Below are 105000 nucleotides of genomic sequence, written 5' to 3' on the forward strand. Positions count from 1 at the left end.
GCTGTTCGTTTCTCCTCTTTCGGTCGATACGGAGCGTCGGTGACGCTTTCATTGGTCAGGATTAATACCACGCGTGCTCTTCTGTTCGACACCCGAGTGAAGTTACGAGTGCGCCGTGAACCTCTGTAATACACGGCGCCAGAGTCGACCCGTACGCATAAAAGCGGTTAACGTCCGTTTCCTCACCGCGCCCTGCACGAGAAACCCGACAAAGCTGCTGCCGATTCATAAAAAAATCCCACACGGTTTGCATGAGGTTGTGTTAGTGAGTGGAGGGAAAACACCAGGGTGTGTGTGTGTGTGTGTGTGTGGGTGGGTGTGAGATCTAAATGTTTCTCTTTTTCTCCCACACGGTGTCTCGGGTTATTACTACGCCGCACGTGACCGTGTGCGAGTGTGCGAGACGTAGCACTGAACAGACTAGATCTAGAAGGAGCAGACGGACGAGTACCACGTGCTGCGTTCGAGTAGGGAACTTCCTCCTGATTCATTCGGATGCCCTTCTCGGTAAATTATCAGACGGAATGTTCCGGTAAACGTCTCAATTCGTCAGTAAAGGTTAGTGAGAATGTTCCAGAAGCAGCCATGCGAGCCCGGGCCATGACGCCACCTCCACCATGTTTCACAGATGGGCGCGTGCGTTTCGGACCGTGAGCGGACCCTTTCTTTCTCCGCGCTCCGGGAGACGTTCATCTTGGGTTCCAGAAAGAACGGTTCTGTATCGCGCCGTCTGTTCCAGTCTTTACGGTTCGAACGCGGGTCTCTCTCGAGTCCTCGTCGCCACGCGGTCAGTGCCGGGTCCGGCCGGTTCGATCCCGTGTTTGTTTTTTTGTTTCGTTGTTGTTTTTCCAACCCAAAAAAGGAAACGGGAAGTGGGAGTTACTGGAATACGGCGAGATAAACGTAACCAGGAAGCTGCACCTGAGACACCTGTAGTGAACGCTGTAAAATGTGGATGTGGTTAAATGAACCTTTAACTGACAGCATTTTCATAACTGCAGCACCCTGACGTGTCAATCATCCACGCCAGTGCTGCTAATACACACACACACACACACACACACACACACACACACACACACACCTGAACAGAATCCCAGCTAGACAGTTTGAAGGCTTAACCCTTTCATTCAGGAATGTTTTCTGTAGGTGGCGCAACGCAGTGTTGAAACAGAGCGATACTTCCTGCTCCCAACCCCCAGTGAATTTTACGTACACACACACACACACACACACCACACACACACACACACACAAACCTATCTCTGTCTCGCTCTCCCCCTCCCCCGACACCACCGACCTCCTACATTCAATACCTCTATTTCTGGCCTTTAGGAATCTTCAAGGCCTCGATGATAGCACTGCTTGTACAGTCCTGCCCTGTCTCCACACACACACACACACACACACACACACACACACACACACACACACACCACCCACTCGCTCCGTCTCTCACTTCTGCACACACATACACACCAAGACTTTGTACGGGTGTTTGATCGTCAGCACAGATGGCTTCACTCGGACATCGTCACTCTGCTTCCTGACGCAGAACGTTATTTACAAGCGTGACGTGGATGGAAATATTTCCAGTGGAGGGGAAAAACGGCCAAACGACAGAACCTCGCTATCGCTCTCTCTCCGTCTCCCCGTGTCTCTGTCTCTCCCCGTCTCTCTCTGTCTCTCTCTGCGTCTCTCTCCATCTCTCCCTCCCTCCCTCTCAGTCTCTCCCTCCCTCTCAGTCTCTCCGTCCCTCTCCGTCTCTCCGTCTCTCCCTCCGTCTCTCCCCCTCCCTCTCCGTCTCTCCCCGTCTCTCCCTGTCTCTCTCCCTGTCTCCCTCCCTCTCAGTCTCTCCGTCCCTCTCCGTCTCTCCTCCCGTCTCTCCCTCTCTCCGTCTCTCCCCCTCCCTCTCCGTCTCTCCCCCTCCCTCTCCGTCTCTCCCCGTCTCTCCCCGTCTCTCCCGGTCTCTCTCCATCTCTCCCTCCCTCTCAGTCTCTCCGTCCCTCTCCGTCTCTCCTCCCGTCTCTCCCTCTCTCCGTCTCTCCCTCCGTCTCTCCCCCTCCCTCCCCGTCTCTCGCCGTCTCTCCCTCCCTCCGTCTCTCCCCCTCTCTCTCCCCATCTGTCTCTCCCTCTCTCTCCCGATCTGTCTCTCCCTCTCTCTCTCCATCTGTCTCTCCATCTGTCTCTCCCTCTCTCTCTATCTCTCCGTCTCTCCATCGGTCTCTCCCTCTCTCTCCATCTCTCCCTCTCTCTCCCTCTCTCCGTCTCTCCTTCCGTCTCTCCCTCTGTCTCTCTCCGTCTCTCCCTCTGTCTCTCTCTGTCTCTCCCTCTGTCTCTCTCCGTCTCTCCCTCTGTCTCTCTCTGTCTCTCCCTCTGTCTCTCTCCGTCTCTCCCTCTGTCTCTCTCCGTCTCTCCCTCTGTCTCTCCCGCTGTCTCTCTCAGTATCTCCCGCTTTATTATTTTTGTTTAAAACCAGCACCGGAGCTCTGACACAGTTCAGTTGGGTAGCTTGTCCTTTCACACACCAGTCACACACACCAGTCACACACACCAGTCACACACACCAGTCACACACACCAGTCACACACACCCGTTCAGGTACCGTCCCTGTGCACTCTACATTGGGGGTAGATCGCAAGATGGAACCCCGGCCATGCCACAGCTAGCCGTAGCGGGGAGTCCAGGAGATCAAAATGGTCCATGCTCTCTGGGTGGGAGGGGCTTACTCTTTCTCCCCTGTCACTCACAGTGCACACACACTAGCCAATCACAGACATCTGTGACATCAAATATGCGGAAGAGAGCGGATAGAGCTTTCCTCATAGAGTGTCACGCTGCCTTGTGATGCAGCACGAGCAGCAGTTTCAAAAGTTCGTAGCTTCCATACGTCAGCAGAGAGCCGGCTGGTGGGTGAGAATGTCTGTCTCCGTCTCTCTCTCTCTCTCACCCTGTCTGTCTCTGTCTCTCTCTCTCTCTCACCCTGTCTGTCTCTCTCTCTCTCTCTCTCTCACCCTGTCTGTCTGTCTGTCTGTCTGTCTCTCTCTCTCTCTCTCTCTCTCACCCTGTCTGTCTGTCTCTGTCTCTCTCTCTCTCACTCTCTCTCTCTCTCTCACCCTGTCTGTCTCTCTCTCTCTCTCTCTCACCCTGTCTGTCTCTCTCTCTCTCTCTCTCTCTCTCACCCTGTCTGTCTGTCTGTCTGTCTCTCTTTCTCTCTCTCTCTCTCACCCTGTCTGTCTCTGTCTCTCTCTCTCTCTCTCACCCTGTCTGTCTGTCTCTCTCTCCCTCTCTCTCTCTCTCTCTCTCTCACCCTGTCTGTCTGTCTCTGTCTCTCTCTCTCTCACTCTCTCTCTCTCTCTCACCCTGTCTGTCTCTCTCTCTCTCTCTCTCACCCTGTCTGTCTCTCTCTCTCTCTCTCTCTCTCTCACCCTGTCTGTCTGTCTGTCTGTCTCTCTTTCTCTCTCTCTCTCTCACCCTGTCTGTCTCTGTCTCTCTCTCTCTCTCTCACCCTGTCTGTCTCTGTCTCTCTCTCCCTCTCTCTCTCTCTCTCTCTCTCACCCTGTCTGTCTCTGTCTCTCTCTCTCCCTCTCTCTCACCCTGTCTGTCTCTGTCTCTCTCTCTCTCTCTCTCTCACCCTGTCTGTCTCTCTCTCTCTCTCTCACCCTGTCTGTCTCTCTCTCTCTCTCTCACCCTGTCTGTCTCTCTCTCTCTCTCACCCTGTCTGTCTCTGTCTCTCTCTCTCTCTCACCCTGTCTGTCTCTGTCTCTCTCTCTCTCTCTCTCTCTCTCTCTCTCTCACCCTGTCTGTCTGTCTGTCTCTCTCTCTCTCTCTCTCACCCTGTCTGTCTGTCTGTCTCTCTCTGTCTCTCTGTGTGTGTCTCTCTCTCTCTCTCTCTCTCTCTCTCTCTCACCCTGTCTGTCTCTGTCTGTCTCTCTCTCTCTCTCTCTCACCCTGTCTGTCTCTCTCTCTCTCTCTCTCACCCTGTCTGTCTGTCTGTCTCTCTCTGTCTCTCTCTGTGTGTGTGTGTGTGTGTGTGTGTGTGTGTGTGTGTGTCTGTCTGTCTGTCTGTCTGTCTGTCTGTCTCTCTCTCTCTCTCACCCCCTGTCTGTCTCTGTCTGAAATGAAACGATATGATATCAGCTGTCTGAATACGTAGCTTCAAAAACTGGACTTGGTTACATTTTCATAAAAATCGGTCGTACCCTGATATGAAAAAAGAAACGAAACCCTGATTGTAATCAGCAGAATACATGTTTTTCAAATCATCATCATCTCTACGGAAACAGGAGAGCTCGTAGAGAACGTCTGAACAAACCCGGGCTTCTTCAGAAGTGTCCGAGACTCGTGCAGAAACTGGAAAACCGCCACGTCTTCACACAAAGACACTGATCAGAGTCGTGCACGTGCTGTGTGTGTGTGTGTGTGTGTGTGTGTGTGTGTGTGTGTGTGTGTGTGTGTGTGTGTCGCTTAAACAGGAAAACCACAGCCTCATTCACAGCACCTTAACCATTTCCTGCGTTTTTAAAATGTGTATCGTTTTATTCGCTGCCGTGTCCGTCATGAGGGATAAACGAGGCCATTCCATCCTCTCTCTGTCTCTGTCTCGCTCTCTCTGTGTGCGTGTCTCGCTCTCACCCTGTCTCGCTCTCACCCTGTCTCTCTCTCACCCTGTCTCTCTCTCACCCTGTCTCTCTCTCTCTTTCTCTCACCCTGTCTCTGTCTCTAACCCTGTCTCTCTCTCTCTGTGTCTCTAACCCTGTCTCTCTCTCTCTCTCTGTGTCTCTAACCCTGTCTCTCTCTCTCTCTCTGTGTCTCTAACCCTGTCTCTCTCTCTCTGTGTCTCTAACCCTGTCTCTTTCTCTCGGTCTCTAACCCTGTCTCTCTCTCTCTCTGTGTCTCTAACCCTGTCTCTCTCTCTCTGTGTCTCTAACCCCGTCTCTTTCTCTCTGTCTCCAACCCTGTCTCTCTCTCTCTGTGTGTCTCTAACCCTGTCTCTCTCTCTCTCTGTGTCTCTAACCCTGTCTCTCTCTCTCTCTCTGTGTCTCTAACCCTGTCTCTCTCTCTCTCTCTGTGTCTCTAACCCTGTCTCTTTCTCTCGGTCTCTAACCCTGTCTCTCTCTCTCTCTGTGTCTCTAACCCTGTCTCTTTCTCTCGGTCTCTAACCCTGTCTCTCTCTCTCTGTGTCTCTAACCCTGTCTCTCTCTCTCTCTCTGTGTCTCTAACCCTGTCTCTCTCTCTCTCTCTGTGTCTCTAACCCTGTCTCTTTCTCTCGGTCTCTAACCCTGTCTCTCTCTCTCTCTGTGTCTCTAACCCCGTCTCTCTCTCTGTCTCTAACCCCGTCTCTCTCTCTGTCTCTAACCCTGTCTCTCTCTCTCTGTGTCTCTAACCCTGTCTCTCTCTCTCTGTGTCTCTAACCCTGTCTCTCTCTCTGTCTCTAACCCTGTCTCTCTCTCTCTGTGTCTCTAACCCTGTCTCTCTCTCTGTCTCTAACCCTGTCTCTTTCTCTCTGTCTCTAACCCTGTCTCTTTCTCTGTCTCTAACCCTGTCTCTCTCTCTCTCTGTGCCTCTAACCCTGTCTCTCTCTCTCTGTGTCTCTAACCCTGTCTCTCTCTCTCTGTCTCTAACCCTGTCTCTTTCTCTGTCTCTAACCCTGTCTCTCTCTCTCTCTGTGCCTCTAACCCTGTCTCTCTCTCTCTGTGTCTCTAACCCTGTCTCTTTCTCTCTGTCTCTAACCCTGTCTCTCTTTCTGTGTGTCTCTAACCCTGTCTCTCTCTCTCTGTCTCTAACCCTGTCTCTTTCTCTCTGTCTCTAACCCTGTCTCTCTTTCTGTGTGTCTCTAACCCTGTCTCTCTCTCTCTGTGTCTCTAACCCTGTCTCTTTCTCTCTGTCTCTAACCCTGTCTCTTTCTCTCTGTCTCTAACCCTGTCTCTCTCTCTCTGTGTGTCTCTAACCCTGTCTCTCACTCTGTGTCTCTAACCCTGTCTCTCTCTCTCTCTCTGTGTCTCTAACCCTGTCTCTCTCTCTGTGTCTCTAACCCTGTCTCTCACTCTGTGTCTCTAACCCTGTCTCTCTCTCTCTCTTTGCCTCTAACCCTGTCTCTCTCTCTCTCTGTGCCTCTAACCCTGTCTCTCTCTCTCTGTGCCTCTAACCCTGTCTCTCTCTCTCTGTGCCTCTAACCCTGTCTCTCTCTCTGTCTCTAACCCTGGCTCTCTCTCTCTGTGTCTCTAACCCTGTCTCTCTCTCTCTGTGTCTCTAACCCTGTCTCTTTCTCTCTGTCTCTAACCCTCTCTCTCTCTCTCTCTCTCTCTCTCTCTCTCTCTCTCTCTCTCTCTCTCTGTGTGTCTCTAACCCTGTCTCTTTCTCTCTGTCTCTAACCCTGTCTCTTTCTCTGTCTCTAACCCTGTCTCTCTCTCTCTCTGTGCCTCTAACCCTGTCTCTCTCTCTCTGTGTCTCTAACCCTGTCTCTTTCTCTCTGTCTCTAACCCTGTCTCTCTTTCTGTGTGTCTCTAACCCTGTCTCTCTCTCTCTGTGTCTCTAACCCTGTCTCTTTCTCTCTGTCTCTAACCCTGTCTCTCTTTCTGTGTGTCTCTAACCCTGTCTCTCTCTCTCTGTGTCTCTAACCCTGTCTCTTTCTCTCTGTCTCTAACCCTGTCTCTTTCTCTCTGTCTCTAACCCTGTCTCTCTCTCTCTGTGTGTCTCTAACCCTGTCTCTCACTCTGTGTCTCTAACCCTGTCTCTCTCTCTCTCTCTGTGTCTCTAACCCTGTCTCTCTCTCTCTGTGTCTCTAACCCTGTCTCTCACTCTGTGTCTCTAACCCTGTCTCTCTCTCTCTCTTTGCCTCTAACCCTGTCTCTCTCTCTCTCTGTGCCTCTAACCCTGTCTCTCTCTCTCTCTCTGTGCCTCTAACCCTGTCTCTCTCTCTCTGTGCCTCTAACCCTGTCTCTCTCTCTGTCTCTAACCCTGGCTCTCTCTCTCTCTGTGTCTCTAACCCTGTCTCTTTCTCTCTGTCTCTAACCCTGTCTCTCTCTCTGTGTGTCTCTAACCCTGTCTCTCTCTCTCTGTGTCTCTAACCCTGTCTCTTTCTCTCTGTCTCTAACCCTGTCTCTCTCACTCTGTCTCTAACCCTGTCTCTCTCTCTCTGTGTCTCTAACCCTGTCTCTTTCTCTCTGTCTCTAACCCTGTCTCTCTCACTCTGTGTCTCTCACTCTGTGTCTCTAACCCTGTCTCTCTCTCTCTCTGTGCCTCTAACCCTGTCTCTCTCTCTCTGTGTCTCTAACCCTGTCTCTTTCTCTCTGTCTCTAACCCTGTCTCTCTCTCTGTGTGTCTCTAACCCTGTCTCTCTGTCTCTGTGTCTCTAACCCTGTCTCTCTCACTCTGTGTCTCTAACCCTGTCTCTCTCTCTCTCTGTGCCTCTAACCCTGTCTCTCTCTCTCTGTGTCTCTAACCCTGTCTCTCTCTCTCTGTGTCTCTAACCCTGTCTCTTTCTCTCTGTCTCTAACCCTGTCTCTCTCTCTGTGTGTCTCTAACCCTGTCTCTCTCTCTCTGTGTCTCTAACCCTGTCTCTTTCTCTCTGTCTCTAACCCTGTCTCTCTCTCTCTGTGTCTCTAACCCTGTCTCTCTCTCTCTGTGTCTCTAACCCTGTCTCTCTCTCTCTGTGTCTCTAACCCTGTCTCTCTCACTCTGTGTCTCTAACCCTGTCTCTCTCTCACTCTGTGTCTCTATCCCTGTCTCTCTCTCTCTGTGTCTCTAACCCTGTCTCTCTCTCTCTGTGTCTCTAACCCTGTCTCTTTCTCTCTGTCTCTAACCCTGTCTCTCTCTCTCTCTGTGTCTCTAACCCTGTCTCTTTCTCTGTCTCTAACCCTCTCTCTCTCTCTCTCTGTGCCTCTAACCCTGTCTCTCTCTCTCTCTGTGCCTCTAACCCTGTCTCTCTCTCTCTCTGTGTCTCTAACCCTGTCTCTTTCTCTCTGTCTCGAACCCTGTCTCTCTCTCTCTCTGTGTCTCTAACCCTGTCTCTTTCTCTCTGTCTCTAACCCTGTCTCTCTCTCTCTCTGCGTCTCTAACCCTGTCTCTCTCTCTCTCTCTCTGTGTGTCTCTAACCCTGTCTCTCTCTCTCTCTCTGTGTCTCTAACCCTGTCTCTCACTCTCTCTGTGTCTCTAACCCTGTCTCTTTCTCTCTCTGTGTCTCTAACCCTGTCTCTTTCTCTCTGTCTCTAACCCTGTCTCTCTCTCTCTCTGCGTCTCTAACCCTGTCTCTTTCTCTCTGTCTCCAACCCTGTCTCTCTCTCTCTGTGTCTCTAACCCTGTCTCTCTCTCTGTGTCTCTAACCCTGTCTCTCTCTCTCTCTGTGTCTCTAACCCTGTCTCTCTCTCTCTCTGTGTCTCTAACCCTGTCTCTCTCTCTAACCCTGTCTCTCTCTCTCTCTGTGTCTCTAACCCTGTCTCTCTCTCTCTCTGTGTCTCTAACCCTGTCTCTCTCTCTGTGTCTCTAACCCTGTCTCTCTCTCTCTGTGTCTCTAAACCTGTCTCTCTCTCCCTGTCTCTTTCTCTCCGTCTCTTTCTCTCTCTGTCTGTCTCTCTCTCTGTCTCTAACCCTGTCTCTTTCTCTCTCTCTCTCTCTCTCTCTCTCTCTCTCTCTCTCTCTCTCTCTGTCTCTTTCTCTCTCTGGCTGTCTGTCTGTCTCTCTCTCTGTCTCTAACCCTGTCTCTAAACTTGTCTCTCTCTCTCTGTCTCTTTCTCTCCGTCTCTAACCCTGTCTCTCTCTCTGTGTCTCTAACCCTGTCTCTCTCTCTCTCTGTGTCTCTAACCCTGTCTCTCTCTCTCTCTGTGTCTCTAACCCTGTCTCTCTCTCTGTGTCTCTAACCCTGTCTCTCTCTCTGTGTCTCTAACCCTGTCTCTCTCTCTCTGTGTCTCTAAACCTGTCTCTCTCTCCCTGTCTCTTTCTCTCCGTCTCTTTCTCTCTCTGTCTGTCTCTCTCTCTGTCTCTAACCCTGTCTCTTTCTCTCTCTCTCTCTCTCTCTCTCTGTCTCTCTCTCTCTCTGTCTCTTTCTCTCTCTGGCTGTCTGTCTGTCTCTCTCTCTGTCTCTAACCCTGTCTCTAAACCTGTCTCTCTCTCTCCCTGTCTCTCTATCTCTCGGCCTCTCTTTCTCTCACCCTGTCTTTCTCTCTGTCTCTCTCTAAACCTGTCTCTCTCTCCCTGTCTCTTTCTCTCTCTCTCTCTCCCTGTCTCTCTCTCTCCCTGTCTCTCTTTCTCTCACCCTGTCTTTCTCTCTGTCTCTCTCTAAACCTGTCTCTCTCTCCCTGTCTTTCTCTCTCTGTCTGTCTGTCTCTCTCTCTGTCTGTAACCCTGTCTCTTTCTCTCTCTCTCTCACTCCCTGTCTCTCTCTCTCTCTCTGTCTCTTTCTTTCTCTCTCTGGCTGTCTGTCTGTCTCTCTCTCTGTCTCTAACCCTGTCTCTAAACCTGTCTCTCTCTCTCCCTGTCTCTCTATCTCTCGGTCTCTCTTTCTCTCACCCTGTCTTTCTCTCTGTCTCTAACCCTGTCTCTTTCTCTCTGTCTCTCTATCTCTCTCTAACCCCGTCTGTCTGGCTCTCTGTCTGTCTGTCTCTCCTATCGATAAATAAGCCTTATCGATCCTCCCCGCTGAGTCAGCTCGCTGTGTTACTACGGAAACGCTTACATTATGCAACATCCATTCGCTCCTTCTAGAAACAAACAGGAGTTGGAGGAGGAGCCGACGATGATGAGGACGATGATGCAATGTAACCTGGTTTCTATAGTAACGACTGTTTTACTTCGAATTTACCGAAGGACTCGACAGGAACCGACTTGTTTCGCAGACGTCCCGCAGCATTAGAGAGTAGCCGTAAATGGAAAAGAAAAGAAAAAAAAGCACGACGTGACGCTGTTTAATAAACAGCTGTGGTGCAAGAGGAATAAAACACTCCAGCATCACAGAAATGGTGCATTACACACCATATCCAGGGGAAATAATAATAATAATAAAAACACTTCAGCAATCACATTCCATCACGTTAATCATAGGAGGAACCCGGGAATGACAGGAATTATTCAAATATTAGATAGTTCGACATTATTATTATTATTATTATTATTATTATTATTATTACTATTCTAGATATTAGATAGTAATTGCAGAAAGGGAGTTTGGGATCGCAGAACTTCACATCCTGTGAAACAGTCATAGCTCAGCCTGGGAAAAAATAAAGTCATGCGCATTATTAAAAGCAGAATAAAAGAAAATCTGTTTCTCAAAACTCACACACACACACACACACACACACACACACACACACACACACACACACACACGGTGTTGAGTAAACACTGCACTCGTTCTCCAATTAAAACCCTATTAATCACTCCAGTGGTTTTTTTTTTTTTTTTTTTTTTGGGGGGGGGGGGGGGGGGGGTAGCTAGCACTGTTACTAACACCACAGGGAGCGCCTCAGGACCCCGGTGACACACAGGAGATTATAGAGGTCAGGTGAATGTCCCACACACACACACACACACACACACACACACACACACACACACCTATTATATTTTTAGAAATACTTTTAAATGTTTTTTAAATTAATAATTTTTTTTATTTTTCCATTTATACTCCATTATGTAATTAATTAATGAATATATTATTATTAGATTCCATTTGTTTGCTTGTAGTTTAGTTGTCATGCTCTTGTTGAAAACTGCATTAAAAAATATTTAAGAAACAATTTGACATTTTCAAACAACAAAAAAAGCGTGTAACCGCTGTGTGTAACGTTGTGTGTAACCGCTGTGTGTAACGTTGTGTGTAACCGCTGTGCGTAAACGTTGTGTGTAACCGCTGTGTGTAACGTTGTGTGTAACCGCTGTGCGTAAACGTTGTGTGTAACCGCTGTGTGTAACGTTGTGTGTAACCGCTGTGCGTAAACGTTGTGTGTAACCGCTGTGTGTAACGTTGTGTGTAACCGCTGTGTGTAACCGCTGTGTGTAACCGCTGTGTGTAACCGCTGTGTGTAACGTTGTGTGTAAATGTGTGTAACCGCTGTGTGTAAACGTTGTGTGTAACCGCTGTGTGTAAATGCTGTGTGTAACCGCTGTGTGTAACGTTGTGTGTAAACGTTGTGTGTAACGTTGTGTGTAACGCTGTGTGTACATGCTGTGTGTAACCGCTGTGTGTAAACGTTGTGTGTAACCGCTGTGTGTAACGCTGTGTGTAAACGTTGTGTGTAACGTTGTGTGTAACGCTGTGTGTAAACGTTGTGTGTAACCGCTGTGTGTAAATGCTGTGTGTAACCGCTGTGTGTAAACGTTGTGTGTAACCGCTGTGTGTAACGTTGTGTGTAACCGCTGTGTGTAACGTTGTGTGTAAATGTGTGTAACCGCTGTGTGTAACGTTGTGTGTAACCGCTGTGTGTAACGTTGTGTGTAACCGCTGTGTGTAACCGCTGTGTGTAAATGTTGTGTGTAAATGTGTGTAACCGCTGTGTGTAAACGTTGTGTGTAACTGCTGTGTGTAAATGTTGTGTGTAACCGCTGTGTGTAACGTTGTGTGTAAACGTTGTGTGTAACCGCTGTGTGTAAACGTTGTGTGTAACTGCTGTGTGTAAATGTTGTGTGTAACCGATGTGTGTAAACGTTGTGTGTAACCGCTGTGTGTAACCGCTGTGTGTAACCGCTGTGTGTAAACGTTGTGTGTAACGCTGTGTGTAAATGTTGTGTGTAACCGATGTGTGTAAACGTTGTGTGTAACCGCTGTGTGTAACCGCTGTGTGTAACCGATGTGTGTAAACGTTGTGTGTAAATGTTGTGTGTAACCGCTGTGTGTAACCGCTGTGTGTAACCGCTGTGTGTAACGTTTCCTGTAAGCAGATGTTTAGGAAGGAGTCTCCAGTGTCAGAGCTTTGTAAGGCTGGAGAGGGGACGTTTAGAGCCACTATGACGCGAGAGACTTGTTTTGTGGACGTTCTGTAACCATCAGTGGATAAAAAGTACAGCGTGTTCTTCACAGGGCTGTGGTGTAACAGGAAGAGGAATAAAAGACTCCAGGACGTGCTGTTATTTGAAAATAAGGAACATAAACAACACCGATGTGAACGTTGTGGATTATTTTCCCGGACCCGCACGGGCGGTGTTTTATTCCTCACTTAATGCCGCTTAATTAAACGGCCTCGGAGCCAGACGAGCCATCTGTTTGTCCCGGACGTCCTCGTAATCGCATTTATCCAGCAGCGTGCGCAGATCTCCTGCGTGACCGTCTCTATAGCGACAGCTAGCCCACAAGGACTTGTACACGACGGCACGGCGACTGAAATGAACGCGTGGAACCGTTCACGTGGTGTAAATCCGTTTATCGCACGTCGACCAGCTGCACGCTCTCACGCGTGCCGGAGTTCACAGCGACGCCTTCGTGACGTTTTTAACCGCGCGGCGCTGTCTCGGTTTCACTTCCTCGGCTGGCGGCGCGACGATGATGGCGCGCTCGGAGGAGACGAGGCTTCGGCGGGAGTGTGTGCTGGCACACATCCAGAACAGGAGTCATGTTCGGCCAGCGATCTCCCCGAACACACACACACACACACACACGTTTACTTACGGTTTGAAAATGAGTGTTACGCTCGTTGCCAGGGAATTCCTGCGGAGGTCTACACTGTGTTTTAACACCACTCCAACACACACACACGCCTCCTGGGAACTGTCAAAACTGGTCTCTACACACCCTGGGGTCTGGCCAGGCGCTGCTGAGATTCAGCCAGGAGCATGGGAAAAAACACACACACACACACACACACTCAGAGCGCGAGTGCAAAGTGAAAGCGTGACGTACGAGCTCTGGCTTGATGCCAGCGCACACTTCCAGGGTTTTTCTTTCTCCCCACAGCTGACAGTGGGAGTGACTCAGCCGTGACTCAGACCTCCGCAGGCTCTGTGGGATTAGTGCGCACGCCGCTTGGCCCGACTCCAGCTCTCGAACAGCCGACCGAACAGCGTTCGAGCTGTCAGCAGCGGGCACTCGCATTACTCCGTGTACAATGCTTTCTAGAGAGAAACGTGCGTTTCAGAAAGAGACAGAGAGAGGAAGAGAGAGAGAGAGAGAGAGAGAGAAACAGACAGAGAGAGAAAAATAGAGAGAGCGCGAGAGAGAGACAGACAGAGAGAGAAAAATAGAGAGAGCGCGAGAGAGAGAGACAGACAGAGAGAGAAAAATAGAGAGAGCGCGAGAGAGAGAGACAGACAGAGAGAGAAAAATAGAGAGCAAGATAGAGACAGAGAGAGAGAGCGAGAGAAAAATAGAGAGAACAAGAGAGAGACAGGCAGAGAGAGACAGAGAGAGAGAGAAAGAGAGACAGACAGAGAGAGAAAGAGAGACAGAGAGAGAGAAAGAGAGTGTGTGTGTGTGTGTGTGTGAGAAGAGAGAGAGAGTATTCTGTGTCGAGCTGTGCTGCTGATTTTCATAAATCAGAGCTTTATGACTGGAAACTGAGCAGAAGGAAACGTACAGAGCAGACAGCACGAGCGCATTCCGTCACGTGAAAAAGGTGAAGAAAAAAAACACCACCACAAACAGAAGTGTCGCACATCATGAAGCGAACGGACGCCGCCGAGTTCGGTCCATATTTCAAATCTAAAAAAAAAATAAAAAAAAAAGTTCATATCGACAGACTTCTGGATAACCCAGCGTTACCGCTAACGCGAGGAGGAGTCGGTTCAGGCTGCAGTGTTCAGACAGTTTGACTCGAACCCTGGCGCGTTCTCCGCCTCGTTACGCAGGTGAGAAAAAAAATCCCCGTCAGGCGTTGACCGAAACGCCAAACGACCCGAGAGCGTGAGAGAGAAGAGGCCTCGATTCACTTCCGAGTGAAACTCGATTACAACCGGAAAGGTGTTCGATTCCGAATCGACTCGCCCGCAGGAAGTGAATCAAACACGCCGAAAGGGTTTTTTTTTGTAGATGAGATGCGTTAAACTGAACCGAAGGACAGCACTAGAGAAACTGGAGATTCTGATCAGCGAACAATTCGAGAAAATTAACTCTAGATGCGATTCACAAAAGCTTTGAAACGAGTTGATTCAGGGTTCTCCGGCCATATCTCTGACCGACGAATCAGCAAGTTCTACACGTATCTTTACACGCTTCCTCAAACGACGTTTTTTTTGTGTTTGGTTCACTTCTTAAATCACATACGATGTGAAACCGAACAGCAACGAAACGAAAGAATCAACTTCAATCTGATTCGGACTCGAAATAAACAGGCGTGTAAGCACCGTTAGTTTATATCGTGCCCTTCCTCAAGGACGCTCCACACTTTGGCAGTTTAGGACACACCATATTTGCCTTCAGTTTTGGAATTCTTTTATGATTCTTTACACAAAAGATGGGAAAAGGGCTTTCGTGGAAAGTCGTTCCTACCTGTTTGAAGTGTTCGTCGTAGCCCCAGTCGGCCTGTCCGTTTGGAGATGTGGCGGTTTGCGGACCAGCAGGTGAAAGGTCGTCCTCCGGCTCCTCTTTGACCCTGACGGGAGATGAGTCGTCTCTCGCTACTGCAGTGCCAGAAGCGTAGCCGGTAAACTGCCTAGCCATGGTGCTCTGCTGCAGCGCCAGCGTCTGCTTGCGCAAAAACTCCAGCCCGCTCACTGGGCCGTCCTCCTCGTCTTCGTCGCTGCCGTCATCGGCCACCGGTTCCTCTTCGTCATCGTTTTCGGCATCGACATCGTCGTCGTCGTCGCCCGAGTCCCTGCCCCGAGCGACTTCGTCCAGGGCAACCCCGTGCACCTGGGCTTTACCGCTGTTTCCCAGTGCCGAGACTCGAGCCGCCGCCAGGATGGCATGCTGAGCAGCCACTTGCTGAGCGTACATCAGATGAGCGTCGCGCAAGCGCCGTTCCTTACGCTCCATCTCCAAACGCGCCTGCTGCTGCCGCTGCAAATGCTCCATCACGGCTTCGAGCTTCACCCCCGCTGCACCTCCCTGAGGGTAAACGCTGCCTCCTAAACTGCTCTCCTGAGACAGAGAAAGAAAGAGAGACAGGAGGAGGAGGGGGGGAGGAAGTAACAAAGTCGTCAATGACCTGCCATAAACATGCAACTCTAATTACATCTCAGAAGCGCTGAAGCTTCCCGTGAAACTAAATCCCTTTTAAAACCCAATCGTCAGAACGACACGACATCTCTCGCTTCTCAGCACGGTCGCTCGTAGCATTATCCCTCGCTTCCCAAACAATCAAAGCGGCTGGATATTTCTCCGTCTTCCATCTATAATGCATTGCTGAGTGCACGGAATCGATATCTCAGCCCGGAGCTATTCTCTCTGAAATAATGCATGAGCCAGCACAAGGCCTTTTCTAGGTGTAATTGTGCGTCAGGGCTTCGACAGACCGGGGGCCAATAAATTATACGGCCGCCTTTGATCTCCAATTAACAATCGGTCTGTGAAGATTAGGGTTACGCTACAAGCAACAGGAAGTGCGAAAACATTTGAACTAAAACATTTCCAGGTTTAAAAATAATAGCAATAATAATAATAATAATAATAATAATAATAATAATAATAATAAAAAGGCCTGAGTCAATTGTAGTGATTCGAGTGCACTGTAGGGGACGTGATGTGTTCATCATCACACTTACAGAGGACTAGGGTGAGGTTTGGGTTAAAGGGAGGTCTCAAAATATGAAGACAAGCCAGCGCTCAATAAAGACTGAAAACAAAATGAGCTGATGATTTTGAAATAAACAAATCCATAAACCTTATAACCATTAACTGCAATGATCATAATTATCATAGGCAGTCTGGTCCATCCTGTGGAGAAGAAATATGCAAAATATACACCTTCATGTGCTTCTTTTTGAAAATATATACACATTTATAAATAGGTCTATGAAATGATGTGATTATACATATATACACACACACACACACACACACACACACACACACACACACACATCATTTCTGGTTGAATAATTCAAATGAAAACTTTCAGAAACCTCCAAAACCGCGCGCATACTAAAGCACCATAGACATACACAGAGCGCTCGCGCACTGTTTTGTCACATTCTTTAGTAGGCTAGTATGCAACGTAGTCATGGCGACGCGCGAGAACGCGACTGTTGGTCACGTAGCCTACTATGTTTACATCGATACTATTTAGTACGCTTATACACGGTTACAGCAAGAGATATAGAGGCTGTACTTAAATGGGAAATAATTAGATATTTTTTATTTTTACTTTTTAAAAAAAATAATAACCGTTTAACTTGATAATTTACACTAATGTGTTGATTAGAAGTATAATAATAATAATAATAATAATAATAATAATCATCTACACAGTATATGAGAAGTGCAGGCTCACGAGACCTCCAGAGCTGGCCCCGAGACGACGCTGTAGATCATTCAGGAGCACACAGGGAGGTGTCAGACCCTCTTGGAGAGGGTTTAGTAATGTTCAAGTCACTCACCATTTGAGTCTTGTCGCTGCTGGAGTTGTCCACCATCCCTTCGGCTCTTCGCCCTGTTCCTCGCGCGCTTCACTTTCTCAAGCGCTCTCGCCGCACGCGCATGCAACTTATCCACTGACCTGGATCAAGAATTATTTACAAACAACAACAAAAACCCTGACTACCTATGGTAAACAGCTAACGAACTCCACTGGGACGCCAGAAAACCAAGTTTAACGTGACGCAAGAGGACGGAAACGTGAAAACCTCAACCACATAATCTCCTAACGCCTGTAGCGCTCAGGCTGTGACTCGCGCTTGCATTAACACACGGCTCCTCCTTCTCTACACAAACCACGCCCCTTCACCAAAGCACCGCCTGTATACTACATAACCACGCCCATTGCACTGCCCTGATAAGCGCACACTCACGAGTTCAGCAGTTCATTTTGTTTTACAGCAATTTTTGATAGGAACTATTAACAGCTAACGTGTCTAAATAATCAGTGAATGATTTTATTGTGTGCTGTACTCTAATCTGAGATATTAAACAAAGAAGGTCTTCTTTTTTTTTTTTTAATCATAAGGCTGTAATATTATCGCATGATTTAAGACCATAGCTCTCACACTGGGAAGAAAAAAAAAAAAAGAGAATGAGAATATATTGAGGTAAGGGATACTCAGGGGATTATCGATTTTATAACAAATTAAATAATAATAATAATAATAATAATAATAAAGAGAATATACTGGGGTTCAGGGATACCCATACTCAGGGGGATCAGTGATTTATTATAATTTTTTAATTCAAGAAATTCAGGATTTTTCAACAAGTTTCACTGGCTTCATAATAAAGAGGGGGGAAAAAAACAACAAAACATTTTGGGGTCTTGGGATGCCCAGGGGCTCAGTGATATTTTTTACATTCAGAAAGAAAAAAAAAAAAAATAAATAATAATAATAATAATAATAATAATAATAATAATAATAATAATAAATAGTTAAATGCAAGCTTACTGGTTTCATAATAAAAGGAAAACACTACTACTACTACTACTACTACTAATAATAATAATAACAATAATAATAATAATAGTAAGGTTAGCATTTTTTCCACTCAGGAAAAGTTAAACCAAGCATGCTGATTTTACAGTAAGATATACAATTTAAAAATTACAAATATATATTATATTGTATTATTAAGGGACACCCATGTGGTCTAAGATTGTTTTGTTCTTTTAGTTCAACATGTTTAATTTAGGACTGGCACCCTGTCCAGGGTGTACCCCGCGGGCCTTGTGCCCGATGCTCCCTGGGATAGGCTCCAGATTCCCCGTGACCCTGAAAAGGATAAGCGGTAGAAGATGGATGGATGGATGGATGGATGGATGTTTAATTTAGTTAACTAATTTAAAATGTTTAATTTAGTTCAATCAAATATTTAAATAATAAATTGGGACCTGAGGAAATCTAGAGTCAGTAATGTTTTTTTTTGTTTGTTTTTTTAAAGTGACATTACAGTAACACAAACTACAAGCTCCATCAAAGCTGGCAGAGTAATTAAATCATTCTCTTTCTAAAATGACGTGACTCGTTACTTTAACTTAAGTGCTTTAATCGAAATCTAATTAAAATGAACAAAAATCAAGTGTAAAGAATGTAAACATTATTAATATATATATATATATATATATATATATATATATATATATATATATATATATATATATATTTAAAGTAAAGTAGTGTACGAGGTTGGGGATTTAAAAAAAATAAAATAAATAAACATAAGGGATGACAAGCATTAATGGCTTCAAGAAATAAATTTGATGGTACTTAGTTATGTAATGTATACAGTATTAAAAGAAATAATAAAAAAGATAAGCTCCAAATAAACACCCTTTAGAAAGTGAGTACCCTTCCTTGAGAATCCATTTTTATAAGGAGGTGGAAACAGTGATGAGACCACACACAGCACATACAAAGAAATTAATAAACAAATTAATTGAGTTATTTAAAATAAATAAATAAATAATTATGTATATTTTATATATATCAATCACCAAGAACATTTAATCTCAGTGTTGCATTTTGTCCGTCTTGGGCTCCAGCAGACGCGAATGGTATCCATCTCCAGTTTGCTATTAATCCCAGATTATAATCTCGGGTAATAAGCACCGTGACAGTATAATTAGATCTAAAAATGAACGGCGTTGCTAATTGGAAACAGACAGAGCACAGTTTCATAGTTCATGAAACAGGCACAGCACACACAGAACTTCAGGATAATAATAATAATAATAATAATGGAAAAATAATAATGATAATAATCATCATCGTCATCACCGTGTTTATTTATATAGCACCTTTCATACAACGAGCAGTTCAAAGTGACAATTATACAAAACAGCTAAAGGATAAATGGCAATCGATATACCATTTAATACAAGAAAAGATTTAATATAACATTATATGATGAATAAATATCCAATTAAAAACTAAAATAAAACTAAAAAGATTAAAATAGGGAAGGGGGAGAGAGAAGGCTGGAAAGATTAAAAAAAACAAACAAAAAAAACAATGAGACTAGACTTAAAACTGAAGATTAAGCCTAAAAAAGTGATCATACTTTGAATACCTGGAACCATTTCTAACTCACTTCCGCCACCTAGTGGTGCAATGTAATAACACAGCGATAGAGGTAATGGATCCAAGCGACTGGACTGGTCTTGTGATGATGAATACATGTTGCTGATCATCTGAGGGCCTTTACTGGATCTTCTAGACTAAGTGTGTCCAAAGAAAGCAGTATAAAGTCATCGGCAAGACGATATCTGTAGCAATTATAAAGAAATAAACCATATGATTGATGCCTGCGTTTCTAACTGAACCATCTATACCAGGGCTGTCCAAACCCGGTCCGGAAGTTGAAGTCTTCAACTTGTCTCCACACCTGCCTGGAAGTTTCTGGTATGCTTAGCAAGACCCTGACTAGCCGTTTCAGATTTAATTGTGGTTAGGAGTTAAACTGTGCAGGACATATATAATAAATACATATCTGTAATCATGGACGTATTCCGGTTGTATAAGAGGAATCAAGCGCTTCCGTGTGTGCCGTCGGTTGAAAACGATCGGCTTCGGGGTGGTACGAGTCACCGGGCTTCATCGCAACACACGGGTGTCGATTATTTTCCTACAACAGCGGCCCCCAAAGTTTTTTATTCTTTAAGGACATGTTTATTCCAGAACACAGAACTTGAAAGTGGTTGCACAATGAAAAGTACTCTCTCACTCATAACCTCAAAACATATTTTAATCTCAAATACTGATTACCGATTTAGTTACAATAAAAAGCCAGATGTTATACAGGTGCGCTCTACTATCGTTGCAAAAGTCTTTATATAGTTGTGTTTTTTTTACGTGTAGATCAAAATTTAAAAAATGAGTGTTTTTCCACAATGACATCAAAAACAAAGCGAAGTTATTGCGTGTGAGACTGAGTAACGATGAATAATTGCTACTCCGAGGGTGAAGAATAAAAGATTGTCCGATTAGTTGCATAGTGAAGGAGAGGAAAAGTGCACCCGGTGCTCCGACTGCAACGGTTATATCCACACACACACACACACACACACGGTAAATAACATCATAGCTAGCTACTCAAGCACGTGCCTTTCTTATTTTCCTCACACAAACATTTATTTAATACATTTCCTTTATTAAACATAAAACACTACACAACACAAATCCCTTATATCCTCTCAGGGGACGTTAGGAAATCTTCCTTTTACTTTTATTTTCCAGTATAAAGTGAAAGGAAAACAAAAACGAGTGTCACTTACAGGTCAATTAAGAGACAAGCCTGCTCCTTGTCCTGGTTTATTTTCCTATAGTCTGAAATACTTTCTGAAACGTGCAGCTCACTGAAGCTGGATTTTTATCGGAGGGAAAATCTGACGCGACGCAGGGGGTCCAAGCACCTGAAGTGGCATGAAACATGGTGGCGTTAGCATGTGATGAGTGATATCCCGACGTCCCCCAGCCCGTCCCTCCGATTCAGGTTGGTCCACCCGTGAGTGCAAGCAGATTGTGCGTCCTGGCTATTATTTACTTACTTATTTGTTTATTTATTTTCATTCGTGAGCCGGCTGACGGAAAAACGCCTTTCTTTTTTTTGTTGTTAAACCATTTGCACGTGCAGATGACAGACAGACTGTGGCGTTTAATTACTGTGCGCTTCACAAACCTCCCAAACATGAGCCTGACGCGACACACGGGTCCAAGCATCTGAAGTGGAGTGAAACACGGTGGCGTTAGTACGTGACGTTAGTGGGATCGATATCACAGGCTTCTGCCTCCTGTTCAGAATCATCTACTTTACAACACTCGGGGACGGACAAGCACCGGTCATCGTCAATCTGTTTCAGAAAACATTACTCACACTCACACTCACACACACACACACACAGACTCCAGATCAGCTGTGTGAAACTCAGGCTAGAAATAAATTCTGTAGATTGAAGTCCAAGAACAGGTCTGATTCAACAGATCACTGGTTCAAACGGATTTAAAGGAGCTGTTTGCAATTTGTAGTGCCCTCTGCTGCCTGTGAGGTGAATCTCAGAATCTTGTCCTCTCTTTAACAAAGACCAACCCTTGTTTATTTAAAAAAATAATAAAATAATAATAATAAAAATTCCACGTATTCCTCGTGACTTGTCTCATGAACTGGGGGCGGAGCTAATTTCTGGGTCTGAAAAATGTAAACAAAATCCCAAAAGCACAAACCTCACCTTTAAATTCCATGATGAGCGGTGAAACAAACCTCTCCACTATTAAAACACAATGAATAAAACAGAGTTAAAAAACAAAACAAAACAAAAAAAACAACAAAACAAACGGAATACAATACTAATGGTTTAAATATATAATATATATATATATATATATATATATATATATATATATATATATATATATATATAAAGATAGCTGGTTTATGTTTTTTTCCCCCTCACATATCAGTAACATGTAATGCAATTAAAACCTAAAGAGAAAACAAACAGGTAAACACTGCCCTCTCCAGGCGGCTCTCTGGTTAGTCAGAGCGGTGCAGCACTTTAAAGCGTCGGTCAAGTTGTCGCTATACTAATGTAAAGCTTCAAGTGTGTGATGAACATGCTGGAAGTGGGAAAGTTGTTCCCCAGCTTCACACGAGACAAAACAACCATCAGTAATCGCAACAAACGTAAGATACCTCCGGGCGGGTACGTTAGGGATTACTGGGTCGGCCTGTTTTTTAGCGCTACGTCCTCCAGGACGAAGCTCGTGTTATGTTTTTGTGCCGAAATGTTTGGTGACATTCTGGATCTCCATCCTGGGCTTCTGTTCCCAAACCGAACTAATTAGGGGCTTGTTTAGATTAAGGACGTCAAGTAATTATTAGTCCAGGGCGTGGAGATAAGTCAGTGTTTTCAGGCTGGATAATGTGTTAAATGTGCTGTTTTGAGTTGAACAGCATTGTCTGGGTCAGGGATTAGAGATAGGATTATAGGAGGAGGAGGGGGAGGAGGAGGATCGGACCCGGATCCACCAGCTGGTTCTCCTTTTTTGACTATTTTTGGCTGAAAATTTCAGTGCATCCCTAATAAACATCCTCAACTATTCTTTCATTATAGTTAATAATGTTAGCTGGGTCAAAGCCTTAGATTATATTTCACACGAAAATGAAAATCGAGTCGAGGCAAGAGCGCTGACGGGTTTAAGGACCGAACTAGACGGGAATTAAACCGGAATGAAATTAACCACAGTTGAAGTTTGGCATGAGGACGGTTTGGACTTCAGGTGGATAGGTTAGTCTAATAGGTTAGTTTTGTTTTTTGTTTTTTTTACCTTAACTCTGTAACATCTGGATATTTCCTGGTGCTGAAAAGCATATCACAGGAATCTAAAAAGGGAGTTGTTGGATTTATAAACAAATCAAAACCCAGGCACTTCTGTGTTTACTTTGGGCTACGTTCGTTTTCGGCAGTTCTGAAACGCCAGTCCCGTCTCAGAAACGATCAATTACACAGATTTGGAGTTTTTCGACATTTATAAATAAATTTTTTTTTTTAAAAAGTGTTCTAGGAAAGTGCACGTATCGTGTAAAATGTTGTCTTGGTTGTCTTGTCTCTGTACGGTAACACGGACAAGGACTGAAATTTGGTTACGCTAGAGATGCGGTACACAGAGATCATGGAGAGACGGACATGCGCTTCGATACTATTCCTACGCTCGCACGCTGTGACCTTTCTGTAAAACTGCATTACAACAACAATTAAAAAAAAAAAAAGCAGCAAAGTTAAGGACGTCTCTGGGCGTCTGTCGAGAAAACAGGATGCGGATGAGATTAGTGACATCGCCGCAGGAACACGGTGCGGGAGAACGTCGGGTGGCGCCGCGACACGGACGTGCGCTTGCCTCGCCGACGGTTTCCTTTTCAAAGGCGGGGGTTTCGCTTCCTGCGGCGCGGGTGCTGTCGAGAGGAAAAGCGCTGCGGTAGAGTTCACTGCAGGCAGCAGGACGGGCCATCAGAGGAGCAGCAGCAGATGGAGGAACCCATGGCTTTGGGAGGAATGAGGTCCAGGTCCTCGTCGTCTGGGATCTCGTCCAGTCGGTATCCGTCTTTCAGCAACTGTCGGCTCAGATCTGGATGGATCTGGAGAGAAAAAAATTTTAAAAAAAGAGAGACATAGAGACATGATACAATGAGCATTAAGCCTGTAGCAACAGAAAATCCAATCTGTATCTCATTACTGGATTAACACCAGATACTCCTACTATTAAAATCTACTAACATCAATTTCCCTTGCTGCATCTAAAGTTCATAACTGTTTGGCATTAGTTTTGTAGCTCCAGTGCAAAGCTAAAGTAGTTAATGTTGTTAACAAGTAATGGAAGTCTATCTCAGTCCAAAACATGTCTTCCACACCACACCGCCTAAAGATTCAAACTGGAACTGTAGTGAAAACCTGCAGGTTAATGTCAACGATAAAGTAGTTCCACTAATGCCTCTCCCGCTCAGGCAGAAAAATGCACAGGTACATTTCTGTCACACCTATTTAAACAATAAACAACGCAAAAAAAACCCTCACCCTCGTGTTTTTGCTGTTCCTAATATCCATTTGGGTACGACATGCCGATTAACGCATGTTTTTTTTTTTATTATTATCATCATTGCGCTTACATTTTGTTCTCGTCCTCCTAAACAATCTGATGGATGATAAACTGGGTTCAGGGAGCTGCTGCACGTGTGAACGTAGGAATCTCATTTCCTTTAATAACAGTTCAACTGGCAGTTACTTTCCCATGAACACGATATAGTGATAGGAGAAATTTTAGCAAACTAAACAGTCGCAGAGGTGTTCGGTCTACGCGATTTAATCCCGAGAGAAAATAATGATAAATTGAGCGCGCTTTAAAAAAAAAATCGGAAGCCGCCATGTTCTCAAAAATCGGCAGGGTGAGGGAGCCCCCTGCTGGGCAAACAATTCACACCTCTACACAATAACACTGGTACAGAGATAAAACCGACAGCACAATTAAAGCTTTTTTGATAGTAAAACACCGTATACAACTGCCACAATAAAATCATAACATTTAAACCAAGTAGGCTAGGTAAAAAAAAATAAAAAATTAAAAACAACTGCAAATTCCTAAGACCCTAAGAGTCTACTTTCATATGAGCCATTAACCACGACTGTGGAGTGTGACGTCACTAATAAATTCACTGCTGAACACAGGCACGTCTAAAACAGACCGCTGGTAAAAAGAGTTAAAGCCGATGTAAGATGATCTGGGTACGCACTCTACCGGTTAAAAGTTTGTGGACACTCGACTGAAATGTTTCTCATGATGTTAAAATCCTTTTGATCTGAAGGTGTGTGATTAAATGTGTTGTAGATAAAAAAAATATAATCGTGCCGACGTGTTTATTTCTTTCATTATTATTATTATTATTATTCTAAAATGTGGAAACACATCATAAAAATAAAGAACGAGTGTGTCTAAACTTTTGACCGGTAGTGTATATTTATGGATTTGGGAGTAAGACAGATTTCCGTTACTTGTCAGTTAAGTTCACTTTATAGCTCCAATATAAGACTATGGGAAAAAAATGTATAAAAAAAAAAAAAGAAGAAATATTCTGTAGGAAAAACGTCAAATCTTTAGTTCTTCTGCTTTAATCTAGGTTAAAGAGTGTCACGTGATTTGAATCCTCACTAACTTCCTATCTACAGGTACTACTGGTAAAGGACAAAGCGGTTAATCATTTGAGTTAGTGATCATCATCGTCGTCGTCATGGTCGTGGTCGTGTCTTACCTCTGCCGAGGAATATCCGGATGAATACTCCAGCTCTACGTCACTGAAGGAGAAACAGTTGGGAAACGAATCAGAAACACTTTGCACGAATTACACACTTTAATTCTTAGACACTTCAGCTGATTCAGGTCCATGATGCACAGGAAGATGAAGCAGATGAAGGTTTACTGCTGTCATGTGGAAATAAACCCCTAAAAATGACGAAGGTGAAACGGCGTGCTCGGTTACCTGTCCGAATCCAGAGACACTAGTGGATCTTCTGCGTTCTGACTGAGTGCTGCGTATCCTTTATTGAACTTCACACTAAAAAAACCCACACAAATCCCAGTTTAAACGCATTACTGAAAACAAACAAACAAACAATACAACATACAGTATTATTATGAAAGAACATTTAAAACCAGTTCAGCATGGATGGATTCGGGGTTTCACAAAGATTTAGTTATGAAACAAACACACAAACCTCCGTCCTCACAAATATCTTCCTATGAACACAGATATAGATTTTTTTTTTTTTTGTGCTACTATTTTGAGATGTTCCTGGGAGTGTTTCCTTAAACAAAAAGGTGAAAATGTTCACCGATGCTCAACAAGGCAACAAGATACATTAAGAGCCAGGGGGGTGTAAACTTTTGAACAGTGCAAATTATTATCTTGTTTAAAGTTCTTATTTGTTTTTCCGTTTGGTACCGGCGTTTAGAAGCTCCATAAGATACGTACATGTATCCCAGAAGACAAAATAATAACGATTTACACCAGTCATCCTGCTCAAAAGTTTACCCCCCCGGCTCTTAATCCGCATTTACACTACATGGTTACAGCGACATAATTCTGATTTTTCCCTTCCCACATGGCACAGATCCGATATGACCCGTGAACGTGTAAGCAGGGGAAAAACACATGGATTACGATATTTTCTGATCCATTTCAGGCCTCGTTCATACGTGTAAATAAATCTGATACGTGCGTCTGCCGTGTAAGCGGACAGATCAGATAGTCCCCTGACAGAATATTTTCCGTCACTAAACCATGTTCAGTAAAACTCAGATTTGTTCCCAAACAGCTTCGTCGCAACGTATAACCGCAGTGACGTTCTCGATTCCGATTGGCCCGAAGGTTGTCGATTAACGCTGCGTTCGACCTCTGACCAGAAACAAACGCGGGAACTCGGCGCGGTCTTCTCGACCCAGAGTTCAGCGACGTGAAACGCAGTAGAGAAACTCTTACCTTTAAACGAGCTCTACTGTACAGCTCGATCAACACACAGACACGCTCGCGTGAGGAAAATATACATCACTCATCACGGTTATTAGTCTAAAGGAGTCGCTGAACATCGTATCGCTCACTTCTTCGCTGCATGCCTGGGCTGCTGCATGACCGCTCCGCCAGAGGAAAAGCCTTTCTTCTTAAACACTCTCCTGGCCATCTCTCTGGGTCTCTCTGAGGAAATATCCACAACGGAGTAACGTCGTCAGGTTCAACTAACCTAGACTATAGAAAAGCAGGTCCTTCGGGATAACCAGGAATGTCTTAAGAGCTTCTACTCACGCAGTTTCATGTTTATCGATTTGGCCATTATATAAGGTCCTCTCTTCTCAACCGCTCGGTTTCCTCCATCCAAAGCCGGCTTCGTTCGGACGCTCCTGCTACTGCCTGCCTTTGAGGGATAAAAATAAATAAACAAATAAATAAATAAATAAACAATCTGCACAGCAAATATCTTTAATACAGTGAAGCGCAGCAGCCCGTTTCACCCCGTTCTTTAATTGTCGCTCCATAATGTTTTGGAAAAACTAGCGATTCAGTTTCCTTAGTAGAAATGGGATTGGAAAATCTCTACCGATTGCCCCCCCCCCCCCAATCCTCATTAATGCTGGTAATTTATTAAAAATTGTTATACAGTACGTCATATGGAAAGAGTGAGGAACATTCCAGATGTTCTTGCTTTGCACAGCTGGTCGTCATGTTCTCCTCGGGTCTGCCTGGGTTCTCCGGTTTTCCTCCTACCTCCCGAAAAAAAACATGTCTGAAGGTGAACCGGTAATCGTGTGTGCGCGAAGGTGTGAAACCGACTGATGTCCGATCTAGCGTTTATTCCTGCGTCACGCTCGGTATTCCTCCAAATCCACCGCGACCCTGACCAGGATACAATCGCCATTTTATTACGTTTTGTAACGATGTTTTTTTTTGTTTTTATATATGTATGTATGTAGTACATCAATACACAAAAAAGCTCCATAGGAATATCCCTCTATAAATATTGGCACCCTTAGTAATCATCAAAAATGAGCCATGGAAAAATGCATTTTCTGTTGATTATCAGTTTAATTACCCCAAAATGTTTTTATCCTAATGAATTGAACCTACTGCAATCTTAAAAGGGAGACCTTTATTACGTAGATCATGTTCTCGTTTCAGTCTTAAAACGAAATATCGCGATATTACATGAAATCTCGGAACAAAACTTTCAGATTATTTATTATTACTTTCCGGTGGGGTTTTTTTTCCACATATAAATATTAAAAGGTTAATATAAAGGTTAATATAAAGGTTAATAATAAAAGCATCGCTAGTCGTTTGCTAACACGAGCCTTTATTTATTTATTTATTTATTTGCTTGCTTGCTTGTTTTAGTTTTTTCACAAACGACTTGTTTTATGATTTGATGTTATTTACTACACCAATTCTGGGAAAGACAAATAATAATAATAATAATAATAATAATAATAATGATGATGATTTAAAAAATGATTACAGCTAATGTTATTTCTTAAAGGTAACGGTCGGTGCGCTAGCTAGCTAGTCGCTTCACTTCTGCCAAAGCACTTAGCATAACTAGCTAGCTTCTGCAGAAAGAAATAAAATACAATAATAAAAACTTACCCTCATTGACGGAGACCCGGCTACCAGACTATCCTGCTCCTTCTCCTGTTCCTCCATGATGTCGTTCATGTTGGAACCGAAAGCAGAAACCCAACAGTCACGTCATGGTTCATGTCCCAGTCACGAAATTCATGTTTACAACCACAGGACGCTGAGTTTACAAACGAGTCAAATCTTTGAATCGGCTCTTTTAGGTGAATCATGAGAGCCGATTCGTACCTACGAGCTTTTTGAGGGTTTTTTTCTTTCTTTCTTTCTTTCTTTCTTTCTGGTAAGCAGTGCAGAATATGCATTATCTACAAAAGGACATAATGGATTATTATGGATTATAATGGACATAATGGATTATATTATCTTCTAAATGAATCACACACAGCAAGAACAATAACATTATTTTATGCCAATACAGGTTTACAGAGTACAGGACGGTAAGATTTAATTAAGCAGTTTCAGCCATGTTTAGACAAAGACGTACAAACAGTGAGCATAGTATTGCAGACTTTGTCCGGTTTAGGAAAACAGACGCGCAATTAGTTAATTGGGAAGCAAAAGAGTCGACTCTTATTACTGAGCTGCGCCAAGTGATCTGACTAACTGAACGGATCCGGAATTCCCAATTATTGTGGAAAAAAAAGACTCTTTCACAATAAAAGTCTCTAAGCATGACCGAATATGTGCTCTTAATAATGGGAACTGTCATCAGAGACAGATAGACAGACAGACAGACAGATCGATAGATAGATAGATAGATAGATAGATAGATAGATAGATAGATAGATAGATAGATAGAAAATGGAAATAACAAACAAACACAATAAAAAGAATGATCACTGTCTTTGAAATAAAGTGAAATGAAGGATAAAATGGTGAAGATCACTCGTAAAGCCACCATGTATTTCTGTTTGATTTTTTTTTTTTTTTTTAGATTTTTTAGTAAAAACATGAAGTAGGTCTAACTACATAAAATGCAGATAAGTAGTGGATCATTATTACATCATTGAACACCAGTCTGTGAACTAGAGTCGTTACTCTATGTATAGTTTAATAGTAATGCATAATAATCGAAGTGAGATTGTAAAAGATTATAGTTTGCTTTAATAAAAGTCCTGGGAAAAGGTCTTGAAACCCTGTGAGGTAGTCGTTTATTTTATAGCAGTGTTATTAGCGTGTGTGACCACCAGGGGGAACTAGAGTCAACTAAATCTCGTTCACTTCATCCTGTCCATCAGGGTTTCTGGGGACACCAAACACATTCATCACAACAGACCTGTTGTGAATATTGGTCTAGCATAAAATGAAAGGACACGCCACTCATAGCCTTTCATATCTAGCCAACTAACAATCAGCTTCCATCAAGGCCTTCATAATTATTGGCACCCTTGGTCAATCTTTAAATATATCCAAAAAGGCAGATGACAGATATTTTTAGTTAATATTACACTAGAAATGAGAGAAAATTAATGAAAAATCTATTCAGCAAAAAAAAAAAAAAAAAGATGGGCAGAGACAATATTTGACAATATACGACAATATCTATGAATGTTAGATTGCGTGTGTGTGTGTGTGTGTGTGTGTGTGTGTGTGTGTGTGTGTGTAGCTGTGTCTGTATGAGGTGCAGTTTTATCTTGTTTTTCATCTCCTGTCACATACGAAAAAACAAATATGTGCAAATAGAAAATCTCTCTCTCTTTCTCTCTCCTTCTCTGATTCATCTGTCTTCTGTGTCTGTCTGTCTGTGCCTGTTTGTCTGTGTGTCTGTCTCTCTGTCTGTTGCTGTGTGTCTCTCTGTCTGTCTGTTGCTGTCTGTCTGTTGCCATCTGTCTGTCTCGTCTGTCTGTCACTGTCTCTGTCTGTCTACCTGTCTGTCTGTTGCCATCTGTTTCTGTCTGTCTTCCTTGTCTGTCTGTCTCTGTCTGTCTGCCTGTCTGTTGCTGTCTGTCTCTGTCTGTCTTGTCTGTGCATCTATCTGTCTCATCTGTCTGTCTCTCTGTCTAGAAAATCTCTCTCTCTTTCTTGCTCTCTCTCTCTCTCTCTCTCACTGATTTATTCTCATCATCTACAATCTGTCTGTCTCTGTCTGTCTGACTGTCTCTGTCTGTCTGTCTGTCTGGTCTGTCTCTGTCTGTTAGTCCCTCTGTCTGCCTGTCTATCTGTTGCTGTCTGTCTTTGTCTGTCTGTCTGGTTTGTCTCTCTGTCTGTTGCTGTTGGTCTCTGACTGTCTGTCTCTGGCTATCTGTCTGTCTGCCTCTGTCTGTCACTATCTGTCGCTGTATGTCTGTCTCTTCCTCAGTAAGGACAGTGATACATCTCTCACCTGCAGCTCTTAAACTGCTTCGTGTTCACACAGAGACACGGCGCCCCTCACTGCCCCGTCCTTCTGTCCGTTTCTGTTATTAGTGTTTAAGAGACGACTTTCATTACACACGGCACTCGCGTTCATCCTCGCTTTAATGACTTGGCGTGCAGACGAGGACGAGAGTGGAAGAGCCTGTCTCAGTCAGAGGCCTCTCCTGACCTCGGCACTCTAGCTGAATTTTCATCACAGAATTAAGATCAGTGGGGAGTGAGACAGAAAAGCAAAGACGTCTTTGTAAGCACATGAGCGTGATGCGTGCAGGTTTTCGATGATATAACGATACGTACTGTACGCACTCTCACGTTCACGTTCACGAACGCAGCTACGTTCAGTTTATTAGCAGCCAGTTTCTCATGTTCAATCGAGAAAAAGAGAAAGAAAAGACATTTGGCATGAAAGGGAAAGAAATGACTGTACAATGCACTGTATAGTAGAGCTGCTAGGACTATACGACAAAACAGAACCCGGTTAAAACGCCACAAAAAATACTGAGTCAGCAGTAAAAGTCCCACTCTCAGAGTTTAAATCATGAAAGTGCATTAGGTGGATTTTTCATTTAAGGCAGCCTGACAAATAGATTTTTTTCCCTCTCATTTCATTCAGACGGATTAAATATATTGCCTCTAGACCCAAACTACATGTTATATTTTACTCTATCGGAATGTTTTCCAAACGAAAAAAAAAAAAGTAAAAAAAAAGAACTTTTAAAGAAAATCTGTTTTATCCATCTTCTATACCGCTTACTCTTTTTCAGGGTCACGGGGAACCTGGAGCCTATCCCAGGGAGCATCGGGGACGAGGCGGGGTACACCCTGGACAGGGTGCCAGTCCATCGCAGGGCACAATCACATACACACTCATTCATACACGCCAATCAGCCTACCATGCGTGTCTTTGGACTGGGGGAGGAAACCGGAGTACCCAGAGGAAACCCCCACAGCACAGGGAGAACATCCAAGCTCCACACACACAGCGCAGCGACGGGATTCGAACCCCCAACCCTGGAGGCGTGAGGCGAACGTGCTGATCACTAAGCTACCGTGCGAAATCTGTTTGATATTTATTACCAAATCGAATGTGTTTAAACTCGCAATATCATTCTGCTCATGAAGCTTCACCACAGCGTCTAGTGTAGCGACTCTGTTCATCCGTATCTGTTTGTAATATGCGATAGGCTCTGGATCCACTGCGAGCCTGACAAGGATAAGAGTTTACTGATAGTGAGTGAGAATAAAGTTCAGCGGTTTAAGGGTTAACACTGGCTCTCTGACAGTCCGTGGATGGGACCACTCCACTTACTGGTCACTTATTTAAGGAAAAAACAAACAAAAAAACACTAATCCCACCCGCTAAGAGATTAGGGGTGGGGTTGAGACTCATCCCGTGCGACTCTCAGTTAGAAACCAATGACTTTCAGTCTGTCATTTATTCAAAGCAGTGAACGCGCATCATCTGCCAGTACCAAGGGGAACTCTGGATTCTCCAGAAGCATTAAAAGAGCTGAGGATGGAGGATCAACAGGACTCGATTCTCACCATTGGAACAACTCAGCACTATCAGCAAGTTCAAAGTGCTACACTGAACTCTTTAAAAGCTCTTTTAAGTGCACAGACATATTCATATTCTTTTGTGAACGTACAGGATTGGCCAGCGCAAAGCCCTGACGTGAATCTCATAGATCTGTCAGGAGGAACGGGCAACAATTCCGGCAAAGTATCCTGAGAATCTTGTAGACCCCAAGAGTTTGATTCAAGCAATTAAAAAAGCAAAAATGGAAGTAAAGTAAACACCACAGGAACCCAGGAACTGTAAGCTAGCATGGACATGGCTTAGTGGTTAGCATGTTTGCCTCGTACTTACAGGGTCAGGGGTTCGATTCCCGTCTACGCCCTGCCCTGTGTGCATGGAGCCTGCATGTTCTCCCTGTGCTTCGGGGGTTTCCTTCAGGTACTCTAGTTTCCTCCCCTCGTCCAAAGACATGTGTTGTAGGCATTTCGAAATCATCTGCAGTGTGTGTGAGATGGGCTGGCTCTGTGAGATCTTGTGCTCTGAGTTGCCTGATATAGGCTCCAGGTTCCCCGCAACCCTGTGTAGGATAAGCGGTGCAGAGGATGGGTGTCTTCAATCTAGGTCTATGTAAGCTTTTGGCCTCAAGTGAAAGTTAGTCTTCTGAGGTTTTGCTATCAGCCGTGACCGATAGCAATCTCAGCTTGGCACACACACATCACCAGATTTGCACTTCACACTTCCTACTCTACATCCCAAATCCTCTGTTCCGGCACGAATCCATTACTTGAGTCGAATCCCCATGTGTGCTTGGCTTCGGGGTGGAGAGCCTCCTCCGAGCTCTAAATCACAAACTGTATAAAGTGTGCGGTTTGACCCTGGCCGCTGTAAACATCCGAGCGGACGATGTCGGTAGATAATGAAAAGCCGCAGTTAGATTTAGGGATGAGGGAGAGCAGCTGCTGAGCTCTCAATCCGCTTGAAGAAACAAAACATCTCAGTCAATACCGGTATGTGCTAAACTCAGGGACTCACCGCTACATCGCTCTCTCTAGGTCAAGATGATGCGAAGGCTTCACCACTATCGATGGGTAGTCAAATGGCATTGTGGGTAATGTAGCAACCTGATAACGGAAGTGAAAATGTCGTCATGACTGACATGGCGATGACTAAACCCGTTTCATTGAAAACGAAATCTCGGATGTGAAATGATAGCAAGCTGTGTGTTAGGTACTCTATGTAGTCTTTATGTCAGTGTGTATTGCTACAACGATAGCGATTAGCATTCAGCTAGTTCGTACGTTCAGAGTTAGCTAACATCTGAGAGATTACGCTGTTGTTATTGAGCTTTAGCTCTCGGAAGATCTCGGGAAACTTTCTTCTACTTTTACTTCCAGACTTTGAGTAAATTTCAATGAAAGTGTTTATACTTTTCTTCTTTAACATCAATGAAATCAGCGTTTGTTTGTTTCGCCAGAGGACATGTTTACACGAGAAATCGCACTTTTACTCCTGTAAAGAATTTGTATACTTTTACTTCCTCTGGTTATCTCCATTATTATAAACCAGCTGAGAGTTAAACAAGACAGATCAACGCGCTCTCATATCATATAAGGAAGTAAAATATCTCTCTCTCTCTCTCTCTCTCTCTCTCTCTCTCTCTCTCTCTCTCTCTCTCTCTCTCTCTCTCTCTCTCTCTCTCTCTCTCTCTCTCTCTCATGTTTGGTTTGTGCTTGGATTGCACTCTCAGGCACGGACAATTTCACCGCTATTTCCTGTCACAAGCATTCACGTCCTCTAAACCATCTCTCATAGAGGCTTTTCGAAAACAATTCATTCCTTAATGCTACTTTTGGGAATCTATACTGTAATGAAAATCACAGGACAAGTAAGTGTGTGTGTGTGCATGCATGAGTCTGATATCTTGTCTTGGAAAATGGAGTGTTTATTAGACTACAGTTTTCAGTCAGGAGGAAATGAGCGAATGAAGATTCGAAAGCTTCCGTGAGTTCCAATCTCAGGAACGCTAACGGACATAATCCCTAAACCCGTTCAGCTCTGTGTTGGGACTGGATCCTGTCTCGGTTATAAATCACTGGATAAAAGCGTCTGCCAACGGACAAAGACTCGCACAGTTTACACAGCGATTATCCGCATAAACACGCACATGTTCACGCGTACCGCCAAAAAAAACCAAAAACGAATCTCAGAAAGTGAAAATATATTCAATATTGTGAAACGGATGTACTATTTTTCATTATGAGATTGTAATCAAACTGATTTTATTGACATTATTAAACCGAGTTCTAGATTTTTTTTTTCTTATTAAATTCAAGTTGGCTTATTTTATTAGGAGATTATTTGTTGAAAGAAGCAAACACGATCAGCCAGTAGAAGCTTGGAGTTAAAATTTGTGAAAACGATCCTTTATTTGCTCTATAATAATCTCATAAGGAAGGAATTAAACTTTATACTTACATTTAATCGTATGAAACATTATAAGACCTAGTGTTCTGGTGGATCGGTTCAACCAAACAGACTTCATATAAAAACCATAATGAACTTTCTTTTACTTTCACACTATCCGTCGTGACCCAGATGAGGACGGGTTCCCTTCCTCTCAAGGTTTCTTCCTCAGATCATCTGAGGGAGTTTTTCCTCGCCACCGTCGCCACCGGCTCGCTCGATAGGGATCAATTCACACGCTTAAAATCTGTACCCTATGTTTATATGTTTCTGTAAAGCTGCTTTGAGACGACGTCCATCATTAAAAGCGCCACACAAATAAGATTAAATTGAATTGAAGTGCTGTCCTCGCAACTAGACCAGCACTCTCTCTCTCTCTCTCTCTCTCTCTCCCTAAAGCCAATGTAACATTCCTTCCTGTCTCTTTCTTCCTTTTACGGCATGATTCATTTTACAAATTTGTTTATTCTGTGCTGTAAAATAATCTTGCGATCTTCTTCATGCTTCCCCTGAAAAACTGCAATTGGTCCCTTATGTAATTAAGCAGAACCTGATGCAGTTACGGGCTGCAGGCAAGACAAGAAAATTGATTTGAAAGATATCAGAGTTATGGGATAATAGTATTACGCAATAAAGATATTTTATAGATGAGAACTATTGCAGGTGAATATAGCAGTTGTACGATTGGCATTATTTGTCCTGAACAAGGTATGAAGTATCATTTAAAATGAGTATTTGGGGGATAAAAACCCCCCAAAAACAACAACAATAAGTTATTATACTAATCTGTTTGTTTTATCTACTGGGAAAAGTGGCATTAAATGGCATTAATTGTTCATTAACCCTTTACACTCCCAGAAGCCTCTCATTCCTCGTTCTAGTCACTATGTACCTTTCGCTAATAATTTCACAGTAGTTACGGAACCAAATATTTTAAAACAGATACCTAAATAATAAGTCGGACGTTTAAGATGTTTAGAGGCTCATCTCAGCATCTGGTAAACGTCTGGTATTAATGTGAGTCTCAATGTAAACAGGAAATTCGTATTTCTGTGACCTTTCGACTCCTCTGTGAAACTCTGAAAGTCTGACCTTTAGAAAATATTTGTGCATGTATTTTAGGAAATACCCCACATACAAGTACATCTACAAAGGTAAACGAACTCTTACACACACGCACACACACACGCACGCACACACACACGAGTAGCAAGTTTGGCAAGGCATAAGTGTGTAAACTGAGGGTCCTTACAAAGGCCAACACAACAGCTTAATAAATGACAATCCTTAAAAGAGGACTGAAGAACAGGAACTGGGTTCAAAACCAGGAAGTACAATGAAATACAGAACTCAGGAAACAAGTCTCAGACTGACGAGTTGAAGACAATCTAGCAACAAACTAAAGATAAGACATGAGTAGAGACAGGACTAGAACAAAAACCAAAAGCATGGTGTTTGTCAACATGAGAACTATGACACAAAGGGGGAAATTGAGTCTGAGGCCCAGATGCCACCAAAAATAGAACGTGTACTTGCCTCAGAACTGGGCACACGGAGCTCGCAGAGACATACGGTGGGCAAGATGTCTTCAGCGGCTACAGGAGGAAAACAGTGACACGCTAAATTTAGGCCTCGGGTAGCACAGGAGAGGCCTCAAGCAAGACAGCAGAGGCCTCGTGGAGGCTTCGTGCTGGACAGGGGAGACCTCATTGCAAGCTTCAAGCGGGACAGGAGAGGCCTTGAGCAATACAGAAGAGACCTCGGCACAAGCGGGAAGTGGGGTATCAGTGTCCTTGGCGCTAGTGTTGTCATCCTTGGCAAAGGAGATGTAGCTATGATGTCTTTTGGCAAAGGCCTCAGGTGGCGTGATGAAGACAGCAGGGTCTACTGAGTGGGCAGGTAGATCCACAGGGGGTCTCTGAGCTTACACTGCATTCAGTTTTGCTCAAGGATGGTGGACAAGATGTCTTCAGCGGCGAGAGGAGGTGGAGCAGCAGCATCCTCAATGCAGGCCTTGCACTGCACAGGAGAGGCCTTGGCACAGGCCTCAAGCAAGTCAGGGGAGGCTTCGGTGCAAGCCTCGAGCAAGACAGGGGAGGCCTTGGTGCAGGACAAGAGAGGCCTTGAGCAAGACAGGGGAGGCCTCGGGGCAGGACAGGAGAGGCCTTGAGCAAGATTAGGGGAGGCCTCGGTGCAGGACAGGAAAGGTCTTGGCATAGGTGGGAGGTGGGGTATCAAAGTCCGCAATGCCCAATGTCCAGTGGCGCAGATAGACAGTTGAACGTCAGCATCCTTGGCAAGGGAGGTTGAGCGAAGATGTCTTTTGCGAAGGTCTTGGATGAAGTAATGAAGTGAAGAGAGGCCACAGGGGTCTTTGAGCTCACACTCCATTCAATCATTGTCTTTTTGTGGAACTATGAGCCATCCTGACCGTCTGCAGGGGGCTTGAAATGTATGTCTTAATGCTAGTATTTTTGATGCTACTGTATAATTCAACCTATGTTTTTTTGTTTGGTTAGTTTGGGGATCTTAAATCCCAATTATGACATTGGGGAGCCAAAGTAAAATCTTACCCAGATCCACCTATAGCCTAAAGCCCGACCTTAACTCTCAGCAGTTTTAGCCTCAAACCGAAGTCTGTCTCACTTTGGACGAGTCACTTTGGTAGAAATGTGTCTGCCAAATATGTAAATGTAAACTTCAGTCTGAATTTTGTGTCATCTGTATTCAAGAACTGATGCCAGCAATCATTTTGTCAAGAAAAAGGGAAAATGGCCGACTTTTAAGAAAACAAAATCTCCCAAATGACTTTGCTGTAACATGAAGACAGGACAAAGACATAAAAAATGTAGAGTGAGTTCCAAGTCACCATAAGCCATATCTGATTAAATGAGAAGGTTATATAATATCCTGATAACTGCCATATCACATTGCATGTTGTAAAACGTCTATACGATTAAACGTATAGCCTTGAAGAAGATATCTGTTTTCTTTAATCTGCAGGATTGAAGCCGGTGGAGGTGGATGGCAGTGTATCATATTTCTCTCAGTAACAAGTTGCCCTTTTTGTCTTATTACACAGATGTGTTACCCAGAAAAATCCCTGAGAAAAAGCTCCCCATTTCCCTCACTCTGATATAATCCCTCTGGAGTAATATGCTGAGGTTATGAAAGACGACGAAGAGCTCCATATGATCAGCTGCATTCTCACAGAGTCAGAGATTTCACACTATAATGTTTTTACACACAGCTGCGTGAGCTGGGAGGAGAATCGATCACTGACGCCATGGGGGAATGCATTAGGGCACTTCCTGTCAGCATTTCTCCTCTGTAGAATTCTGGGTAGTGAGCCTTAATGCGCACAATTATTGTGAGTATCTTAATGTAGTCTTTTCCATTATCTCCTGGACGCGACTCATCTCCCCTTCACTTTCAGCGCTCGCATAATGGTCATCAGGTATGACTTTGTTGTGCAGGCACGTCTCATCCTCCGGATTCATAACTATAATGCAACAAAAAGGTTTGTCTTACTAACACGCTAACACGATATGAAGGTCCATCCCAGGATAAAGTGACTGATCAAATCAAATCGAATCAAATTAAAGGTTGACAGGGATCTGCTCCAATATGCCAAAAAATGTATTTTGGCACATAAAATGTATAAAAGTTACAGTATTTTGCTTTGGGAAAATACACAGAAATACACTTTGTAAGACAAACACGGGATCAGTAGTGTTGTTAGAGTTAATAAGGCTGATATCGGAGTTCTGGTGCATGATAGTTAATGCTAATGCTAGTTCCTCTTCAGATAATACCATGCCAGTCTTCATTAAATCAATTAATTAACTATAGCCTCTTTGTTACACCACCACAACTGTTGATCTGCTGGTATATATTTTTTCTCCTATGTTTGCTTAACATACAGTAGCTACATGATCGTAGCAAATTTTCCTTTCTAGCATTTAGCTTTGTGCTAGCATAAAATGAGACATTACTGATCATGTAAAACATTTTGCACACGTATTAAAACGTTTCTTGAAACCTGCCGGACAGAAAGGAGTCAACCGACGTGTTGTTACGTTTCCGTTTGCTCCCTGAAGAGTCAGTAATGTGCTGTGTTGCCAGATCCGCAATTTTACACCGCTCACTCAGGCTGATTTTTATCTCCACTTGTTAATGGTTGGGTGTTTTGCACATATTTAATTAATGATAGTGGTGCCACAGAGTACCTGAGTTTCACAGGTTTTCCCAGTGTCTCTATGGGTTTTCTCCAGGCTCTTTGGTTTCCTCCGACCTCCAGAAATATGCAAGTAGGTGGAATGCCTACAATAAAATTGCCCCTGGGGGTGAATGAGTGTGTGGTTGTCTGTGTGCATGGTGTCCTGAGATGGACTGGTGTCCCGTCCAGGGTGTATTCCGGCCTCAGAGCCAGTGTTCCAGGGATAGGCTCCGGATCCACCACGCCCCTGACCAGGATAAAGCACTTACTGAAGATGAAAGAATGAACCAAATACAACAATCATACTGTATCTATAATAAAACGTTGACATTCGAACAAAATAATATACTACGGACATGAAAGTGTTCCTAAACCCCCCTATTGAACACTGCTTCAGTCTATTTTATGATGTTATATTTATATAAAATACACTTGAACGTCAGAATGCTTGAGTGTCCACTTGATGAGATCACCATAAAAAGTATCTCCATGTTAACTATACTGGACAAAAACAACAACAGAAACAACAACGTAAACAACAAATGCACTCTGTGACCCGCAAAGAATGCGAAGCAGTATTTCGCAATATAAATATCAGAAATACTGTCCATCCCTGAATATACTGTACATGAGAACTCGGGGATGGATCTTCCATCTTCTATACCGCTTATCCTTCAAGGTCGCGAGGAACCTGGAGACTATCCCACAAGGCGGGGTACACCCTGGACGGGGTGCCAATCCATCGCATGGCACATTCACATACACACTCACACACCCATTCATACACTACGGACACTTTGGACACGCCAATCAGCCTACCGTGCATGTCTTCGGACTGGGGGAGGAAACCAGAGTACCCGGAGGAAACCCCCGCAGCACTTGGAGAACATCCAAACTCCACACACACACCACAGGGCAGCGACGCGAATGAATCCCCCAACACCTGCAGGTTGACAAGTCAACAGAACTGAAAGTCAGTAAATTCTACCAAATGTTCATGACCAGATGGTGGTGTTACACTGTGTACACTGTAGTGGTGCCAAATCCAGCTTGTTTTGCTTTACCACACCTGACTCCAGACGCTACACGAAGCTCTCTCTTGCTTATTCCGATCAGATGTATTAGATTAAGGAAATAAATTCGACAGAATGTGTGTAGCTTGAATAAGACTGGGCTAATGTGTTCTGACTTTCTTCTCCAGGAAAGATTATCAACTGAACTACCCCACAGGAAAAAATACTATAGTATTTTAGAGTGTAGTAAATACTATAATATACTACAGTATAACACAATTCACTCCAGTTTACTGTAATACATTCTAAAGTATACTACAGTATTTACTACAGTTTATCAAGTCACTATAGTCAATACTACAGTATGCTGTAGTATACATTAACAAAGTGTAGTAAATACTACAACATACTACATTACACTACAATTTACTATGGTTTACCCAAGTCAATGCTAACGTGTACTACCATATTTTGTTCACGTGGGACCAAATGTAGTTCAGCTTTTCGGAACACAAAGCCTCTTTGTCATCACAATCAAGCGAAATATTGAGAAATCTTCTTTTTTTGTGATAATAAAGCAAGGTAGAGTAGATAAGTTAGCTAATTTTCTGGTACAGTCAAAGGGTGGAAGCGGAAACAGCTTTTTTAATGGTTGTAGTGTGCATGTCAGTAGTTTCATATGAGCACAATACAGCAAGCAATCAAGCCAGCTCTTTTGTCTGTGGAAAGAACACCTAGTATATCAGATCTCGGAAACCACACCATATTCACTACATAGCAGGCCTCATTCTAGTCATGTCCGAAAGTCCGGTATAAAATTCCCAAAGCAGAAAAAGAATACCTCTGATGTTTTAATCGTTTAAACCCGATCCCTGGCCTACATTAAGTAGTGAATAGGGTGTGTCTCTAAACATTTGATGCTGAGAAACGTTTCTGATGGTGTCTGTGACCGATAGTGACTGAACTCGGAGCAAACCATGTCATCTGTTAAATCATTTGCTTGAATTTGCAAATCGTGGTCCTAATATTAAGGGGGAAAATATCATTGTATTTTGAGGTCCAAATAGCAAAGTGCTTCCAGAAGTTAAGGGCGATATAAGGAAAAACATCTTCCATTGGCTGAGGTGTGACTGATTGGCACTTGGGATGGGTTATCAGGAGATCAGCAAGATACACCAGAGCTTTAACTATTCAGAGATTTAAGCATCATAAGCAGGACATCGTAGTCAATGTGGAACTTAATTGGTAGCCATTGTAGCTTGAGTAAGACTGGGATAATGATCTCTGGCTCGTTATTTCTGGTCAGGCATTCGGCTGGTGCGGGGTGAACTAGCTGAAGCTTTTTTAAAGAGACAGCAGAGCAATATGTAACAACATCCCAATTGGAAAGTTATCAAAACATGCACTAGATTCCCAGTGTCAGGTAGGATGATTATATTTATTATTTTGGCTATGTATCGTAGATGATAATAAGCACGTCTTTAAGATGTTAGTTACATCCATCCATCCATCTATCTATTTTCTATACAGCGTATCCTACTGGGTCGTGGGGAACCTGGAGCCTATCCCAGGGAGCATCGGGGACAAGGCGGGGTACACCCTGGACGGGGTGCCAATCCATCGCAGAGATGTTTGATACATGGGAATCAAATGATAAACCAGCATCTAGATGCATCTACAAATGTTCTTATCTGTAGCTTTTGATTTTACAGAGGAGCTTTCAAGCTCAGAGGCAAAATCATCAAGCTTATTCAAATTCAATTTCAAGTCTGTATTTGTCACGTACAAAGAGCTATATGGTATATAATTCCTGCAGTGGAATTCTTCATTACAAATTCCCAAATTTTAACGTCCGCATTCTGCAGAAAGAGTAAATCACTTTTGTGCTTTCTTCACCGCCTTCTCAGTGTGTGCGCACCAGAAAAGTGTGGGACTCTCTCAAGAGATCAAGAGTGTGCACTTCTTCCCAAAGTCAGCCACCAGCTCGTCCATCTTGCGAATGTTCGAGGAAAGTTTGTTGACCACTATATGACGTAAAGTCTGTTCATCAATGTTGGAGAGCAGTCCTACCTATCGGAGTCTTGTGTGGCTCAATCTGGCTTGTAGAGGGAGTATAGAGTATAGGAGCGGGCAGAATTAATACCCAACATCAGTATTGTTGGGCTTAGAAGGAGGACATCCATCCATCTTCTATACCGCTTATCCTTTCTTCAGGGTCACGGGGAAACCTGGAGCCTATCCCAGGGAGCATCGGGCACAAGGCGGGGTACACCCTGGACAGGGTGCCAATCCATCGCAGGGCACACTCACATACACACTCATACACTACGGACACTTTGGACATGCCAATCAGCCTACCATGCATGTCTTTGGGGGAGGAAACCGGAGTACCCGGAGGAAACCGCAGCACGGGGAGAACCTGCAGTCTTCTAGTTTGCGTAAGATCTTAGCAATAACGTATCTATCTAAACTGTATCTCCAGGCCTAAGGTAAGCAGGAAGTCACTGAGGTCATTGAGAAGAAAAGGCTATACTGTTTCTTTCACATTCTTAAAGCATACCCGCTTTCTTAGTGCTTGATTTACTATCTTTGGTGTAAGGGGAAAATTGTTTCCATTAAATAAATTCTGAACTATATCCGGAACTAACTCACTATAAAGGTAAGACTAAAAAGATGAATGAGCTCCAGTTGGTGAATTATTAGAACCTTTTTTGAGAAAGGAAACAGGGGCACTATGTGTGTCACATTGTTTTGGCGTCATACCGTGCGCATCAAACATTCCTAGGCTTATTTATATGGATATTTCTACCCGTTATACCAATACAATAACGTCACACACTAATGATGGTAGAAAAGCTCTATCACGGGCTCAGCTCCATGTCCCTGCTTGTAATTGTATTGATCAGGACTTGACCTGATTCTAGATCAGCACTCGAGTTCTGAATGGCTCTGATCTGATTATCTGGGGATAAAGATGGAGGAAGCAGATGTGTTTCGATCAGGATGGAGGGTATCAGCTACTCTGCCCTGGTGGACACTGATATCTACACTTTAATGGCCATAACACTGGAAGAGGATAAGTGACAGCTTATCATTTCCAGTAGTAGTTTGGTAGAATAAAACATAGGAGTATATTAATTTTTGCAGTGTGTAGCGTTCCAACCTCACAGCTCCAGGGTCCCCAGTTCGATCCCGAGCTGTTGGTGTAGAGTTTAACATTTTCTCCCCGTGTCCATGCGGGTTTCCTCTGGGTTCTCTGGGTTTTCCTCCCACAAAAAAAAAAACATGGCATCATTGCTTGGTACTCTGAAGTAATACGCTAAATTGCCTACAGGTGTGAACGAGTGTGTGAATGGTGCTCTTCGATGGATTGGCTTCCCATCTAGTGTGTATTCCCACCTTGCTCCCAGTGTTCCCTTAGATAGGCTCCATCACAACCTTGTCCAGGATAAAATGATGAATGAATAAATGAATGAGCGAATGTACTTTTATCAGCACTTTTCGTGAAAATTAAGGTATATTAAGGTTCAAACGCTTGTTACACTTGAGTGTTGTCCTCAAGGGTACGTCTTTTGTATTGCCATTTAGAGGAACATAATTGTATTTCAAGGCAAATATCCATCCATCCATCTATTTTCTGTACACAGGGTCGCAGGAGTGCTATCCCAGGGAACTTGGGACACAAGGTACAGTAGGTGACACCCTAGACGGGGTGCCAACCCATCACAGGGCACAGTCGCAACACATTCACACGCTACGGACAATTTCGAAACGCCAATCAGCCTACAATGCATGTCTTTGGACTCGGGGAGGAAACCGGAGTACCCCCGAAGCACAGGGACAACATGCACACAAGGATGAGGTGGGATTTGAACCGCCAACCCCAGAGGTGTGAGGCAAACATGCCAACGTGCCCCTCACACACACACACACACACACACAGATGCAGAAAACATCTGGAAGTCTGAGCTGAGAACTGTTTCTCATCATCAGAGATGGATAAGATATTAGTTGAGCGAATGTAGCCATTGAAAGACGAAAGGCATGCCTCTGATTCTGTTGATAAACAGATCTGATTAATTTCAGCTTTGTTAGTGATTCTGAACGCGACCACATGGCTGCAGACCATAACGAGCATAACGACCGCAACGTTTGTTTACGGGCTTTCAGCCAGCTGTTTACTACTGCGAGGCTCTTGATCCCATGCATTAGTTTGTACTTTACGCTCACATCTCGTGTATTTATGTCTTGTAATGCCGTGTGGTTAGAGCGTATGTGCCTGCACTGTAGGGGGAAGATATTGCCACCATCTGCTTGATGGGCATTACAAGTGGCTTATAGTGTTTTTATTTCTCTCAAACATGCAAGCACACTCAGTACACACACACACACACACACACACACACACACACACACAAAATAATGTGAACTGGGAGTTGCCTTTGCCTGTTCAGAGGCAACAATAGCAACAAAAGGGAGGTGAAATAAAGCTGTAACTTTATTTACAGTGTAAGCACCAAGACGGTCTCAGTGGCGCCGTTAACACAACCCACCCCCCCCCACCCCACCCCCTTTTTGTGGATGTTTTTGCTAATTTTAATATTTTAAGTTGATATTTACTGCAGCTTTATTCTCATTCTTATCTGCTTTCATTTATAACACCAACATAAGTAACAAGTCTTAATTTAAGACTAATATGAGATCTGATTTAAGATTTAAAAAATTGTGTTTTGAAAAAAAAAAAAAAAAAAAAAAGACAGTAAAATCTGGAACCCTTAAAAGTTCTGTGTAGAACCAGAGGCTTTCCAATAAGAACCATTTTACAAAGAACCCAAAGAACCACTAAGGAACCGTTCTCTTTTTGTAGGAATCATCCGCTGCAAATAGCGATGACTAATTCACAAAACAGTTCATTCTATTTGATTCCCTCTTTTAAGTGAATCAACTGAATCAATTCACAAGCATTAATGAATCAAAAGTTGTATTTATTTATTTATTTATTTTTTAAAAAATCGAATCATTAAACGAAACAATAATGTGACCATAACGTTGTTAAGCTAAAATATTATCCGGCACTGTCTATGTTTTATTTAGACAACATCTATCCAAACACTTGACTCTTGGGTCCTAAAGTGCGATCTCCAGAGTTCTGCAATTGTGTAATAGATCAGATTTCTGAGATTTTATGACTTCTTATCACTGGGTACAGTTATAAAGGTTACAAAGTGATTACAGTTGTTCATTCCACTCCACGTCCATGCGTAAGTCTGTCCTGAAGACTTTCTCACTGTTTCAAAGCGCTGACACTGGCGACTCCTTCCCTAAATCTTCAATGAACAATAATCTCCTCACAGAAAAACTTCACGATCTCAACAACTGCACGAGGGTGTTTAAAATCTTTTAGAGACGGAATACGCAAGCCATATGAGTCCCTGTGTAAGCTGTTACTATAGAAACAATCACGTAGAATGAGTGCATTCATATAAACATGCAATTTGTATTACAGCTGGCTGTCACAGCTGCTGTTATAGAATATTAGTGAAGTTAGTGGCTCCTTTAAATGTATAAGATTCTGTTTTCTGATGAAGACAATGAATCAAATTCTGGATTTGTCAGCGAGCCTGTTCGGACCGTGAACCATAAAATAAATCGGTACTATAGCAGAATAAGAGTTCTGTTCATTTATATTTAGACCGGGACCGGCCCATGACTGGAAATCAAACTTTGTGATCCGCTGTGAAAGGTGAAAAGCATGACATTACTGTTTCTGATTAGTGAATGAAATGAAACGTAACCGAGTTTGAGGTGCAGCTGAGAGGAAGACTGGAAGGAGGAGGCTTAAGGAGAGAGAGAGAGAGTGAGAGAGAGAGAGAGAGAGAGGCAAGAGATAATCCTGGGGAAAGAAGTGTCTGAGGAAAGACATGAAGAATCAATACTGTCAGAGAGATAAATATCTAAGGATACTGTATAGAGAGAGAGCGGGAGGATAGGAAAGGAAAGTGTGATAGAAAATGAGGGAGAAAAATGCAAGTGTGCAGAATCCTGAAAGAGAAAAATGAAGGTAGAGAAAACAGGGCAGATTGACGGCCAGAAGCCTTTTTTTTTTTTTTTTCTTTTTTTTTTTCACTTTTAAAGAGACACGTTTGTTTTTCCAATATCCTGCCTGGTCCTCCCGGAGGAGAGAACTCTAACGCCAGTCGAACGGTGCTGCCAGCCAGGAAGAGTTGATCTGAGAGAATGGAAATCAAGGTTGTAGATGGTCGGACACACACCAGGCTGGAGTTTCCCAGCAGTCTGGTACTGCAAAGCTTTTGAATACGTTTGATAAGTCTCATCCGAGCATCACCAAGCAGAGACGCTTGCCAATGGGATGCCAGGGTGGTGTTTCTCTGTTGCATCAGTCTGTCAGTGCCAGTGATGGTAACACTGGAACAGAAATACCCCCCCCCCCCCCCCCCCCCAAAAGAAAAGCCTTTAAGAAGTCAACAAACATTGTTATTTTATATGTATATGTATATGTATATGTACAGTGGGATGAAATATCGGCGTCTCATACCGCAGTGCTGTTTAATTCTCCATTCTGATTGGTCCATTTTCTAAAACAGCAGCTCTGACAGTAGTTCCAGCTGCAAATCATGCTATAATTTCTATAGTAACAACTTTACACAGGGACTTGTATGGCAGATGTTACGATGAATTATAAAACGGATTCAAAATAAAACGTTAGAGATCGATTTTGATACGGCGACGTATTCTGTGTTGTTTTTCATTTTTGGAAGGAGTCTCCAGTGTCAGAGCTTTGTAGCACTCAAAGGTAAAGCTGTAAATTTCCAACATTGTAATGATCTTTTTTTTTCCCCGTTCTGATTTCTCAGTAACATGACACACGGTGGGGTTTATTTATTTATTTATTTATTTATTTTTTTGGGGGGGGGGGGGGGGGGGGGGGGGGAGGGTTCCGTCATATTAACCTGGAGAGGGAATGTTTATAACTGCGACTGTATAACATGAGCAGTGGAAGGAACTAACTTGTTTTCCACAGTATTAAACATAACTTTAAATGGATAAAAAGTCAAATACGTCATTCTTTAATAAATAAATGAATAAATAAAGCCATCCTGCTATTGATTCATTTCCTATAAAAGCACGCCCCCGAGTGTTTTATTAATGTTTTATTAATACTAATATGCCATTTGATTACTCATTGTTTATAACGAGAAATATGCTTTCATTTAACAGGTTTTTTTTTTGCTTTTTATTACTTAATACGAGGAAATCTGATGCGTTCGTGACTTACGTGCTATTATCAGTGTTGCCAGATCTGTGTGATTAAAGTGGCCCAATTAAAACGCATTAAAAGATGCCGTTTCCATAAATAGTTCTATCACTGCGCTGCTAGTCGCGCATCTTTTAACAGCTCTGTGCTTAGAGTAGGTTCTGACTCACTGCTAAGTCACTGGATAAAAGCATCTGTCGAACGAATAAGATGTAAATGTAACCATCCGTCCACTACGTATGCAGTAGGTACGTGCTTATTGCCTTCTATGACCTTTTTATAATATTATGTTAATATTTATAATAGATTAGGATCTTGTGATGTAACAGGTGCAGCTTGTTTCTTTTAATCAACTCACTTCCCATCGTCAGCGCTCGCAGATGTGAGCTTTAGACGTGTGTGTGTGTGTGTGTGTGTGTGTGTGAGCAGCACAAACATATGCACACACTCAATTTCTTCCACGTTCACTGTCTCTTTCGGTCTGACTCTGTCTCTCCTACATCTGATGCACACACACACGGCTGGATCATCACCTCAAGCTGTGCAGGACGGACATTCTCTTCTTCTCAACGTCTTAACCTTTGCCTCCATCTGTCTCTCGTTAGGGTGTCGTGGTTTATCAGCTCTTTCCTGTTGTTCACAGTTCGAGGACTACGTCATTTAATTCCAGTGAATATAAAGGAGTCTTATTTACCGTTCGTTCGGGGCCTTTTCACGACTGCTCAGATTGAAAGTTTCCGGCAAATGAATAAAGTCTAATCTATATGGGTGAATTCGTATATCACGCCAAGAGATTTAAACCTGCGACCATCTTTCCTCTAGTCAGTCAGTAAAGATGTGTACAAATCATTTAGACATCCATCCATCCATCCATCCATCCATCCATCCATCTTCTATACCGCTATACTGCTTATCCTACACAGGATTGCAGGGAGACTGGAGCCTATACCAGGGAACTTTGGGCACAAGACAGGAAACACGTTGGATAGCGTGCCAACCCGTCACAGGGCACAATCACACACTACGGACTTGGAATTAGAAATGCCAATCAGCCTACAACGCATGTCTTTGGACTAGGGGAGGAAACCAGAGTACCCAGAGGAAACCATTGTTTGGGAACACTGGGCGTGAGGCAGGAATACACCCTGAATGGGACGTTATCACGTGCTGCGCCGTCATATTAACCTCTCTACCAGCCTGCCTTATCTAAACTTTAAATCAGCATTAAAGCGGCAATCTGTCATTTTAGAGCCCTCTGCTGCCTGCAAAATGAATTGCACTTGCTGTGATGATTGCACTTGAGAATGAGAATTTACTGCTTTATTAAATCCGTGCTGAAAGCTTTCGCCTTCTCGCCATCCAGCACCACCCACTCGGAGTAAATCTATTTCCTCGACACCATTTAAGAAGGGTCCTATTACTGAAGTAGCTGAAGCGGAGGAACGAGCAAACAAATAAACATAAGCGGGCAGAAAGCGTTGCCGTTTGTCGCCGGGTTCATTTTTGGAAATACGCAACGGAGGACAAAAATGCTTCAAATACTTTTGAAATAATTCATTTGATCTTTCTATATTCGATTAGTGCGCAAAGGACATTCCTTAACGCATGTTTGCGCTTTACTATACAGGGCAAACGCGTTCCGGATCTAAAGCGCCTCGTTGTCTTCCTCTCGCCTGTCAAGAGTCGTGAGGCCAATCCGAGGGCGTATTTTTTAAAAAAAAGTATTAACATCCGGTGTTGGTATAGCTCGTGAAATCAGCAGATCTAAGCTCTCTTCCATATGGAGGCGGAGCTAATTTCAGGGCCTGAAATATTTCAACAGAAACTTGAAACCAAACCTGAATACTAGCCTGATCTGTCGCATTATAACACCAGGAAGTATAGTTCTAACAGTGTAGTCCTTGTACATTCACACACACTTTAGAATATTACAAACTGCACCTATTATGTCATTACATTTCTTATCTCATAATAAATGATTGTTTGCTTGACCTTTGAGTTAGTTTCCCTATGTAGCACTCCCTCTGTTATAAGGGTTATGTAGGGTTATCTGTCCCTGGTTCCCTCTCATAATCTATTTTTACCCCGAATGGAGCAGCTTAACACTTCAAAACAGGTGTCATGGTTCTGGTCACAAGATAAGATTAGTCCTAGAGCAAAAAAAAAGGATTTTAAATCTAGACAATATAGTCGCTTAGTCTGTTTGCTGAAAATCGCTTCGTCATTGTTCCTCGACTTGACTTTCGATTTCTGGACAATTAGGCCGAGATGTCAGGGTCTCAGATGAATGTTTACCCCCCGGTCTGTTTCCTGTTCCCTTGACTCTGAAAATAGACTAAACACATTCACAAGGAGAACAATTTGGTTTCCGGGAACGCCGAACTGGATAAAACTGGCTGCGTTGCGAGGAGAAAATAAATTAATGAAGTTAGAAGGCACCCAGGCTAAAGGAACCCATGTGGCTTTTTTTTGATCAGATGTAAAATGCTTTCTAGCGATAAGAAAGCAAGGTCACATCACAGAGAGAGAGCGAGAGAGAGAGAGCGAGAGAGAGAGAGAGAGAGAGAGAGAGAGATGAATCTGAAATGAAATGACACGTCCCAGTGATATATGGAGGAAAACATTGCAACCCCATTTGCTAAAATAAGCAGCACTGCATCATCCACACACAGGAATGATGAATGAGATCTCAATGTCAAGACGGCAACTCGACATTTTCTTCTGAAGGGAAAAGTTCACCTGAGGATGAGTCAAGCAGGGCAGGGCAGGTCTGTGTGTGTCAGAGGGAAAGAGACAGAAACAGAAAGAAAGAAAGAGACTATGACTAGCAGTAAGTCAGGGTTTAGCAACATGTATCTGTGCGATATATTCATTTTTATATTTGTGTTTACATTTACAACACCAGTTCAGATCTTATGATTTGCTCAACTTGCATATTATACTGTATTTAACGTCCAGGATGCCTGAAAAGTTAGGAACCAACGAGAGACGCACTACAGACACTTTGTATGTATTTTGTCATTATTATTTACGACATATATCCTACACGCTCTAAAGTCTTAAAGCGCACCTATTATGGATTTGTAACGTGCCTAATTTTGTTTTAAAGGTCTCGTACAATAGGTTTACGTGCATCCGAGGTCTAAAATCACTTTAACGTGCTCATAATTTAAACTGCAGCATCACCTTTTTCCCCCCAGTGTCACAAACGACTCGTTAAATGATTCGTTCTAAACTCCTCCTTTCAGAGGGCATACTCTGCTCTGATTGGTCAGACGTCCCGGAGTGTTGTGATCGGTCTACCGCTTTCAGCGAGCAGCCGATGAAGATCAGCGGCGGGGCTTTTTGTTACAAACCTACGTAGGTTAGTACAGGAAGTAAAGTCTGGAATCATTAACGACTCGATTCAGCTGTTCAGAATCGATTCCTTCTTTTAGGAGTCGATAACTCCGTTTGTCGTGCGCTTTGATTTTTGAAACTTTGCAGACTTTTTACATTCACAAACAGCGACATATATAACACACTACATGAACGGGAGTATTTGAAAATACACGATAGGTGCACTTTAAATGCTACACGTTTTCTCAGCCGTTGTATTGTGTGTTTTTTTTTGTTGTTGTTTTTTTTTTCTGCGGATTTTGCTCAACATATTCAGATCCACACATTTACTCAACATTCCCATTTGTTCCTGACTTTTTGGACACCCTGTAGAACCTGTATAGTTTTTCTCACAGACCTCCAGTGCGAATGAAAAAAACAAACAAACAAAACAAAACAAAACCAAACGTCGGCTTTTTAAATAACGCAAATATTCCGTGACCGTTACTGTTTGCCGCGAAAGAAAGCAATACGCATTACATGGAAATAAAACGTCATGCGTGTAATCAAATTTCCTTTCATTCCTCCCATTATGTGCATAAATTTGATCGGGAATGTTTATATATTTTTTTTCATTTGCTTTCCATGGTAACTTTAGCAATTATATTTATTGTATTGTATTAATTACCGGAGCATGTGCACATTAATTAACTGTAATTAATCCCTTTTTCTGTAGGTGGATTGAATTGCATTTTACAACACTGTAAAACATGAGGACTGATCACCCAGTTCAATTTACATTGATTAAGCTTTTGGGAACAGATCCTGTATCTTGTAAACTTTGATTATTAAAATATTTTGTAAGCGATTCCTGAGTGAGCTGCAACTTACAGTATAACGTGATTTACTCTGTAGCGCGTGTTTACATTTACAGCGTTTATCAGACGCGCTTATGCTGAACGACTTAAAAAAGTGTTTTTTCCTCATACTAGTATACTAGTCATGTGTTTAGGGGCTTGACGAATCAGGGAAGGATACGTCATGATCCAGAAGACCCAATCAGGGGGCGAATGTGGACGGAGCCACGCCTTCGTTTTCAAAAGTCTGCGTTTTGGTCTGTTTACACTGAAACGCAGGCCCGGAGTTTTCAAACTGAAACGGGGGTCTCCGTCCTGTCCGAAAGTGTCCGTTATCCGAGGGGGGGGGGAACGGCGGAGTAGTGTAGACGACGGACGTAACCGCAGCAACGGTTATGCGTTTTAAACCGAAAACGCACACTAGTGTAAACAGGGCCACAGACGCCATCGTTTTTGAAATACTCATTTATCTTAGATGTTTATTTTATGACTTCGGCATTACTCGATCAGCAAAAAAAAAAAAAAGAAAAAAAAAGAAAAGAATGCTAGCTGTCAGGGATTAGCGGCAAAATCAGAAGCGAATGTGACAGTCTCCAGTAGAACTGTGGCAGGTTCTCCAAGATGATTAGAAAAATGTCCTCCCCGATGTTCTTTATAAAACTGCACACCGTGTGCCTGGGACTGATACGTTTTGCTGCTCTTTATAGAAAACATTTTATCGCATGATTTGTGAAGGCACCTTACAGCAAAGTGCCTAGCAGTGCAATACGTACTATGAAGGTACAGGTCAATAGCTTGAGGTAATGTTCACAGCAAACATCAGAATGCAGAAAATAGTGTGACTCAATGACTTGGCATGAGTGCTGATGGTGCCGGATGAGCAAGTTGGACTACTTCTGATCTCCTGGGATATTGCCAGGCTGCTCCTGGTGGTGTAATGGTGTAGGGAACGATTTCTTGGACCCCTTAATACCAGTAGAGCATCATGTGAATTCCCTTTATCCCTCCAGTTTACAAAGAACAAATCTGCAGCGGTTATACGATGCAGCCATGTCAACACGTGCCGGGAATGTTTCCAGCAACTTGTGGAATCCATGCCGTTCATCGAGTGTGAATTGTGTAATATTTTCCAATATAGGCTTATCCCAGCCTGGAGGAACCTGGGGTACAAGGTGGGGGACACGCTGGTACAAGCAGGGTGCCAACCCACCGTAGCACACATTCACACAATTTAGAGATCCCAATCGAGCTACACCGTATGTCTTTGGACTGGGGGATGAAACCAGAGTACCAGGACGAGAACATGCAAACTGCTCATACACAGGGCGCAGGCGGGAATCGAACCACCAACCCCTGGAGGTGTGAGACGGACGTGCTAACCACCCGGCCACCAAATTGCTGCAAATTCCTTTTTCACTGACTGGTTCTGAACTTTATACGTGTCAAATGTTTATATATCGATCCTTTATTTTGTAGCGCACCGTTTGTGAGAACATGCAAAGTATTTGGCAACAGAAATATTCTCCCACTGTACTGCGCCTACCTCTGCAGGCCTTTACGCATGTTTACACTGCACACATCACTTTTTATTGCACGTTAAGTCTCATGTTTACAATGCACATATACTCTTTCTCTTGTAATTTATGTTATTGTGTGTGTGTGTGTGTGTGTGTGTGTGTGTGTGTGGGTGTGTGTGTGTGTTTTCCCTATGTCCTGTATGTCAGAGGTTGCTGGGAAGATTCACAGAGGAAGGATTTCACTGTAATGTGTAAGAGGCTGTGACAATATTTATTGTGACAATAAACTCTTGAATCTTGTTTGACTCTGGAACGTACAGTAGATTTGTGCGCGAGCTACTAAACGGGACGTACACAACATTACAGCGCATCCGCTACTGGTTTCACCGCGTGCACGCGTGATCATTCCCGGGAATAAACGCACGCACGTGTCAGCTCCGTGTCAACACGCAGCACGCGGAGAGCTTGGTGTCTGTAAACACGCACGACCGCGCGTGAATCATTTGCAATCACGATTTATAATACCACCGTGCTGTGGCGTAGAATGAATAAATGTGCGCGCGTGCAGTGTCATGTCTCGTCTCGCCCCTCCCCTCTCTCTCTCTCTCTCTCACCCACGCGCTTCTGTCGCTGCAGCTCCTCCCGCGTGCGTGCGCTCGCTCGAGACGAAGGGGGCTCGCTCGCGCAGCTCGCCTAGCTTCAACGTCCCGCGCGAAACCGACTCACCAGAGCGCACGAGACGACAAGCGGCGATCGCATCACGCACCGGGGCGTGAAGTTTAAAGACTCAGAAGGTGGGAAACAAAAAGAAAGAAAGAAAGAAAAGCGGAAGTAATCGTCGGTTTGTAGAAGGGCGACGGAACGTGTAGACGTGTGGAAAGGCGCGAGCGCACGGTGAGAGATAGATAGAGATAGAGAGAGAGAGGGGGGTGTATATTTTTTCGCCTGGAGGAACATGTAGAGTGCTGGATCGTGGAATGTGGAGGTAGATACCAAACACAAACACAGAGGCACAGGAGGGACACGCGTGTGAGTTTCCTGCTTACTGTTTTTCTGGTGCGTTTGGAGCTGATGTGGGTGTGATTGATCACCGGCTGCCCGTCAACGACGGGTTTCTCCATCAAGCCCCTGACCCACACACACACACACACACACACACACACACACACTGACACCATGACAGACATGAACTTCACCTCGATTCTGTATCCGAGTGAGAACCAAGCGCTGAATCACACACCTGGCTGCTCGCTGACCAAAACCGCCTTTCAGTTCTACTACCTGCCCACGGTCTACATCATCGTCTTCATCACCGGCCTCATCGGGAACAGCCTGGCCATCTGGATGTTCGTGTGCCACATGCGACCGTGGAGCAGCATTTCGGTTTACATGTTCAACCTGGCGCTGGCTGACTTCTGCTACGTGCTCTCGCTTCCCTTCCTCATATTCTACTACTTCAACAAAACCGACTGGATCTTCGGCGACGTCCTGTGCCGCCTGCAGCGCTTCATCTTCCACGTCAACCTCTACGGGAGCATCCTGTTTCTCATGTGCATCAGCGTGCACCGCTACTCCGGCGTCGTCCACCCGCTCAAGTCGCTCGGAAGGCTGAAGAAGAAAAGCGCCGTGCGCACCAGCGCCTTGGTTTGGTTCATCGTGATAGCCGGGATCTCGCCGATCCTTTACTACTCGCGTACGGGACCTAAACGGAACGTCACGACGTGCTACGACACGACCACCGAGGACGAGCTCCCGGGGTACTTCGTCTACAGCATGTGCATGACCGTGTTCGGGTTCTGCGTACCCTTCGTGGTCATCCTCGGCTGCTACGGCTTCATCGTCAAAGCGCTCATTTACAACGACATGGACAATGCGCCGCTCAGGAAGAAGTCCATCCATCTGGTCATCATCGTGCTCGCCGTCTTCGCTGTGTCCTACCTGCCCTTCCACGTCATGAAGAACCTCAACATGAGGGCCCGGCTTTACTTCCAGAGCCCTGAGATGTGCGAGTTTAACAACAGGGTCTACGCTACCTACCAGGTCACCCGGGGTTTGGCCAGCCTCAACAGCTGCGTGGATCCCATTCTCTACTTTTTAGCCGGGGACACGTTTCGACGACGGCTCTCCAGAGCCACTAAGAAAAATTCCAGGAAGGGAGACGTCGTGCTTCAATCCAAGAGCGAGGAAACGGCCCTCAACAGCCTGCCGGAGTACGCCGAGAACGGAAGCAGGTCGCTCTGAGGATTCGGGGAATGAATTCCAGAACTTTTTCACGATGCACTGACTTGGACTCATTTTCTAAGAAATGCACTGATCATATCATGCCACGATATGATGTTAATCTGAGACTGCGAACGCATAAATGTTAAATATCAAGCCCTGAGCCAGTGACTGGACATTCCTTATGTGTTGTAACGTGTACTGTATATAATAGTCAGTAATTACTCTCCATGTGAATACACCTTCATTGTACTGTATTGTACTTGTCAGTATTACATGAGCTGCAACATTGCAGGATACAGCGACAGCTTCACTTCACAAAAAAAAAAAACGTCCAGTTAATGCTAAATAACAAATCCACAGGTCGGACGAGAATAGGGATCGGCGCTCGGTATTATCCGAGTGTAACGCCATTAAAAGAAGTAACACGATCCGAGACCTGAATATCTCGTCTGAATCTTAAATAAGCCTGGAGAAGACTATCGTCCACGCTGAGCTCGTTTAAAAAGTCCGGGACGTGATAAATCGAGGATTCGCTACACGTTGCGATTTTTTTCCCTTCCTGCTGTCTCCTGTGGATGCTCTGTTCTGTCTCGGTGATAAATAAGGCTGCGTTGTAGTTCTTGAACCGTGTTTTAAACTCCGCCGTCAGCCCTGGGTGAGGTCTCGTGCACGTGTGCGGTGCTCTGTTACAGAAAAGTCGTCGTGCATACGCTTTTAACCCTGTGACCCGTGAAGAAAGTTTCAGGAACACGCTCAGTACAGTACAGAACCTGCTGTATGTTGATATGAATATGAAAACAACAAGACTCACCATGTAGAGCTAGCACTGGTGTTTTATTATTATTATTATTATTATTATTTATTTTGGCCGGGTTCCAGCAGACATTATCGTTGATAAGATCTTTACACACCTCACATCTGTGATAAAACTATGCGACCATGTGATTTCCACAGAATGTTCCACTACCAGCTACAAGGTTGGTCTTCCTGTAAGAACCTGGAATTAAGCCGAACGTGACCTAAATCTCGCTTTTATCAACCATCGAATCGTTCCGTATAGCATGTCCACAAAGGGAACTTATTCCAGATGCTATGAATATGCAAATTGGAAGCGCCCCCAACCAGACCGAGAAGGGCACTTATTCCAGATGCTATGAATATGCAAATTGGAAACGCCCCCAAACCAGACCGAGATCAGAATCGATTTATTCACCAAATGTCTAAGTGCACAGGAACTTGTTAGATCAGTACAAGCTCTACAAAAAAAAGTCCAGGCCTACAAAAGCGCATGAATGAAATACGGTACAGTATATGAAAAAACAAACAAACAAAAATGATAAACACAAAAACATAATACGAAGATCACATTCAACGCTGCCGAGTGAAGGGAAGCTCCGTTCTGCTCCGCTCAGTTGTCCTTCCCTAGCAAATCAGTGTTACGAGTTTTAGAAACTGTCCTGTAATTTGCATGGCCCTCATTTGCATATTAAGACCCGATAGGCTGTTATATTTTATGATGTAATAACATTTGCCGTGATGTATTCAGTAGTAACTCCAGCAAGGTTGTTTGTTTGTTTGTTTGTTTGTTTGTTTTTTTCCCAGTAAAACTGCTGCTGCCACAACATTTGCATCAAATCGACTCCAAAAGAATGATTAAAGTATAAAAGTATGTTTTATAAAATGTAGTGTGACTTTGATGGGATTTAAAAGGAAGTTACAGATCAAGGCTGGGGTAGCGTCACAGCTCACGGCTCCGGATTAATGATCGTCGTGTATTTTTATTTTTTTTTATTACAGTTTAAAAAGTTTCTCGACTGGAGTTACAGCTCTGGTCATGTCATGACGTGGAGGAAGTAGAGGAATCGCATCATGTCATCTCCAGGGTCCCAGGTTCGATCCTGATCTTGGGTTACGCTTATGTGCGGATTTTCACATGTTGTCCACGTTGTCCATGTGGGTTTCTCAAGGTTCTCCAGGTTCCTCCGGCATCGGAAAAAACATACCAGCAAGTGTATCGGCTATGCCAAATTGCCCCTGGGTGTGTGAATGACTGTGTGAATGAGTGTGTTTCATCCAGGGCGTATTCCTGCCTCACCGCCCACATGCACTCCAACCCTGACCAGGATAAAGAGCTTACTGAAGCCGGATGGATGAAGACGAACATTACGTTAGTACGGGTCTAACATCTCAGAATCTCAGACGGGAGAACTTTTCCTGATCGGGCGATGTCTGAAATAGCTCCTCAGTCTTGCCAAACGTGATTAAACTAATGCCATTAACACCACAGAACATGTGGACTGGAATGCTTTGAACTTTAAAAACATGGAGAAGCGAGTCGGGTCCAGACTCGCTCGATGCCATGTGAAGACAGATGAATGTAAGGTCAGGATTATTTGTTTGATGAGTGATAGCTTGTAGCAGTTAGACTTCTAATCTATTAATCCTAAAGCTTACGTAGGCCGCGATGGACTGAAACGTGTTTTTTAAGGACCGTGCTCGTCTTCAAAGTGCTTATTAATATGCAGATCGTTACGTGGCGGATTTTGCTCGTAAAAGTGAAGCGAGCTGTGAAATTTAGCCTTCAGCTTTCATGAGGCTGAGAGAAGAATTTCCATTATCGTTCTAACAAAAACGCGTGTCCTGGTACGGCAGCGTAATTCCATCAGACGCTTGCGTAATGGCTGTGAAGGCAACGTGAGCTATTATTTTAAATCTGGACGTTTCATTTGGAATGCTCTTCCAGACAGGAGGCCTTTGGCAATAAGGATTTAGCCGAGTGTAAGTCATCAGAATTTTTGCCGGATGAGTTCGTCTCAAATGCGAATACAGACAGTGGGGTGCAAAAGTTTGCACACCCTCAGGACACGATTACACGTCGACGTCGTTTTATTTTTTGATTCTCTCTCATGTTAGAGTGACTCTGTGAATAATGAAATGATTATATGATAATGAAACGAATATAGCAATCTTCAGCCTCCAACCTCGCTGTCATCTTCTGAACGTCTTCTTTTAAAAAATTGTTGTTATATGTGGAATATTAGCTCACTACAAGCTCGTGCACTGCTTTCTTATTATTTCGATTATTTTATTTTTAACATTTTAAAATGTAGATAAACAGTACGGGATGTAACCACCTGCTTAATAGCGTGTATGTCCCCCTTGTGCCGCCGAAACAGCTCCGACTCGTCGAGGCACAGACTACACGAGACCTCTGAAGGTGTGCTGTGATATCTAGTACCGAGACGTTAGCAGCAGATGCTTAAAGTTTAAGTCGTGTAAGTTGTGAGGTCGGGCCCACATAGATCGGACTTGCTTGTCCAGCACGTCCCACAGACGCTCGATCGGACTGAGATCTGGGGAACGTCGAGGCCGAGTCAACACCTTGAACTCTTTGTCACGTTCCTCAAACCGTTCCTGAACTGTTTTTGTAGTGTGGCAGGGCGAATTAACTTGCTGAAAGAGACCGCTGCCGTTAGGGAATACCAACAATGTTTAGGTAGGTGGTACATCTCAAAGTAACATCCACATGAATGCCAGGACCTGAGGTTTTCCAGCAGAACATCGCCCAGAGCATCAAAATGGTCAGAAGGTGTGCATCATTGTAACATAATTCCCGACCGAGGAGTCTACGCTTTCCGCTGTCTTGGTAAAATAACAAGCTGCGTTTTAAATTTTTGTCTCATTAACTTTTTTTTTCTCAAGAGCGAGGATACAGGAGAGGCTGGTGATTGAACAGCTGTTTAGAACATAAGGGATAACAGGAACTAACCTCTCTCGCAGATGTTCCCTAACACGAAATGTAAATATAAACAGTTCAAAAGCGTGTGTTCATTAATTACTCAATTTTTAAAAACGATTGCAACTGTTAGCAAAATCGTTAAGATATAAGTGTTATTCTACACAATATCATTTACTGATCTAGATCTCTGTGCGTGTGTGTGTGTGTGTGTGTGTGTGTGTGTGTGTGTTTGTGAAATCTGAGCTCATGTCTACTGCAACTGGAGCGGCACCAAAAAAAATTCTTGCGACACACTGACTTCGGCGGTACAGAGTTTGGCACTTCGTCGAGCTTTGTAGGACGATTTCACACCACCGATGAAATGATGTCATCAGCCTACTGAAGAAAAGAAGAAAAAAAAAAAACAACCCTCTCACGCATTGCGAAATTGCTGCTTTGGAAGCGATTGTGCTTAAGACCGAATAAGATTTACGCCTCTGCCGCTTCCTGTCTCGTTTTCAGCGCTATCGTTTTTGTCACTCGTGCCCGTGGGTTTTCACCAATGGTGTTAGTGTCACATTTCTCATTCCTCCCTCCGTCCCGTCTTCTCTTCGTCGGTGTCGCTCTGCTTTTCCTTTCACTCTTCAGGAAGACGGCCTAGGGAACGAAGGAAGGAACAAAGCACTAAGGAGAGGCACCTTTGCCTTTCCCAAGCCTGTCTTTGTGTGCGGGACAAAGAAGTGGTTATGGATGCGGGACACGGAGGCCCAGAAGCACATGGGATGGCATTGAATCCCGCCTGGCATAAATATCCTTCTCTGGAGAAACACAGTTACTTGTTGCTTGGATTTATGAAGCACTGGGTTAAATTACTGGGCTGGACATCTAGCTTCGATTTACATTCAATTCAGTGATCTGTGGAAACGAATTATCTGTTGAACTCACAACCAGCTTTCGCTTTTCGCTTCCTCTTACTCCCCATTTTCCAGCGTACACCATGTTAATGAGAATTCCCACTTGGTAGTGGGACTCAAAGTCCCAGAATGCAGCGCTTGAACGCTATACGACGCAGTTGTGATGAGTTACAGCAGAGTCTCGGCTCAGCTGGTTAGCGATCCTACGATGGTGTTGGCGTACTGGGATGAAAGGTTTGAAAGCCGATCTGTTGGAGCAGAGTGTAGACGTGAGGAAGTGTGAGAGCTGAACAGACTGAAAGACTAAAGTGCCGCCGCAGCACTCTCTTTAGGTAGAGGTGAAGCGAGGGCTAAAATACATCTTGGACGCTTTTAATTATCTTTTAATAATTAGCTTTTAATTATCGCGGTCCGTATGCGAGTCGTTTAGGGTGGTGTTCTCCTTTAAAAGCTCCTACTAGAGCTTTTAAAGGAACTGCGATTTGTTTAGAGACGATTTCGTCGCAACCGTATTGCACTACATCGATAACGTTTCGAAAAGGAAGATGATCGCGGCTATCGCTTTAAGCGTTTTCTGATGTAAAGCACGTTTCGCTCTGTGAGGAGAAGTTTCGGGGGCGTACGAAATGCCGGGAGGACTTTGGTACGCAGCCCATGCGAGGATATCGTGTACGATTTGTTTTCTCTTTGTTCGCGAGAGTGTATGTTTGCGAGTGAAAGGCAGGTGAACGGCCGAGCTTGCTCCTGCTTGTTTGGGACACTCGCGCACGTTTGCTGTTTGTGTAGTTCAGGACGGAGACTCCCACACAAAGCCGGCGTTCACGAGGCAGGCCTGCTGAGGCATGAAGAACACACTACTCTGAACCCGCCTTCTCATCGCTCTCCTTCACTTTCTTTTCCGTTCTTTGTCTGCGTCTATTTATTGGTGTGTTGCATAGTACTTAAATGTACCCAGTGATGCAAAGAAGAAAATAGGAGGAAAGAGGAAGAGAGCTGGAGGGAACAAAGCCTTTCATTGGTGGAAGAATAACGGCCCCATTGGGGGAGGCAATCGACTGTGGCGGGGAGTTCGGGTGAAATACAGTCGCTCCGTGCCAGGGGCTTTATTTTGTCTTCGGAATAGCAGGACACGGCGATTCTTCCCGTCTAAAGTCCAGCGGGACGCATTCGACCTGTTTAGGACTTCGTTTCCTACATGTAATCGAATGTAGGAGTTCGAATAAAGAGAACGACCGATGTCAAAGTCATGTAGTCAACTTTAAAGGTTATTTTCATACATCCAATATTTGAAATAACACAGGAAGTCAGAACAGGCACGGTGTGTGGAACAGTAATTATGCAGAAAGTGAACGAGTACATTTACAAACTAAACTTTAACTATAGTTTCGATTATTTCAGTGATTTTTTTCCTGAGTACAGATGTTCTGAACATCTGTAATTTTGCCCTGGACGTTTGATCGAAAACGTCACGTTTTACTATTTAAATGACTATCTGATACTAGCACTTCGACCAACGTAAACCATTCCTCACGCTCTTACCGCGTTTATGTGCGGTTCCGCTTTTCCGCTTTCCTTCCAACCTGCTGGTTTGATCACGGAGGAAGCCCACATAGACACAGAGAAAACCTGAACCTCGACGCGGACAATAACTCGAGCTCGGGATCGATCGGGGAGCCTCGGAGTTGTGAGGCTGGAACGCATGCAAATAAATCCGACGACTCATAGTTACGGTAAATCTGTACGTTAAGCGACGTGAGATGGAGGCCATTATACTGTTCTGTGCATTATCATGAAGGAGATAGTGGAGAAATGTGTCCATGACCTCAAATGCCACAGCCGATGCACAACAGCTCTTATTATTAATGGAAAGTCCTCTTTATGCTGCTTTTAACCTTTAATCCAGGCCAGTGTTGGCTTTTTCCTGCTTTTCTGGAAGGATGACGTGTGTATCGATCAGCCGATGAATAAAAATATAGAGCACGGCCTCCGGTGATTAGATATATTATCTGAGTCCGTGGACACTGATTAAGTGAAGAATGTGTGAATCATTCATCAACGCGGAAAATTGTACTTTTCTTCCCTCTAACCTTTTTTGTCTTCCAGATCAATAAATGTCGGATCAGTTTATATTCAAGTTCTGCCACAGGGATGAACCTGAATACGAATCCATTACTCGAAATGTGCAGATGACGTGTCCTGAAGGGATATAAATGGATATACCGTTCATTTTCAACGAGAGCTGACGACTTCCGGCGAGACGTGGGCGTGTCCAGAGACGCGAAAACGTTGAGAAAAGTGTAACAAATTCGGAGCGCCTTGGTGCGGCGACTACCAATGGGAGTGAAGACGTCGCCGCAGATCGACGGCCGCAGTGGCAAAAAGCGCGCACACGCGCACTGCTTCTCCTTCATCTCGTTTCTATATGATGCATATATACATCCATCCATCCATCTTCTACTGCTTACTCCTTTTCAGGGTCAGGGGGAACCTGGAGCCTATCCCAGGGAGCATCGGGCACAAGGCGGGGTACACCCTGGACAGCGTATGATGCATATATATACTGGTTAATTGTATATACAAACACTCTTTCTCTAGAATGTTTTAATTTTATTGGCAAGAAAACTGGATTGTTGCCAAAAGATCAATGTTACTATGACAACCTATAGTAGGAACGCCTACTGGCGACTTCATAGTACAGCGACTAGCCTGGTCAGGGTTATGGTGAGAGAAATTAGGCCGGTTTTTATTAAAGAGTACCCAATTAAATTCGTAAGAATACTGTATATCCAACCTGGTCACACAGAAAAACGTTTCACAAACACCCGTGTTACCGTACCGTCATACCACGTGACTTGATTGTGATTCGTGAGCCCGGTAAATCTAATCATATGTCCTGTAGATCACAGACTTTACATATGAAATGCACTACGCTCAAAATATTTCAAACAAACGGGCAATTATTTATTACATATTGATCTCATTCAAGTAAGGGGTGGTAGATTGGCGGAATCGAACCGCCAACCCTACGATTAGTGGACAACCCGCTCTACCACCTGAGCAACAGCCGGGTCAGGCTTATTTTTTTTATTTATTTACTTTTTTGGTGAGATTTTTTTTTAGCCATGTTAAGTTTAAGTTAAGGTTGTTAAATTAGCTAGCGCACTTAGAGTTTGCGCATTAATTTGTTAAATTAGCTAGGTATGTTTTGTAAATGTGTTTCGTAGCCTACGTTAGCTTGTCAAAATAGTATCTAGTCACGTTTGGAAATGAATTTGTTCATTTGGTGTGGAGTTGTGTTTCGTACGTGAGCTTGTTAAACTAGTGTCTAGTTTTGAAAACGACTTAGTACTGAGTGGGGTCATTCCTATGTATCCAGGGCCCTATTAACTTTATTAGCTTTTAACTTTAAACACCAACGGCACATTTAAATGAATAACGACATGCGTTAGTTTCAAATCCATCCGTCATCCACACTTCTATTAATAAAAGTTACGAACTTGGAAAATGGACTAGGTTGCACACGCTGAACCCTCGTTCGTGCTGCCCTAAAAATAGCGGTTAGTCTTCATTCATACAGTCATACAACTCCACGCATGAACGATAGTGACATGTATACACTAAGCTGAAGAAACACCGTACTGTGGCCTATAAAACACAGTAAACGGTCATAAAAGCAACAAAATGTTAAGTATGAACACGTCCCAGCTTTCACTTATGCTGAAACCTAGCTCTAACTTTAAAGCACAGTGTGTTCATTATGTGCCGTAGAACCCTGAGAGCATAGATACGCCCCCATAATGAGATATTATCCGTAAACTAGCTTGTTAAATTAGCTAGCTAGTTAAGCGTTGTAAATTAGCTGGTAGAATTAGCTCACTAGTTACGATTTCTAAATCAGTTTGTTAAATTAGTTAGCTTCTTACATTTTTGTAAATTATCGTTAAAAAAAAAAAAGCTAGCTAGTGAAGATTTTCAAACCAGCTCGGTAAATTAGCTAGCTAGTTAAGCGTTGTAAATTAGCTGGTAGAATTAGCTCGCTAGTTACGATTTCTAAATCAGTTAAATTAGTTAGCTTCTTATATTTTTGTAAATTATCGTTAAAAAAAAAAAGAGCTAGCTAGTGAAGATTTTCAAACCAGCTCGGTAAATTAGCTAGCTAGTTAAGCGTTGTAAATTAGCTGGTAGAATTAGCTCGCTAGTTACGATTTCTGAATCAGTTTGTTAGCTTCTTATATTTTTGTAAATTATCGTTAAAAAAAAGAAAAAGAGCTAGCTAGTGAAGATTTTCAAACCAGCTCGGTAAATTAGCTAGCTAGTTAAGCGTTGTAAATTAGCTGGTAGAATTAGCTCGCTAGTTACGATTTCTAAATCAGTTAAATTAGTTAGCTTCTTACATTTTTGTAAATTATTGTTAAAAAAAAAAAAAAGAGCTAGCTAGTGAAGATTTTCAAACCAGCTCGGTAAATTAGCTAGCTAGTTAAGCGTTGTAAATTAGCTGGTAGAATTAGCTCGCTAGTTACGATTTCTGAATCAGTTTGTTAGCTTCTTACATTTTTGTAAATTATCGTAAAAAAACGGGCTAGCTAGTTACGTTTTGCAATCCAGCTTGTTAGATTAGCTTACTAATTATGCTTGGTTTCATAGATAATATGCCTTAGCATTCATTAAAAAAAGCTGTACTAAATATTAACTAACGATGAAGCCAAATTCTAAGTAGGACTGAGTTAGAATAATATTTTTCCTTATGACTGATTGCTTTGAGAGCTAGCTAGTACGGGCATGGATCGGGCATGACTAATATGCGTCATCAGTTAAAAATATTTCATATTTCTCTGAACTTTTCCACGCCTTTTAATGTGTGACCGCACAGGTTTTAGAGACACGTGATATAAAGATGAATCGGCACCTTTTCTTGTTATTGCTAAACACTGTATATGTAGATGATAATAAGTTATGAAATCATGGCTGAAACTTTTGAATCCAATGTATTTTTGCTAAATTGCCAAAAAAAAAAAAAAGAAGAAAAGCAAAGAAAAAAAAAAAAGGAAAGGCAGAGAGACTGAGAGCGTGAGATAAAGATATACAGCGTTATCTCTTGTCATATCACCACATCCTGCTTCTTAGGCTTCATACGGAAGCTGTGTGTTTGTGTTCGCTAGTCCGGCCCGTGTGCGGGTATGCATTGGTTTATACTCCCACAGAGAAGTCATGGAGCTGTAAAACTGGGCGGTGTGTGTAGCGTGTATGGGGTTGTGATCACGGCTGTATTCTGATACGATGTTTACTCTGGGTAAGTCGTGTCCTTGTGTCACACATGGTCTGGAATAGCTTCCCCATGTTTCTGATTTTAGCTCGTAGAAGATCCAGTGCACTTTATACAACACAAAGCTCCAAATGTATTTTAAACACAAATGCACCGCTAATTCTTGTTTTCCTGATTGGATTTCCACTAAAGACACCCGTTTGATATTTTAAATAATAATAATAATAATAAGAAGAAGAAACAGGGCCTTCCCCTTTATAATGTACATGACCTTTCTCTTAATGCTTATGTTGATGGATGGCTTTCCTGTCCATTATGAGAAAACAATGCGTGTTGTCAGTGTGGTAAAGGATATGTTGTACGAATATAATACATTATACTTCTGTTAATGATTTATATAAAAGCAGAACGTTGTGGCGAAGACGCTAAATACACGGACAAGTTTGTTCCTGTGAACGCAGCAAAATGGGATATATTCGCTTAATCTTTGCTGATGGACACACCTTTGTGTGCAGTAATCGGCAATAGTCAGCTAATGCAAGAATAACACTCACACACACACTGGCACACACACACAATCATCTGGCATACACTCAAATAGTGTGCGAGTGTGATAGATTATCATACTGTAGCTCCAGAAGGAAATCCAATCCAGTCACAGTGTCTGGAGATGACTTCGTCGCCTTAGTCCGCGGTTCGAATCCTCGATCCGGTTGTTGCTCATGCGTAGAAATAAATCTGACAGAAGGTGTGCTGTTATAAGAAACTAATCAGCAAGTCGCTGGTGTAATGAGGCTCGACGTACAAGAGTTACTGATTATTTTGATCGTGTACAGAAGTGTTTTATTCCTCTTATTCCACAGCAAACGATAACATTTTTCAATTCATTCATTAACAACCACACCTCGTCCTTTTTATCCAGTTACAGCTACATTTAATGGTGTGCGACGTCCACAAAACGAGTCGCACAACATTACGTTACAGAAGCTATAAACAGTTGTTCCTGGACAGGAAGACTCTCCTGTTTTGTTACAGCGTTGCCTCTGACTGTTACAGTCAGAATGCTGACACTGGAGACTCCTTACACAGATGTTAAATAAACAAGTCAAGTGGGTTTTTATTGTCGTCCCTCTATATACTGTAGCTTGTATACGTTGGAACGAAATGTCATTTCTTCAGGACCACGGTGCAACACAAAACAGTACGCAAGACTAAATCGCCCGACTTGAATCCGGTTGAATGAGATTTAAAGACGATATGTTTAGAAGAACGGACCAAAATCACACCTGAATACTGCGGCGCGTTCGTTTCTTCATACAGGAAGCGTCTTGAAGCCGTCATTACTAACAAAGCCCTCTCCACTGAGTATTAAATACGTCTCGGTTAGCGTGTTCAATACTTTTTTCCCGTGTCATTCCACTTTATTACACATAAATCCATTTATGGACTTTAATGTTGTGAATTCTTTACATTTCTAGATTTCTTGAGTTAATACTGATGTCTGGTGAAAATTTCATGCGAATAACCTCATTGGAAATATATTTACTGAAATAAATGTTGACGCGTCCAATACTTATTTCCCCCGTGTATATATATATATATATATATATATATGAAATAAGGTATTAGAACGAATGCATTAATATAAACCTGTGATTATTGTGCAGCTAGACTACTGTCAGAGCTGCTCTTATGGAATATTAATCACCTTCTGACCAATGAGGATCGTGAATTTAACAGCACTGTGGTATAAAATTAACACCGTCGAGAAAAGGGAAGAGGAGGGAAAGGTTAATGTTTAAAAAAAAAATCTAAGAATTCAATGCTGAATATTCACTATTCTGAGGAGACACGTCAAACACAAGTTTTTATAACTTGTTCACTTTTAAGATCCTAGAAGGTCACACCGGCTTTGATACGCTGTGAACAGGTCCAAAGCAGCTAAAGCCAGACGCCTTGATCGGGTTCTCACCCAGATAAGCCCAGGAGGCGTCTTTCCTGACCTTCAGCCTCCGTCATGTGGTGTGTGTTCGCTGTTAAATCCTCTGGTCTTCCTGGCTAAAAGATAAAAGGTGCCAGAAGGATGATCTTGGCTTCGTGGGGCTGTGATGAGAGAACGCAATCTGAGGAGAGGATTAAGAGAAATGAAGAGAGAGGACAGCGGTTTGATATCAGCTGCCTCAGGTAACGGTGTGTATGTGTGTGTGTGTGTGTGTGTGTTGAGATTAGAAGCAAATGTAATCAATCACATCTCAGTTAGCTGCTTTGAACCTGCCCTTCCAAATCCTATCTCTATATTCCATAGAACTGAGAGAGAAGGAAGGAAATAAAAATGATTAAACACACTTTCATAAGCTGTCTGTGGCCGTCCAATTAACGATCCCCCAAATAACCTCCTCTGTAAAATGACCATTTACCATAACGTCCCTCTCCCAGAACCGCAATTTCCTCAGAGTACATTTTTGGCCGGGGTCTCGTGCTGTGTCGGTGCGGAAACAAAGCCAAAGCTCTTAAAAGAAATGACTGCTGCCGGAATATGACCCTGCGCCGAATAAGTATAAATACTGTAAATACTATTACTACTAATACTACTATTAATAAGTCTCTGGACCACAGTATTACCGATTAAAACATTTCACGTTTAACAATTGAGAGCTTCCAGTGAATTCTTTCTATTCTCTCGTCTGCGAATCTGCGGTAAGTTTGAAAAATCGCAAGTATCCTCCGAATACTGCAGCGTTCCCTTGATTTTGTGTTTCGTTTCTGCGATCTGCGATCGACTCTGATGCTTGGGCAGAATTGTTGGAAACGACCTTAATCCGACCTTAACGACCTTAAACCTTAATCCGATTAAAGTCACACTCGAAGTAAACACAAATGGAATTAAGACGTGTGGAGTATTTCCTGTTTTAGTCGCGTTATCGACGTGCGTTACAGACATGTACACACCGTAATCACACTGTTAACGTCGTGTGGGAGTTTTCACCGCATTGTGCGACAGGACACGTACACACACGGCAGCGCTCGACCGTTTGACGGCAAACAAGAGAGAACGGCTGCGTCCCAAACCGCGTACTTACCTACTATATAGTAGGAAGTGAAATACATGTATCTCAGCTACTATATAGTAGGCAAGTACGCGGTTTGGGACGCAGCCCGCGGCTTCAAGCGGTCGTCTATTTGCACGTACAGCATGACGAATAATTAACCGCACTTGAAGCGTTCGTAAAATTAAAAATGAAAACACCCAAAACTGTATACGGTTCCATAACGAAGACCAACTGTACGTCGATACGTGAAATTCTGGAGGGAACGTCGGACGGCGTGGCGTGGGTACGTTATGACGTGTGCCGTTAATCGATCTGTGTTCTATAACACGTAAAACAGGAACATGAAAGGAGTATTCTAAAAGCGACTCATGTAAACACCTTAATCAGAATATTGTCTTATTCAGAATAAGGTCAGTAATTAGATTACTGCTGTCCGTGTAAACGTCGTCAGTGTCTCATGAAGCAGTGCCTAAAGAGTTAGGCGTGCAATACTAAACTGGCAGCTTCCATTACCTTTTGTCTACAGTAGCATTGTATCTTCACAGAAGCAAACTTGAGACACCAAACAAGTCTTGGCTGAGTGAGTACATTTGAGGTAAGTGTACATTTTATACATTTTATTCTTCCTCCAACTATCACTTAATGGAGAACTTAACGGAAAACCTCAGGGAGAACTCTTGAAAGTTTGATTCCCACACACACACACACACACACACACACACACACACACACACAGGTTTCATCTTTCAGAGGTATTTTAATTGGTTTGTGTAGCCTATTACTGTGTCCAAGTTAGACTTTCCCTAAACATAACACGTAACCTCTCTTTCACTTTAACCCTCGAGGGTCTGGGGCTATTTTTGTATGATTTTGATTTTGTGTATAAAAGCTTTACAGTCCCCCCCCCCCCCCCCCCCCCCACACACACACACACACAAACAAATGCCTGGTATAATTTTTCTTTTCTTTCTTTCCTTTTTTGTGCAGCATAACCGAGCCAGTATGACCTGATAATTAATTTCCCCCTTAAACATTCTACAGTATACAGGATCCCCACACCGGACCCTATAAACACAGACACGGAAACCGCACCGATATTCCAGCAATTGCAACCACTGTTCTGTGCCAGTGCCAAAACAAACGAGCGGTGATTTTTTTTTTTTTTTAGATCTTTCATTTCATTTACCGTATCACTATTTCTACAACAACGCAAAAGAAACACACTGAAGATTCAAGCAAATGACATGACCCCCAACCTAATCTTGTCCCCTAACCCCTAAACCTCAACCCTAAACCTTAACCAAACTAATCCTAAATCTTAACCCTGACCATGCGCCCTAACCCCTAACCCCTAATCATAAACTCTAACCTCTGATCCCTAACCTTAACCCCTAATCTCTGACAGTCATGAGCTTTGGAACATGTTGGGTCTGCTTAGAACCTTAACTGCTAAGCCTCACACACACACACACACACACACACACACACACTAAATCACAGCAATAGAAGTGCACAGGTAGACAGGTATCTTTAACAGTGTGGAATGGTGATCTCACATAGCTTTGTGTAGTCATGTTGAAAAAGCTCTCTCTCTCTCTCTTTCTCACACACACACACACACACACACACACACACACACACACACACTCACTGGCAGTACAAGACGCACAGCACAGCAGTTTATACTCTAAATAGCACTCGTTAGTGTGTGAGGCCATTTCCTTAAGTAGTCTGTTCTGCTGCTAGCTTTCAGTATTAGACCGTCTCTCACTCTTATCACACACTGTTTATTTACTGTGTACGTACATGACACCAATACACGTGACATTTCAATCTCAATTTTACGCTTCAAAGCAAGGAGGATTCCTCAGGCCAGTCTTATTGCAGGTGTGTTCTGACATTTCTTCAGTACCCCACTCACAAACACACACTTTTTGCTCCCTACATACTCATTTTGACCTTCCGAGTACGGCTATGAAGTACTTCCTGTTTTGAAAAAAATCCTCTCCTTAGTGCGATGTCTTAAAATTTGCCATAGAATCTAAAGACGTTCATCGAGTTAACTGTAAATTTGTTAGCGCTGCTAGTTCACCTGAATTTTGTACATTAGCTTGTCAAATTAGCTCGCTAGTACTTACGTTATGTTTTTGTCGCTAATGAGCCTTAGCGTTCATTCCCACAGTGTCACTGTGCATCCGTGTCCTCCTGGGAAGTTCGTATTTAGGAGTTGGGAAGTCGTTATCATGACGTCAGGTGCGTTCGAGGTACTTTGGTCAGAGCGAGATGGCGGCGTTGTTACCATTATTAAGCATTAGCTAAGCAGCTAGCCGAATTCTAGGTTTGTAGACCTGACGTAGCAGAATATTTTCCTTAGCTTAGCGGACTAGCTAGTCACGCACGATTGGGCCGGATTGTCTTGCGCTCAGATACTGTTTGCTTTTCACTCAAGTCGATTTGTACTTCTAATCAAGTACAATTTGAATTGTGAACAGTACCCGTACTTTCACTTGTGTACCTTTTCCAAATATGCTTAGAGACGTCATGAAGAAAAATCAAGCTTGGAAAGACATAGTAGAGATCGCTAGTGCCTTTTGGAGAGTGTGTATTAGCCTGTACAGTTAGCTTGCTTTGCTAATCTGCCAATGAATCTAGTTTGAAGCCTAAAGCAACCACCAATCATTAAAAAAATAATAAAAATAATAATAATAATTTGATTAGTGCACTATTTAATTTGTGTTTATCTGTAGAATATACATTTTGGCTACTACCATTTCTCATTGGTGCTTAAAAAAACAAAAACAAAATGCTGGACAGGCCACGCCTTCAAGCGACAACAAGAGCAGTGGCTACACGTGCATAAGAGACGAACTACAAGTGGCACGAGTGACTTCTCGCCTGCTAGTGTGAGCGTAGGATGATGCCGTAACACTGCGCCTCTGTTACTGATCATAGTAATTAAGCTGGATATAATGACATCAGCTATTATAATGGTAAGTGAATTAGCTTTTGAATGCATTCTGGCCTCCACATTTAGTGGGAGGAGAGAAAGAAATGATGAAAAGATGAAGAGGAAAGTGAGCTGGGCATGAACAAGCACTCGGTGGCATGAGCCCAAACCCGAAGTGGCACAAAAGGACCGCATTGTTCTTTAAGCACAGGCCCAGCAGTCATGAAGCTGAAGGATGAGCGCTGTGCGATCGTCAGGGTTCTGTCGAAAACCCGAACATCAAAACGCATCCAGATGGACAAGAGAGCGTAGACACAGGCTCTTTCACACATCCCGACAATAACTTCCTTTCACGCCTGGCATTTCGTACGCATTAATAATCCGGCGAGAGCAGACAGGGGGTCACACTGATTCCTGCACTGAGAGTGTGTGTTACAACGCTCCACTGTGAACCACAGCGCGTGTAGGCGGCTTAGCTTCGCGCCAGATTTGTCCAGATGTGCACACGGCTGTGTGCAGATGTGCAGCTGGAATGTGTATCTCCCTACTACGAGACGGCTAGCGAGGGATTTGGAGCAGAAATATTTGACGCCGCCTTCCAAACAAAGTGAACTTAAAGTCCATGCGCTTGTATATCACCTCTACGTCAAACACCTTGTCCAAGTCTTGCACTCAAAATCATGTCCTTAAACGGTCAACGACGTTAGCACGGAGTGCTGAATCAGTAACCGATCCAGATCTGTCACATCTTTATCTGGTAGCATCCAGTTGCTACGAGGGGAAACATCGTGAATCAAGCTACTAGTGAGATAGCGACATAGCGATAGTGATAATCAAAACTAACCAGAGTTCATTTGAATGCGGTGTCCACATACTTTTGGCCATACAGTTCATAACAACGAATATATCTCACACACACGTCTGTGACATTACTACAAGGTCGCTATGGGAAATCACCAGACTCCTTTGAATCCAGCGAATGTGTTTAGAACACAAACAAGTCACATGTCAGCTGTGAGCTTTGTTGGGATATCAATATACTGTACGAAACACAAAACATCATCACAAAAGCTCCAAGAACAGTGGAAACGTGTGGTCCGTGCTCGTTCCTCGAGATCAGACCACAGCACAAAGCCGAGAACAGTGAGTTACCCAGCTAACGCTCGCCTTGTCAAGGAGAAAAGACTACTATCATGCAAGCTTTCCATGTATCTGTGTGTATCTTTAAGGCTGAAAAATTAGCTAGCACATTAGCTAGCACAAAAAGGCTTTACTGTAGCGATAGGGTTCTCTCTGTTATAATCCCTGCAGCCCTGTGTGAAGCGAAACCAGACACTTGGTGGTGAATCTTCGCCTGTACTACTTTCAGGCACAATGACGTAGGACGTACAGCGCCTGAGCCGGCGTATGTGAATTATTGTGAATTATTGACAGGTACTATGTTTATATGTTTCATGTTCCCTGTTACAAAGTGCTGACACTGGAGACATAAATACGGTACACGTTACACGTTAAACTTCTTTATTAATATGTGGAGCATCTACTGTACAAGTCCCTTTGTATAAGCTGTTACTATAGAAACAACAATGCATTAGAATATTAGAAACCCGTAGTTCATGGTACAGGCAGAACTACTGTCCGAGCAATTCGGTTATGTAAAATTAATGTATACCTTCTGACCAATCAGATTCAAGAAGCTTTAAGTGATTAGTGGATGAGCAGTAGACCCTCTTTATGGCAGCAAATCACTGTTGAAGACAAAGGTGCCGATTAGGATGCAGGCCATCTTCTGGAAATCTTGTGCGTGTGCGTTTCGACTACAAGAAACTCAATCACTGAGTCATTATAGTCATATATTTCTCTAGTCAAAAACTGAGACATTGAGTATTCTTCCCCGGTATGACCTCTAGGAGGTCATATAGTTGATATAATAATGTTATTGATCAGGGAAGGAGCTTGATGGTAAAACGCACCTTAAATAATTCAATAATTAATTCTAAACGCCACCGTTGAAACCGGCTGTGCGGCAGCTTTAAAGCACTTACCTACTTTCCAGCATTGCTTTCCTACTTTCCCTCGGCCAATCGCTCCATGTCTACGTGCAGCTCACCTAAACGGATCAAATGGAGCAAGCTTGGATTTGATATGGAAGTAAAGTGGTCTTCCGGTATCGATCACATCGCTATTAGCTGTTATGATATTACAAAGAAACTAAAAAGCACAAAAAAAATCCAAAACACACACACACACACACACATACAAGAATAATCTTTACAGTGCTCAGGTAAAGTTATTGTCAGGATGGATGGAAAGGTGTGCTGGAGGGGGAACGAGTAGTGTTTTGATGTTTACAGCAAAACCACTTAATACAGGACCATTAGCTCAGAGACAGCCTTATCGCTGTAAATCAGATTTGGCAGAAGTGCAGGGATGCTTTTTCCTTTTACATTAGTGCTAAGAGTAAAACCCACGGAGACCATCATACAGCAGAAACTACAGGAAGATTAGGTACTTAGGTACGTCTACAGGAATTTAGGTAGGAAGTCTGTCTGAAATACAATTCCTGATTTCGCCTCACAGCTTTAATGTCAAACCACAAGCTACAGTTAAGAACCTTGATGCTTGTTTAACGTATAATTCCCGACGACATTGTTTTTACATTCAAATAAAATAAGAAACATGACTGGCGTATGCTATCGTTATCGTAGTCCTTGCTTTAGGACTGTTGTAGCCGTTGCCTCTTTAAGGAAGCTTTAGACGTTTAGAATGCAGCAAACTGCATCCTTACCAAAAAAAAAAAATATAAAAAAAATCTAAACACACTTTTACTCAAACTAATAAACTGGTTGTTTATTACGTTCTGCATTTACTACAAAGTCCTGCACATGACGAGTCTCAGCTCTGAATGGAAAACCTGAAGGTGTATAACCCATCACAAGCACTTCACTCAGCTGAAGCAGGACTACAGTTAGTCGTAAGGATCGGACACACTTAAAGTTGTTGTTGTTTTTTTTCTTTCAGATTCAGAGATTCAGATTGGGTTCGAATGTAAGTGTGTTTGAACTGGAGGCAATTTTAAACGTCCATTACCTGTTAGTGCAAAACTAAATCAATTGTGACAGCAATCACTTCGCTCATTGTCTATCTGAGATGGAAGATTTGTGCAAATTTGATCAACACTAAGTGTTGGAATGGCTGAAACAGTGTTGAATTGAATAATACAGAGTGAATCAACTCTTACAGTGTTGAATTGACTCATAAAGAGTGAATTGACTCGTACAGTGTTGAATTGACTCATACAGAGTGAATTGACTCGTACAGTGTTGATTTGACTCATACACAGTGAATCAACTTGTACAGTGTTGATCTGACTCATACAGAGTGAATCAACTCGTACAGTGTTGAATTGACTCATACAGAGTGAATCGGCTCACACAGTGTTGAATTGACTCATACAGAGTTAATTGACTCGTACAGTGTTGAATTGACTCATAAAGTGTGAATCCACTCGTACAGTGTTGAACTGACTCATACAAAGTGAATTGACTTGTACAGTGTTGAATTGACTCATACAGAGTGAATTGACTCGTACAGTGTTGAATTGACTCATAAAGTGTGAATCCACTCGTACAATGTTGAACTGACTCATACAAAGTGAATCGACTTGTACAGTGTTGAATTGTCTCATACAGAGTGAATTGACTTGTACAGTATTGAATCGACTCATACAGTGTTGAATTGACTCATACAGAGTGAATTCACTCATATAGTGTTGAATTGACTCATACAGAGTGAATCGACTTGTACAGTGTTGAATTGACTCATACAGAGTGAATCGACTCGTACAGTGTGGACTGACTCATACAGCAATGATTTGACTTGTACAGTGTTGAATCGACGCAGTTTATTTGACATACAATTTTGAATTAAATTGTACAGTGTTGACTCATGCAGCATTGAATCAACTCATACAGTGTTGAATTGACTCATACAGAGTGAACTGACTCGTACAGTATTGAATTGACTTGTATGATGTGGATCAACTTGTACAGTGTTGAATCAACTCACAGAGATTATATGACATGTAATTTTGAATTTAACTGTATAGTGTTGACTTATACGGTGTTGAATCGTCTCATACAGTGTTGAGCTGACTCATACAGTGTTGAGCTGACTCATACAGTGTGAATCAACTTATCAGTGTTGAATTAACTCATACAATTTTGAATTGAATTGTGCAGTGTTAAACTGACTCATACAGTGTTGAATCAACTTGTAAAGTTTTGGATCGACTTGCACAGTGTTGAATTGACACATACGGTGTTTAATCGACTCGTAAACTGGTGAATCAATTTACACAGTTTTGAATCAACCGGTACAGGATTGAACTGACTTGACTGAATCGATTCGTACCGTGTTTCACATGTCCAGAATGTGTTTTGTCACAGGGTTGATTATTCATTTATTTTCACACGTGACTTCTAAACCTATGATTCATTTATTTCCCAATGAAGGCCACGAGGTTCCTGATTTGTAGATGTGATTTTCTCACATAAATAATTCTTCTTGCTCATGCAATCACATATTAGTCAAATAATGCCAAATGTGTTCCATATGTGCAGTTTTCCGGCATAACAAGTTGACCTTCCTCTTCATATGTTCTTCACATTTTATTATTTTACATCATGCCGCTCTCCCGATGTGTTCGGAGTCATTTTTAAAGACTTTTTTTTTTTTTTTAACTCAGTCTCACTACACACACGTCTCACTCCAGCCGTAATAACAGGAACATAAACAGATGGGAGGAAATACATGAAGGAAGAAAGAGGAACCGAGAGGAGAGACAAGCACAGCCTTGTGATGAAATGAAGACCGGCTTTTCACGTTGGAGGAATTGCCTTGGGTGGCTGTCAGGTGTTTGGGTGTGTGTTTGATTGTACCGAATGCACAAATGTGGAAAAAAAAAAAAAAGAGGAATGGGTGCAGAGAGAAAGGAGAAATGTGAACGGGTTTTTACAAACTGCCACTCTGAGATTCCATGATTATGGGATGATTATGGTTCATACTTTTTGTGATTCGTAACCGTTCTGCAGATGTTCACATGCCTGCTTTGTATGTTGCTCGAGCACCATGTTATCATGTCTTGGCCCTTCACCATAAAGGCAGCAGGAGATCGAAACACAGCCAGGGTTATTCTCAGAAGCACCGAGCAGTTTCTGTATCAATTTACCACTGCTGCTGTTCTCTAAACGGAGACGTTCCTGCAGGATGTAGCCTCTAGCACAGCTAACACACTCCATTACTTCAACTCAGACAGAATTTCAGTACAAAAATATTCTATTAACTCTGCAATTATTGTCGCTGGCAGGCTCGGCCTTGGCTCAGCAGCAAGAGGAGCCTTTAAATAAGATCGAGAAGAGTTTAAAGCAATAAAAAATTAAAAGTTTAGGCTCCTACATTTCCAGACTCTCAGCCTTATTATCCAGAATGTCTGTGAAATACAATATTACATGATATAAAAGTACAAACCTTCATGGTTCCTCTGAGTTTTAGAGGTTAAAGGAGAGATCTTTAATTTTTGATCAGTATTTGATGAAGTGGGGCGTACGGTGGATTAGTGCTTAAAGCGTTCGCCTCACACCTGCAGGTGTTGGGGGTTCGATTCCCGTCGCTGCACTGTGTGTGTGGAGTTTGCACGTTCTCCCCGTGCTGCGGGGGTTTCCTCCGGATACTCCGGTTTCCTCCCCCAGTCCAAAGACGTGCATGGTTTGGCATGTCCAAAGTGTCCGTAGTGTATGAATGGGTGTGTGAGTGTGTGTGTGAGTGTGCCCTGCGATGGACTGGCACCCTGTCCAGGGTGTACCCTGCCTTGTGCCCGATGCTCCCTGGGATAGGCTCCAGGTTCCCTGAAGGATAAGTGGTATACAAAATGGATGGATTTAATGAAGTGTGATTAAATTTCTGCTCAGAGGACTAAAATCCAGTCTCTGTGACACCCGAGACTTTGTACTTTTAAGAAGAAGAAAAAAAATTTAGCCGCCAACATCCAGCCAATCGGAATAAGGATGTGCCTCTAGTAGCCGGGTCATTCTGTTGCCTGTCGGTATATGTTTTAACCTGAAACGGATTTAAGTGAAGGAGGGGTAATGTTTTCGTCTTGTCCGTCCATCCATGTGTCCGTCCAAGATTCTCAAGAACGACTGGCTGAATATTTGTCAGATTTCCTATATAACAAATGAATTGATAACATTTTGGAACTGATCCAAGTGAACAGGGTCAAGGTCACTGCAAGGTCAAGTCTCTGAAGTAGTTTTTCATTCCCGTATGAAGTATATTTGAAGGGTATTTCTGAAAATATACAATAAACCATTCAGAAGCTTAAACTTTGAGACTTTTCATACAAAACACCGAGATAGGAATTTGCAAAGTGTTCATTCGGTCGTTCTAGGCTAATCATGTTTAAGGGGCGTGGCCTTAAAAAGACGGTTTGTCTCTCCTGTCTTGGACCACAGAGCTCTTCGAGTGACTGTATGGAGTGGGATTATAGTTTTCCCAAAATTTCCCTTTCGAGATCAATAAAGTATTATACCTATCTAGTCTTATGTTTGTCAGTGCTAGACAATTTCCAAATGACCATTCTGGACACTATAGTGATTCTGAACGATCAAATTCATCGCCGGCCAAATTGAGAGATTGAGACATCTTCTTGGTTACTGTATAATGTTTGAGAGACGCTGCCTAAATGGTTGGTGGTGCACAAGACGAATGGTGATGAAAATCTTCAGAAATAGGATGTAATTACTGCTATGACACCAGTGTGTTATAGTGTGCCGCTGGCCACAATGATGTCATGAAGAAGAAGCCTTTACTTGTCACATATACAATACAGCACTTTGAAATGTTAGGAATCTGGGGTCAGAGCACAGGGTCAGCCATGATAAAGCAGAGAGGGTTAAGAGCTTTGCCCAAGGGCACAGCAGTGGCAACTTAGAGGTGCTGGGACTCGAAACCCAACCAGTAACCTGGAGCCTTAACCGTTGAGCCACCATTTCTCAATGCAAGTATGCCACTGATACGTTCTCTCAGGAAATCATTTTCCTTATCGCGAGATCATGAGAAAAGGAAGTTGTGATCTCCACATAACAGTACAGAAAGTAAGGAATAATTCTGGACCTCTGTAGTCTCCAGTGTCAGCGTTCGTAACATATAACTTATTGAGTGCTAACAGAGCTAACTTCTGTTGCAGTTCTTTCCACAACATTACAGGGACTGCTCTGGTAGAAGAGAAATAAAAGACTCGGGTGGTATTGCATGTGCTATATGTTTGATAGGAATAAAATTCAAACCTCTGTGATTAAAAATTCGAACATTCCTAATTATATATAATTCACTAACTATGCCTTTAAATCACGTACATTTTACACCCGAGTCCAGCGCAGTTTGGTGGTTACGAATTTCCTGAGAATGTCATATCACAGCTAACCAGCGACTACATTTCCCATCCTGCACTGCGGCCTACAAATATGGCCGCCATGGACTGCAATTCCCAGAACACTCATTCATGCTAGTCACGCACACCTGCAGCCAATCAGACGACAGTTTAAAAGCACTTCGTAGGCATTCACTTTTTGCAAAGTACTGAGTGTTATCACCGTACCAAGCGTTTGTACCCTGTTTCTCATTTTGTTTCATGTTCTTTGATCTCGTTTCTCGTTTCTCGTTCTGGATTCTTGCCTCGCCTCGCCTCGTTTATGCCTGCTTACACATCGCTTGACCCACTGCCTGTTTTTGACCACGCGACTGTCATTTCTCCTGCACATTTCTCCACTGTAATGTTTGGAGCACGTCACAAAACGGGAGACGTGGATGCTCCATAAAGCGTAAATAAGTAAATGCATACAGTGCATAGATAAGTAATTGATGATGAGATCTTGCTGCTCCTTGTTTGTGGTCTGTGCGCGTCAAACCCCGGAGACTGCAGCGCAGAATATAATGCGTTACATCTACAGATGGTTGACACACCGACCCCATCCTTTACAAACGTCTCCCTCGTTTCCTTCTTTATTTCTCTTCCTCCAGACGCAGGCTGGTTTCGGGTGTGTGTGTGTGTGTGTGTGTGTGTGTGTGTGTGTGTGTGTGTGTGTGTGTGTGTGATGCGGAGGACCATGAGGCCCATCGTTTGTCAGTTCGGGGCAGAGATTTTGAAGTGTGTGTCAGAAGCATACAGAAAGCAGACAAGTCAGCAAATGCAGCGGGAAACTCTGTGATCGATATTTAGTCCTGCATTCATCTATATTACTTTATATTATATTAAATTATATTATATTATATTATATTGTATTATATTATATTATAATATATTGTGTTATATTAAATTGTATTAAATTGTATTATATTAAATTGTATTATATTATATTATATTATATTGTATTATATATTGTGCACATCTTCATCCTGGAGGCTAATCAACTCAAAGTACAGTATTTTACTAGGTAATACCATATGTCTATCTTCGAAATTATTGGCACTCACCCTCCCCAAGGTGAATGGGCAAAAATCTGTCTGTTTAATCACTTTAATCTGTGAGCTCAGATGGAGCGTTTGGACAGTGTTGTGGTACCGATCAGCACGGCTCCGGTTCCAGATGCCTTTAATGAGAGTGATCAATTATCCAAGAGGACAGACTGCTGAGGGGGCAGGAGAGAGACAGTGGAGAGAGAGAGAGAGAGAGAGAGAGAGAGAGAGAGAAATAAAGGGGCAAAGGGAGACAGGCGGAGGGACAGAGAGAGAAGGAGGGAGAGATGGAGGGACAGAGGGAGGGATGGAGGGACACAGAGAGAGATAGAGAGACGGCGAGGGAGATACAGAGGGACAGAGAGTGCGAGACATAGGAATAGAGAGGGAGAGATATAGGGACAAAGAGAGAGACAGAGGGACAGAGAGAGACAGATGGAGGGATAGAGAATGAGAGACAGAGGGACAGAGAGAGAGAGACAGAGGGACAGAGAGACAGATAGACAGAGAGAGAGAGAGACAGAGGGACAGAGAGAGACAGATGGACAGAGAGTGAGAGACAGAGAGATAGAGAGTGAAAGACAGAGGGACAGAGAGAGACAGATGGACAGAGGGACAGAGAGAGAGGCAGAGGGACAGAGAGAGACAGATGGACAGAGGGACAGAGAGAGACAGATGGACAGAGGGACAGAGAGTGAGAGATGGACAGAGAGAGACAGATGGACAGAGAAAGACAGAGGGACAGAGAGAGACAGATGGACAGAGAGTGAGAGACAGAGGGATAGAGAGTGAGAGACAGAGGGACAGAGAGAGACAGATGGACAGAGAGTGAGAGACAGAGGGACAGAGAGAGACAGATGGACAGAGAGTGAGAGACAGAGGGATAGAGAGTGAGAGACAGAGGGACAGAGAGAGACAGATGGACAGAGAGAGACAGATGGACAGAGAGTGAGAGACAGAGGGATAGAGAGTGAGAGACAGAGGGACAGAGAGAGACAGAGGGACAGAGAGAGACAGAGGGACAGAGAGAGACAGAGGGACTGAGAGTGAGAGACAGAGGGACAGAGAGAGACAGATGGACAGAGAGTGAGAGACAGAGGGATAGAGAGTGAGAGACAGAGGGACAGAGAGAGACAGATGGACAGAGAGAGACAGATGGACAGAGAGTGAGAGACAGAGGGATAGAGAGTGAGAGACAGAGGGACAGAGAGAGACAGATGGACAGAGAGAGAGGCAGATGGACAGAGAGAGAGACAGAGGGACTGAGAGTGAGAGACAGAGGGACAGAGAGAGAGAGACAGAGGGACAGAGAGAGACAGATGGACAGAGAGAGAGGCAGAGGGACTGAGAGTGAGAGACAGAGGGATAGAGAGTGAGAGACAGAGGGACAGAGAGAGACAGAGGGACAGAGAGGCAGAGGGACTGAGAGTGAGAGACAGAGGGACAGAGAGAGACAGATGGACAGAGAGAGACAGATGGACAGAGAGAGAGACAGAGGGACTGAGAGTGAGAGACAGAGGGACAGAGAGAGACAGATGGACAGAGAGAGACAGATGGACAGAGAGAGAGACAGAGGGACTGAGAGTGAGAGACAGAGGGACAGAGAGAGAGAAGCCTTGTCTCAGCCTGTCTGTGATTAATGAGCTGTATTACCGGTGGCAACGGGTGTTTCCTTCTCCTTCTCCTTCTATCTGTTTCCCCCACCTCTCCCTCACTCCCTCTATCACTAACACCCCTCCCCCATCTCGTTCTCTTTCTCTCTCTCTCTTTCTCTCTCTCATTCTCAGACCACAGATGTTCTATAAGAAGGTCAGCCAGAAGAGCAGGAAGTTTTAAACGAAACAAAATGCAAAGTTAAGGAGGGGAAAAGAGGAAAGGGGCCATGACATTTCTATGTAAAAGGAGAACACACACACACACACACACACACACACACACACACACACACACACACACACACACACACACACTGTGTGTGTAAGTTGATACATGAACTTAGGCAGTGAACTGTTTCTGTTATTTGACATTTACAGTCACAAGCAACACAACACAGGCCATCTATCTATCTATCTATCTATCTATCTATCTATCTATCTATCTATCTCTCGCTCTATCTCTCTCTCTATCTATCTCTCTCTATCTATCTCTATCTGTCTCTCTCCTATATAATTCATGTCCTCATCCTCTTAATGGAATTAAAATGGATTTTTATACCTCCTGCCAATCTGTATGTGTGTATGTCTGTCTGTGTGTGTGTGTGTGTGTGTGTGTGTGTGTGTGTGTGTGTGTGTGTGTGTGTGTTTGTGTGTTGTGGTCAGCTGAGGGGACCTTGATCCTTCAGTGTCAACTCACTGCTTTTCATTCATCACTGCTTCACTCAGCAGACCGCAGAACGGAGTTTCGGTGAACAGCAGCGCCCTCTACTGATGAAGCCTGGCCATGACAGAGACCCATTCTAATGTTCACAATAAACACTTTATTTTAATGTACCACAATAAAGCATACACTGAAGATGAATACGTGAACGCGCATTGGTCGTGCACGATAAGTTGCATCAAAGCTGCAAGCTTCATCTCTGACCTTATTAGCTGACCCACGTGACCCCAGAACACACACCTCTACTTTGTATTATGCTAGCTATTGTGTGCCATACAATCTATCTCTCTCTCTCTCTCTCTCTCTCTCTCTCTCTCTCTCTCTCTCTCTCTCTCTCTCTATCTATCTGTCTGTCTATCTGTCTGTCTGTCTGTCTGTCACATTTTGTCTGTATTCATCTATCTATCTATCTATCTATCTATCTATCTATCTATATAACTGTCTGTCTGTCTGTCTGTCTGGATTTTTACCTGTATTCATTCATTCATTCATTCATTCACCTGTCTGCCTGTCTGTCTGTTTATTTGTTTTATTTAAACCATTTCTTGAGACTTAACACTTCCCAGCGTTTCTGTCTTTCACCAGTAGGGGGTGCAACAGTAATGCCAAAAGCACATTCATTCACTTGGCCCTTTTCACCAAAGCAATATAAAGTTAGTCAGGCTCCAGTTTTAGCACCGAGCTGAGCAGTTCAGGGGTTAAAGGTCTTTCTCACAGGCTCAGGACTGTCTCCCTCTCTGAAACTGAATCTAATCTCCTTCACTGCTGAGTGAAAAGCAAGCATGCCCTGGTCATACACACAAACACACACAGCAGGTTCTGCAACAGATCAGAGGTGTTACACTCCTGAAGGGCCACAGTGAATCTCTACAGATGTTTTTTTTTTTGCTCTTCTCACACACCCTGGTCATCTCATTTAGCTGAAGAGTGAAATGTGGTGTGTAAAATGTGGTTTAATGCTAATGCTAGCGTCTGGAGTCTCACACTGCTGGATTAGACCATCATTACATATTAGAGCAGCCTTTTTAAAGTACCATTTAAAACAAGATGTATATGACCAGTCGTATGTCCATATCATTTTCATTACACAGCTCCACCAGCATCCTGAACTCATGCACAAGATTAAGATGGGTTTGTTTTTTTTTTTCTTTCAAAAATTGGTTTCACATTAAAGACCTGGTGAATAATTAAATATTTTCTGGGCCCCCCCCCCCCCTCCCCCTCAAGCCTTCTAATCCTCCTGCCAGTGCTGAGATTTGAGAGCGTAATTAACCATCATGCAGGGAAGCTGCAAAGCTCCACAGTGAGCCGTTAATTAATCAGGTAACGGCAACAGTTTAGTTTCTGGATGAGCGTGTGAGATGTCATTTGAGTTTAACCCCCTCAGAGACGGGTAACGACCGTTAACACCTTTTACACGCATCAAAGCCGGGACGTGGACGAGACGCCAATTGGATTGTCATTGATTTCTGACAGTCAGTTACTTTACTGCAGCTTGCGCTTACATACAGTACACACACACACACACACACACACAGAGTGCCAAACTGGTTATGCAAATTGACTGTATTATTTTCCTGTGTACTGTGGATCCAATGATGCGAGTAGCAGCATGCTTTAATTCAACTATATAGCATTTCTACTGCATACTCAAGCTAGTGTGTGTGTGTAGGTGTTTGTGTGTGTGTGTGTGTGGGGGGGGGGGGGGGGGGGTATAGTCATATTCTTCTTACAATATAAACACCACAACACTGGTAATGTAACAGACCGGGGTGAGCTAAACCTGGTTTAACCCCCTGCGACGTGATTCCTACGGTACGTACAACAAATAATTCATTTGGGTGATTAGTTCCTGTTCTATATTTAAACCATTGTCAAATGAGAAATGTGTATTTCTTTTTTATTTATTTATATAGACTCCCATGGACTCCCATGGCTTTTCGATTCTCACAACATGGCTAAAACGTTCCCATTTGCTTGCCCAGAACTCCTCTTTAACCGATCAACAACGGACGTAGACGGTCTGAAGGGGTCGAACACGATCAAAATTGCATTTAAACCACAATATAATACAAATATAACGTTTTAATAAACTCTATTACTTTAGGCTTTGTATTTATATTTAAACTGAATACTACGGCATAGTATGTTATGTTTCCATTCACTGCATTTTTATTATATTTGAGATATATATATATATATATATATATATATAGCTGGGGCGTAATTAAGATGTTAGAAGTAGTTAAGATGTTAGACTCCTGATCAGAAGGTCATGGGTTCAAATCTCACCACTGCCAAGCTACCACTGTTGGGCCCTTGGGCGAGGCCCTTAACCCTCAACTGCTCCGTTGTATAAATGAGATAAATGTAAGTCGCTCTGGATAAGGGCATCTGCCAAATGCCATCAATGTAAATCAAATGTAAATATTGTTATTCTTTCGCACTACATGGTATATCTGACACTTGTACACTAGAGCTGTGTTCCGGTCGGCGTTACACTCTTACTGTGTACTGTTTTAGTACTTACTGTACTCTACGTTACGTAGAAATGTCTAGGAGTGGGTGGCAGTAATAAGGATGAAGCTTAAATCTAGATTAAATCAAGGTTTATCTAAAAATTCTGTTGCACCAAACTTTAAACCTTACATTTAAACCATCACGTTAATCCTGGATTTCATTTCACAATAAACCTGGATTAACTAGAATCATGCCGCGCCTTCACTTTAAACTCCCATCTTTTATTTGTTATTTTGGTTTGAATTTTTTTTATGCGAATGAGCGGTTAATAACGGCAGTTGAATTTTTTTTTTTTTTTTTTTTTTTTACTCCAAAGTTTAAAAGTTCACGATCCCGTACATTTGTTGCTGTTCAGTTCCACTGGAGAATTCATATATTCCTACGTTTACGAAATCCGCACGCACTGCCGCGACGTCCTCGACGGCGAGTCCGTCGTGACGGAGAGAATGAATCGTAAATGGAGGTTTTGATCGCAGGTTAGAATTCTGATCCCCGATTTGTTAATCTGTGTTTAAAATGAAGTGGTGCAACACAACTCGATAAATTAAAATAAAGCCCAGATCAACAAATCCTAGATTAGCTCTAAACCTGTGCTTAATTTAATCCTAATTGGTGCAACCCACACGAAGTCTAATGAATTTTTTCCTGGTTATGGAACCCACCCTTAGTTGGGTGTATATATATATATATACACATATATATATACAGTATATATGTAATAAACATAGATATGATAAAGCACTGCAGTACAATAATGGCAGTATCCTGGTTTAATAATCATTAACTTCAATTACCATAAAGCAGCACTGCAGTAAAAGGAAATAAAGTGATAGTGAATGTTAATATGGGACAGTGTTGTTTACATAATCTGATCACACCACCGTTTAGTCAAAACAGCACTTAATGTGATTTAAATAACATTCAACCGTTGTATATTCGATGTACCAGTATGGACTCACTCTATAAAGACTAAAAGGTGTGAAGACATGAAAGCCATTCAGGATGGGGTGGTCTTTTAAACCGTAAGAGCTCAATCCGCATGTGCAGCGTATGCGTCTGAGACGACAGGACACGTCCCGGTGAAGATGGACGGGACGCCGACTCGATCGTGTGGATGTTGAGCCGATTGGATTGGTCGAGTCTCATCCTCGGGATACGTCCTGACGCCCAATGCGAAGTGGAGTTACTAGAACCATCCCAAAGTTGATTCTTTTCCTTTAACAGCACGTCACATGTCACAAACCTTTCATTTCTCTTACACTTATCTCTTACACCAACCATTTTTATTTATTAAGGAACGACATGTTGTATTTTTTTTTTTTTTACCCATTTATAGTTACTTTTAATGTTGTGGAACGTCCTTGAAGCAAGTCAGTTCCTGTTATATTATAGCAACCTTTGCTTTTTTTATCACTCTATCGAAGTTAACGAGTCCTAAAAAAGCCCCACAGCTTTTGTTGTGCTACTGAGAGCTCGAAATCCTCTATCCTGAAGACACTCGTATCAGAAACCTTATAACTACAAAGCTCGAACACTAGAGACTCCTTCCATAAATGTTGAAGCAACATCTCTGTACCGCACCGTATCAACAATATGTTTTTCCTTTGTTGAATACGTAACATTCGATTTATTATCAGTCTTAGATCACGTCAAGCCTCTACCGTACAAGTCCCTGTGAAGTGAATGAGCTGTGACCAATCAGATTCGAGAACTCTGAATAAGCATGATTAAGGGACCTTAATGTAAACGATAAAGGTTTACATCTTGCGTTTCACTCTGAGTCTGTATCCAGCCGTGTCTCTTTCGTTTTTGACCGACTGCACTAGCGAAGACGAACATCAGGCGGAAATCTGGAAGAAATAAATAACACACCAGTGCAAAATATCCAACAGACTGCACTCGAGGCATGTGAGATCCGAGCCCTCGGGCTGGGTGTGTCCACTCGGGTATGGCGAAACTCTGGAAACTCATGCCACGCACATTTCTGCTGATCAGTGTTATAGCCGCAGATGCACTTTACTCTCAGGACACAAGTTCCTGCTCTCATGCCCTAACCGATGAACCCAATGCCGAGAAGTCCAAAGGTGAAGTCAGATCTAGAGACGTATTAGTCATAATATCCGGTTCATTTACATAGGAAGGGCGGGGCTTGATACTTAGACGTTATCTCTTATCTCCTTGTGTGCGTGTGTGTGTGTGTTTGTGTGTGTGTGTGTGTGATGTACAGGAAGTGGAAGTGACTCAGCATGGAGCCACAGGTTGGCAGCTATTTATAGCTTGTTTGCCTTCAGCGCACCTGATGAGGCCTGGTTTCGAGGTGAATAATGAGGTGATCCAGCCATTGAGGGGAAATCCTAGGTGAAAAAAGACTAGAACATTTATTACACACAGTGACTCATGTTGCCAAGCACATTCTTCGTTAAGCACGAAATGTTAATCGTACCATCTCCTGGGTTATGATTTGGAAATAATAATGAATGGATCTGAAATACAAAGTGCAGTTAACAACCGAAAGCCAGAAAGATTCAGTTCGGACGTCTTAAACGTGTCGTTTATGACATTGTATGATGCTATTCTGTGATTACTGACTACGATATATTTCTATTTATAGGTAGGTAGATTAGGTAGATATAGTGTAGGACCCCACTGCCCTGTGAGTTTGAAGCTTTTTAGATTATCCGTACACCTACTGATCCCTCTCCAGCTATTGAGCGTCTTTATATTAGGTTGTTCGGTTGTGTCAGTAATTAATATTCCTTCTTCACTAAGTGATTTATCCTGGTCAGGGTCCTGGTAGACCCTGGAATCGATATCAGGAACACTGGGTGTAAGGTTGGAATTCACCCAGCACACACACTCATTCAGAAACTCATTCAGAAACTCATTCAGAGACACTCATTCACACTGAGGGGCGAGTTGTTTTTATCAAATTTACATACTGACATGGTTTTGGAGATGAGAGGAAACCAGAGAACCTGCAGGCAGACCAAGCTGGCATTCAACCCGGCACTTTTCAAACTAATGGGCCGGTGACCCAGCCCTTCAGGCAATAACAGACAGGTCTGACTCGGTTGAAAAACCAATCAGTTCAGCTTGGGGGGTGGTGGGGGGGGGGGGCTGGTTCATTTCTCCTATGAGCGATAAAGGGTTAACCGAGCTTTGGTGCTCTCTACTGCTTAATAAAGGTGTCTTGAGTCGCTATCGCTAACGTTTCAATATTTTAAGTGACATACGCACATATTCTGTATTCTAAATCATTTCCTCAAGTTACATCCTTCAAATGAAGTAAGCAAGACTTGCTGGAAAAACGTTTAGAGAAACAGACGGTGACAAGTCGCGTAACGTGAACACGTCTTCGGTTTTTAAACCATATTTTAGATTTTAATTAGCGTTATCCGACGGATTATTCTTTTTTTATTGATGTTATTAGCTGCCGAGAAGTAAAACACAAAATGATGGGTGTGAGGTGGAAACAAACTACGCTGACGTTCATTAAAAGGTGTGTTGTGCCCTGTTATTGTATTATAATCAGACCCTGGCGCTGTAGCAATATACATATACACACATATACATATATATATATATATATATATATATATATATATATATATAGTTAGTATGTTTAATATGTCTGTATGTTTGTTTGTTTTTTATAGACAAATGACAGATGTACCTCTTCTCTCAGACAAAATTTTTTTTTTCGAGTAGTGGTGCCACCGCTGCCTGGAGGAAACATGGCACAGGGACATGTGGAGAACATGCGAACCCTCACACAGAAAGTAACCTGAGCTTATGAAAACCTGACCTCATTATACTAATACATCAATTCATTCATAATTACAATAAATATATATTTAATCCACTATAATTTCTGGAACAATAGTTGTACCAACAATTCTTTCACAATGTTGTGATGACGCACGGCCGATTGCGACACACATGAACAAGGCGTGGTGCGTGAGCGGAACTTCTCACAGCTGTGGGGAAAAAGGCGCACTGCGCCTTTAAGGAACTCGGCGTGACGTCGCGCGCTGTGCGGTTCGGGTAGGGGAGGGGCAGGAAGTGTGCGTTTCAGGGTGAGTTCTATACCGAGCAGCATGCGGACTACACACACACACACACACGCGCACACGCACTAGATATCACAATCAGTATTTGCAGGTTGATACAGTGCAGTCCATTAATATTGGCACCCTTGGTAAATATGAGCAAAGAAGGCTGTGAAAAATTTGTCTTTATTGTTTAAACTTTTGATCGTTTGTTTAAAATAAATAAATAAATAAATAAATAAAAATACTCTGATCTCACGGATATCAAACAATTAAGAACACAACATAGGTTTATCCAAGTAAAAAAAAAAAAAAAAATCGATCCATAAATCATAAATCGATACATAAATCGATAGATAGACAGATAGATAGACAGATAGATAGATAGATACATAGATAGATACATAGATAGATAGATAGATAGATACATAGACAGATAGATAGACAGATAGATAGATAGATACATAGATAGACAGATAGATAGATAGATAGATAGATAGATAGATAGATTGATAGAGAGATAGACAGATAGACAGAGAGAGAGATAGATCTAAGTGGAGGGCACTGTATTCTTAGAAGTATTTTTTGTCTTGGAACATTTGCCAAAAGTTTAAATTGGTTTATGCAAATGAGGCAGCTAATTAAGTGTGCATAAATTTGCATACTCAATAAAACGAAAAATCCTAATCTTCTGATTTTACTTCACTCTGAAGGCACTCAGGAAAAGACTTTTAAACAAAAATATTTTTCTTGCTTGTTTACTCAGGAAAATACCCCGAGCTGTATAGATGTGATATTTCTCAATATAAAATCTAACATTAATACAACAATAATCAACATTTTGGGAAATGTCCTCATGATGTCCTTCTGATCAGCGATGTACGGCTGAATGAATGCGGGTTATCTAGAAAGGGAGCTTTTTACTTTGAGTTAAAATACTATATTGTGTTTAAGCGCTAAAAGCAATAAACGTTTTTCCTTCACGGCTACTCGCTGTCCCGGCTTCTTTTTGCCCGTGTCCTCGATGGAGAGTTTAGAATCCGGTCAACGTGTGAAAGTTTCGCTCGTGGTGCCGTGACCAAAGACGAGTTCTTGGTATAGGAAAGGAATTATTTAAGAAATAAACGATAATCTAGTGTATTGTTTTCTGTTCGGATAAAACTCTATGTTACAGTCTCGCTCCTATCATTTGGAATTTCATATATATCCTTGATCATGATGAATAATTAGTATGCAAATGACTATTTTCCCCTGGAAGGTGTTGGCAAAGACTGTGCACGCGCGCGATTTGAGACCTACCCTGTGTGTGTCTCTGTGTGTGTGTGTGTGAGATGATCACTTCCTCAGAAAAAGAGAGAGAGAGAGAGAGTGAGACAGACACTGTTGGCACATTTAGGTCCAGAGTAAAGGCTGATCATGACAGGTTTCTGATGCACGGCCCGGATCACCGGACACACGGCACCGCCCGGATCCGACGGTTAAGCCTGCGGTAATCGCGGGAAGGAAGGACGGACGGACGGACGGCGTTAAAAGGGGGGGTAAAACAAGACCCAGCAGGGGTGGAGGAGTTAAGGCGACAGAGAAAGAGCGAGTGAGAGCGAGGAGACCATGCGAGAATACAAAGTGGTCGTGCTCGGCTCCGGCGGCGTGGGCAAATCCGCCCTGACCGTCCAGTTCGTCACGGGCTCCTTCATCGAGAAGTACGACCCGACGATAGAGGACTTCTACCGCAAGGAGATCGAGGTGGACTCGTCGCCGTCGGTGCTCGAGATCCTGGACACGGCCGGCACGGAGCAGTTCGCCTCCATGCGCGACTTGTACATCAAGAACGGCCAGGGCTTCATCCTGGTCTACAGCCTGGTCAACCAGCAGAGCTTCCAGGACATCAAACCCATGCGAGACCAGATCATCCGGGTCAAGCGCTACGAGCGGGTTCCCATGATCCTCGTGGGCAACAAGGTGGATCTCGAGGGCGAGCGGGAGGTGTCCTCAGGAGAGGGTAAAGCCCTGGCTGATGAGTGGAACTGCCCCTTCATGGAGACCTCGGCCAAAAATAAAGGCTCGGTGGACGAGCTGTTCGCAGAGATCGTGCGCCAGATGAACTACGCCGCGACGCCCAACGGGGACGAGCAGTGCTGCTCCTCCTGTGTCATTCTCTAAAACACACCATTCGGATTTGTTGTCTTTAGTTGTTTTTGTTTTCCCCCTCACTTTTGCAGTCGCAACCCCTGTAAGCGCGCGCGACTCGGTAAATAACGTGACTCAACGGGAGGTTTGAGCAACAAACAAACAAACAAACAAACAAACAAAGCGCGAATTTATCTCTCTATCTCTCTAAAGAATCCCTTTCTGGTGTTAAATGTCATCAGTATTTTTTTTAAGTGTCCTAAATTGTCTTGCACATGCGTAATACGAGAGAGAAAGAGAGAAGGGGAAAAGTGCATCAGTGTTTACAATGACAGAATACTTGAATGTTCTGGGATTGACAAACCAACCCAGGGTTGTTTTTGTTATCTTTTTCTTTCTTTGTTTTTTTTTTTAACGTTGTCTCCCTGGTGCCTAGTTTATGTGGGTTATTCTTTTGTTTTTTTTTAGAACCCAAACTGATTAGTAAAACTTTTTTTGGGGGGTTGTTGTTTTGCCAGGATTTAGTAATCCCATCCTTGGCCTGCTTTTGCAGTATCACTACCGGTTTTTTTTTTAAAAATTTTTTTTGGAAACGCGGATCACACTTATTGGTAACTAGTGGCGTCTGGTAACTATGGAAACTGAACGACGTCTTCGAGCCGGAAGTAGTTTTTTTTGTTTGTTTTTTTTTGCGGTTTTTTTTTTCTTTTAAAAATGTGATGTCCGGGGTCTCGCGAGGATGATGATAAGTAAGTAAATAAATAAATACGGACTTCACTTCAACTTTAGGAAGCCAAATTGCGCAATGGAGGATTACGTTTTGCTGCACGCGACGACTCGAAGGATCTGCAAAAAAAAAAAACAACAACAAACAAACAAACAAACAAACAAACAAACAAACCATTGGGATTCTTTTCGTGTTGTATTTTATTTAATAAAAAAAAAGAAAGAAAAGAAGAGTCGACGGAAGTTGTCACAATTCACAGCGACTTTTGTTGGTGTTTTGTTTTGTTTTTGTTTTTTTTTTCTTTGACTCAGCGTGCGCGAGGACCTTACTGTGGTGACGTAAGGACGTCGTGATGACGCCGTGCGTCGAGTGCCTTCCATTTTTAGTGCCAACCTGAGAAGGTCTGAGGAAGTTTAATGGCAAAGTACTTAAACTGTTACACTTTAAAAACAACAAAAAAAGGGGTTATAAAGTGTTTATAACGCCTCATGTCAAAGGAGTCACGTTCTTTTGGCTCACAATTTGGCCTTTCGTTATTGTTTTTATTTTGTTTGTTATTTTTTGTTTTGTTTTTTTTTAGTTCCATTTTCTTCAAAGCTGGTCTATTTTTTTGGCCAAATAGGGTTTAAACAATGACAGGTACTGCGGCTCTTGGAGCTCTCTGACTTACAACCATAATCCACTTCCTCTAGACCAGTGTTTTTGTTTTGGTTCATTGTTTTATTTTTAATATATATTTTTTTTTAACAACAAAAAAATGTGATGTATCATTTGAAATTCTAATCCGATTGTACGTTTAAAATGCAGACCGGCTTTTTAACGGCTGTTCTGAATGTTTAAAAAAAGGAAAAAAAAAAGACTTTTAATACAAATTGCATTTTTAAAAAATATACCCAGTGTTTGCGCTCCTTTATCGTTGTACGTTCACGAATCATCTCCTGACAGGAGAGACGCTTTTCCAAAAGATACACGACACCCATCTGAACAAAATGGTTGCGGTACGTCCTGGTTTGTTGTTGTTATTATGTGGTTAATTCTGGAGAGAAACGAAAGCTGACCGAGTTTGTTTGTGTGAGTGCACGGCGTGGTAAATAACACAACGCCCACAGGACAAAAACGACTCCGTATGACCTAAGAACGGGAAGTTTGATCTTGTACGACACAACCAAAACATCTTTCATATCTCTCTCGATCTCTCTTTTCTGGTGTCGATTGATTATATTTGCACTCCTTTATCCTGTACGTTCTCAGATCATCTCTTGACATGAGAGCTGGTTTTAAAATGTATATGACACTCAGCTGATCGATCCAGATGGTCTTGATATGTAATGGTGGTGGTTATAATATGGTTAGTGCTGCATAGAAACGAAAGCTGCCTGAGTAACGCTGTTCGTCTCGGTCTATTAGCTGCTTTAAAGAAGTGAGGTGCAATCATGGCACTAAGTAGTATGCTCTGATTGACAGGTCTGCTCTCCGGGGGGAATGAGCCTGTCTAATGCATTTAGATGCAACTGTAAACACGGAGAAGCGTAGCGTAGCATAGCGTAGCGCTGTGCCCGGGAAGACACTTTGCCACGCATGCCTGGGGTCGTGGAGGAGCAGGCGTGTCATGTGACCTTCGCATGCTCTTAGAAAGAGCAGGAGTCACATTCCAGCTGACGGGGGACAGTTTAGGAGAACATGTATCTGTCTCTGAGAACTGTCTTAGGCTGGTTTTACACTGAGCAGGACTCGCAGTTCAAGGAGATTACAAACGCTTCTGTCATCAATCAGCGTGATCCGGGCTCGTTCAGAAAACACGCTCGGAAACAAGCTCTAGGTATAATAGTTGCAAAGTAATGCTGAGAGAAAGCACGTTTGATGGAGATTAGAGACGTTCGTGGCTGGGTCATAGCTATGAACAGCTCAAAAAAGGCATTCGATCTTCTTTTAAACCCCAAGTTTCATTTACGTTCCGCACTAGATATGTGACTGTCTTCTGGTTTTCATGTCACACAGTGGCATCACTCTATCGGTGGCTTTTAGATAAGCCTCATGCGTTTGGGAATGACTCTGATGCTCATAATCATAATCATGTAGGATCGTTTTGTATGTATGTAGGATTTCCAATCGAGGGTTTTTTTTTGTTTTTTTTGGAAAACTACTTGAATTAGCGAAATTGTTCTGCGTGCTGTTTCGCAGCGATGTTTGTTTGTTGGTAAACGAGACTTTTTAGCTGTACTCGTGTTCGACGCACGTGAATCGAAGAGGGCTTTGGCTGACGTGATTACGTCACATGACGCGTCTCGGCCCGAATCTGGAAAATCCGCGATAATTCTAAAAAGCTCCTCCGAATATTCAAGCAAACCGAGTTTGTGTGATTTTGCGTTCATTTCTGCGATCACAAAATGGGAAAAAATTCCGGGCGGGACTCATGAGCACTTTTTGCTGATGTAGTGTACAGTTATAGAAGAGAAATGATTTATAATCGCACTATCCAGGGTCACTCCGATGATGATGATGATGATGAAACCCTTCTGAGTTTGTTTTCTCCCAAGGTTTCTTCCTCAGGTCGTCTCACGGAGTTTTTCCGCGCCACGCTCATTAGTGATACAGTTATTAAATTAAAAATTGGTATCCGGATTTCTGTAAAGCTTCTTTGCGGTTCATGTCCATTGTTAAACCTGCTAAATAAATACAATTGTATTGAGTCATAGCATTCCAGACACTTCCAGAACTGTGTCATCAAACGTCTTTGGTCACAACGGCAGGCGGTGTGCGTCACTTTACGTGTTCTCAGACCGCCAATCTTCCTCACGACCAGAGCATTCTTTTACGATGTCTGATTTTCATCTACGAGAGTAAAACCAGGCTTAAAATCATGCCGTGTAAACCCTCTGCGTTTCTTTCTTTCTTTTTTTTTTTTTTGGTCACGTCATAATTACATATGTGTGAGCTTTTCTCATTCCTCTCTTTCGGAGCTCGGGCTAGGCGGAGATACTTTCTGCTCAGAGCTGCTGGAGTCTAATAATGGTTATGGGTATTAAGTAGAGATAAAGTGCTTTCAGCTCACACATGAAGCGCTCTGAGGTTTGCGAGCTCTTAAGGCGATGAATCACTCCTGTACATGTTGCATTCGCCCCCTGAGGGTGTACGTATTGGAGAAGCAGCATGGCAGTGACCCGGTGCTCTGATTGAGGAAATGCATGCTGGGTTGGTTTTTTTTATTATTATTATTATTATTATTATTATTGTGAACATTGGCTCTTGGCTGTTGGCAGAAAAGGTGTTGTTGTTTCTTTTCCTCGCTATCGGAGTGAAGATTTTCACTCGAGTACGTATTGAATTTGTATAACTTATTATCGTGGATAACACGCCTAGCGTGTTTGGTGAGCTGGTACTTTTTATTTCCTGTCCATGTATTTAAAGCGCCATTTCGTCAGGGAGGGCTTCCTGTCATGTTCCTTTTTTCTCTGTCTCTGTGTGATGGTTTTACTTCCTCATACAGCACACAGCTTTATTTGATTTCTTTTCTTCTTCTTCTTCTTCTTCTTCTTCTTTTTAAACGCGCTTTCATAAACAGGAAGTGGCACTGAGCTGAGCTGTGGATGACTGCGATGTCACAGGTCTCTTGGTGCCTGTGTCATGTGCCTCTCGTGGTGGAGGGATAACAACCCACCCAAGGCTCTCCATCATGTGTGTGTGAGTGTGTGTGAGAGAGAGAGAGAGTGCGAGCGAGCAAGAAATTCCCATGTGATCCTCATTTGTGTCCTATCGCCCATGACCAACTCCATTGTTCTTCATTTTGAGGTGCAAAGTGGAGATTTATCGTCAGCATTGCAGTGCAGTTTTTTTTTTTTCCCCCGCAGCGTGACGCACGTCACAAAGTTCCCGCTAGTTCCCATTAGCAGGCGTTAACATGTGTCAGAGCTGCGTCTATCTGGATCATGTGGTTCTTATTGATTTGTGTAGCTTTGTTCTTACTGCACTGCGCTCTAATATCACTTAAAGCATCGGAGTGCTTCGGCTTTGAGCCATAGCGCAGTGTCAGAGGAAGTGTAAATGTAGTGCAACCTGTGGGCACGTGGGTGGTGACTGGGGGTTGTCTGTTTTTGTTTGTCTCCATTTTCTTCCCAGAGTTTTCGGGTTCCGGTGTATATTTTGAAACGCTGTTTCTCCCTGAAGTCAAACCACGTGGCTCGAGATGACGCACGTCACCTCAGATCTAGTTCAGCGCCGGTTTTTAGTGGATATGTTTGCGAGAGACGATGCATTTTAAAAGGCATTTAAGCACCATCATACAGTAATGATCCTGTCGTTTTTCTACTGCCACACACATTTACAGCAGCAGTGCTGTGCCTTAGGGCTATTGAGTATGTGTGTGTGTGTGTGTGTGTGTGTGTGTGTGTATATATATAATATATATTTGTGCTATTATAAGGTCTAAGGATTTTTCGGCTAAATTGGTATTTGAAGAGTGAAAATTTATTCTGATATTCCCAGAAATACACTTAGCCCAGGGTTTTATATAATGAATGAAAATGATTGAGTTATACTGGGAAGAATCATAATGAAAGCTACTATGAGGAAATAAAAAGGACGGTGAGGTGGACCCAATGCATAAAGATTTGATTTGTCGATTTTTAAAATGAACATGGGAATCAAATCCTGAGATGTCTAGAGATTCCTACATCAATTTCTGATTAAAAATGATTTTTTTTTAAGGGATACATTTATGGTAAGGGTTTCCCTCATTTTGGCTTGCATTTAATCGTGACTTGTTTTAGTGTTGTGTTTTCTTGGGTTCATTGGTTAGAAATTCAATTTAAATCAAAAGTTACCCCCCCCCCCCCCCCCCCCAACCATTTTATTTTGGCAGCCGTTTAGTATTTTCGCCGTCTTTTAAACGTAGATCTACACCTAAAACAATCAAAGAGGTCATTGGGGTCAAATTGTTATAGTTAAAAAGCATCCAGAGGACATGAATCAGTTCTACTTTTGCCTACAGGAGTTGCGGTTTTATTTTAGATAAGACTTTTCTTGTTTGAGAAGAACGAAACCATCAGCTTTCGATTGTAATAAGGAATTTCCTTTCCCGTTGTACCTCCGGCCCATTTTGTACAGTCTGAGCTGGTGGATCGATCGGCGGGCGAGCGTAGCGCAGCGCGCACGCTCGAGAATCTGTCAAGACTGCAGCAGAAGCGGTTCAGGCCTCAGGCTACGGCATGGGGAACTGCGCTGGGAATAACCCTGTAAAGATTCCTGTCATTTTTCTCATTGCTGCCGCTCTGCTGTCTGGGCTTGTCTCCGAACCGCACTCCACATGCGAGGTTTCCATCCCGGGCAGAGGGGCCTGTCCAAACACAGCTGAGACGGACACCGCCCTGACACAAACAACGTGGCCGTCTCCTACGGTGGGAGTCCAATCGAAGCTTTATTTGGAATAGCAGTGCAGATACCAAACTCAGGATCTACCTCTCAGCCCAATGTAGCGTTCTTCCTCCTCTAAAACCGTTGCATTTATTCTCTTGGCAGTGTATGACTGGCTCGTTCAAACTTTCTCGTCACGTCGCAGAGCCTTGAGCGATCAGTGCTCGTAATATAGCGATCTCACACATAACTGATTCTGACTGGATAATCAGCTGAATCAAGAGCGAGTCGAGTCAGGAAATTGCTAAATTTATAGTTTTTTTTTTTTTTTTTTAAAAACACTGAAATTTAGTCCATGGTGTTGTGTTGCTAATGGAGTTCAAGAACGTGATGACTCATCACATTTCTGTGATCGACCCTGAATGTCGTTCAGTCCGGGAAGTGATTTTCTGGACATGTTGTCGGAAAAGTTTGTTACTGTAAGACCAGTTTCCATTGACCTTATGCACATCAAGCAAAAACTGAATAAGATAAAGAATAGAAATTTTGCTAAGAATAACTACCATCCATCATATTGACTTTTAGTGATAAAATTGCTCTGGGTAAAGCTGTAACGTCCTGAAAAAAAATCCTGCTGTCTCATGAATAACGACCTTTATATTTCCCAATTCTAATATGTTCATTGATTTATTTATTTATTTATTTTTTTTTTGTTTTTGTTTTCTTCCTTTGCATATATATAATGTGACAAAAACATAGCAGAACTATATTGAATACTATCTTCTCATTTCTTATATTTCCGCTAAGAAGCACATAAATCAACCAATCAAACAAAACTACAAGAAACCGGGCTGTGATTTAGTTTTTATATCAAAAATGTTTCGTAATGTCTTGGATTTAACCCGAGAAGTGTTCGTGTTTTCATCATAGTCCAGCTGGATCGCTGTGCTGCTGCTACTGCGCTTTTCTTGCTAGTTTGTTTTGCTTCACAAGATGCTAGCTATACTGTACTGTGTATATATAGGCATATAGGGTCATGCGTTTTGCCTCGTTTTCAGAAGTGTCAGACGTTTAAAATGTTCTGATCGCTCTGAAGTAGCAAGTTTGTCAATGTTTAGCGATATGCTAGTTCGGTTTGCTCTCGATGCTACGTGTAACTTCAGTGTCAATTTAGGCATGTGGAGTCTTTTTTCTTAATAACTTGCCAGCATATCTGAGGTAAATGTTGATATTCCCGATGGATTTGTCTTATTTTCACGCTCGCTCAGCCTTTAAAATTGCGTGTATTAAAGAGTTTAAGCGCAACCTGCCAGCGAGCAAAATAGCTTCAGTCAGGAGCTAGGCTAGTCTGTTTCTAAGTTGCCTATCAGCACTGTTTTCCACTTGAGCGTTAAAGTTGATAGAAGTTACTGCTTGATTACGGTATTTTTCCTGTCAGGAATATTTCCATTCTAATTTCAACAGTACATGAATCTGATAAAGTGAAACGGAAACTGATTTATTTAAACAGCATAACGTTTCAAAGGGTTATATTTACCACATAAAAGAGCAATATTTACCACATAAAACTGTCTACAGTGTTTGTCTTGAAAACACACACACAAAAAAAACGTAGTAGTCCTAGATTGAAAAGTCAAATCCTGTGTAAAATTGCACAAATTAGCTAGTATCAATCTGCGTCTGGGAAACCAGCCCTAAATATAGTGTGTGCTAATGAATCTTTTTGTGAAAGTGCTGTTTTATTTATTTGTCTGTCCTGAACATGTTCATGGAAGCCCATGGTTTGTACTACAGGTGTGATGTTATATATAATCTTTTGTAATGATCAGTTTCTCTTCCTGTTCTTTGTTTACAATGAGCTAGTTGAAGTCCACACGGCAAACTGTTATGCTTAAGGATGTGTAAGTGATTAGGGACATTCAGACATGAAAATCGAAATGTGTGTGTGTTTGTGTGAGAGAGATTAGAAATCAGAAGGATCGGATGTGATTCGAGTTGTCAGCAGTAGCTCAGCACGAGCCCTAGTTTCGGGTAACCTTGGTGTGGTAAACAGGAATTAGACGGTGTAAAACAGTTCGTTGATTGCTTGGCTTTCGACGTGGTGGGCGGTGCTGCTTTCACTCATGCTGCCGGTTTTGCTTTCGCTCTGCCAGGTTTCTCTGAAATGGCAAATTATGTGCGGAAAGCCACAATTTCCTACCTGACACTCCTTCCACCTGTCTGTCTCTTGTGTCCGCATTATACAAGTGGGAAATCGTTGTCTAGGAGCGAGGAGTCTTTTTGTACTTTAAAGAAACAACGGAGCCAAAATTTACGGACACGATTTCCAGTCAGCCAAGGCGTGATCGGTGTGAAGATTTGCACGAATGTAGCATATCTAGCTTAAATCATCACACTCTCGTGTCGCTAACATCCTGCGGCTCGGTTATACCTCTACGTCAGTGGTTCTCAAACAGGGGGCGGACAGATGGGAAGAGGGGGCGCAAATTGTTTTCAAAGGAAAAAAACAAAACACAGACAGGGCATCGTTTGTGTACTCGGTGTATTTTATTGCTTTTCAATTAGAATGCGCTTAAATGGAAAAACCCCGCATTCCCTCTCCCTCTGCATTTTGTTTTTGCTGTGGAGAGGCGGAGCTTAGCCTGCCTTTTATCTAGCTGTCAGTACAGACCAGTGTTACCAACTTAGAGACATTTCAGACCTCTTTAGTGACTTTTTTTAAAAACTTTTTGGACAAGCCTTAGCAACTTTCCAGATATCACCAGTACGGTCGTGCACACCCGTGAGGTCCTGCTTTCCCACTGAACTCTCACCTCTTTCTGCGCAGGCTCTGTTCAGTGAGTGTCTGAGATTCGGAGATTAAACAATGTCATGAGACGCGCCCTTCGTCCCAATTTACATCATTCGTATGCGAATGTTTGTAGAACGCAAGACGAATGGAATGCAGCTCGTTTTACATGTAAAATAGTCCACGTTATTACAGCCTAGGTCTCTTGTCCAAAGTAGTTCTAGTGTTAAGAGACATTTTATATCATTCGTGTTCCACACCTGTCCGTTATATAGTTTTATAAAAGTTATGAAAAGTAATTAAAAAAGTACTATCTATCTATCAAAAATAGATTATAGATTAGGTTATATCTAGATTTTATATAGAATAGATAATCATTATACCTGGTCTCCTCCAAAATTGGGGGGGGGAGGGGGGTGTCACATGATACGGGAGGCTTGAAGGGGCTTTAGTTACAAAAGGTTGAGAAACTCTGCTCTACGTGAACGGTTGCAAAAAAGAGCAGAATTACAGTGTCATGTCAGGATTCCAGAAATGAGTCACGGATACAGATATAAACCTAAATCACGCTCCGTTATTTAACGCGCGGTCAACCCGTGAAATCTTTGATCATCTCGAGTTCAATCCTGACTCACCTGTGAAAGCTGCTTCCGTTTCCTCTGTCACGTTTGATCGTAACGTGACGTCACGTTCTGTCCGGAAATATCCGATGATCCCTGATGACTGCGATTCCAAATCCAAGTTTGTGTTGGAACAAACTGGAACAATATTTCCTCCAGGATCAGTTCTAACATGCATTTAACGTTAACGTTTAAACTTTACGTGTCACCTGAGTCCGAGTAGGACGGAGGTGCAGAGAGCTGAGGAGTGTGTCCTACAGAAACCTCGTCGGCAAGTCTAAGATACCGAGGTGAGCGTGTGATGATTGATATGATGTCGGTACGTGCTAATCTGGTAGCTATGAGCTAATAACATTAGCTTATAGCTTTAATGCAAACTTTACCTTTGGGGTGAGTGGGAAATGGTTACATTTTTGCCTGAACTGACTGCAAGCAGAATTGCATTTTGTTTGTGTGTGTGTGTGTGTGTGTGTGTGTGTGTGTGTGTCTTTGTTTTCAGTCCCCACACGGAAACTAACAAAGACTGTGGCTTTTAATTCAACAAAGAAAGAACCAAAATGTGTCCTTTATATTAGATGAAGATGTACCTTTGTATTAGATGAAGGTGTAGCGTAGCATTAATTGGCTGCATTAAGAAAAACATCCGTGTGTGTGTGTGTGTGTTTGTGTGTGTTGATATGTGTATCTGGGTCGCACTCATGTCCTCTTTCTTCACTCAGAAGCTCATCGAAGTTGTTAAAGTATGTCCTTCTGTAAGTTCTCAGAAACGAGGTTAAGGCTCTTACGGCGTGACCTGTTTGGGCAAGGTGCGCGATCAGATAAAATTCGAAGAACGTGATGACTCATTACAGCTAACATGTACAGTTTTAAATGTTGGAGGACACAAACAGAGGACACGGCGACGCGGTGCGGCACGGCACGACGTTGTGCCGAATCTATTAATCATCCTGTACGAAGGCACGTGTGGAGAACCCAACCTCAGATCTCGATTTGCAATTAAGGGAAACGCTTCTTTTTATTAACAGAAAGATTCCCAGAATGCCTTGCAGGAAGCAGGGCTGTTCTCTGGGGGCATGGAGATCATGTGAACCCTGGTAAAGAGAGAGATTATAACCGACATGTCTGAACATGCCTCCTTTTCCAGAGCCCCAAACACACCGTTGCGTTTATTCCGCCATTTTTATTGTTTTTACAGTGATTTTTGTTTACGTCAGCTCTTTTATTGCCTATAAAGACTGACTCTTAACATGCCCGAGGAGCTCTGAGAAAATCCCTCATCCCTGTGTGAGACAATTTATGAAGGCTTTGGTTTTTTTTTTTTAAACCTGTAGACTGGAAACTTTGTAACATGTTTGATCAGGTTACTGACTCCTGATTGTGACTGTGAAATCGACACCGGTGCTTTTAAACAACACACATATTAAATAGCAGTGCTGCGATCTTATCGTGTCTTAATGATTTAAAAGTGATTCAGGAAAAAATAAATAAAAATATCTAGAAATATGGACAGAGATATATAGATATATCGATGTAGATATAGATTTTTATATATATATATATAGCTAGATAGATGGATGGATGGATGGATAGATGGATGGATATATACGTGTGTGTGTGTATGTGTATATGTGTATATGTCTATATATATATATATATATATATATATATATATATATATATATATATATATATATATATATATATATAATATAGCTACATTTAAGAGACGTCCTAAGCGGCCATGTGTTATTATTTTTTTTTTTTTCTTGATTTTTCGTGATCTCAATATAGCAAAAAGTTGTTTTCTCACGCCTGGTGTTGCATGCAGGTTGGCGTCTTCTCCAGCAGTATAACCCGGCCTGGGTGTCTGGGGCTGTAACCCCAAAGATTTTGTCTTCGTGCCCGAATAATTCTCCACTTGGAGCGGTTTGTCACTACGTAACTGAACGTCAGTAAAAGAACACGGCGGTGTTGTACTTTTACATCCTCAGTGAACGGAGGCGAGACCGATCAGACGGGGTTTACGGGACAATACGTGGAAATACTCGTGTCTTATTGGCTGACAGTCTGGCAAACGCTAGCTCTCAGTCAGTGTGAGGAAAAATAGATATACGCCGATTATATTTCTTTATTTTATTATATTATTTTTCAGTTCCAGTGTACGTGAACATGATATGAGCAGAGAGTAAGGAAAGATAATGTAGTTTGCATGGCACTGTAGCAGCTGAACCCATACAGTGATCGCTTAGCTGTGCCACCTCTTGACTAGCGACACCCAACTAGCCTAGTTAGAAAAGTTTCTATTTCATCAGTCTGGTCGTCCTACACACAGTGACATCACCCGAGGCAGGTTTAATGATGAATCCGACTTTTTCTCATCGTGTCACACATTGACAGCTAAATTGCCTCAGCTTCCATAGAACAAAACTCTAGGCTACTAGCCGAGCGGGAACAAATGCATGGAGAAGAATCCGATGATTAACAGTGAGCTTGAGTGAGTCCCTGATCAAAGTAAAAACTAATTTGTTCATCCATGATGCTGTGGGATTGCGCTAAGCTTTTACTGCCTCCAGAACAATAAAAGTAACGTTGTTAGGTCGAGTACAGTGAAAAAGTCGAAATCGTGAGAAAACAACCGTCGAGATCACGAGAAAGAAATCGCAATGCATGGCTGCTTAGGGCTAAACTTTTCTACCCCGGTCAAGCGTAAAACCTTTGAAAATGTCTTTTAAAATGAGCATTTTAAAATATTTGCCTAAAATCCTTTCCACAAGTGCTAAGCCCACTCGCTCACTGCGTCCAACGCAGTCCCAGATTCGATGGTGTGACGTCCCTTCATCTATATAAAGATGAAGAAAACTACGCCGTGTAGCTGAACGTTCGATATGGTAACGCTGTGCTGGCAGCCATTTTGGACAACTAAACTAAACTTTTTTTTATTTAGAGCAGATGGAGGTCATTCTTCCACCTAAGCCCCGCCTCCTGAAGTTTGTCATATGCCTCAGGAAGTAAAACACTCGAGTGTGCTGTGATTGTGTAAAATCATCAACGATGGAGTGATATGATGCAGCCTGACGTAGACTCGAAGGTGTTAGCGACATTAGCTTCGAAGCTCTGGTGCAAAACTAAAGTAGCCGGTAACGTCAGACCCGGAACGTTTCGGCTGCTACATTTTGGGTAGTCAAGAACTCCTTCAAGATTAGCTCATGGTCTGATTTACTGCTACTCCGTGATATTCTTACTGACCTATTGCTTACAAAAGGTTTCAATTTTCCTGTTCAATTTTTTTTTAATTCAGTAGTGACACTTTGACTTTTTCCTGCCCTATTTCTCTGAATTCAAAATTTGACAGCATGAACCTTGACTAGAGAACCGTCCTCAAACGGAAACAGTCCACCGCAATGTGTGTGTGTGTGTGTGTGTGTGTGTGTGTGTGTGTGTGTGTGTGTGAACTCGTGTTCGCCTGCATTGTGGTTTTGCTGTGTTCTCTGTATATGAATAGAGAGCTTTCAGTTCTGTCCGGCACGAAAATGGGAGCCGAGTGATCTTTTCAACCTTCTCGTTTCTGTGCTTTTCGGGTCACAAGGTCGCTGATGAGGCGGCCTAAAACGTGACACCGCAACGACGAGGAGTGTTTTTCGACTCGCTCTCTATTCTGTATCCTGTGTGAGATTTGCCACGGATACGAAATTCTCACATCTCTCATTTGTACTGCGAAACAAATCCCCACAAAAACACCAGAAAACCTGTTTACCTCAAACAGCTTAAGGGCAGATCTTGCTGTCTATAAACGTTTAAAGTATGTGACTATGAAAATGCAAATTTTTACATTAAACTATAACCGTTAGAGTGGAACAATAAAGAGCTGACTATGAGAGAGTCGTGAGGGAAGGTTTTACCAAAGCTGTTCTTAAAGCGCACCTATTATGGTTTTAAAACGAGCCTAATTTAGTTTTAACGGTCTCATACAATAGATTTACACGCATCCGAGGTCAAAAAACACTTTAACGTGCTCATAATTTAAACTGCAGCGTCACCTTTTTCCCCCCAGTGCCACAAACGACTCGTTCAATGATCCGTTCTAAATGATTCGTTCTAAACTCCTCATATCAGAGAGCATACTCTGCTCTGATTGGTCAGACGTCCCAGTCTGTCGTGATCGGTCTTCCGCTGTCAGCGAGCAGCCGATGAAGACCAGAGGCGGGGTTTATTGTTATAAACCTACGTAGGTTAGTACAGGAAGTAAAGTCTGGAATCACTAACGACTCGATTCAGCTGTTCAGAATCGACTCCTTCTTTTAGGAGTCAATGACTCGTGCGCTTTGATTTTTGAAACTTTGCAGATGTTTTACATTCACAAACAGCGACATACATGAAAGGTCATATTTGAAAAACCGTAATAGGTGCACTTTAAGTCCTTATATACAAGTTTCCAACACTGGAGCAATAAAGTAGTTCCGGTTAAAGTTTTGTAGTATTCATGTGCCACCAGACCTCTAATTATAGTGTAGTTCCATGTTGTAAAGGGTGAATTATACAGATTTAGGGTGTTTATGTAAGGAATAAAACACGATGAGACATGGCGTTTCAGGAAAATAATCCACGATGTGATGCTTCGGTGCTTAAGCGTTATTTTTGGCATCCAAAGTCGTCTATTTTCCCATAACGGCACGTCCTGAAGTATTCTATTCCTCTTAAACCGCGGCACTTTACCGACACTGAGGATCTCCTTATTAAAGGACGACCAAAAGCAAAAGAAAACAGTAAAAAAAAAAAAAAGAGTAAAACTCTGTGTCCCGAAGACTTTCCTGCGGCGGAAAACAGCTATAGTGCTGACACTGGAGACTCCTTCCAAGAGTGTTCACCACCTCCTGATAGAAGACCAGGATGACAATTCTTTAACCAGTTTACGTGCAAGGAAGTTGTTCCTATGGAAACAATGGCGTATTAGAGCGAGCGCGTTAAAATGAACCTGGCCGGAACTACAGTCAGAGCTGCTGTCGTAGGAAATTATTCACAACCTTCTGACCAATCAGATTCGAGAATTCGACTGTGACGTGCTATGTAATAAAGTGAAAGGTTTTTTTTTCTCTTTTTCTCAGCGTAGAGAAATGCGTAAAAATATCTTATCTGTGGTTCTCACTCTCACTTTCTCGCTCACACACACACACACACACACATATGAGATGTGATGCGCTAAGAAACATAACATTCTAAAGCCTTTTCTCACATATACAGGACGTTTGTGTGATGTTTTGTGTGATGTGTGTGTGTGTGTGTGTGTGTGTGTGTGAGAGAGTGTGTGTGTTTGTTGCATGACCCTCCAAGTTCCTTCTTCAGCCACTGCCATGGAAGTAGGACAGAGATCACAGACAAAGCCCCGAGAGATGAAACTTCTCTCTTCTGCTCCCCGGACATGTTTGTGTAACGTCTCTTGTGCAACACGTGGATGTTTCTGGAGAAATGATCTCCAACTGCTTCTAGTTCTGTTGCGTAAACAGTGATTTCTGCTTTAACAGGCTCGTGCTCTTGGCTAATACCGGGGAAGATGTGAGTCGGCATGTTTGGGCACACGGGACAGCAGGCACTTCCTGTT

The 105000-nt window shown here is 42.9% G+C and overlaps 4 protein-coding genes across 8 annotated transcripts in view; 2 read left to right on the top strand and 2 right to left on the bottom strand.

Annotated features, from left to right (window-relative positions):
- The window catches only part of LOC108264089 (AT-rich interactive domain-containing protein 3B), a 69381-nt gene extending 52586 nt beyond the window's left edge, over positions 1–16795 (bottom strand). The window contains exons 1-2 of one of the 2 annotated variants that reach the window (XM_047155252.2): positions 16465–16795; positions 14417–15007 (exon numbers count right to left, since the gene is read on the bottom strand). In XM_047155252.2, coding sequence (XP_047011208.1) covers positions 14417–15007; positions 16465–16500 — 627 coding nt within the window. In that variant the 5' untranslated portion in view covers positions 16501–16795. The remainder of the gene's footprint in view (positions 1–14416; positions 15008–16464) is intronic. The other variant, XM_047155250.2, reaches the window with a different exon arrangement.
- A 1981-nt stretch (positions 16796–18776) lies between these two features.
- On the bottom strand, positions 18777–27912 carry fam219b (family with sequence similarity 219 member B). 4 transcript variants are annotated; one of them, XM_017466455.3, is made up of 7 exons: positions 27692–27912; positions 26714–26811; positions 26357–26465; positions 26155–26248; positions 25037–25111; positions 24809–24851; positions 18777–23143 (listed from the first exon to the last, which is right to left on the bottom strand). In XM_017466455.3, the coding sequence occupies exons 2-7, from the start codon at positions 26771–26773 to the stop codon at positions 22991–22993; spliced, it is 534 nt and encodes a 177-aa protein (XP_017321944.1). In that variant the 5' UTR covers positions 26774–26811; positions 27692–27912; the 3' UTR covers positions 18777–22990. The 4 variants fall into 4 exon arrangements, with proteins under 4 accessions (XP_017321944.1, XP_017321943.1, XP_047011209.1 ...); XM_017466454.3 differs by having other exon boundaries at positions 26714–26944; XM_047155253.2 differs by having other exon boundaries at positions 26357–26461; positions 26714–26944; positions 27692–27905.
- Positions 27913–52830: 24918 nt separating this feature from the next.
- On the top strand, positions 52831–56123 carry p2ry1 (purinergic receptor P2Y1). The gene has a single exon (XM_047155254.2). The coding sequence runs from the start codon at positions 53396–53398 to the stop codon at positions 54458–54460; it is 1065 nt and encodes a 354-aa protein (XP_047011210.1). The 5' UTR covers positions 52831–53395; the 3' UTR covers positions 54461–56123.
- Positions 56124–89078: 32955 nt separating this feature from the next.
- On the top strand, positions 89079–91537 carry LOC108264766 (ras-related protein Rap-2b). Its single transcript, XM_017466617.3, has one exon. It carries the CDS (start codon positions 89402–89404, stop codon positions 89951–89953), a length of 552 nt encoding a protein of 183 aa, XP_017322106.1. The 5' UTR covers positions 89079–89401; the 3' UTR covers positions 89954–91537.
- The last annotated feature ends 13463 nt before the right edge of the window (positions 91538–105000 follow it).

The sequence above is a fragment of the Ictalurus punctatus genome, chromosome 4, assembly GCF_001660625.3.
Source record: "Ictalurus punctatus breed USDA103 chromosome 4, Coco_2.0, whole genome shotgun sequence".
NCBI lineage: Eukaryota > Metazoa > Chordata > Actinopteri > Siluriformes > Ictaluridae > Ictalurus > Ictalurus punctatus.

What these genes read in the sequence shown, in the direction of transcription:
- LOC108264766 (XM_017466617.3), top strand. Translation starts at nt 89,402, where the DNA reads ATGCGAGAATACAAAGTGGTCGTGCTCGGCTCCGGCGGCGTGGGCAAA.
- p2ry1 (XM_047155254.2), top strand. Translation starts at nt 53,396, where the DNA reads ATGACAGACATGAACTTCACCTCGATTCTGTATCCGAGTGAGAACCAA.
- fam219b (XM_017466453.3), bottom strand. Translation starts at nt 27,760, where the DNA reads ATGAACGACATCATGGAGGAACAGGAGAAGGAGCAGGATAGTCTGGTA. An exon ending in ATCGATAAACATGAAACTGC is followed by an intron (nt 26,249 to 26,356) that starts GTGAGTAGAAGC and finishes ATATTTCCTCAG; the next exon opens with AGAGACCCAGAGAGATGGCC. An exon ending in CCCAGGCATGCAGCGAAGAA is followed by an intron (nt 25,112 to 26,154) that starts GTGAGCGATACG and finishes GGGTTTTTTTAG; the next exon opens with TGTGAAGTTCAATAAAGGAT.